Source organism: Myxocyprinus asiaticus, chromosome 40 (genome assembly GCF_019703515.2).
Source record: "Myxocyprinus asiaticus isolate MX2 ecotype Aquarium Trade chromosome 40, UBuf_Myxa_2, whole genome shotgun sequence".
In the NCBI taxonomy this organism is placed as follows: domain Eukaryota; kingdom Metazoa; phylum Chordata; class Actinopteri; order Cypriniformes; family Catostomidae; genus Myxocyprinus; species Myxocyprinus asiaticus.
This window is the reverse complement of record NC_059383.1, coordinates 20,311,647-20,455,825: the sequence shown is the minus strand read 5'-3', so window position 1 is coordinate 20,455,825 and position 144,179 is coordinate 20,311,647. Positions and strand designations below refer to the sequence as shown.

The following is a 144,179-nucleotide window of genomic DNA, read 5'->3' as shown; positions in this document are numbered from 1 at the left end:
CTGCAGTTCCCAAAAAAATGCCTCCAATGAACTGGCTCTTTTTTGTAAATTAAAAACACTTACACATCATTGTGTCAACACTTATACATTTTTATGTTGTGCAAAAACACTTGCACAATGTAAAATTGACCCTTCGCTAAGCTTCGCCTCCCTTGGTTATGGTCGCTTGCTCTGACAAGCTCTGCAGAACTCCCCATTGGAATAAATGGGAGATTGCCTTGAACGACGTGGTTTTTAGCAAAATATTCACATAAACGGAATGGATAATATTTTATGTGGACTGGTATGAAGAGTGACATTGTAAAGCATATTTATCTGAAGTTATCTGTAAAATAAATGGTTAAATTACACAATAATTTGATTAAAAAAAACTGCGGAGACTGTGAATCAAAATCAAGGCAAGTGATTATTACAGTCACATAAAAAGAAAAAAAATGTCACTTGATAGCAATTACAAAACTCATAACATAAGTGTAAGTGAACAGAGCTGTTAATAATGTCTCATAACACTCATTTTGATCCTATGAACTGTTTATTTACTATCGCTTTTACTATTACTTGAATCAATAAATAAAGGCATAGGCTATTTGCACTGTGTAAAAAGCAACAAAAAGCATCTTCTTTGCACTAAGTGCAAATAGCGTTAGATGTTATTTTCACTCTAGTGCTAATAGTAGCAGATACTATTACACCCCTGTTTAAATACTAACATACAGTATACTGGCATACTTTATTGTGTTTATTTAAAAGTCCCTCAGACCCTGTACACCAACCCCTACCCTAAACCTAACCAAACCTTAAAAAAATGAACCATGGTTTTATTACAGTAACAATAGGGTCGCCGTAGTATTTTGTAGTAAAATCATAGTAACCACAAAATTAAAGGTGCACTCAGTCATTTTTTTCCTCATTTAAAATTTTTTATTTCTCAAGAAATTAATAGTAATACTGAAACATATGTATGAAATCATGACCACTCATGTGAGATGAATAGTTCAGTCATATCAGTAACCTTTTAAAAGCTCTTTTATTCTGAATAGGGCAGGGGTGCCTCATGGGGGCAGCCATGTTAGGATCACATTACCAGCTGAATACTACTCGCTTAATCTCAGTAACTGCCCTGTTATTGGACACTTTCATTCATGGAATACTACCCCTATTCTGAAAAAGTTGGGACAGTATGAAAAATGCTAATAAAAACAAAAAGGAGTGATTTGTAAATTATATTCACCCTTTGCTTTATTGAAAGCACCACAACTACACATAATATGATGTTCCCTATCTGTCACTCACTCGAAGTTATGTCGATGTAGTGACACTAGGGGTCACTCTTGGGAGCCCCAAACACCTCTGCTTTTTGAAAAAAGGCCAATGGGAATTGGCGAGTGGAATTTGCATGTGGGTATAAAAGGAGCTGGTATGCAACCACTCATTCAGATTTTCTCTTCGGAGCCGAGCGGTTGTATTCAGTGCACTGAATTCAATTCCCTCCAAAGACGCACCTCAAAACTGCTGGATTTACGGTGCATTTCAGCGGCTTCTCCCCCTCTGCACCCGTGGAGTGCAGAGAACGCCCCTGGGCACTTCGGCAGAGCGAAAATAAGAGAGTATATTCAAAAAGAGTATATTTTCATTCACAAAAAGAGCGGCACACACGGAATGTCTTTTTAAAGATGACTTTCCGTTTGTGTGTTATTCTTGGTTGCGGTCGTTATCTCTCCACTTCTGACGGCCACGATCACTGTCTTACGTGTCTGGGCACTGCCCACGCGGAGACATTGTTTGTGGATAAGTCATGTCCTCATTGCGAGAGCATGACCATGACAATGTTGCGGTCGCGGCTTGCTTTTGCGCCTCCCCGCACCAGTCCTTCTACCTAAGGGTTTGAGGCTGCGTCGGTTAGCATTGGGGGTGATTTGGAGACGTCAATGGGACCACCTCCGCCGGGTATCCCCCGCGGACCTCCCATTCCCCAGCACGCTTGCTTGCCCCGGTCGGGCGCTCGGATGAGACCACCGGCTCATCTCAGGGTGAGTTTGACCTCTCGTTCGGAGCTCGGGAAGACGAAGAGTTATCGAGTGCAGCATCGGAGAGCGGGCTCATCCAGTCTGATGCAGAGGCTTCGGCTGGGCTTCCTTCTTTGGGAATGGTCACCCAGTCTCAGGCCAACGCGGAAATGATGGACATGCTTTCCCGGGCGGCTGCGAGCATTGGGCTAGAGTGGAACCCTCCACTCTCCCCTGAACCCTCGCGGCTCAACAATTGGTTCCTAGGCTCAGGGCGCCGCCCACGGCCATGCCCGGTCCCTTTCTTTCCGGAAGTGCATGAAGAGCTGACAAGATTGTGGGAGGAACCTTTTACTGCCTGGTCCTGGTCTTTCATCTCCCCCGCTCTCACTTGAGAGATGGAGCGGCCAGGGGGTATTCGGTGATCCCCCAGGTGGATAAGGTGCTCGCAGTGCACTTGTGTCTGCAGAGCGCCGCCACTTGGCACGGGTGCCCGAAGCCCCCGTCCAGGGCCTGTAGGTTTACGTCGTCCCTGATGACTGTGGCCTGCGGTGCCACTGTACAAGCCGCCTCCACCCTGCACGCCATGGCTCTCCTGCAATACACCAAGCCAAGGCGCTAAAAGAACTGCACGAGGGTAGTTCTGACCTGGGATTGATGCAGGAACTGCGCTGGGAGACCGACCTCACTCTCCGAGCGATGAAGGTCATGGTGCGGTCTCTTGGGCAGGAGATGTCCACCCTGGTGGTCCAGGAGCACCACCTTTGGCTCAACTTGGTCGAGATGGGAGAGGCGGACAAGGCACGGTTCCTTGACGCCCCCATTTCCCAGGTTGGCCTGTTTGGCGACGCTGTTGAGGACTTTGCCCAGCAGTTCTCAGCGGTGAAGAAGCAGACGGAGGTCTTACAACATATCCTGCCGCAGTGCAGCTTAAGACCCCACACCCTGTCTGCTCGTCTCCAAGGGTGTCCTCCTGCTGCAACAACACTGGCTCCACCACAGCCCACCCCGGCATGGAGCCCTCCGCAGGAAGCAGACACCACATGTCTCGCGGCCGGCCGCTAAGAACCTTCTCTGGAGCTGGTCGACAGACCAGTCCATCCCCCGGTGGAGGGCCGGGAGGAGAATCTTTTGTCGCCGCATGCCCAGGAGGCTGCGGCACCCAAAAGCTTGACAAAAGAATGGTTTTTCCCATCTCCTGGGTCACATGTTCGGTGCGCACAGCCGTCGTCACGACCACCATCCACCATCCCATTTTGGCAGGTATGGCGCTCCAGCGGCGGACCCCCTGCCCCTGTGCGCCCAGCTTTGGCACAAACACGCCCACACGAGATTGGTTCCGGTGGACTGTGGGGACGAGATTCCTCCTCCCCCCACCTCGGCCAATCTTATGGTGGGCGGCACGAGCCAAGTAAGTGCTTTGATGTCCCTGGACTCAGCACGGCCACGGGGCTCGAGTTCCCTTGACGTGGCACCTCAAGCTCCGCCCCGCTGCGAGGCCCCACCCGCCGGTACGTCCAACGTGATCATTCTCTTGGTGCCCCTCGCCTGGAGTTTGGGCGCGTGGCTCACGCTTTCCAACCTGTCGTGGGACCGACCGACTCGGCTACGCAATTCAGTTTGCCAGGCGCCCGCCCAGGTTCAGCGGCATCCGCTTCACCTTGGTGAAGGGCAAGAATGCCGCTACCTTGTGTGCGGAGATCAAGACCCTTCTGCGCAAGGGCGCGATAGAGCCTGACCCTCCTGCCGAGATGAAGAAATGGTTCTACAGCCCTTCATTGTACCGAAGAAAGGCGGTGGGTTGCGACCAATCCTGGATTTGTGAGTACCGAACCGGGCTTTGCACAGACTCCCGTTAAAGATGCTGACGCAAAAACGCATTCTAGCGAGCGTCCGGCATCGAGATTGGTTCACGGCGGTAGACCTGATGGACACGTACTTCCACGTCTCGGTCTTACCTCGACACAGACCCTTCCTGCGGATTGCCTTCGAAGGCCAGGCGTACCAGTACAAGGTCCTCCCCTTCGGCCTGTCCTTGTCCCCTCGCATCTTCACGAAGGTTGCAGAGGCAGCCCTCGCCCCACTAAGGGAAGTGGGCATCCGCATCCCCAACTATCTCGACGACTGGCTAATCCTAGCTCACTCTCGAGAGTTGTTGTGCGCACACAGGGACCTCGTGCTCTGGCACCTCAGCCAACTGGGGCTTCGGGTCAACTAAGAAAAGAGCAAGCTCTCCCCAGTTCAGAGCATCTCTTTTCTTGGTTTAGAGTTGGACTCAATGACAGCGCGCCTCACGAACGAGCGCACACAGTCGGTGCTGAACTGTCTGAAGGCGTTCAAATGGAGGACAGCGGTTCCACTGAAACTTTTTCTGGAGCATATGGCATCCTCAGCGGCGGCCACACCGCTCGGGTTGATGCATATGAGACCGCTTCAGCACTGGCTTCAGACTCGAGTCCCGAGATGGGCATGGTGCTGCGGGACACATCACGTGGCCATCACGCCGATCTGTCGCCGCCTCTTCAGTCCTTGGACTGACCTTGCATTTCTATGGGTAGGGGTTCCCCTAGAGCAGGTCTCCAGGCGCGTTGTGGTTACAACAGATACCTCCAAGGTGTGCTGGGGCGCCGTATGCAATGGGCACACAGCCGCCGGCTCCTGGACTGGTCCGCAGCTGCGTTGGCACATCAACTGCCTAGAGTTGTTGGCAGTACTGCTCGCCCTGTGGAGGTTCTGGCCGTTGATCCAGGGCAAGCACGTGTTGTTCCGGATGGACAACACAGCGACGGTAGCACACATCAACCGTCAAGGCGGTCTACGCTCCCGTTGCATGTCACAACTCGCCCGCCGTCTCCTCCTCTGGAGACAGCAGCGCCTCAAGTCGCTACGAACCACTCACATCCCGGGCGACCTCAACACCACTGCGGATGCGCTGTCACATCAGGTTACCCTCAGGGGAGAGTGGAGACTCCACCCTCAGGTGGTCCAGCTGATTTGGAGTTGATTCGGTCGAGCACAGGTAGACCTGTTTGCTTCCCGGGAATCCTCCCACTGCCCGCTTTGGTATGCCCTGACCGAGGCACCCCTCGGTATAGATGCGCTGGCACACAGCTGGCCCCCTGGACTATGCAAATACGTGTTTCCCCCAGTGAGCCTACTTGCACAGACCCTGTGCAAGTTCAGGGAGGATGAGGAGCAGATCATCCTAGTAGCACCCTACTGGCCCACCCAGATATGGTTCTTGGATCTCACGCTCCTCACGACAAGCCCCGCCCCCCCGGCGAATTCCCTTGAGGAAGGACCTTCTTTCTCAGGGATCGGGCACCATCTGGCACCCGCGACCCGACCTCTGGAATCTCCACATCTGGCCCTTGGACGGGACGTGGAAGACCTAAGTGGCCTACCACCCATGGTGGTAGACACGATCACTCAGGGTAGGACTCCCTCTACGAGGTGCCTGTATGCCTTTAAGTGGCATCTGTTCACTAAGTGGTGTTCTTCCCGATGCGAAGACCCCCAGAAATGCGCAGTCGGATCGGTGCTTTCCTTCCTGCAGGAGAGGCTGGAGGGGCGGCTGTCCCTGAAGGTGTATGTAGCCACTATTTCAGCTCATCACGATGCAGTAGATGGTAAGTACTTGGGGAAGCACGACTTGATCATCAAGTTCCTGAGAGGAGCTAGGAGGTTGAATCCCTCCAGACCGCGCCTCATCCCCTCGTGGGATCTCTCTGTAGTCCTTCGGGGTCTATGGGAAGCTCCCTTTGAGCACTTGGAGTCATTTGAGCTTAAGGCACTCTCTTTGAAGACTGCCCTCCTGACTGTGCTCACTTCCATCAAGAGGATAGGGGACCTTCAGGCGTTTTCTGTCAGCGAATCGTGCCTGGAGTTCAGTCCGGGTTACTCTCACATAATCCTGAAACCCCGACCGGGCTACCCCATTAAGGGATCAGGTGGTGAACCTGCAAGCGCTGCCTCAGGAGGAGGCAGACCCAGCCTTGGCGTTGCTGCGTCTAGTGCAAGCTTTACGCATCGATTTGGATCACACGCAGAGCTTTAGATGCTCCGAGCAGCTCTTTGTCTGCTTTGGTGGACAGCGGAAAGGAAGCACTGTCTCCAAACAGAGGATCGCCCACTGGGTCATTGACACCATCGCGATGGCATATCAGGCTCAGGACATGCCACCCCCTGCGGGGTTACGAGCCCACTCTACCAAGAGTGTGGTGGCCTCCTGGGCCCTGGCCAGTGGTGCCTTTTTGGCAGACATCTGCAGAGCAGCAGGCTAGGCAGCACCCGACACCTTTGCGAGGTTCTACAATCTCCGGGTTGAGCCGGTCTCATCCCGTGTATTGGCAGGCATGAACAGGTAAGTTCTGGGACAGCTGGCCGGGTGTACCGCTTGCACATAGCGCCTTTCCCCTCCCTTGAGGTGAAGACGTGCACTCTTGACTCCCAGCCGTGTTCACAGATGGTGATCCCTGGATGACTTTCCTCCTTAGCCCTCTGGCAGTTGAGTTTGCGGAGAAACTCGCTGCCGGCCCAGTATGTGTGCTAATGAGACCCTGTACTGAGGTAGGTTCTCCACATGTGCTGGTTCCCTGAAGGCGACCCCATGTGATATCTTCCGCAAGATCGTTTACCTGTCGGTAAACTGCGTCTTCCTTGGGCAGAGGTCCATCTGCTCCCAGTCGCCATGCTTTGTAGAAACTCCTCCCCCTTTGGGTATGACCTACCATGGGATCTCTCCACATGACATACTTCCGACAAGACTCGGTAAGACCATGTGACGTATTCCACTCAAAATACCCCCCTCTTTTTGGGCGGGGTGTGGTCTCCACGGTGTCTTCCCCTTGAGAGGGACACCCCCCGACATAGACACTTATGGCTCCCAGTCGGTTAACAAATTCCACTCTTTTTGGGGAGAAAAGAATGGAAAACAGGCCTCGGTTAGACTACCCTGTCCCTGTTGTTGGGCAGTCGACTTGTTCCTGAAGGACCGTTCGATGCTCAAGAGCATTGGGGAGGTTACGTGACAACCTGGTTCACTGGCTACGAGGCACACAGCGGTCTGCCTGTCACGCACCGCCAGCTCACGTAACACAGTTCAGATAGTTGTGGCGTTTTGTATAGGGACCCCTAGTGTCACTACATCGACACAACATTGAGTGAGTGACAGATAGGGAACATCGTGGTTACTTTCGTAACCTCCATTCCCTGATGGAGGGAATGAGACATTGTGTCCCTCTTGCCACAATGCTGAACTACCCGCTGAAATGGCCGGGACCTGGTCTCGGCTCCTCAGCACAAAACCTGAATGAGTGGTTGCATACCAGCTCCTTTTATACCCATATGTCCGGGGCAGTGGCATGCAAATTCCACTCGCCATTTCCCATTGGCCTTTTTTCAAAAAGCAGAGGTGTTTGGGGCTCCCAAGAGTGACCCCTAGTGTCACTACATCAACACAACGTCTCGTTCCCTCCATCAGGGAACGGAGGTTATGAAAGTAACCACAACGTTTTACCTTATTAATTTCATTCTTTTTTTTTTTTTTTTAATGGACAGTAATTTCAAATCATATGATTGCAACACGCACCAAAAAAGTTGAGACAGGGGCAATTTAAGACTAATAACAATTTGACGAGTTGAAATAACAAGATGATGTGAAATGGGAGATGTTAAACAGGTGAGGCAATTGTGTCATAGTACTGTATACTGTATAAGGAGCCTCCAAAAACAGCCTAGTCATTTCATGAGCAAGGATCGTTCAAGACTTGTCAATTTGCCAACAGATGCTTAAGCAAATAATCAAGCACTTTGAGAACAATGTTCCCCAAAGACAAATTGGAAGGATTTTGGGCATTTCACCCTCTACAGTGCACAATATAGTTAAAAGTTTCAAGGAATCTGGTCAAATCTCAGTTCGTAGAGGGCAAGACGAAAACCACTTCTGAATGCGTGTGATCTCTGATCCCTCAGATGTCACTAGCCTAGTTTCCATCCACTTTTCATGCTATTTTGTTATCGACAAAGTGAATATGCGTAAAACAAATTTTGTGACAATTTTGCCTGTTTCCATTCAAATGGCCTTTTATCGATAAAAATTGTGTGCGTGATGACGTCATGCCTAAAAAAACACTTTGTCGCATACGTTTTGGTTTATCGCAAAATAAATCTGCCCTTAAGCCATTTCCATACAGAAATGTGTATTTATCGCTAATTGTGTACTCCCAATTGTCCCAAAAAAAAATTTCCTCAGAAGTTTTGGTAAAATGGGGAGAGTATTGAGACAATTCATTGAAATTAGCCAGCTTGCTGTCATTTTAATTTCACAAATAAATGCAATCAAAGAGGAGGAATTGCAGTAAAAAGGGAGCAGTTGCCCTTCTGATAGGACTGTAATATTGGTCCTGATGTTGCGCCTATCGCAGGTGGTTACTGGTTCTGATCCGAAAGCGAATCATCATTGCCCTGTTGAAGCTGGCAACCTGCACCAAGTAGTGGGGGAAACTTTCAGTTTTAGTGTAAGGACCATCCATTGATGTGTATATGCTGTGTGCACAGCTATTAAAGAAAAATTGATGCGGTATAATATCAGGGTTTACATATGATACATTCCTGATATTCAGTAGGCTGTTTTGAACAATCATCTAATCTAAAGCATTGCCATCACAACTGTATTATGTCCTGTAATACAATTTACATTGTCTGAAGAAGCTCAGAAAATGCGATCTGAGGTAAAGAGGGTTAGATTTAAAATATTTATTATGTTCAAAAGCTAGTTTTCTGAAAGTGAACTCAGCATTGGACAAATAGTTCTGATAGTTTATAGTCTTGAAAAGTGTAGAACATTCTGAGAATGTCATTCAGCCGACTTTTTTCATCTGCAGAACAGAGTAAGGCTAATTTAAGTTTGTGTAAAGAAAAGGCATATATAGATCTAAAAATATATATATATTTTTTTCGTTTGGTAATTTATTTTTTTAATTGAATGCTTTTTTTGTTTGGTAATTTATTTAATTTAATACAGGGAATTTTGCCGGCATTCTTTCAAAAGTAAGCTAAACAATAATTTAAACATCGGATCTATATGCCGTTAAGATCAATCCATAATCACATACAATAAATTGGCTTTCAAAGATTTATACCTTGTCATCATGATTAACAGGCTAATGACTGGGGTAAATTCTGTCATGACACAACATTTTTGCGTTAATGCCAATTTTCTTGACAAAAAGTGTTTCCAAACCAGTTTGTCGCGACATTTGAAGTATCGACATAGAGTTTATGTGCTAGAGTTAAACGGAAAAATATGATGTCAACACTTTTTAGTGATAATTTGCATTTCCATCAGCTTTATTTTGACGCGCTAAAACTTTTTTCGCAAAAAATCCTTGGATGGAAACGTAGTTACTGTCTTAAAAACGTCATTCATCTGTAGTGGATATCATGAACATGGGCTTGGGATAACTTTAGTAAACCTTTGTTAGTCAATGAATCCACAGATGCAAGTTAATACTTTACTATGCAAAGCAGAAGCCCTACATCAACGCTGTCCAGAAGTGCTGCCGACTTCTCTGGGCTCGGTCTCATCTTAGATGGAAAATAGAACAGTGGAACTGTGTTTTTTGGTCCGAAGAGTCCACATTTAAAAAAAGTTTTTGAAAAACACAGCTGTCATGTTATCTGGGCCAAAGAGGAAAAGGACCATCCAAGCTGTTATTAGCAGTGTTGGGGGTAACGCAATAAAAGATTACTTTTTCGAGTAACTAGTAAAGTAATGCAATATTTTTATTTTAGACCATATTATCGGAGTTACTTTGTAAATAAAGTAACGCATTGCTTTTGTACACCTCTACTGTCCCTGTATTGCAAGAAATCAGGAGTAAAATTGTGCATACTTCGGGGAGGAGACGTAGCATTATGGGCATTGTCTTTATATAGAGTGTGAGGCCAGAAACTATTTAGAGATTATTTAGCAGAGATGAGTTACTTTTATTAAAATGAATGGGAGAAATTGGAATGCCCAACCAAGAAGCTCTAGCACCCAACAGTCAATGGATGTATAAAGGAAGTCCCGTCTTGCAGGTAAAAGAGCAATTCACTTTTAGATACAGACATCGCCTGTCAATCAACTCGCTAGCGTGCATGGACATTTCATGTTTTAGCAATATATGAGGTCAACATTTGGTTGAGATAAACGTGATTGATTCATGTGTTAATACACACTGCATTAAAAAATCAGTAAACGCATTTAGGCAGAGGGATTATAAGACGTCTTTCACTGGCCACGAATTGATACACAGGGTGAAATACTCGCTTAATTCACTGACTTATGCTGCCGAACTGCTCCGTGTAACAGCTCCCTGTAACTAGGAGAATGGGATGAGAAAAGACTCTGGATCAGTGACTCCAAGCAATGTTCCACATCGATTGTGTATGCAGAGAAAATGTCTTAGTTTCTAAAAATATTCTTGTTTTATAATAAACAAGTAGTTTGATTCATGAAACAATCCGTTTTTGTGACATTTTGTTAGAATGAAAAACAAAACCATTCAAGTTGTATCAACATGAGCCTTTGAAGCTGTGGCATCTGTATGCACTGTGGATCAACTCAAAACAAGCACTGAGATGACTTAAGTGAAAAATATTAATTTATTCATCAGACTTATTTTTTGAACATGTTAGGCTGGCATTCCCCACTGAATTTTATCCTGACTTTTTATTTGCATTTTTCATACTGTCCCAACTTTTATGGAATTGGGGTTGTCAATTAATCCTGGCTTACTGTGCATAGTTAATTTCTACAGTGGCATTGGTAACTGAAAACTACTGTTTCAATGATGCAGCATCCAGACCACAAGGTGTCTTTGTAAGCCAAGTTCGTAAGCTGCTGTGTATGTAAGCAACTCGACATAAAAAAATTACTGAGTGCAACTTTAAACATGGTTACTATATTAACAACATATTACTGTAGGTTAATTGCATCAAAAACCATAGTTTCCACCAAAAAATCATGGTTACTACAATATTACTACAGTGAAACATGGTTAATTTGATCCAGATCAACTCCCTGAACTTCTCGACTCCCCGACCTTCACTGTGCCAAATCACTGAAAGGAATCACTTTTATTTATTATAATAAGTAGTATTATAGGAATATTAAGAGTGGAGACATGGGGAAAAGTATGACAAAAGGCGGGATTCGAACCTGGATCATCAGCATGACAAAGCATTTTCACACTGTCGTAACACTCTGAACTTCTTCAGCGACACATGAGGGTGCATTTTGTCGTAAATTTGTGAGTTTCCACACGACTAATGGAGTGAAAATAGTCGAGCCATTCTACGTTCTCTAACCCACCTAACATCTAACCTGTTAACCTGTTCAACGTCTCTGCCCCATCGTAAAAAATTCTTTTTTAAAAAGTCTTAAGCTTGGTCTCAGTGGTGGGCGGAGTAAGTCAAGTCAAGTAATTTTTATTTGTATAGCGCCTTTCACAACACACACCGTTTCAAAACAGCTTTACAGAAAATCATGCATTAACAGAAAATAAACCGTAATATCTATAAAGTCTTAGAGTCATCATTGTGTAGTTTGATCAAATATGATTATGAAGCGTGTATAAAAATAAGTAATTAAATAATTATTGTATTTAGAAACCCAGTGAGCAAGCCGAAAGCGACTGTGGCAAGGAACACAAAACTCCATAAGATGTTGGTTAATGGAGAAAAATAACCTTGGAAGAACCCAGGCTCACTGTGGGGGCCAGTTCCCCTCTGGCTAACAGCATGAATATAATGCCAGTATTACTTATTTATGTGCAGTGCAAGTCATGGTTTAAAATTATTAAACTAAGTAAGTGTTATTTTGTAAGAACTGTAAGATTTATGACTAATGTCTTTGAAGTTCATCCTGGATTAACTGCAGAAGTTCATATAGATGCAATTGTCCTTTGTTAGTTGGCTGATGAAGGCATTTGTTGGCAATTTATTGATAGTCTGTGTATTCCATTTTAAAAGTGTAGTCCATAATTAGACCAAGGTGATGCTGGCCAAGATCAGTGAGGTGCTTCGCAGTTCAACCGGCCGGTCATTTCAGTGAGGTATATCCTAAGTCCAAGGTTTAGGCAATGGCATATGAAGTATCCCATGTCTTTTGGTTGGAGTTGGCATCAGTTCATCCACTGAGGTCCATCATAATAGACTGAAGTGATGTCTGGCTGGCGCCAACTGCTATTTAAAAGACACGTAGCAGTGGAGTCCAATACCAAGCAGGAATGGAGCTGGATCCAGCCGGTTCTGGTGACCTCGTGATAGGAGTCCCAGGGGTAGGAGGAGGTTGAGACACGGAAACAAATAAAATAATATTAGCATAGATGCCATTCAATTTTTACATTAAACTGAGTGAGTGTGTCTGTGTCCCGAACAGTGTTAGGGTGACAATTCCATAGGTTAGTAGCCAAATAGGAAAAGGATCTACCTCCTTTTGTGGATTTTGATATTCTAGGAACTATTAACAGGCCAGAGTTTTGCGGTCATAATAAACGTGTTGGAATATAGTGTGGTAGACGGTCACTTAAGTACTGCGGAGCTAGACCATTCAAAGCTTTGTATGTAGTTAACAAAATTTTAAAATTATTTCTAAATTTAACAGGTAGCCAATGTAACGACAATAAAATGGGGCTAATATGATCATATTTCTTGGTTCTAGTCAGCACTCAGACTGCTGCATTTTGAACCAATTGAAGTTTATTTATTGAACTTGCTAGACATCCTCCCAGTAATGCATTACAATAATCTAGTCTTGAGGTCGTGAACGCATTAATTAGTTTTTCAGCATCAGCAACAGAGAGCATGTGTCAAAACTTAGCAATATTTCTTAGGTGGAAGAATGCTGTTCTACATACATTGGAAATGTGATTTTCAAGTTACATATTGGTAGCAAATATAACCCCTAAGTTCTTCGCTGTTGAAGACGATGTAACCGTACATCCATCGAGAGTAAGATTATATTTTAGCGGCTTATTTTTAGAGGTATTTGGTCCAATAACTAGTACCTCTGTTTTGTCAAAAATAGAAGGAAATTTCTGGCCATCCAATCTTTGATTTCATTGATACACTCTGCTAATTTGGAAAAATGTGAAATTTTGCCGGGTTTCGAAGAAATATAAAGTTGGGTATCGTCAGCATAACAGTGGAAACTTATTCCATGATTCCTGATAAGATCTCCCAGGGGAAGCATATATAAGGAGAAAAGCAGAGACCCTAAATCTGATCCCTGTGGCACTCCATACTTAACTTTTGTTTGATTTGCCAATTCCTCATTTACACAGACAAAATGGTAGCAGTCTGCTAAATAGGACCTAAACCATGCTAATGCCACAAAAGTCCACAAATGCCAACATAATTCTCTAGCCTATTCAAGAGAATATTGTGATCTATCGTATCGAAGGCAGCACTAAGATCTAAAAGCACTAGAAGAGAAATGCAGCCGTGATCAGATGATAAGAGCAAGTCATTAATAACTCTGATAAGTGAAGTCTCTGTACTGTGGTGTGGCCTAAATCCTGACTGAAGTACATATATACTTCAGTCAGTGTTCAGTGTTCATATATACTATTTCTCTGTAGAAATAAACAACTGGGAGGACACAACATTTTCTAGTATTTTCGACATAAACAGGAGATTTGAAATCGGTCTATAATTAGCCAATTCTTCAGGATCAAGTTGTGGCTTCTTAATAAGTGGTTTGATAACTGCCATTTCAAAGTTTCTTGGGACATGTCCTAAGGATAGCAAGGAGTTAATAATATTAAGAAAAAGTTCTGAGATTACAGGGAATACCTCTTTTAAGAGCTAAGTTGGTATTGGATCTAACATACATGTTGTGGCTTTTGACGTTTCGATAAGTTTTGTTAGCTCTTCATGACCTATGACAGTGAAGGATTGAAGTTTAACATGTGGAAAATTATGAGACACTGTTTTCTGAGGTACTGTGACAGATGATTGCATAATTCCAAATTTATTTCTGATTATTTCAATTTTATCAGTAAAGAATGTATGTATGTAGTCACTTCTATTGTGCTGCGGAGGAATATCTGGTTCAATTGAGGCTTTATTCCTAACCAATTTAGCCACAGTACTGAATAAACACCTAGGATTGTTCTGGATATTTTCTATGAGTTTGCTAAAATATGCTGACCTGGCAGTTTTTAGTGCCTGTCTGTAGCTACAGACAATATCCTTCCATGCACCACAAAATACCTCTAATTTTGTATACTTCCATTAGCGCTCCATTTTCCGAGCTGCTCTCTTGAGAGCATGAGTGTGATCATTGTACCATGGTGCGGAGCTTTTTTCTTTAATTTTCTGTAATCGAAGGGGGGCGACACTATCAAGAGTGCTAGAGAAGACTGTATTTATATTTTCTGTTATTTCATCAAGTTCTTCTAGACTTTGCGGCTTACTGAGTGTATGAGATAGATCTGGAAGATTATTGGTGAAGCTATCTGTAGTGGTCGAAATAATTGTTCTACCTGAATGATAGCATGGTGTAGATTGAGTAATGAGGTAATGATCTGAGATGTCATCATTCTGCAGTAGAATTTCTATAGTATCAACATCAACATCAGCTCCATATGACAGAATTAAATCTAGCATATGTTTATGGTGATGAGTTGGTCCTGTCACATTTTGTCTGACTCCAAGCGAGTTGAGAATATCGATAAATGCTAATCCCAATGTGTCATTTTCATTGTCTATGTGAATGTTGAAGTCACCAACAATTAAAGCTCTATCTACAGTAACTACTAGATCTGATAGAAAACTGGCAAATTCACCAAGGAAATCAGAATAAGGCCTGGGTTATCTATTAACTGTAGCAAGGGCAAAAGATGACAGAGATTTTTTATTTATATCTGACGGTGTTACATTAAGCATAATCAGTTCAAAAGACTTAAACTTATATCCTGTCCTCTGAGTAACACCAGAAACGTCACTGTAAATTTTAGCAACACCTCCTCCTTGACCCTTCAGATGAGGCTCATGTTTATAACAATAACCTGGGGAAGTAGATTCATTTAAACGAATATATTAATCCGGTTTAAACCAGGTTTCAGTCAAACAGAGCACATACAAACTATGATCTTTAATAATTTCATTTGCAATTAGTGCTTTGGTTGAAAGAGATCTAATGCCAACAAGATGGGCTATTTGCACTTAGTGTAAATAGACACTCGGATACACAAATTAATTAATGTTAATTTATTAGCTTTAATTTACCTTGGAGCAAATGCAGGTGTTGTTGCGGATGTTATATGTTCATTTGGAAATGAGGGCTGGCACAGTTTAATCCATAACATGCTCTTCTCCAGATTTATTTAAAGATAAATCTATTTATTTAAAGATATTTATTTATATATAAAAGAAAGAAAAACACTGCATGTATCCTGTCTGGGTAACTCATGTCGCTATTACAACAACGTGTTTTCCATTTTTTTGATTATTTTGATAAAATCTCACTTAAAAGTAGTCATACACACATTACTTCCATAGGCTGTCATTGGAAAATAGCAAACGTGTCAGAGTAATTGCGGCAGGGCAACAGTTGCTATGACAGGATTGGTCAGAAGTGTTTTTAAGGCGGGGCTCAGCGAAGGGTCAATTCCTCACAATTTCCATCCCTATTCAGTTTCCATCACTAATCTGCCTGGACCAGCATGTAAGCTCGTGCTGATCTGAGCTGGTCTTTTCAGCCGTGTAGACAGAATATCTACATTTATTCCTCTCTCTCTGCCTCTGCATTGCCTCTCCGCCCCATGACTGCCCTTGCTTCACCTCAGTTAAGTTGACAGGCGAGTGTTAAACGCAGGGATCTGCTTCCCCTTACCTCCCACTCAGATCACCATCTCCCTACACACTCACACACACATATACTGTATATACCCTGACCTGGGAGAAACACACTGGTCTAAACAACCAGATGGGTGTTTAAAACCGTTACGTCTCCAAAGATAAACTCAGCGAGCTCGTGAAATGCCAGCAGTGTCTCGGGGCGGTATATACAGTATGTCTGATGGTGTGCAGGTACTGCGGGAGGCTGGTAGGGGGAAGGTGGGCTACACTTGTCTGCTGTGATCTTGGAGGAAGTTAAGGGCTGGGGGTGCTGAAAATGGCAGAGATGGGGGCCTGATTGAGGGTAAAGGAGTGGGAGAGATCCAGGAGTATCCAATCCAGGACTTTTAAGGGGGTGGCTCCACATTCTCTTTATTTACTCTTAATGTCAGGCATCCCCACCCACCCGATCAGAGCAGTGAACGCCTTGGGGCGACCGATGTTGAGAAACAGCAGATGCTTTTAAATGGAGGAAAGAGGAACATATTGAAACATTGAAAACGAGTCTGAGAGAAACAGAAAAAAGAGAGAAAGCATGAAAGGTGCCTCATTTTAGAGAACAATCACCAATCTCCTTATTGTTTTTGTATGACTGTGATAGCTTTGAATGACTGTCATTACTGTGAGCGACCATGTCACACCACAGTCTTTTATTTCACCCTGAGCTGGATGGCTTCATGTTTCTTGTCAGGTGGTTGGTTCACAGCAAAAATAAAGTGGAGCAGATTGTTGATACACCCAATTTTCTCTATTTCTTTTCCTTTTGTTCTGTAACTTCTTGTAACAGCATTCTGCAACAGATCACTGGTGGTTTTATATACCATCAGGTCTGCTCCGCCCACCAGAAGCATCCAATGCCTGTATAGTAAATATTGTAAATATAGAATAACACCTCTGCATTACTGCAGGGCAAAGAGGAACTAATCTTTTAAGGGAATTCCCCTTTGAAAGAACGACACACACTCGTATTAAGATACCTGTAGATCTCACAATTCTGCATGCATACGTACACATATATAGGTGTGAGAGAGCAAAGCACAAGTTGGGTAACTAGTCCCATCGCTCCCGGCTACAAGGGGAGGGTGACCCACACCCGGAGTGCACGCAGCTCAGTGTCATTACCAGTGACAGATTCACTCACTACGAGGAGGTTGTCGTGAGGGAAGCTTCCACATTGCCACACACACATGCGCATACTTACTGTTTAGGCCTACAACGAGGCCTTTGATCTTCTCAGAGTGGAGGCTTGCACTGAATGGCCAGATGTGTTAGGACATGCCAGCTCTGGCCCCCTTGCCACACACATACAAATTACTCGCACCAGCTGAATGATGACATGGCTATAAGGGGGTAGAGACATGAGAACCTTGCGACAAAGCCCCGATACAACAGCACCGTCTATGACTCACCCCGTATAGTGTGTAATCCACCACTTCCTTGTCATGCTTTCATTCTTATCATCGTTTGTTTGTGTTTCTGCCAATCCTTCGTAGGTGCTGGCACCAGGAGTAACATGCACCTTTTTTTTTTCCTTTTTTTTTTTTTTGAGGGGGCACGAGTGGCAGTCGTAGCTCAAGGCAAGTTAAGAAAACAAAACACTTTTTAACAACTTGTTTCGGACCAAACATGTAATTATTTTTAATGAACAAAGCTAAAGTGCAACTGACAGGCAGTGATCACCATGTGTGTTTGTTGTATGGAATTTGACCAGTTGATACCCACTCCGTTAACACTTTACAATAAGTTTCCATTTGTTAACATTAGTTAAGAACATTAGTTAACAATAACTAACAATGAACAATATGTATACAGCATGTATTAATCTTGGTAAATGTTAATTTCAACATACAACATATTTTTTAAATCAAAAGTTGTATTTGTTAACATTAGTTAATGCACTATGAACTAACATGATCACAATCAACAATTGTGTTTTTATTAACCAACATAAACAAAGATTTATAAATGCCGTAAAAATATTGTTCATTGTTTGTTAATGATACCTAATGCATTAACTAATGTTATTACATGGCTGTCTGGAATACTCAATTCTGATTGGTCAATTTCGCCATTTAGGTCTGATAATGCTCAGTAACAACCGCACATCCACGTATCACACCGCTCATCTGTGTATTGCGAGCTTTTTTACTTCTCAGATCACTGTGCAATCTCTACAAGTAAGCTAATAAAATACATTTAACTTATATCAGCTTTCATGTGCATTTATTTATTTATTTGGCAAGTTGTCTTGTAATATGATGCATAATTAGCAGTCAGACAGTCATTAATTACAAAATAAACACCAATAGAACTCTGAAGCAAACTGGAGGTGAATTTTAGCTGTTCTCACTTACATAATTTCAACTCAGATTAATGTTTCATGTCCATTCATTTGTTTATTTGGCAAGTAGTCTTGTAATGGGCTGGATAATGAGGAGTAAGACAATAATTTTCACAAAATAAACACCAACAGAACTACAACACAAACCGGAGGTGGATTTCAGTTGTTCAGCAATTTATGTCTTCTCACATAATTACATAATTTCAACGCAAATCAATATTTCATGTTCATGTATTTTTTTTTTTAGTAAGTAGCTATGTACTAAGCGCTTTGCTTCCACTTCCCGTTGAGGCCCTGATCACCCTGTCAGGGTTTATTTTGTGATAACGACCGGCTGATTGTATATTATCCTTTACTTTCCGAATTGAATAAAAAAATCGCATCTTGGCAGACTTTGAGGTATCTGCAAACATTGGTTCGCTGGCTAATAGAATCGATACAAGATCGTATCGTGATGAAAGTTGCGATTTCCACCCCTACCTTGCATTTATGTTGATAATGCGTTGGTCCCTTAGAGAACAGTATTTGGAAACGCCACTATTTTGGGATCAAGGCCACTTCCTTGATATTCTTTGTTAAGGGCTCAATGCTAAGGATTTTTTCTACTGGCCCGGTTGGGCCAGTGCTTCAGATTTTTACTGTCCCCGCCAAAATTTTCACTGGCCCCAACACAAAAATGATAAATAGCTGTTTTTACCATCCTGGCTTTAAAAATTTGTCCGAAGATGAAAATATTTTACATATATTATGTTTTTAAGGCAATGTCCCACAAAATTGAATCACATTTATAATTTGCAAGATATGATTTATGCCTTATGTAATCCCATATAAGTGCTTTACAGATATAAATTCATAAATACATCATATTAACCTCAGCCATACTGCCATTTACACATGAGTTTTTAAGTGAAGAGTTCTGTGGAGGAGATGATGTGTTTTCGGTCACCCGTTTAGTCATGCTGTCATGCAACTTTTGGCCATGTGTAGTGTATTCACACACAGGATCATATATTTAATCACTGAGTTAAAGATGTGATTATTGGCTGAATATAATAAACATGAATCCCTGAGAAGAGACTTGCTACCAGATCGGTTGTGACGTGTAATATAAATTAGGGAGATATTAGGCCTAATCTGTGAATTAACAATGTGTACTGTATATAACATGAAATCAGACAACCTAAAGACCAACACAGACTGATGCACAAAGCACAAAAACAAAAATACCTGTATGGTCCAGAAATGAGAAATGTAACTGGTGTTTCATGAGGATGATATGAAGTAGACTGTTTTGAATATTCATCTTCACCCTGCAGCTAAACAGCTCTGATAATAATAGCCATAGGGATCTTGCTTCTTTTCATATCAAACACTATTATTATGTCGAATTAATGTTTACGTTTTGAAACATTACCTAATTAAATCTATACTTACATTTTGGATATTGAGCAGCTTGTGATTTCCAGACACGTGTATAACTGGGGTTTAACAAAGTTTATTACGTCTCATTCAGCGCTTCATCTCTAAAGGCGAATTAATGCGAGAAAATGTGTTTGTTTTTTACAGTGGGATTAAAACTAGTGCTCTGTCCCTTTACGAGAGCACATGCATGTTAAACAGTCTACGCTGCACGGAGAGAGATGATGATGAGACATATGCATGGAGAGACATGGATTTTCAGTCCTATATAAAGAAACTGTTGATTTCTTGTGTTGCAATGTGTGGATTACTGCTTTTCACCAACATGTAAAAAGGAAAATGTGGGGATTTCACGCACTGTGAACATGGAATGTGCGGGGATACTTAAAATGTTGCGCAAGACGTGCAATCCCGCTATGAAATTCATTAAGTGGGTTTTTTTTCCCTTCTATTTTCTACACATTGGTGATAGCTGCTGCTAAGACACTTGGAAAAGAGCGAGGACAGTACTAGGAGAGTGCACTCAGTGTCTGCGTGCGACCGTGCCTTGGCGCGTCCAGTATATTATGCGCTTGTGCATCTTTGCGAGCTAAATAGAGTCGCACTGGCTTGTCGGTTAGAATATTTCATTCGCTCAGTATAATTTCTGTGCTCTCTCTCACTTGTTGTTTTCGTGCACTAATGTTATAAATGCAGCACTGGCCCGATCGGGCAAGTGACAGTTCTAGCAACTGGCCCAAATCTCTCTCTCACTGGCCCCGGGCCATTGGGCAGTCCTTATTGTCGAGCCCTGTTGTTGAGATGATGGAATACGTTTGTTTTATTGTGATGCGCTCATGATGAGAGGTTTATTTACAGAATGACATCATATCAGACAGATGCTGGCATCAGTGCGTCTTGCGTGATTAGAATGGCAACAAGAGTTTGTTTTGAGGAAGCCCTTATATAGACACTTTTGATACTGTATCTTATGTCCCTTATCTGAGCTTCAGTGCCCTGCTTAAAGGCACAACAATACCACGTCCTATCATAGGGCTTTGAACTTTTTAAACACTCTGGTCGTCAACATTAGTGTTATGTGGGCTTTGTTAGCACTCACTTCATTTGGGCTGCTGGAAGTGGAAAGTGGATACCTTTTCTCAGAACTAGCTAGGAATAGTTCACCCAAAAATGTTAATTCTCTCATCATTTACTCGCCCTCATGCCATCCCATATGTATGACTTTCTTTCGTCTGCTGAACTCAAATGAAGATTTTTAGAAGAATTTCTCAGCTCTTTTGGTCCATAAAATGCAAGTGAATGGATGGCAAAATTTTGAAGCTCAAACAAATCACATAATTCAGCATTAAAGTAATCCATATGACTCTAGTGGGTAAACCAGTGTTTTCAGAAGCAATATGATAGGTGTGGGTGAGAACAGATTACTTTTACATTCTTCTTCTTCTGCTTTTGGTGATTATCATTCTTCGTGCATATCGCCCCCTACTGGGCAGGGAGGAGAATTTACTGTAAAAAAGGACTTAAATATTGATCCATTTCTCACCCACACCTATCATATCACTTCTGAGGATATGGATTAAAACACTGGAGTCATATGGATTACTTTTATAATGCATGTATGTGCTTTTTGGAGTGTCAACATTTTTGGCACCCATTCACTTGCATTGAATGGACCTACAGAGCTGAAATATTCTTCTAAACATTTTCTTAAAAAATGTATTTGTGTTCTTTTGAAGAAAGAAAGTCATACACATCTGGGATGGCATGAGGGTGAGTAAATGAGAGAATTTGTATTTTTGGGTGAACTATCCCTTTAACGTTTTTGAGCTATTTTTGCTTTTTCTTTTCACCAAGGTGATTTTTAGTGGATGTACTTTCTGAAGTCAGTTCTGCTCAAGTTTACAGATAACCTAGCTGAGAAAACACTGGTGCTGTTCATCACAATAACTATGAACATGTTTCACTAACATTTGACAACCAAAAGGTGTCCAAATTGTCTTAAATGTGATCAGTACATCTATTGTTTTATACTTTCTACACTAACTTCTTTTTGGGAAATTTCTTGAAAATTGTGCTTGTGCTATATGTTTAAAATAAATGCCACTGAAAATGCAATGACATTCATATATTTTTTTTAAGTGTGGCTTTAGTGTCCAAATACTTTGTGGGGCCACTGCATTAATTCTTCAAATATATCATCATGGTTCGTTGTTTGAAAATTGCACTCCTCTTGGGCCCCAACATGACATAACCTGTAGGTGATTTTCTGAAGTACTTAATTCAGAACAGTGAACTGTCAGCATTAGTCAATGGAGAAAAGACAGACAGCGGAAGTCAATGTGTTGTGGTGGTATGATCTGTATTTGTTGGCCTGTCCTACTTCACATTGTAAAGCTCACCTGTGCAGAATTACACTTCTGCCTACAGTACCTCTTTCTCACTCTTTTGTTCACAAATGATTCTTTCCAATTCTGTTGCCATATTAGCTGCATTTTTACTGTTTTTCCAGTCCAAGCCTATATCCTCCCCCGTAACATTTTTTGTTTGGTGGTGGAGGTAGAGAGATGTTGATACTGCATTATGTGCAAAATTGATGATAGATTCTTTTCATCACTAAAATCATGTGACTGCCTTCTAGCCAATCAGTGCCTAGGGCTTTTGGATGGACCATTTTAATGTGGGACAGCAAGATTTAATCCAGATTCCTTCTTTCTTTCTTTCTTTCTTTCTTTCTTTCTTTCGTCCATCCATCTGTCCGCTCTTTCTTTTTATCAATAGAAGTGAATGTGAAGCTTGATGTGGCCTCATATTTCTGTTTTAACACCTAACATAAGAGGGGTAGGGGAGTTTGTCAGCTCTCGCTGGGTTCCCATGCTGTGTTTGCATGCTCACTGCTGGGATTCCTGACGACACGCTAGCAGGGAGAGACACTATCAGGGACGTGTTGTGACTCGCTTTCAGTAGAGAATGGGAGATTGGGAGTAAAGAGACACAGAGCAGGAGAGTAAGAGAGGGACATTGGGGGACACAATAGGCTGGAGAGGTGTATCATTTTAATAGAATACTTTTCTAGAAATCTAAAACAGTGGAAATGAAACAGCAATAGAATAATGAGATGTTGACCTTCTTATTTTTGCTGCTGTGTCATTGAATGCTTTTGAATGGGTGAGCGGTTTTGTGGAATTATGTTGGTGTGAGTGTTTGTGTACTTCTCTGGGGGTGCAAGGGGCACTGTGTCAGGCAGAGAGCAGCCAGGGGTTAGCTTTAGAGGTCAGCCGGAGAGGTGGATTCAGCTTTTTGCCCTCCTGCTACACTGAGACTGAGGAAGAGCAGTGAAAAAGGACAGAGCGAAGGTGAGCAGGTGAGCTGGGAGGGCCTGGGCACAGAGATGTCTCCAAGTACCAGCTCCAGGGCCTGGAAGAGACTGCACTTATCCGGAGGATCCAGGCAAGGAACAGTTAATTGCCTGACAGCAATGGGAAATGCCTCCTTTTGCTCCCTCCCTTTCTTCCCAACAAGGAGGTGTTCCCAGTGTGATGTGAGGGAGTGTATATAGGAGCCCGAGTGCTCTGACAAGCTTAGAGTCTCAAGTGCGCCAGTCACACACTCCCCGTTGGACTATCTGTATTTTCTTTCCATTGTGGATTGAAATTTTTTTTCTCTTTTGGTTTGGTGCTGACATGATGTCAGAGGGCAAGAAGAGGGAACGGAACGGGAAAAAGAGGGGTGGAAAAAAAGGACGCAAGGAGAGCAGGGATTCCATAGAAGGTAAATAGAAAACACACGCAAGGTGTGTGTGTGTGTGTGTGTGTGTGTGTGTGTGTGTGTGCGTGTGCGTTCCTGTGAAAGGAGGGGGGTCTTGGGTGTGAGGCGAGTGTGAGACATTTGAAAGAATCTCTTCCCATGCCTTGTCAAAGCTCGCTGCATAAGTTTGTCACACTGGTGGACTTCCTAAAGCAGTTAGCGTGTAGCAGCATATCTGGCTTTTGTGGCATAGGTGCATAATTGTTGCATTAATGTGTATGTTGCGTGCAAGGCAGAGCCCCAGTCAGTTCTCAGTGAACTCCTACTCTTTTCTTGAGTTATGAGTAGCAGCTTTCTCAGCACCTCTCAACCTACACCACTCATCTGATTTCTGCATATTGTGGCCTAATGAGTTACATTGTTGCCAAGATTCAGTTGACTAGTGGGCTACCTCCCTATTTGCCCACAACTCAAGCAATTTTCAAGGGTTTGCTAATAGAGGCTGCACTGGTGCTGATTCCCTCCACTTGTGCTACAGCTGCTGTTTTTGTGGTTCTTCAGTGGTATGTGGTACAGGGAGACCAGTCAATGCAGTGAAACATTTGAAACGTCAGTGGTGAGATTGTCTTGAATGGGGGCTGACATGCGCGCTTCTGAGCTCTTGTATTCCACTCTGTGCTACTGCAAGTCACAGCTTGTCACTGCAGTCTGACACTGAGGTCGAGGAGGGAGACACAACTGGAGAGAGAGACAAATCCTTTTTGCTTGGTTACATACTCACAATGCAGCTTTATAATGGGATGATTAACACTTCTTATAGCAGCTAATGTCTATTCAATCTGTATTTCAATAGATTTATTCTTTTGGCATCTTTATTCTTTATACTTTATCCAAAGCAACTTACTGTGCATTTGTATCTAAAATGTGCACTCCCTTGGAATCGAACCCATGACCTTGACGTTGCTAGCACCATGTTCTCTATTTGAGCTTCTGGAACATTTATATTCCTCCTTTTCCACTACTATGCTGGAAAATTCAGCTTAAGATGGTTATACAGTACCAGTTTAAGGTTATGCTAGTTTTTGGGACATGGTACCTGGTCAGCTAGCTTGGACCAGCTTGGACCAGCTCATTACCAGCTTATACCAGCTAGAAACCAGCTACCATGTTCCAAAATACACCTACCAGCTTAAAGGGAAGTTCATCCAAAAATAAGAATTCTGTAGTCGTTTACTCGCACTCATATTGTTCCAAACACATCTCATTATTTTATTTCCATGGAACACAAAAGGAGATAATAGGGTCCTATGCAATCTGCAATCTGTTTCTAGATTCCTTTTTATTTATTTCTGCTTAAAAGCACATTGGGATTTGGGCATTCCAAATTGGGAGAAAAAAAAAAAGAAAAAAGAAAGAAAGAATGAAAATTCACGTTGGATCATAATTTCTTTTTTTCTAGTAAGACCTTTGATATTAGGGCAAAAATGGTATTCTTGATAATAAAATGTATATTGTTTTCCTGTAAAAATATCTAAAAAAATCCTTAAAATAAGATCAATTTGATTTATCTTGTTTTAGAAACAACACTGCATAAGATATTTAGGTTTTTCAGAGAATGTATTTTTAACGTGTATTTTGTCTTACTGTACTGGCAGAGTTTTTATAGTAAAAACAAGTTAAAAAATCTACCAGTGCTGAAGAAGTAATCCAAAGTATTTAGAATACGTTTTGATCTTGAGTAATCTAATGGAATACGTTACAAATTACATTTTACAGTATGTATTCTGTAATCTGTAGTGGAATACATTTCAAAAGTAATCCTCCCAACCCTGTATATACAGTTGTGCTCAAACGTTTGCATACCCTGGCAGAAATTGTGAAATTTTGGCATTTACTTTGAAAATATGATTTTGAAAATAAAAACTGACCATGCAAAAAAACTGTCTTTTATTTAAGGATAGTGATCATATGAAGCCATTTATCATCACATAGTTGTTTGGCTCCTTTTTAAATCATAATGATTACAGAAATCACCCAAATGGCCCTGATCAAAAGTTTACATACCCTTGAATGTTTGGCCTTGTTACAGACACACAAGGTGACACACACAGGTTTAAATGGCAATCACGTGGATGCACTGAGCAGGCTAGATACGGAGCCTTGGGGAGCGGAAAAGAACTGTCAAAAGACCTGCGTAACAAGGTAATGGAACTCTATAAAGATGGAAAAGGATAGAAAAAGATATCCAAAGCCTTGAAAATGCCAGTCAGTACTGTTTAATCACTTATTAAGAAGTGGAAAATTCGGGGATCTCTTAATACCAAGCCAAGGTCAGGTAGACCAAGAAATATTTCAGCCGCAACTGCCAGAATTGTTCGGGATACAAAGAAAAACCCACAGGTAACCTCAGGAGAAATACAGGCTGCTCTGGAAAAAGACAGTGTTGTTGTTTCAAGGAGCACAATACGACGATACTTGAACAAAAATGAACTGTATGGTCGAGCTGCCAGAAAGAAGCCTTTACTGTGCCAGTGCCACAAAAAAGCCGGTTACAATATGCCTGACAACACCTTGACATGCCTCACAGCTTCTGGCACACTGTAATTTGGAGTGACAAGACCAAAATAGAGCTTTATGGTCACAACCATAAGCGCTATGTTTGGAGAGGGGTAAACAAGGCCTAAAGTGAAAAGAATACCATTCCCACTGTGAAGCATGGTGGTGGCTCACTTATGTTTTGGGGGTGTGTGAGCTCTAAAGGCACGGGAATCTTGTGAAAATTGATGGCAAGATGAATGCAGCATGTTATCAGAAAATACTGGCAGACAATTTGCATTCTTCTGCACAAAAGCTGCGCATGGAATGCTCTTGGACTTTCCAGCAAGACAATGACCCTAAGCACAAGGCCAAGTTGATCCTCCAGTGGTTACAGCAGAAAAAGGTGAAGGTTCTGGAGTGGCCATCACAGCCTCCTGACCTTAATATCATCGAGCCTCTCTGGGGAGATTTCAAACGTGCGGTTCATGCAAGACGACCAAAGAATTTGCATGACCTGGAGGCATTTTGCCAAGATGAATGGGCAGCTATACCACCTGCAAGAATTTGGGGCCTCACAGACAACTATTACAAAAGACTGCATGCTGTCATTGATGCTAAAGGGGGCAATACACAGTATTAAGAACAAAGGGTATGCAGACTTTTGAACAGGGGTCATTTCATTTTTTTTTTCATTGTAGCCATGTTTTGTTTTATGATTGTGCCATTCTGTTATACCCTACAGTTGAATATGAATCCCATAAGAAATAAAAGAAATGTGTTTTGCCTGCTCACTCATGTTTTCTTTAAAAATGGTACATATATGACCAATTCTCCAAGGGTATGCAAACGTTTGAGCACAACTGTATATTACAACATTTCTGTAATAACTACTAAAACATTGTGCAGAGTTGTACATTTTAAACTATGACGATGGTCGGAAGACTGAATTTTTTGAAAATTAATTAACACCCCGAGGTGGTAGTGTGGTGATGTGGCCTTTACACCATGTGAATTAATTTTCAATAATTCAATGATTGGAGTCTGATTACCCCACGGTAACCACCTGAAGGACCCTATAGTTTGGACGGAATCCCTGATTCTAGTCATTAAAATTTAATTAGGTATAAAACACGGAATGTCATGGAATATAACATATTTGTGAGGAGAATTAACGTTTGAATGAACAGTTAATTACATTAAAATCGCAATCCTAATTGCTTATCCAGAGGTGAGATTCTACTATCAAAAACACACAGAAATGCCAAAATAAAAGCTTGATTTAAATGGAAACATGAAAGACAACAATATATTACTACTGTATTGTAATGTAATATTTACTATAATTATCTCCAGTGTTTTGGATTGTGCTGTGAAGATGTTAATTTTCTAAAACAAATTATTATATTTTCATTTGAATAAAGTTTTAATGAATTCATTTCATTAGACACAATTTTGATAATAACATTTTATCAAACTCTCGAATATGGAATTCAGAAAAATAACCATCCAATAACCACAATATACATCATAATCGCTACCTAGTACACCCTTTGGGCACATAATGTCCTGGAACGGTCCTGGAAAATTGTGCCTTGAAAAGAGTGGGAACCCTGAAACAGCTGCGATTTAATTATATAAATATATAGTCTGCATGTGCATCGCGCTTCAAGGGTAATATGTGCTCTGCTCTCTGTCATCTACACATACAGCGCACACGATACACATGATGTGAAATCATGGGCCCTATGTTAGGCATAATGTTAGCCTCAGACACTATTTAGTCACTATTTTAAGTCAAGAACTTTCACAGTTCAGATGGCAGCTGTTTTTGAGTACTTGGGAGACTCATGAAATTATATAAATATACAATACTGTGCAAAAGTTTTAGGCACTTGTGAAAAATGTTGCATAGTGAGGATGTCTTCAAAAATAATGACATAAATAGTTTTCATTTATCACTTAATGTCATAGAAAGTCCAGTAAACATAAAAAAGCTAAATCAATATTTGGTGTGACCACCTTTGCCTTTAAAACAGCACCAATTCTCCTAGGGACACCTGGACACGGTTTTTCTTGGTTGTTGGTAGATAGGATGTTCCAAGCTTCTTGGAGAATTTGCTACAATTCTTCTATCTATTTAGGCTGTCTCAATTGCTTCTGTCTCTTTATGACTGACACGATGATCAATGGGGGGCTTTGGGGGGTCATGACATCTGTTGCAGGGCTCCCTGTTCTTCTATTCTAATCTTTTCTATTTGAAAAAGTAATGTTTGGGAGTCTAACATTTATATTTCCTATTGACACACTAAAGCTGAAGATATAAATAACCATCTTAAGACAATTGCTTTTGTGAAACATCTTATGTGCCTAAGACTTTTGCACAGTACTGTATAAAGTGTTAATGAATTTATTTCATTAATATATATATATATATATATATATATATATATATATATATATAACCCATCTGTACAATTGTGGTGAGAAGAATAGCGTCTCAGAATGCTATTCTGAGATGTGGGTTGGCTCTGTTTTGGCGGCACAAGGGGGACCTACACAATATTAGGCAGGTGGTTTTAATGTTGTGGTTGATCGGTGTATATATACAGTGCATTCAGAAAGTATTCAGACCCCTTCATTTTTTCACATTTTGTTATGTTGCAGCCTTATGCTAAAATGCTTTAAATTATTTATTTTTCACATCAATCTACATTTTTGATAACTTTGCAAATTTATTAAAAAAAAAAAAACTCACATTGACATAAGTATTTAAGACCCTTAACTCAGTACTTAGTTGAAGCACCTTTGGCAGCAATTATAGCCTCAGGTTTTTTTGTGTATGATGAGACAAGCTTTGCACACCTGGATTTAGGGATATTCTGCCATTCTTCTCTGCAGATCCTCTCAGCTCTGTCAGGTTGAATGGGGACCATCGGTAGACAGCCATTTTCAGGTCTCTCCAGAGATGTTTGTTTGGGTTCAAGTCCGGGATCTGGCTGAGCTACTCAAGGACATTTACAGAGTTGTCCCTAAGCGACTCTTGCATTGTCTTTACTGTGTGCTTAGGGTCATTGTCCTTATGGAAGGTGAACCTTCTGCCCTGTCTGAGGTCCTGAGCGCTCTGGACTAGGTTTTCATTAAGGATATCTCTGTATTTTGCTGCATTCAGCTTTCCTTCAACCCTGACCAATCCTGCTGTCCCTGCCACTGAAAAACACCCCCACAGCATGATGCTACCACCACCATGCTTCACCATTGGGATGGTATTGCGCAGGTGATGAGCGGTGCCTGGTTTCCTCCAGATATGATGCTTGGAACTGAGGTCAAATAGTTCAAGCTTTGTTTCATCAGACCAGAGAATCTTGTTTCTCACAGTCTGAGAGTCCTTAAGGTGCTTTTTGTGTCTTGCACTGAGGAGAGGCTTCTGTCTGGCCACTGTGCCATAAAGCCCAGATCGGTGGAGTGTTGCAGTGATGGTTGTCCTTCTGCAAGTTTCTCCCATCTCCACACATGATCTCTGGAGCTCAACCAGAGTGACCATCGGGTTCTTGTTCACCTGTCTTACCAAGGCCCTTCTCCCCCGATTGCTCAGTTTGGCCAGACGGCCAGCTCTAGGAAGAGTCCTGGTCGTTCCAAACTTCTTCCGTTAAAGAATTATGGAGGCCACTGTGTTCTTGGGGACCTTAAATGCAGCCGAGATTTTTTTGGTAGCCTTCCCCAGATCTCTGCATTGACACAATCCTGTCTCTGAGCTCTGCAGGCAGTTCCTTTAACCTCATGGTTTGGTTTTTGCTCTGATATGCATTTTCAGTTGTGAGACCTTATACAGACAGGTGTGTGCCTTTCCAAATCATGTCCAATCAATTTAATTTGCCACAGGTGGATTCTAATCAAAGTGTAGAAACATCTCAAAGATGATCCAGAAAAAATGGGATGCACCCTGAGCTACATTTCAAGTGTCAAAGTCATCAAAAATCTGGTTTTTGCTTTGTCATTATGGAGTATGGCATGTAGATTGATGTGAAAAAAAATTCTTTAAAGCATTTTTGCATAAGGCTGCAACAAAAATGTGAAAAAAATGAAGGGGTCTGAATACTTTCTGAATGCACTGTATATATACAGTATATATTTATATATATTCTCATATATATATTTGAGATATTTAATTGGGCATATTATTCTGTTGTCTTTCTTTCTCCAACACGCACAACTTCCCCCATATTTACAGACATGTCTGAGTCTTTCTCTGTCGCCCAGATGCTTAATTTGCAGGGGTTCGGAAAGAGAGAGTATTGTGTTCCGCAATGCAACATAGGCTTTTATGTGGTCCTAATTTCTGTCTTTCGACACGCTTGACCTCCCAATACAAACACAGGTGTAATCTAACATAGGCTTGTGTAAGACATAAAATTGTATAGCCTGTTGTTTTCTCTCCTGTATGTGGTCACAGAAATACGTCAAATTGTGTGGCATGTACTACAGTGTCTTCGAATGATGCTAATCATCTGTGCTGTGTCTACGGACACACAGCACAGCTGTGAAAAAAAAGTGAGTTCCCGGGAGAAGTTTTGTATAGGGTCTCCTGAGACTGAAGACAGTTGAATCCCGTGTGCAGTTCTCTTGTTCTGGTTTGATTTAACATCTTTTGGCTAAATTTAACTGAGTTCTGATTTAGCTCAGGCTCTGATGTGAAATGACATGAAAAGTGCGAAATCATAATGATGTAGTCTAATGAAAATGTAAAAAATGTATCACTGTATCACTATAACTGGTATCACTTTTTTCTTCTTGGTTGAACACTGAAATGAATGTTTGCTTCAGTCAACATTCACATTCATTGCAACTTTTTTGCATAAAATGAAATTGAATGGTGACTGACACGGAACATTCTGCCTAACATCTCCTTTTGTGTTCCTCATAAGAAGAAAAAAAAAATCATGCAGATTTAGAACAACATGAGGGTGAGAAAATTGCAACAGAATTTACATTTTTGGGTGAATTGTCCCTTTGTAGAAACAACGTACATACTCAGCTGAGAATATAGAATAGGCAGTTCTAATAAACTGTGTGATTTACACTAAAAATAAATGTAAAAAAAATTATAAATCAAAAGGCTTTTGAAGTTTTTTTAACTATATGCACAATTTTGAAGTGATGTTGTTATGCAGCTGTACTTGGCGTATGCACTATGAAAGTGACTGCCAAGGCCACACATGCTTATGACATTCTGTCATTGTGTCTGACTGAATCGTCTCTCTCAGTGTGATAAAACCACATTTTGTTTTAGTCACATTGCATGAATATTTGTAAATTATTCCGATTCCTTGACATCTCTGCTCAGTTTTGTGATTGTGAGCTATACACAGTGGTCAGGCTTTATTCAGTCTGTTAAATAAGTGTGGCTTGATAGGAACTACAAAGGTTTGAATATGTGCCACTGTGTATTCCCAGTCTGTGAGGATGGAGAGGCATATCTCTGAAGACTATTAAATTGTACTTACCTTGTCTATTTTTATTTATTGGTTTATTTGACAGGGACAATACAGAATAACTTTGCTACACATGTTTTGAGTTTTAAGAAATCTAACAAACAGCAAACAATCATAAAATATGAAATACAATAATACAATATATAGTTGACAATATAAATACATAGCAAAATACACAATTGTATAAACACTAAATAAAACCATCAATGTTCACAAAATTGGCTCTGTTTAAGCAATAAAAAAAAAAAATTAATTTTAATAGTTTTATTGAATCTTTTCAATTCTGTTTGTCTTTTATTTTCTATTGGTAAATTATTCCATAATTGTACACCTTTTACTGAGAATGATGACTGTCCAAAGGCTGTTTTACTTCTTGGTGCACTACTATTATGACTTGTTGCACCCCTTGTAGTAATTCCCATTTCCTCTTGTTTTGTTATTAATTGAGAAATAATTTCCGGAGCCAATTATTTATGCATTTAAAAAATGAAAAACATATAAAATTCTCAAAACTAAGTAGACTATGTTTTTTTATAATTATACAATGATGCCATTTCATTGGTTTCTGATCCATTATTTTTAAAACTTGTTTATTTATAAACACTATTGGTTTGATAACTGATTGAGGAGCCTGACTCCAAACAGTCACACAATATGATAATTGTGAAAAAATCATTGCATGCACATATAACTTGGCTGCTTTAATAGGTATATTAGGTCTTATGCGAAAAAACTTGAAAAGTTTGGTTTTACACAGTTTTTTTATATGTTGATCAAACTTTAATTGGGAGTCCAAAATAACACCTAAAAATGTAAAATCATTAACTTTCTTTCCTTTTGATCAATTGTAATAATAAAATAATCTATTGTTTTCTTTCTAAATGAGAAACACATTGAAACAGTTTTCATGTATTTCAGTGACAAACAATTATTTTGCATCCACTTCAGTCATTTAATTTGTTAATAATATGTCTGCCTTAATTGGAGTCTTTGCTGATACATAGATAACGGTATCATCTGCATACATTTGACATTCAGTGTTCGTACAACATTCTGGTAAATCGTTAATATATAATGTAAAAAGAAATGGTCCCAGTATTGACCCTTGAGGAATACCCATTTTGATACTTTGACAAGAAGACCTTTCACCATCTATTTGAACACTGCTCTCGGAACTCTAAATATGAACTAAACCAGTTTACTGCCTGCACAGAGAAATTAAACCTTTTTAATTTATGTATTAATATGTCATGATTTACAGTATCAAACGCCTTTTTTAGATCCAAAAACACTGCGCCTACTACATTACCTTTATCCAAGGCCTCTTTTATAAATTCTGTAAGATAGCAATTTGTCATTTCTGTTGAGTACTTAGGTCTAAAACCAAACTGTTTGGGGTGAAGAAGCTGATTTGTTTCCATATAAATAATTAGTTGTTCAGCTAATAATTTTCAAAACAACTGGAAGTATTGAAATTGGTCTATAATTCTCAACTTTATTAGCTGCCCCCACTTTTTGGGATTATAACAACTGTAATTTTTCCTTTCCAATAAATACATTTATCAAATGTTTTATAGGCTTTATCAGAAAAGGAGGAATGTATATATATTTTTAATACTTTTGGTAATTGTACTAATTTAAAAATTAAAGTAAGTTCTTCTACTGATTTAATAAAATAATTATTAAATTAATTTACAATTTTACTACTCTCCGTACATATCCTTCCATTTATATTCAACTCCTTATATACAACTTTTCTCTGTTTACACTCACGTTTGGTTAAATTATTAAGGTGCTTCCAGAGAGATGAACTTCTTCCCTCAGCTTCCGCTATCAAATGCATAAAGTAGGTAGTCTTTGCTTTTCGCAATTGACTAACAACCTTATTTCTCAACAATTTAAAACTAAAAATATCCACTTGATTTTTGTAAGCAAGGATTTTTTTAACGCAATATCCCTTTATTCAATAACTGTAAAATATCAGCATTTAACTATGGTAAGGATGTTTGACGCCGAGTATACTTCAATGATTGTGTATAATTTTTAATAACTTTAAAATAATAACTTTAGGTTGTCATCATATTTTCGCAACCTCTATCTACATCCATGATTTTTAATGCAGTAATCCAATTAATATTTTTTTATATCATTTTCAACCTTAGTTACTTTACTCTTTGGAATACCTGTTATTTCTAGTTTATTATTCTGGTACTATATTAATAAAAAAGAAAAAGTAAAAAAGAAAAGTTAACAAGAGGGAGAGGAAACTAAAATGAAAGGGGGGTTTTAAGAGATGAATCATAAATTTACATATCATGTACCTATTTTGGATATTATACTGCTGTGCTGCTGAATGTTATCTGATAAGCAGTATGCGAGTGGCACATCGGCCATGGCACTCCACCAAGGCTGAATCACACATCTTGTCGAGCCACGAGAGAATATAGATATAGAGAGGCTATAGATATCAACTGTTCCTCGAAAACATACTTTGCTATCCGTAACAATGCATATGTGTGAATATTGTTTGTTAGTGTGTTATTGTTAGGGCTGGCTCTCAAATTTAGCACACTTCTACTTAAAAGGTATATCCTCATGCCAGGAAGTATACAGCACATTTAAAAGGGCATATCCCTATGCTAGTTAGTTTTGCATGGTTTATTTATTATGATTCATTTTATATTAACATGAGGAAGTGTTTCGGTTCATGTTGGAAAAATGTATCAGTGTTTTGCACACGAGTGGGAAGACCTTCATTACATAAAATTGGCCAAGTTGTCAAGTCAGCTTTAGGGTACCATCAAACTTTTTGTTCATGCTTTCACTGCAATATTTTTTTTCTTAATCAGTATTGTTATTTTGTTTTCCAGTAAAATATCTCAACATCCTTCTAACTAGACACACTTACTTGAGAAGCAAAATGACATAAGATAATTTAATTATTTATATTTCTCACCCAACTGGTACATTTTTTAATTTTATTTTTAAAGTTTGAATATCACTTATTTTTTTTATTTTTTATTTTTATTTTTTATTTTTTAAAGAACCCTTAATATATTTCATTTTGCTTCTCACGTAAATATATTTTAGGATGTTGATATATTTTTACTCGAAAACATGACAAAAATACTGATTAAGAAAGTGCTGTTCAAATTCTGAATATTTGACAGTCAGAGACAAAGTTTCAGTATGCTAACATTTTGCTTTGTCATATAAGCAAAAAAAGATGCTACCATTTTCAGTTGAACTAGCATATTTGAAGTATTTTTCGCTATTGTGAAATATTTCTTAATGAACCTGGTTTTATGTGGCTATTTTTATACCCAGCACATGCAATGTTTAATTGCAGATGTGGTTGCAAGCTGTGATTTAGCTGAAGTTGCTACTCTGCTTTAAATATGGGTTTATTAGGTTATTTAAACATGTTTTGATACTACTGTTATATCAAACACGCTCTTTTCTTGACAACATGTGGAGAGGAAATGGTACGCTTGATTAAAGTGATTTAAAGTCAGCAGCCATATCACCCTGCAGCTCTCACCTGGTTACCCACTGAAGCTATGCAGGGTTGAGCCTGGTCAGTACCTGGATGGGAGACCTCCTGGGGAAAATTCAGGTTGCTGCTGGAAGAGGTGTTAGTGAGGAACAGGGGGTGCTCACCCTGTGGTCTGTGTGGGTCCTAATGCCCCAGTATAGTGACGGGGACACTATACTGTAAAAAGACACCATCCTTCAGATGAGACATTAAGCTGAGGTCAAGATTCTCTGTGGTTGTTAAAAATCCCTGGGCACTTCTCTTAAAAAAGTAGGGGTGTAACCCTGGTGTCCTGGTGAAATTCTCCTCCATTGGCACTTATCAACAGGGTTGGGGAGTAATGGAATACATGTAATGGGATTATGTATTTAAAATACAAAATATAAGTAACTATATTCCACTACAGTTACAAATTAAATCATTGGTATTTAGAATACAGTTACATTCAAAAAGTATTCTGATTACTGAAGAGATTACTTGCATTTTATTGTCATTTGTTTCATTTAATATTTAGTCCTTTCAGGTGGAAAACATTTATCCATATAAAAGATGCGATTCAAAGTGCATTTGAACAGCAGTGAAACAATTTCTTATGATGTGTTACATTCATACGAGCAGATAGAGAAGTAAGTTTGGAGCAGAATAAATAGAAATAAACCTTGTGCAAATTGTCAGCTTTACGCTAAGCTAAAATGCTATTTCTAGCCATTTTACTGCACGTTACCAGGCACGATCATATTTTTTTATCAAGAAAATGCACGTTTCTTTTTTTCTAGTAAGACCTTTGATATTAGGGCACAAATCATATTCTTGATGATAATTTTTGTATTGTTTTCCTGTAAAAATATCTAAAAATCCTTAAAACAAGATCAATTTGATTGATCTTGTTTTAGAAACAACACTGCATAAGATATTTAGGTTTTTCAGAGAATGTATTTTTAACATGTGTATTTTGTCTTACTGTACTGGCAGAGTTTTTATAGTCAGAACAAGTGAAAAAAATCTACCAGTGCTGAAGAAGTAATCCAAAGTATTTAGAATACGTTACTGACCTTGAGTAATCTTTACGGAGTATGTTACAAATTACATTTTATAGCATGTATTCTGTAATCTGTAGTGGAATACATATCAAACGTAACCCTCCCAACCCTGCTTATCAGTCATGGTCTCCTGATAATCCCGATCCATGAATTGGCTCTATCACTCTCCTCTCTCCTCTCCACCAATAGCTGGTGTGTGGTGAGCGTACTGGCGCACTATGGCTGCCGTGTGTGTTTTTTGTTTTCTTTCTTTTTTTTTTTTAATCAAATTATTATGCTGGTAACATAATTTGCAATAAAACATATTGCATTAATTTTGAAAAATGCTTAATGGAAAAAATGTCACTAGTGGTCTCAGACTTTTGGAACCCATGGCTTATTAATTTCAAATGACTCAATACAACACAAGTTTTACATATTTATTTGTTTTTTTATTATTATTCAGGCTAATTTGTCTTATGGAGGTGAAATTTTCAGTGAAATATATTGTGCTTTCGCTCTCAGCAGGAACAAAACAGTGCAATACAGAGACTGATATCTATTCTTCAAGAATCCACTCACATCACACACGTGTGTGCAAAACAAACACTTCCAGTATGATCCTGCACCTTACTCTGACAGTGCCATGGCATGTTTTTTTTTTTTTCCTGGAATACTCAAACTATGTATCCAAACAAGACAAGTTTAACATGAAAGTGAAAATAAATGTTCCATTCCTTGTAAACCTTGAGAATGTGAAAGAACTATGATTTGTGCCATGGCTAGATAGAAAATATTGTGTGGTTTTAATTTTTTTCCCATTATCCTTCACTCTCTCCTTACCGCAAAATGATTAAACCAGCTTAAACTGAGCCTTGGCACTGTCCCTCAGGTTATGTTTTTCCAAGCAATTTCTGAATTACATGCAGGACCACCGAGAGAGAGAGCGAGTGTCATGCAACTCGTAAAAGTGTGACAGTTGTGTTAAAACTATGATGAAATATACTGCCTGAAGGGCGGTTTGGAGAAATAATCTACATGCTCAGGTAGCCCAAGCATACATGCTCAGGAAGCCATCTGTACTATTCAGATGCATTACCGTTAAATTAGCAGTTAACTCGATGCGACCTGAAAATAATAGCTTTTCTCCAAGGGTTATGATTAAAGGTATAATTCATCCAAAAATAAAAACCCTTATAATTTACTCACCCTCATGTCATTCCGAACCCATATGACTATCTTTCTTATGTGGAATACAAAAGGGATAGTGGATAGTGTCTCACTTTAAAGCTTACTAAACAATGCAAGTTCTCTTGAACACATAACAGACTTTAAGATTTTCACTGCAAAACGACTTAAATTTCTGGTTGTTTCTCACCAAAACCTATCGTATGCCTTCAGAAGACTTAGAATATGATGCACGAGTTACACATTGACTAGTGCTTTGATACTTTTGGTCCGTTTTAAGCTTTAAAACTAAGTTGCTATAAACTGCCATTGTATTAAATAGATAAACCATGATATTCATTAAAAATTCATACAGGTTTGGAACAACATGAGGGTGAGTAAATTATGACAAAAGTTAGTGTAGTGCTTTATTTGTCCTTACATTGAGACATGACAAATTATGTATCATGCACATGTGGCATTAGTTATGACTTGGCATTTAAGTGTTATTTGACAGTTTTCAGCACTTAGTTTAGTGGGCTACATACTTATGTTTGATCTCTTTTATGAGTTTGAATAGTCAAACATGACTCTGTCAAGGACTATGACTGCATAAAGCTCAGAGCATTACTCCGGATTTATGGAAAACATAGAGCATTCAAATTAGACACCCCACCCTTCTTATCTGAACACGGGCAAGTATCACCCTGCTTGTATAGAAGCAACTCAGAACAAGATGTCTCATGTCAGTCACTTTCCATAGAACGCTCATAAGTATGCGTCATTGCTGAAATACGGCCTTGTGACCCCTCCATTCGGCCCAATAGACTTTGGTCCTCAGAGCTTCAGCCAGCTAAAAACACATCTAAAACCAGCTTAAATGGTTTTCTGGTCTTAGATGGTCTCCTAGTCATGGTTTTAGAGAGGTTTTGGTCACTTTTCATCTGGTCAGACTGGGAGACCAGCTGGACGACCAGCTAAACCATCTGAATACCAGCATGATCAGAATGGGAGACAAGCTAGACCAGTTTAAACCAGTATAGGCTGGTTTGAGATGTTTTTAAGTAGTGCAGCCAGGCCTCTGCAACAGTATGCATCTGTACTCACACTCTTTGTAATAAAGTCACCAGAAAACCATTAGGCCATGAAACACAACAAACAGACACTTCAATTCTAAGATATATACTGGATGATGATACAGGTGCACTGAATTTGGGGTGAGAAAGAGCTAAAGTTCAACTTTCAGATAAAACACAGCCCCTTGCTTACTCATCCAGCTTCTAGATGGGAGATAATTTCAGTTTGCATCATATAAAGGCTCAGACAATAAAGGCTCAGTTTTGTTTTTACATGGCTTTGTGTTGTGTATCATAAAATCAAAATTTTATGAGTGTTTATGCTTGTTTTGCAATTGATGTTTCTGCATTAAATATCTTGTTTAACATTATTTATCTTATCTGTTAGATTAAAAGAGAACGTCCTGGTTACTTTCATAACCTCCGTTCCCTGATAGAGGGAACGAGACGTTGTGTCGATGTAGTGACACTAGGGGTCACTCTTGGGAGCCCTAAACACCTCTGATCTTTGAAAAAATGCCAATGGGAATTGGCGAGTGGAATTTGCATGCCACTCCCCCGGACATACGGGTATAAAAGGAGCTGTTATGAAACCACTCATTCAGGTTTTGTGCTGAGGAGCCATTTCAGCAGATAGTTCAGCGTTGTGGCAAGAGGGACACAAAGTCTCGTTCCCTCCATCAGGGAACGGAGGTTACGAAACTAACCAGGACCTTCCCTATCTGTCACTCACTCGACGTTGTGTCGATGTAGTGACACTAGGGGTCCCTATACAAAATACCACGACTACCGAACTATGTTACGTGGACTAGTGGTGCGAGACAGGCAGACCTCTGTGTGCCTCGTAGCCAGCGCACCAGGCCATCACGTAACCTCCCCCAACTTATGAGCGTCGAACGGTCCTTCGGGAACAAGTTGACTGCCCAACAAATAGGGACAGGCTAGCTCAGCCGTGGCCTCTTTTCCTCTTTCTTCTCCCCAAAAAGAGTGGAATTTGTTAACCGACTGGGGGCCATAAATGTCTACCTCGGGGGGGGGGGGGGGGGGGGGTGTCACTCCCAAGGGGAAGACACTGCGGAGACCACACCCCACCCAGAGAAGGGGGGGGGGTATTTCGAGTGGATTTACGTCACATGGTCTTACCGAGTCTTGTCAGAAGTATGTCATGTGGAGAAGTCACCTGGTAGGTCCTACCCGAGGGGAGAGTTTCTACAAGCATGGTGACCGAGGGCAGAGGGGCCTCTGCCCAAGGAAGACAAAGTTTACCAACAGGGAAACGATATCACATGGGGTCACCTATTGGGAACCAGCGCATGTGGAGCATCTACCCCAGTACAGGGCTTAGTTAGCACATGTACTGGGCCAGCAGCGAGTTTCTCCACAAACTCGTCTGCCACAGGGCTAAGGAGGAAAATCATCTAGGGATCACAACTTGTGAACACAACTGGGAGTCAAAGGCGCACGTCTTCACCTCATGGGAGGGGAAAGGCGATATACGCAAGCGGTACACCTGGCTAGCTGTCCCGGAACTTACCTGTTCTGACCTGACAACACATGGGATGAAACCAGCTCAACCCGGAGATTATAGAACCTCACAAAGGTGTTGGGTGTCAGGGCAGGAGGCTGCTACACTCCTAGTAGAGTGGGCTCGTAGCGCCACGGGGGGCGGCACGTCCTGAGCGTAATATGCCATCACGATGACATCAATGTTCCCAGTGGGCAATCCTCTGTTTGGAGACAGTGCTTCCTTTCCGCTGTCCACCAAAGCAGACAAAGAGCTGCTCTGAGCTTCTAAAGCTCTGCGTATGATCCAAATAGATGCGTAAAGCACGCACCGGACACAGCAATGCCAAAGTTGGGTCTGCCTCCTCCTGGGGCAGCGCTTGCAGGTTCACCACCTGATCCCTAAATGGGGTCGTGGGAACCTTGGCCACATAGCCCGGTCAGGGTCTCAGGATCACGTGAGAATAGCCCAGACCAAACTTCAGGCACGTTTCTCTGACAGAGAACACCTGCAGGTCCCCTACCCTCTTGATGGAAGTGAGTGCAGTCAGGAGGGCAGTCTTCAAAGAGAGTGCCTTAAGCTCAGCTGACACCAGAGGCTCGAAGGGGGCTCCCCGTAGACCCCGAAGGACTACAGAGAGGTCCTATGAGGGGATGAGATGCTTCAAAGCATACAGGTGCCTCATAGAGGGAGCCCTAGCCTGAGTGATCATGTCTACCACCACAGGTGGTAGGCCACTTAGGTCTTCCACATCCCATCCAAGGGCCAGACATGGAGATTCCAGAGGTCTGGTCATGGGTGCCAGATGGTGCCCTGTCCCTGAGAAAGAAGGTCCTTCCTCAGAGCAATTCACCAGTGGGGGCTGTCGTGAGTAGCGTGAGGTCCGAGAACCAGATCTGGGTGGGCCAGTAGGGTGCTACTAGGAAGACCTGCTCCTCATCCTCCCTGACCTTGCACAGGGTCGAGTTGTGACATGCAACGGGAGCGTAGAGCACCTTGACGGTTGATGTACGCTACCATCGCCGTGTTGTCCATCCGGACCAACACGTGCTTGCCCTGGATCAACGGCCGGAACCTCCGCAGGGCGAACAGTACTGCCAACAACTCGAGGCAGTTGATGTGCCAACGCAGCCACGGGCCAGTCCAGGAGCCGGCGGCTGTGTGCCTGTTGCATACGGCACCCCAGCCCGTTTTGGAGGCATCTGTTGTAACCACAACACACCTGGAGACCTACTCTAGGGGAACCCCTGCCCGTAGAAATGCTAGGTCGTTCCAAGGGCTGAAGAGGCGGCGACAGATTGGTGTGACAACCACGCGATGTGTCCCACGGTGCCATGCCCATCTCGGGACTCGAGTCTGAAGCCAGTGCTGAAGCGGTCTCATATGCATCAACCCGAGCGGTGTGGCAAACGCAGAGGATGCCATATGCCCCAGGAGCCTCTGAAAAAGTTTCAGTGGAACCGCTGTCTTCTGTCGGCCCCCGAAAGCAAACTGCAGGAAGGGTCTATGTCGAGGTAAAACCGAGACTTGGAAGTACACGTCCTTCAGGTCTACTGCCGCGAACCAATCTTAATGCTGGACGCTCGCTAAAATAAGTGTTTGCGTTAGCATCTTGAACGGGAATCTGTGCAAGGCCCGGTTCAGAACTCGCAAGTCCAAGTTTGGCCGCTACCCACTGCCTTTCTTCGGTACGATGAAGTAAGGGCTGTAAAACCCTTTCTTCATCTCGGCTGGAGGGACAGGTTCTATCGCGCCCTTGTGCAGAAGGGTTGAGATCTCCGCACGCAAGGTAGTGGTGCTCTTGCCCTTCACCGAGGTTAAGCGTATGCCACTGAACCTGGGCGGGCACCTGGTGAACTGAATCGTGTAGTTGAGTCGGACGGTCTGGGTCAGCCATCATGACGGTTTGGAAAGCGCAAGCCACGCGTCCAAACTCCGGGCGAGGGGACCAAGGTAATAATCATATCGGACGTACCGGCGGGTGGGGCCTCGCGGCGGGGCGGAGCCTGATGCGCCACATCGTGGGGGCTCGAGCCCCGTGGCTATGCTGAGTCCAGGGACATCGAAGCACTTATGTGGCTCCTGATACCCACCATAAGATTGGTAGAGGAGGGGGGAGGTGTAACATTGGAGTGAACCTGGTTTGGGCATGTTTGTGCCACAGCTGGGCGCGCAGGGGCGGGGGGTCCACCGCTGGAGCGCCAAACCTGCGAAAATGGCATGGCGGACAGCGGTCATGACGATGGCCGTGCACACCTGACATGTGACCCAGGGAACAAGGAAACCACTCTTTTGTTGAAGTTTTGGGTACCGCAGCCTCTTGGGTATGCAGCGAAAAATGAAACAAAAGATTCTCCTCCCGGCCCTCCACCGGGGAATGGAGTGGTCTGTCTACCAGCGCCGTAGAAGCGGATCTCCTCGTCCCTGGGTCGCCCATCTCAGGGGCGCTTCGAAGCCTTCCTAGGGTTCTTGGCGGCCGGCCGCAAGACGGGTGGCATCTGCTTCCTGCGGTGGGCTCCACGCTGGGGTGGGGCCGCGGGGGCGGGCTGCGATGGAGCCGGTGCTGTTGCTGCAGGAGGACACCCTTGGTGATGAGCAGACGGAGTGTGGGGTCTTGAGCCGTGCCGGGGCAGGATGTGTTGAATGGCCTCCGTCTGCTGCTTCAGAACTGCTGGGCAAAGTCCTCGACGGTGTCACCGAATAGGCCAACCTGGGAGATGGGGGCGTCAAGGAACCGTGCCTTGTCGGCCTCTCTCATCTCGACCAGGTTGAGCCAAAGGTGGCGCTTCTGGACCACCAGGGTGGACGTCGCCTACACGAGAGACAGCGCCGTGACCTTCGTCACACGGAGAGCGAGGTCAGTTGCCAAGCGCAGTTCCTGCATCAATCCTGGGTCAGAACTACCCTCGTGCAGCTCTTTTATCGCCTTGGCTTGGTGAACTTGCAGGAGAGCCATGGCGTGCAGGGTGGAGGCGGCTTATCCAGTGGCACCGTAGGCCTTAGCCGTCAGGGAAAATGTAAACCTACAGGCCCTGGACGGGAGCTGCGGGCACCCGTGCCAGGTGGTGGCGCTCTGCGGGCACAAGTGCACCGCGAGCATCTTATCCACCTGGGGGATCACCGAATACCCCTTGGCCACCCCACCATCGAGGGTAGTGAGAGCGGGGGAGCTGAAAGATCAGGATCGGGCAGTAAAAGGTGCCCCCCATGATCTTGTCAGCTCCTCATGCACTTCCGGGAAGAAAGGGACCGAGGAGGGGCGCGGCCGTGAGCGGCGCTCTGGGCCCAGGAACCAGTCATCGAGCCGCGAGGGTTCAGGGGAGAGTGGAGGGTTCCATTCTAGCCCGATGCTCGCGGCTGCCCGGGAAAGCATGTCCGTCATCTCCGCGTCGGCCTGAGACTGGGCGACCACACCCGAAGGAGGGAGACCAGCCGAGGCATCCGCGTCAGAGTGGACGAGCCCGCTCTCCGATGCTGCGCACGATAACTCATCGTCTTCCCGGGCTCTGAATAAGAGGTCGAACTCACCGTGAGACGAGCTGGCGGTCTCATCCGAGAGCCCGACCGGGGAAAGCGAGCGTGCTGGGGAATGGGAGGTGGTTTACCCGGCGGAGGTGCTCCCACTGAGGTCCCCAAATCAGCCCCAGTGCTAACCGGCACGGCCTCATACCCGTAGGTAGAAGGACCGAAGCAGGGAGCCGCTGGGGTGGCTTGCTTTCTTATGAATGCAAGCTGCGATCGCAACGTTGCCATGGTCATGTTCTCGCAATGAGGACAAGACCCATCCACGAACGATGTCTCCGCGTGGGCAGTGCCCAGACATGTAAAACAGCGATCGTGGCCTTCAGAAGTGGAGAGATAACGACCGCAACCAGGAATAACACACAAACGGAAAGGCATCTTTAAAAAGACGTTCCATGTGTGCCGCTCTTTTAGAATGAAAATATACTCTTTTTAGAATATACTCTTTTTGTTATTCTGCCGAAGCGCCCAGGGGCGTTTTCTGCACTCCACAGGTGCAGAGGGGGAGAAGCCGCTGAAAAATCCAGCAGATGAGGTGAATGAACTCGTGGATGAATTCAGCTTCAATGAATAGAACCGCTCGGCTCCGAAGAGAAAATCTGAATGAGTGGTTGCATACCAGCTCCTTTTATACCCGTATGTCCGGGGGAGTGGCATGCAAATTCCACTCGCCAATTCCCATTGGCCTTTTTTCAAAGATCAGAGGTGTTTAGGGCTCCCAAGAGTGACCCCTAGTGTCACTACATCGACACAACGTCGAGTGAGTAACAGGTAGGGAACTGAGCTCATTAAATTCAGATGGTTTTTTCAGAGGAATTCAGTATGACTTCATTTATCAAAAGATTACTGAATGTTTCGATATTTTTTTATAAAGACTCACTTGGCTGGCACACTGAATCTCAATGGCCTCTGAGGTGTACTGACAGCAGTGAGCATTAAATGGTGTGGAGCAGAACTGCAATGAACACAGCTTTTTTTCTGAGGGAATCACTAGAAGCTTGCAGGTTGCTCTGAACTACGCAAAATCAGATAGGTCTGCATCATTCAGCTCATGAACTGACGTTTGGATAAAACAGCTTGCTTTACTGGGACAAAAAAGTGGGACAATAGTTTCTAAATTAGGATGACTGCTGATTATTTAAGCAACCTCTGTCAAAACTGGAGAGTTGCTTGAGTATACTAATGTTTGTTTTTTATTCTTGCCATCTTTCTCAATAATATTTTTTAGAATTTGAAAGGGACACTCTGTGTTTTTTCACCTCATTACAAAGTTATACACCTAAAAAAATGGATAGTGCTTGTGAAAAATGTTTAACCTTCTGAGACCCCCGCGTGACTGCTGTGTGCATTTTCTGTTTCCCATTTTGATTTGTAACTAGTAGCACCTAATAAACAAGCAAAAAATAAAATAAACATTCTAGAGCATATGTGGACAGCGGGACTAATTTGTGAAATTTTAAGTAATTTCAAGCTATAGAAAGTCAGATTTTTTTCATCAAATAGTTTGTGTCCAGGAGTGTTGATTATTCATGTTTTTGAGACGTTATAGACATTACAGCTGATTTTCTATAAAGCTGAATAAAGATCAAAAGTAACGGCCAGCATCATCAAATCCCTGCCAACCATGTTAAAATAAAATGTTGCATTATAAAATTCTGAATCTATGTACTGATTTTCATTTTCTCATGTCTGCCAAACATGTTGAGTGGTCCAAACATCATCTGGAGCATGAAACTGAACTTTTGGCCAGATGTTAGAAGTGAATGCACTAGGCTGCATAGGAAAGTTATAGGATGCTCCCTTGCTCCCTAATTAGTGAACAACTTAACCTCCAGTGTGCTATCTGTCTTCACTGGTCTCAGAACAATTTGAAATGCACCTTATTTTCATTCTAACTCCGTATACAGCCTCTGAAATCAACATTTTCCAGCTTTTGATAACATCCATTGATTCTCAATGTGATAATGCACAGTGAATGTAGGATTTTTATCAAAAGTTAGTCCTATTGTCCACATATGTGGACAATGTGTTTAACAGCATGCTGTTTCATAATAAATCGATGCAATTTTTAAAATAGCATATCGGATGAAACTAGAGACTACTCTTTTGACTCAAACAGGTTTTAATGTGAAAACTTAAGATGGTTTCTTACCAGATGTAGTTTTGTTGTCATTTCTCCAAAAGACAAACTCGGCTGATATTGGCACCATGTTGTTTTGTCACATGACTTGGTGTGCTGAAAGTTTAACTCTTTAATGACAGCCTAGAGTCTCCTGAACTGAGATCAGTTGGTTTAAAAATGTTTTTATTAAGCATAGCCTATAGCGAAGCCAAAACTTAATGTACCCTGAAATGGACCCATCTCTCGTATTACTGACAAGCGTCATCCACCATATTTGCATCACTTCAGATGTGTTTACCTTTCCCTGTTGTGCTACTGATTTGCAAACAATCTTAGGGTGCTTTCACACTAGCACTATTAGTGCGCACCCATCTTCGAATGACACCAAGGTTAATTTTTTTTGGATTATGTGAACGCTTTTAGCCGCGAACCGCACCCAAGTCCACTTGAAAAGGTGGTCTGCAGTACAGTTCATGTGAACTCTAAGACGGTTTGCTGCTGATATGAACGCAATCATACCAAATCGCGGAAGTGAACTGCTTTTAATGACGTATAATTTGTGTCTTTGCAGGCTCCTGATCGCAATTATTATGGTATAATGCATTTATCATACTTGCTTATCTCTAATAAATCTCCTTCAGAGAGCAGCTCACATTTCACATTCTTCACATCTCTTGCAACACATCCATGGGTTCGCGGCAGACATATTTTAACATTCCTTACATCATTGCACATTCAATGCATCTGTGGCAGACAAACATAAGTGTCGTTCTGTGCATATAAAGTTTTAGTGGTAAATCTAAAGAGACTAATACTTTAATAACGATGTCGTCGACTTAGCTACAGTGGTAAACAGCTGCCGCTTGTACTGTCGTTGATGATACAATTAGACCGTGGTTCGGACCCAAATAATATGATGTGAACAGAGACCAGAGAGGGCAGTGGGAAGTGGGAGGAACCAAGTGTGAATGCACCCTTAGAGACACTGGTTCTGGTCCCATGAAAATCAGTAAGTAATCTCGTTCATTCCGAGGCACGGGTTCTGGTCCCATAGAATTCAGGAAGTAATCATGTTTTACTTAGAGACACGGGTTCATATCATGTTGAAACCAGGAAGTAATTAAGTTCACATAAACAATGATGAGCGCAATACAGAGGTTGCATTTTGGCTCTAAAATTAAAATTTTACTCCATTTACGGTTAGGTTTAGGGTTGGGGTTTGCGTTAATTCAACAAAATATGCATTCTTGTTGACTGTATCATATAATTTACAACTAAATACAACTCACTTTTGGCACCACCCTGTGGATATTTAATCTCAGCAGCACTTCTAGCTTTAGCCAATGGGCCGAATTCACAGTGTAACTGGTCTGCTTGGTAACCTTGATATTGTTAACTGTTACACTTTTGCTCTTGGAATTAATTAATAATGGCTCTCTAGATAGCGCATTTCTACAATGCTAATTGCTTTTGCAACATGCTGCACACCTGGCCACTAGGTGTCCGTATAAATCCAAGATGACAGCCATATCAACTAGCGCAACAAAAAAATAACAAGTGCACCTTTAACAGAGCCATTCAGCTGTGACGTCAAGTTGTAGGTGAACTCAGAAGGCTGATTCACCATGGGTTCCCTTAGGATTTTCCTTTGGGGTCTTATAATTGGAGTTTCATAATGGAAGTTTTGTTCTTTAACATTAATTACTTCAAAATATGCATTTGATATATGACTGTTTGTAATTAATGTTGTAGGATTATAAAACCCCACAGGAATATCTAGAGGAAACCCATAGCGAATTCTCTTCCAGGTTTGTGGACTACAACCTGAAGAGCTCTTTTAGCTGTGGACTATGTGTATTGTAAAATTGTAAAAAGATATTTACCTAAATGGATGTACCTTTCGAAGGTCCAAAGAGCTACACTGACACCTACACTAGCCCTGGGGCAACATGTGCCCTTCTCTCATCCAGAACGGTAAGGCATGGTCAAATAACATCGCCCAGCTCTGCCCTTTCGCTTGTCCAGCCGAAACTCTTTGAAGCTGTTTGATTGCTGTCTGAGTCCACATTAATCCTGCAATGCATTTCCTGAGTATCTTTGCATGGAGGTGTCTGACCATGTGGAAGCCTGTGTAACGATTTCACCTCCATTCAGCTATGTTGTCCTCCATATGTTATTTTTAGTGTTTTGAGTGTTCTCTGAAATACGGTGATGGCTACTTGAGGTTCTGTGAACCATCTGTCATCAGTGGGTCATTTTACATAATTTTAAAAGATGTATAAAAGACAAGCCAAGGTTCTCCACCCTCTTAGATTATACAGATAATGGCCTGTAATGTTCAAGCTGCCATTGACTTCTCATACATTTTTGTTTTGACAACTCTTGACAGTGTATTGTTTTGACAGCTTTACCCAAAGCCCTAGGGATTTTAATTGCATGTAATTGCAATGTGTAATTGCGTGGTGTAAATATGCTGCATTGACCCCCAAGAGTGCTGGACTGTAAGGAAGAGAGAGTTGCCTCACACTGCCAGTGTCTCTGGTGACATCATCTTCGCTGCTCTATCAACGCGTCAACCACACCAGAACATGTTGGTGTTGAAAAGAATAAACTGCAAATTGAATATAATATTTTCTCTTCTTTCTTTCTTTCTTTCTTTCTATCTTAACTTCCTTCCTTTTACTTCTTACTTTCTTTTTTACTTCTTTACTTTCTTTCTTTCTTTCTTTCTTTCAGGTGCTCCTACACTGAGACGTATGAAGAATCCAGTGTTGGTGGGAGAAGGAAGCAGGCTGATTGTGAAGTGCGAGGCCTCCGGCAGCCCCACCCTGGAGTATAAGTGGTACAAAGATGGCACTGAACTGAAGAAGAGCAAAGAGATCAAAATCAGGAATGGCAAGTGAGTCAGCATGTCCAATAGCCCACATCAGCACTTCATACAGCACCTACAATGTTTAAGAAGTACATCATGTCCTTCACATGAAAACTTCTTACTTTGGGCAGTGTAGACTATGTCCTTACTCTTCTGATTAAAGTGAAGTGTTTGACTTGCAGGTCTTTTATATTTTTAATTACCTGTATTAATACTTTAATGGAACAGTGCAGTTTTAAAAGTTGACAGAGGCAGAGATTAAAAAAATATTTTGAATTGTGAGAATGATCAAGACACCAGTAATATGAGCTTCTACAGCGTTCTCAGGTGGTTTTGATTCAGGACCCATGTTTTACATTGGACACCAAGTAGCAGTCCAACATGTACCAACATTTGTATCATCCAAATGTTGCAAAAATGACCTTAAAATTAAACAACATTTTAAATCACCATGAAAATTTTGATAAATTTACAAACAAGAGCAGAACTGTTATTTACTTGTGAACCCTTATTTTACATAATCTGGGTCTTATTTTCCTTTTGCTTGCATAGTTTTTTAAATGTTTTGTTTAAAGAAGAGGGCATGTCAAGCAATTTGTCCATGTTAGCATCTGCTCAATTTGACTATCTTCAACCAAGTGACAAACTCTGTGCCAAAATACCACAGAGTTTACATGAATGGACAGCCTTTGATATTAACAACAAAAGATATAGGAAGTATTTTGTCCTCACTTTTAAAATGTGATAAGCCTGTTTATTTTGCTATCTTAACTTTGCATGATTATATAGTTGTTCTTTCTCTTCCATTTTTATTGTGGAATCATTGACTCTTTCCTCTCTTTCTGCCTCTCTCTCTCTTTTTTTGAAGGAAAAACTCCAAAGTTCAGATTGGCAGTGCAAAACTGGAGGATTCTGGGAATTACACATGTGTGGCAGAGAATTATCTGGGCAAAGACAACGGTACCAGTACCGTGCACGTACAAAGCAGTAAGTACAGGCCAGAATACAGCTGCTTGTTTGTTTAAACAAGTACACATTCGCTTCAGGTGGTGTTGTGTAATAGGGAGGAAGTCAGGAGCTTGTCTGTGCTAATTTTTTTAATGTGTGTGTCAAATATATAAACATAGGACACGTTGTTCTTGCTGACTTTACACGGTGATGAGAGATGAAGACTTTGCCCTTCATCACAATATGTGCAGCATACTGAAATAAAACAAGAGTGTGTGTTTATGTCAGGCTTTTCACATATCTGTATAGTTGCATAGTTGGGTTACTCCAGGTATCTCACATACTCATTGGCTGAGAATGTGTGAATGTCAATGCATTTTCCATTTGCATTTTGGAGTTGGTTTGGAGGTTAAGAACAGTGGCAGGATCCAGAGAGGTGCGTGCATGTGTGTGTTTGTGTATGCTCGCTCTGATTATCTGTCGGCATGTTAGGCACCCCGGAGCAAGTCTTACTGTATCACAACAGCCAGCTTCACTCTGGCTGTTTGCACATATCCACACACACAAACACACACACTCAGGTAAGAGGTAGGAGGCAAGACCAAGCCCATCAGTGGTGGTATGGCCTTAGGCTCGGGGAGGAGGCCCCTCTCCTCATACAGTTCTCATAAAGAGCATGCAACATACTGTAGATCAACAACCTGGATGAGGCTGCCACCAGTGAAGCACTGAAGTGCCCAGGGGAGCAACAGATAAATCTAACAACTAAGGAAATACCTACAGCCGAGATTTTATGATACACTGTTTTCCCAACCTCCTCCGCTCTGACGGTGCAGAATAGGGTTGTCATGATAATTTCATTAGTCAATACCAATGCCAGTGACATTTCTAGATTCTCTGTACTTACACTGGCGGCCATAAGTTTGGAATAATGTACAGATTTTGCTCTTATGGAAAGAAATTGGTACTTTTATTCACCAAAGTGGCATTCAACTGATCACAATGTATAGTCAGGACATTAATAACATGAAAAATTATTATTACAATTTGAAAAAAATGTAAACTACTTCAAAGTGTTCTCATCAAAACATGTGCAGCAATGACAGCTTTGCAGATTCTTGGCATTCTAGCTGTCAGTGTGTGCAGATACTAAGGTGACATTTCAGCCCATGCTTCCTGTAGCATTTGCAGTAGATGTGGCTGTCTTGTCGGGCTCTTCTCACACACCTTACAGTCTAACTGATCCCACAAAAGCTCGATGAGGTTAAGATCCATAACACTCTTTTCCAATTATTTGCTGTCCAATGTCTGTGTTTCTTTGCCCACTCTAACCTTTTCTTTTTGTTTTTCTGTTTCAAAAGTGGCTTTTTCTTTGCAATTCTTCCTATAAGGCCTGCACCCCTGAGTCTTCTCTTTACTGTTGTACATGAAACTGGTGTTGAACGGGTAGAATTCAATGAAGCTGTCAGCTGAGGACCTGTGAGATGTCTGTTTCTCAAACTAGAGAATCTGATGTACTTATCCTCTTGTTTAGTTGTACATCTGGCCTTCCACATCTTGTTCTGTCCTGTTAGAGCCAGTTGTCCTTTGTCTTTGAAGATTGTAGTGTACACCTACAAACACAAAGACAATGTTAAGCGTAATTTAACGAACCAAATAGCTTTCCACTGTGTTTGAAATAATGGCAAGTGATTTTCTAGTACCAAATTAGAAATTTAGCATGATTACGCAAGGATAAGTTGTTGGAGTGATGGCTGCTGGAAATGGGGCCAGTCTAGATTTGATCAAATATTACTTTTTTCAAATAGTGATGGTGCTGTTTTTTTCACATCAGTAATGTCCTGACTATACTTTGTGATCAGTTGAATGCCACTTTGATGAATTAAAGTTCCAATTTCCTTCCGAAACAGCAAAATCTGTACATTATTCCAAACTTTTGGCCACCAGTGTATTTTAATACCACAGCAAAAACGTACAGTATATGCTATTGAACATACTTATTTAGTGTAACATTAATATAGATATTAATGTATTAAATTACAATGCCATGTTATAGGGGTGGAAAAATGCATCGATGCATCATTGTGCATTGATCTATCAAAGAAATTTTGATGCATCAATTACGAAATTTAAGATTCGATTATCATTCTAAATGAATACCCAATGTGTCCATCTCATATTACATGAACCTTCACACAACATACATGGAGCGGAGCACGTGGGATTAAAGGGAAAGAAAGAGCATGTGGGATTAAAGGGAAGGAACACGGCTGCATAAAGTTTATGCATCCGTGTTCACTTCACGAACCTACTTAAGATAAAATGGATGGATGGATGGATACTGCTGAGTTTGGCTTTCTGAGTCATTATTCAAAACTGTTTGCATCCATTTGACCAACGTAAATTCATTGTTGTTGCCTTCTTCCCCGATTACGATATTCAGTATATTATGTTAATATTGCATTTGTATCGCCATAAAATGAGTAATTTCCCCATAAACAGTTTAACCACGAATAGAACTCGGCTTAAATTAATGTGACTGGTGGGCAGACATTGACAATGAACAAAAACACTCACTCGTTAATTCATTCTTTTTATAGTAAATGCTACAGAATAGGGAGCGATTTCAGACTGTTCTGAAGGGAACTACAGTCACATGTGATTGGTCAATGACACGTGGTAGCAGCGAAAAGATTAAACATTTTTGTCTTTCGACAAGTGTGTGTCATAAGCAGTCCTGCATGAAAATGTGATTGAATTCTCGTGAACAGGCTTAACAAGCAGAGGCGTCTCTGTTTAGTCACCTGGCGCCTCTTTCCCTATCCCAAAATGAATAGGGAACTTACAGTTACCACATCCCATGTTACCACCTTTACATGCTACTAATAGACAGTTTTTCATGCTATGACCCTGCTGATCCTGCTCAATTAAAACCTGGATCATATTTGCCTGCATATGCCATTTCATCTGTAATTGCTGGTTTCAGATTTCATGATGCATCATGATGCATTATAATTGTTAGGTAGTGAATCGTTATCGAATAATTGTCAGAGAGAACTGTCAAACCGCTAGCATGTAACCTTCAAATACTTCTCAGTAATTAAATGTTGCTTTCAAGTGTTTGGTAAAATGAGTATTTACTCAAATTAACAGTCAGTAAAAAAAATAATTTCAGATTAATTGCAATCTTTATTTCCCATATTTATTCTTAAAATTCCAAGATCAGTCTTTTACTTAACGTTTTCTTCTGTTTTGGTTATGCTGATTCATATATATATTAAATATATAGCAATTGAACTGACTAGTTTGGGCCTGTTGTTAAATTTTAAAATGAATATTTTCATAATAAATAAAGTTAGAAAGATCCCTGTACAAATAACAGTACAATCTGCAAGAGCATTTCGTAATATATAAGCAAAACTGATTTTTTAATTGAAATATACCCAAATGAATCAGAATCTAATCAAATCTGACAAGATTGATTTCTTCCTGAGGTCATTAGTAGAACGGATGCTGTTGAGAAAGGCTACAGCTTTTAGAGGCCTGCAACATTGCTACCGTAGCAGCTGCATGAACCGGCGCTATCTGAATCTATCTAAGAAGAAGGGCGAGAGAGGGAAAGTGATGATGAGGTCGCTTGAGGAGGTGCTGTAAGGGAAAGAGAGTGGGAAGAGAGAAAAGGAGGGAAACAGAACAGAAAGCCATAGATGGAGTAAGAGCAAAAAGACAGAGAGATAACGCAGAAGAGGCCCAGCTGCCGCTTTAAACCCATTTTATAATGCAGTTGCGGATTTCAGGCTCTGTTCAGGCATTCAGCCAATCGTGTGCTGCTTTTCTCTCTAGCAGCCAATCAGATCGCGGAACTCCTTGGCTAATGTTTGTCACCGTTGCGCTGGTGGAGTGACACAGGAAATTAATCTCTTCATAAAGACTGTTTTTCATCACACACCTCCCTTTTAAACAACTCCAATAAACACACACATGCATATTTTGGCTCTTTCAGCAGTAAATTTAACAACATAAGTGAGCAGAGTAATTAGACTTATTAATTATAGCTGATCAGGCCTAAAGTTATGGCTGTTCAGGGGAGGTGAACTGAGGCTGTCCAGGGAATGAGAGAGACCATGTCAAGGGCATAGCAGCCAGAAGGTGATTCCACGCTTTTCCAAGCTAAACCCATACCAAGTCCAAATGGTGGATTTGTATACAGTATTCTTTGTGTTTTGTTACTTTGGGCTGATTAAGCAACCATCCAGCCAATCACAGGTGAGTTTCATGAGCCAAAACAACCCTTACGTAACAGGCCATCAGTCAGACAGTCTAATCAACATGGCTCCTTTCATTTCTAAAGAGTTGCTTTCAGCAATGCTCATTTATCCATGTTTTTTATTGGCATTGATGTTGAGTTAAATTAATAATATAGAGATGAGGAACACACAAATAAGAATTATTTATCGGCACATCTTTCTTGATTGGCAGCATTACGTGAAATGCACTGCAGAAAAAACAAAACAAAGGACAACCCTTCTTTTAAGCACACATTGTAAGTGGAGGATATATCATCACTTGAGTCTAAATTAAGTTTTGCTTTTTATATTATGTTTGTGAGGGAATAGTTTGATCTGTTCTTTTTGCCAATTTAAGCAGATTACAGTGACTAACTCATGTCACAAAATCGCCAGGTGGCATCACCAGAAATGGTCACTGAACGAATCATTAAATGAATCTGAACGAATTTTGGTGAACGTAATCAAAACATTCAAGCCACTTGGATAAATTTAAATCCCATAATGCACAAGCACAGAGTACAAAATAAAATTGTGCACATGCACAATTGTCATTATTGTAACTGATTAAATAATTTATTCAGGACCAGCTAGTGCTCAGTCTTTAATTGTCATGTGTGAAACAGAAGCAAGTGCTCCACAAGATGCCCTATATTTTTGCAGCTAATTTTGCTAAATTGTGCACTTAATTTGCAATACTGGAATATTTAAAATACTACAAGTATAAACATATATATTAATACAGTATAATACTTAAATCATACTTGTATATTAATATATACTGTAATATATAAATACTGCACTGTAAGTGTTGGGTCTGTGTAAGCCACCTACTGACAGCTGTGTCCCCCCACTTTTAAAATGACTGCTACACCCCTGGTCCTTGTGACCATGGGACAGCAACTAATGAAGACAAACAACAAACGAGGGCCCACCCCCTTCCTGTTCCACTCCCCGGGGGAAGGTCGGTTGCATTGTTGCCCCTGAACACTGCCGTTTCTGTCTGTGAAGCAGGCCCATGGTAGCTGTCTCTCAGTCCAACACAACAACACCGTCACCCTTCAGTGCATCCTGCTTGGTGGTCCTGTGTGAGTGTGTGTCTGTATGTGTGTTTGTGTACTTGTCAGTGTTGAAGGTGAATCTGGTTTATCAAAGCATTGTGGTGTCACAGGTCACAAACAGAGTGAAGCAGGGCAGGGAAAGGTCAAGAAGTTATGGGCTCCTCTGTTGTGGACAAACACTCAATGGTCAAACAAGCCACCCATGCAGAAGGCAATATTAGTGTTACAAATGTGCTGTCACACCAAAACTTTCTCAAGTAGCCCTACTCAATCTGAAATAAAATCTCAGTATTTCACAGTAGGGTTTATATGAATTAATCCTAATATCATGGTGTGTACAAACAAGTCAAAGTCATCTTGAAATAGCGTTAGCATCCCATTTTACTGTTTGTCCACAGTCTGAGTTAAACAGGATATTCAATAAGAAAAAAGCATAGGAATTGATTGGATTGTGAAAAGTGCATGTTACATGCCTTAATGTAAAAATAATTTAGTAAAATAAAAAAAAATACATAAAATACAAATCTATTTATTGAAAAATAAGAGGCATTGGTAAAAATCATTTCAGAGGCAGAGCAAGTTAATACATTTTCCAAAAATATTATGAAGTCTAGCTTATAGATATATAAGATTCTAATATAGATATATAGAAACAGATATATATATGTAAAAAAGTCTAAATATAATTAATATAATGGTCTGTCTGTCTGTTTGTCCACCCATCTATCTTACAAATATAAATATAAATATGTTACTATTATTATTATTTTTTAATTTTTTGGAAATAAATTGTGCACAATAATACCATGAACTTGCATTAAGAAAGTAAATAGGATAAATTTTGATTGTGTGTTGACTTTGAAGTTAAAAGATATTGTTCTAAAAATAAACACAAGCAATACATTTCCCCAGGCTGTTTTCCTAAGCAAGAAAGCTATTAAGTTCAGCAGAGTTTGGATTGCATGCAATCACATTGCATTTCGATCAAGTTCCAAAAGCTGCTCTCTCAGATTCTACAAAACCCTGAACATCTGCCAAATAAGTGCATTAGTATTTCAAAATTGCATATTTTTAAATTGGATTCTTTACTATTCCAAAACTCCAGAGACAGTTAGAGATGAGTAGAGGTGATTCACCCCTCAGATCTCTTCTGTGCTGACTGCTGGGTGGGAATTCTCAGGTTACAGCCCATTTGTGGCAGGTTTGGTGCGGTCTTCATGCTTCAGTACGCCCACGATTCTTGTTTTTGCATGGGTGCTGGACTTTTCAGTCTTCTGGGGAGACAACAGAGTGTTTGCGTGTGTCACTCCGATAGAAATGTTCTCAGCAAAGTTTTTTGTAGGGCTTTGTTTGCATAATATCTCCAGCAGTTGCACATATGGGTTGTATTTTCAATTCGGACCTCTCGTTTCTATTTTGATTCAACTGAATTTGAACGAACTCTGCCAAATGGTGACTTGCACACGATCAGATCAGATTGAATCTCTTTAGAATCAAAGATATCGTTTTCAGTGGAGACACACTTCTTTGTTGCGTACACTATGGTATGATGTGGAATCCAGATGTTCCAGATTGATGCTTTCACTGTAGTAGAGATATGGGGATAGTATTGGCAGAGATGATGGCTCTAGATCAGTGGTTCTCAATCAGGGGTTCAGGGCCCACAAGAGGGCCTCAGCAAAATTCCAAGGGGGCCTCAAAAGGACAAATCGAATTATTTATAAATAAGATATATTAAAAGAATCTAACATAATGAAAAATTAACAGCAGGACTCTAAGATCATCTCTCCATTATCTGTCCATGATTAAAATCGCGTCCCTAGGGGGTGCTGCAAACAGCCACAGAGAGAGTGAGAGGGACAGAGGGAGAGCGTGAGGTGAGTGGAATGTGTTTGATAGAAAATGCAGCTGGACGGCCGATTGTTCCAAACTTATCAGTCATGCTGGGGCCTACCAGCAGCAATCTCTCTCCCTCTTTCTATCACACACACACCCCCGTGAAGCTCCTCACATACATTCAAACTCACACACACACAACACCTGCCTCTGTGATGAAAGCCAATCCATTTCTGCTTAACTTGACTAATGTAAACCATCACTTATCAATCTTTAATGTAGGATTTTAACTCCAGGTATTGGCCATGCCCCAGTGACAAACTGGGGATAACCACCTTGACCCCTTTTTCTCTGGTCTGTGTCTATCTTCTGCTACCTCTTTCTTGTCTTCTGTGGTTTACAGCATAAAGTAATATTCTACAAAACCTCCAAACACCAGACACATGTGTCAAAATTGTATTATTAATCCCATTATAATCAATGGAATGACCAGTTTATATTTTTGAGGCACTGGAGACCTACTCCAGCCACATAATTTTTTAAGTCACTCTTAAATAAAGTAAATTAATGATGTTTTTATATTACAGCTTGTTTCTGGTCTACTATAGTATTTTAAATCGCTTCCAGTGTAGAAAGCCTCAAGCCAGTGTAGATATGGTGTACATGTCTTTTCCTATTTTCTTTATCCCTCTCTCTTCCTTCCTTTCTCTCTTTCTCCATCTCCCTCATTCTATTTGTGAAAAAAACTGTTCGTTTTCTCTGTACGACAAAACTACAAGATTAACTGGGCTTAAAGGACGCTAGATATCTTTTTGGGACATTGGCAGTGACTGTCCAAGAATGTGAAGTACCTGTTAGGGAATTGAAGACATTGATCGGTGTGGGAGAGCGGTAGGGGCCGTGTCGGTCCTCACTCAGGAAGATTCACGGCAAGCCCACTGTATTTACAATCTTGCACAAACGAGTGGTGACAGCAGCCCTAATTCAGAACAAACAGGGTGGCTTTACATAAACACATCAACAAACAAAAGAATGCCAAGGGCCCAAATAGCTCTGTTATATTAATTTCCACACAACTGTATATCTTTATGGGGACTTAGCTTTGATGTGTGTATGTGCAAGGGTATAACCAAATATCCAGGATTTGTGGTAAGGGATATATCAAAGTACCATGGTATTTTTATTTGATGCCATCAGAATCAGAATCAGCTTTATTGCCAAGTATGCTTACACATACAAGGAATTTGTCTTGGTGACAGGAGCTTCCAGTGTACAACAATACAAAAACAATACAAAAACAGCAGCAAGACATAGATAATAATAAAAAATAAAAAATAAGAAATACGTACATACACACACAGACACACACATACATACATACACACATACACATACGTAGTGCAGTCTAATACAAATCTGTTATCTGTTATGTACAGTGCAAATACAAATCTGTTATGTACAGTGCATCTGTTATGTACAGTGCAAATGTTTTTGTTTGTTTGTTTGTTTTTTTTTGTTTTTTGTTTTTTGTTTTTTCAGAGGTATGACATGGCAGAATTGTACCATCACTGTACCATAGTACCACCACAGTACTTTCTTGTTAGAGTGGGTTTGGTGTTTTGCGTGAGTAATGGAGTGTGTATTGGATTAAGAATGTTGGTCAGTTGAATCATGGTGACGTGTTGCCCATTAGGAGCTGTAAGAGACCTTTGACTTGAGGGTCAGATTCTTTGGGCCCATAAGCCATTTTAAGGTGCACAGTGCTAGTTGCTCTCTCTGCCCTGTGGGTCCATGTCTCTGGTCACATAAGGAATACATATATTTCCCATTCATTCTTGCTTGCTTGTTGTAAAGGTGTTGCCCTTTGTAGATTTCTCCCCACAGTATTCATTACTTCATTAAGTCTGTTTGCGTGGGGAGAGCCCCTCTGTTTTCCCCATCAGACCGGATGCTGGTGTATATGTGAGTATGCGAATTGGTGTTCTAGTGGGGCGGATTTTCTGCAGCTGGCTGTGAGCATCAGAGCTGGTGGTGTGGTGGGCTGGTGCTTCTGTTTCTGGGTGGGGTTACCCCGGATCTGAAGCCCCACATCCTGCAATTGCTCTCTGTCTGCCAGCTCACACCATAGCCTTGATGCCCCAATTTCACACCCACTAGTGTGCGAGGGCGGCCGTGTGTGTGTGAGAGAATGCTGACAACTGGCCCCAGGAAAAGTCCAGAAGTACGGTGTCACTCCACACCAGCAGTTTGGGAAAAGTGTGTAATGGAGATTTTGGACTGGGTGCCCCTATGAGCACTTTCAGAGGAAGTGCAAGCTGGGAGGGATTGAGCAGGATTTGGATGAGCTTTCGATGGACCCAGATGTGTCTGTCTATCCACTGCCTGTTCTACTGGTGGGTCTCTGTGAGGGGCAGAGAGTGGGGCTTTTGTCCAGGGCTGGAGTGGAGTGTGGGATAGGGCTCGGTTTCCTTCCATCACAGCCCACTCCACTGCGCTCTCCAAGGCCCTGCTGCAGAGGAGCATGTGGAGGAAGAGCCCTGCTCCTACTGCCCACCCTGTTTCTACTTCTGTTGGGACTTGGAGCATGCTTGCTGCTCCTCCACCACGCTCTGATTCAGGGAGCCAGCCGCAGCAGGGAACCAGACTTGCTGGATCTCCTCAGGGGAGAGGATGAGGAGGAGGTGCTCCATGTCAATGATGCTCCACAGACCCACACAACCCCGATGAACACTGTCGCCCCATCCTCTCAGTGGTTTTCAGAGTCTCTGTCCACCTTTTTCCCAGGCAGGGTCTCGTCTGAGCCTACTTCATCTAGTCCGGCAAGCACCCTTGCCCTCACCATCTCCCCCAGCAGTGCCCCACCCCCTCTGGGTAAGTGCCCTGAGCCTTGCTTGTTTACACACGCGTCCTGTTGTGCAATTGCATGCAAAAGCGCTCTTTGATTTGAGTTGTCTCTGAAATTATTGTGGCAGACAAGATCAGGCACATCAGCTATGCAGCAGGAAGCTGGGAATAGAAGAGCAAAATAAAGACCTGCTAATGAAAAGGGAAAAATACAGGACAGAGTTCACTGTAGGCTTCTGTTTTTCTTGATTTTGTTTTCCACCTCCTTGCTTTTCTGTTTTGGTGAAGGGTACAGAGGATTCTTCACTGTGGGTTTCTCTGATGTTGGCAGTTGTTTGTAGTTGGGGTATGTGGCTCTTAAACTAAGCTTTTAGAGCATTATCATTAGTAATGCTTTGTTTATAAGTCGTACAGTTTCTTTGGACAGATAGCTTTTGGATTTGGCCGCCTGCCTAAACATTGACTGGAAAGACTTATATCTGTTTGACACACATCTCACACTTTCTAATAAGCTCGCTTTGAACTTTGAAGTGTAAAATATGCAAATACTGCATGTAAATGTCATACCTGATAGTTTTCATGCTGGTGCCGCAGTCATTTGCTTAGTCCATTTATAGATTTAAAGGAATAGTCCATCCAAAAATAAGAAAATCCTCAACTCATGTCATTGCAAACCCATATGACTTACTTTCTTCCATGGAACACAAAAGGAGATGTAGGCAGAATATTAGCCTCAGTCACCATTCACTTTCATTGCATCTTTGCATGAAGGTCATACAGATTTGGAACAACATGTAAAATAAATGATGACAGAATTTTCATTTTTGGGTGAACTTTCCCTTTAACTATTGAATTTTACCCTGTGCATCAGACAGATTTTCCACTGACTGGTCCGATATCTTCTGAACAAGTCATTTTTTAAAGGGTTTAATTAAACATCCAAATACCGGATCACGTTAGGAATCAGAGCGCTCCAGGGAAGTTCTGTTTCCTAACAGATGTGTCTTTTGTTGTCTGTGTGAGTCACTGCGGTTAATGCAAACATGAAGAGCCTCAAGTCCGCAGTGATGGTCTTAAAGAGATCATAGATTACTTAAAACACTGAAGAATGCACCTACACCACACCAAGTTTTCTACGAGAACACTACGACAGGGAATTACGTAAACTGTATTATTACTGATTGTACATAGGGATTATGTGTTACCTTGTATGGACCCTAAGGTAAAATCGCTGTGCCTTTTCAAACCTGCTGGTTAATTCTTAAGTAAACCTGCCCTCTCCTTCCTAAACATCTTAGCGAGATTTCCTTTGCCACTCTTGTCTGTGGTGTGCTTACCCCTACAATAAAATAATAATAATAATAATAATAATAATAATAATAATAATAATGAAAACATTTAATATACATTTTTATATAAATATAAATATTAAATACAAAACTGATGGTGTCATAGCATTTATTTATTTTTATTTTTATTTCCATGGGCCACATGATTTTGTTTAGAGACTTTTAATAAATGATGCAGCAGACTTATAAATGTGAAATGGAGAAGACCTCTCTGAAGGCTTCATGAATCCTTTTTAACAAAAGGGGATGCACATAATGGTTTCACATAATGGAAACCACTCAAAAGCTGTAAGATTGCATGCAGTGTAAATTGACCTCTTGTGCAGTGATGGGATTCCACTCCCAGCTGTAACAAGAGACATCTCCAGAACTCTTCAGCAAAAGGGTGGTGAGAGAGTGCACTAGCACAGAAGGTTGACCATGGCAGGAAGCCTGTCTTGACTATTATGATCTCTCAAGCATCATTTGTCAGCCTCTGGATCTTTTATTTATCTTTGTCTCATACAAGGCTCTCAAACTATCAAAGGCGCACCAGTAATGTGGATGTAATTTGAAATAGTAGATATTATTTGTTGCCACTCCTCAATTACAACAATTATACATTGTACTGTTGTTCCCCTAAAAATGAAAAATCTTTCATTCACTCTCCTTCATGCCATTCCAAACTGACTGACTTCCCTTAGCTTAAGCCACCATTCATTTTCACTGGAAAAAGGATGCAATTAAAATGAATGGGGACAGAGCCTAACATTTCCTTTTGTGTTCTTTGGAAGAAAGAAACAGGATACGGGGTTGGAACAAGATGATGGTGAGTCAATTATGAGAGAATTTTAATTTTTAGTTGAACTATCTCTGAAAAGGCAATGAGATGCATGGACCACCCATTGTAAGTCCCTCCACCCGTGGAATCACTTGGCCTGTTTGGATTGTGCACTAGGAGAATGTGTCTGCAGAAGAAAAATAAAACACTCTCAGCAACTCCTTTCATTTTTACGACTTTCCTAGAACACTTTGGAGAGTGCAGAAAGATAGACATGTTCCTGAAGCCTTCCAGATGGTCCCCTTTTGCCCCCACCCAGGCTCTCTTTTCAGTTCCTTGGCCATGAAGAATTAATCAAATTTAGGGATAAGCTCAATGGCCAAACCCTTGGGTATTCAGGCTGGAGAAAGTGACCTCTCATGGGAGCTGTAGGGCAGAGTGAAAGTTGCTTAGCCTTCACCATTAAGAACTTAAAAACTTGGCCTTTAGCATATCAGGCATGTAATCAAGGCTTGAGTCTTGGGAAGCCACCTAGCACCCCTATAGCTGAATGTAAAGAGATGACTTACTCGCCAGTGTGAAACTGGAGGTATCGTTAGGCACTGTAGTGAAACTGACCTTGTTAGGCTAGAATGCTTTGTTGATCATTTAGCATGAACTGTGTCATGGCTATGCTAAGTCTGGTTAGCTTAGCCGCAATGCTCCAAAGAAACTGATTTGAATCAAAAAGGCTGATGTATTGGAGAATTTGTTTCTTTGCGCCAGCTGCAGTCTGATCAGAGCTGACAGAGTGGGACCGCCATTAGAAACCACAGACAAGCTTGCCTCTAAGCATCATATTTTCTACACAGCTGCTCCATCCAAATTACAGCGTTAACGGTCTTTTCACACAACTGGGAATTGCCTATGAATGCCTATATAAATTACTCCTGCCTTGATCATAAAAAAATGTACACAAACATCTCTTTTTAATAAAATGCAGTTTAGCGCCTGCTTTCCTCAGGCGGTAATTGTGCAATGTTAATTGTGGTGGGCAAATAGCCCAGAGTTTTGTGATAAAACACAGTCTATAACCGTAGCCTATGCCGTGGCCTGACGTGCACCTATCCAAAAAGGTAACCATGTGTTGCATCAGTGCTGACCACAACAGCTATGATTGGTAAGTTTTGTAATCAAATACCGTCCCCCAGGATGACAAAGGATATCTGAGGTATCGTTGCATTTTCTCCAAGATTATTTTAGATTTATGCATTGTATCAAATTGTATTTGTGCTCAGTTTAAGCGGGATCATCTGCTGTTTTTGTATTCAATTTGTTTCTTGAAGTTACAAGAAAACTTTTTCTTTTTTTTTTTTTTCAATTTAGAAGCTTGGCTTTGTTCTCTGGGCTTTTACTCAATATTTTGGTATGTGAGTGAGACTTTGTGAAAATGTAAAAGTACCTGTTAATAGTTGGTTTTATTGCCTATATGCATTGTAAAGTCCAGCTGCTAAGCTTTAAATGACAACCATTTTGTGTCGGTCAAGCAAGTGGTTAATTTCTTTAGCACGGAGCATCAAAGTACACCAAAATGATTTACACAAATAATGAATTATTTTCTCTCTGCATGACAGAAAACATGTATAATAAATAGGTAATATGTACCTAATCTCAACATGTTCAAATACGTTGATGAACTCGTTTTAATGTTCCAATAATTTCATAATACATTTTGAATTCATGAATTACATTGTTTTTGTTTATTCTTGAAATATATTTATTTCAGAAATGAAGGCATTTTCTCTCAATATACTAGCACTTGGCTGCGTACTTATCATGCACTGATGCAAAACTACAAATGCAAACCACCGTGTTGGCCACTACGGTGTATGTTCGATGCAGAAATACAAACTGTCCTTTAAAAATGCTGCACTCTAGCGCAAGGTCAAAACCATCCATCTAGCGCATGTTTACATAGAAAACAAAACAGCACAGACTGACACAATACAGTAACACTTTAGGTATGAACGGTTCCTGAATTGCTTTGGAAAAAAAGAGTCTACCAGATGCACAAATGAAACAATGGTTTTAAAGACAAAACTTGTTTTAAAGACAATTTGAGAGATTTTTCAGTTGCATAAATGTGTATAGTGGGTTAATATGCCTTGTTCCTTCCTCTCAACCCCCACCCAATCAGTTAGACAGGTCTCTCTCACTCTTCTCTCTCTGGCACATGTTGCCTCAGCAGGTATTTACAGAGCTTTCCCTGATTTCCAGCAGAGAGTTGATGGGAGCTTCAGAAACGTGGAAATATTGTACAGGCATTTAACTGTCACAGCTCAACCACTGATGGAGAGAGATTTAAAATGTATCACTAGACCAGAAGCATAAACATGACAAATATCATCATAGTTACCCAACTATGGTTTTCTTACCAAATCTATGCTGTTTTGAAAGAAAGCAGAATAACACATTCTTAATCTGACAGTGCTTGGAAACATTCAGTCCAAACCTGTGCAGTACATAAATTAAAAAAAAAAAAAAAAGCAAACATTTGAATGAATAGCATACAGCACTGCAATTGCAGCATATTTTCAATGCGCCAGAATGCTTGCTTGCTTTTGCATCATGCATTTTCAGATCAGTGCTTAAATAGATGCTCTGTTGCACATTTAAATGGATGTAGGGAGTGAATCTTGTCCTAATATGACTAGCTTTTCAGTGCACCTCTGCTCACACGTCTGGGGATAAAAGGAGTTGACTATAAGGAATACAAACGTACCCACTCCTGGAGCTCTGGGAAAGTGTGCACATATTTTAAGGATTAAGGATGCATTCTTTATGAGGTACTTGAGGTCTTGCAGGGGAGTTTTAATGTCTGTGGGTTCCATCTGTCCATCCAGGGAGACTGAACCTTGATGGGAGGGTAACTTGTGCTGTGTCATTAGTCCTCTACTGGGGTAAACATGCCCTGAGATGAGTCCATGCTCAGGGCAAACTCTCAGCAGGCATGGAGAGGGGGTGTTGGCAGGGAGGGTACGCCTCCCTGCAACCAGTTGGATCTTTGCCAAGCCCGTGGGTATGTTTTGCAATTGAAGAGTGTTATTACAGTTTTATATATTGACAATGTTTCCTTAGAAGTTTACTTCCCTTCTAGTTTAATGACACAAAGGTGAATGAAGTTTGAAACAAACTTTTAGATATGATGGAGAATTGCATTTTGTCAGATTTGTATAGTGGCATAGTGGGTGGTGCATGTGCTTGCAACACATAAAGAGATGTTCTGCTTAAGAGGACACAGGTTCAAATCCAGGCTGCATCATGTCCCCATCCCATTCCCCAATTACTCCCCCACTTCCCTGCCCTTCTTAATTTGAAATTAAAGAGATAGTTCACCCATAAATTAACCCACCATTTTTGGGTTCCGTTTTAGGCTAAACGGTCACAAGGGCTAAGATATAATTTCTTGATATTTCTTAATATTAGATTTTTCACAACTTTTGTGCATTAGAATTACTGCAAAAAATAAATAAATAAAACTGAAAATAAAACAAGTTAATAAACAAGCTTGTTCGCTCTATAATCATCTGACGTACATTTGCGTCATGCAATATTGCCCCAACCAAATGTTCCTCACCGCCTGCTATAGGCACAATCACTTCAACAAACTGGTACAAGATGTTCTCTTAGCTGTGTATGGTCCCAGGGACACACAATGTGATTTTTACTAAAACACAAATAACACAGCCTGAGCAGACATGTACTTTTAATAAACTCTTTGCCCCTGATACTGAACCTTGACACCACTCTGATTACACACATGTGATTTGATGTGGTAACATTAGTACCCTTAGATAATGCTTGATATCAGAGAGGGCCCAGATCTGAGGAGAGCACACCTCCACATCTGCTAACGTTTCTTTCTTTTGGCCTGCCTTGAGCCAGATGTTCCAAATGTGCATTTTTTTGTTATTATTATAATTTTTAGACTGCACAGGAAGAATGGATTACTCTAAAATTTTAGAAATGCTAATTATAGATCATAAAAATTATCTATATTTTTTTCAATATTGTGAATAAAAGTGTAAAATCTTCAATGGGAGTCTATTGTAGATACCTGTACCGTTACATTTGATTCAAGTAAAGGTAGAAATTCATTGGACTCTAACAAGGCTCTAAAATGTCATTTTGTGTCCCACCTGGATGCTTTTCTTCTCTGGGAGTTTCTCATTTGCATTTGAAAATGTATCTTATTGTTTATTGGAAATTAGGCTTTCAATCAATGTATTTCTTGTCCTGTCTGGAAGACCGGCTTCTCTATATGATGATTGGTCGAGCTCTAAAATAGCCCCGCACTGTCAAGCACAGAGTGTGTGTTCTGTGGGTTGGAAAATCGGATAAATGTGCAGTTATACACTATACACATTTATTTCATAATTCTATATTTTGACTAGTTGGCCTTTTCAGTTATGGCAAAACAGTTCAATTATTTTCGTTTGATCATTATGTGTTTGATTAGTAGTTTGAGAAGCAGATTTTAGGAGCAACATTGCAGCATTGAACCTCCTGTGCTTCCCCACTTTTAAAAAGCTTCAGCCACTACAGGTGTGCGGGTTTTCAGTGTTCCTACGATGAGTTGCTCGTCATTGGATTTCTGTGGCTCTGGACTGCTAGGGCAAAAGCTTCCCCATATCACAGCTTTTTTTATTTGAAGAGAGAGAGAAATAGAACTGATAGCACATTTTGTTCTCAGCTGAATTTGAGTGACTGTGCTGTCTGTCCTATGTTGTCTGAGACTTGTGTCTCTGCAGAACAAAAATGGGCGTTTTCCAATCAGTGGGCCTTTTCAAACCGAGATAGACATTTTTCAACCGCTTTACATGATTTGCCTATTACATTGAGATTCCCTACTTTCATTGGATAGTTCAGAAACACCCATCCTGGCTTGGAAACACCCACTGATTATGACACTGAAATTCCCTGCTTTCATTGGATAGTTGAAAAACACCCATCCCGATTTGAAAACACCCACAGATTCAGAAACACACATTATTGTTCTGCAGAGACCTATACTTCCTGAGCCACAAGACAATTGCCATCAAATTTCTGGCTGTGGCTCATTTTTACACTTTTCATTTGGAACAAGACAGTCTTCAATCATGTCTCAATGCACAGAAAAATTGAGAAATGGAAGACCATAGGTTGAATAAACGTTTTTATTCTTTGTGTAATCTTAAATAATTTTCAGTGCACATTGCAGTCCTATAGGCAGACACTGCATGCCATTCTTTTGATGTACATCATCATTATGAATGTTGTTTTAGGTTTTTGTTCAGACAAAAAAAAAAAAAAAAAAAAAAAAAAGAAATGGTGTATCTGATTCAAATCAGTTCAGTTTTTGCTAGTCTGAAAAGAAAACACAAAAATATGAAATCTGATGTTTACAGACCCAATTCAAACCCTATTTATTCTTATGTGGTTAGAAATCAGAATTAAATCAGATTTTTTTTTCTTTTCTTTTTCTGGAATACATCTCAGTCTTGAAATGGAATTTCAAATAGTTTTTTTCATTATTTGGCATGTGCCTGTTGGGAAGACGCCGGGCAGTATTGTAAAGATCCATATGCAGTTTAATAAAAGTATAAACATTACAACAATGTAGCAAATCAAAGGGTAAACAAAAAGCAGGCGACGGTTCGGTACACAGGAAGGCAGTCCAAGAAAGGCAAACCAAGTAAATCCTAGAGACAGAAGGGTAATCCAGTAAACAGGCAATAGGTCCGAAAACACACAAACAGGCTGGGAAATACGATGAAGAGGCTGGAGTCAAAACACAAGGAAAACAGTAGTGGTAAATAATGCTCAGAATTGCAGACTAGGCAGAACAAGACTTCGCAGTGAATGCGTGTAAACAGGGAACTTAAATAGACAGAGATAATGTGAAACAGTCTGAGCGGAGGGTTATGGGAAATGTAGTTCATGAAGGAAGGGATAGTACTCTGGAGATGGCGACCTCTGGCGGCATTCAGGAGAGATAGCAGGCACTGCCGGTTTAACAGTGCCATGCAGGTGCGGATCTACAGGGGTGGCATGGGGTGGCAAGTGCCATCTTGATAAAAAGCATTACCACCCCATCTGCCACCACAGCATTTAGTATCCCAAAGTATGAAATATAAATGTACTGTAACTATATAATGTATAAGAGTTAATATAATGTAAGAGTTTATTTATGTCGAACTGTCTCAACTCTAAGGGGAAGCAAAAATGACAACCTTGACTATTGCGGTCGATCCTGTGATTGATTACAGCTGTAACCAATCGCGTGGTTGTCTACTTTAGCACATGAACACTGATTCTGTTTCTGACAGACATAGTTGCCAATTCTTATTATTATTAGCGACATTGGGCTTGTTTTCTTTCTTTTTTTTTATTTTTATAAAGTTGCATAAATATGGACACTTGATGGTTGCTGTTTTTTGGGCTTATTTTCAGAAAACAGTCCTGTTTTTTGGGCTTCCAACACACCCACCCTGTGCAGCTTTTGGCACTCGCAGTCTCGCGAATACTCACGTTTTTCATCAGAAACTGGATCTGAGTGACATTCTCTCTGAGGGACCCAGCTCATTTTCCTCAACCACGATAATAATGACAACATGGACAGATACATGGAAAAATAGAGGCAAATGTGAATTTCTCAGTTGTTTCCAAGTCTTCACTGAATGATTATGAGATATGATGGATTAATAAAGATATAGCACGATGTCGGAGTTAACGTGTAATTACGATTATTATCTGTGCTGTGTATTTTTTTATTTAAGGCCTTACTTTATGTTATGTTTGCTTTTAGATGGCTTATTATTATAAAGGTGTTACAGGACATTATCTCTACAAGTAACATGGTCTGTGCATCCACTCTCCTTGGGAGTATCCATGGGTACTTCAAGGTTTAACAAATCAAAATAATTTGGCCTTTATACTCCTTCACATAACCAGACATTAATCGCGTAGTTTATTTCTCTTTTCGTCCTGTGTTTCTGCCTTTTCCAGCCCCTACCCTAATGATTCTTAATGATGTGATCTATTCATTGACTTTAGATTGCCAATTCTATATGTGAAATATTTTAATTATTTTTGTAAAAGGATATAATTATTGAAGCAAGGTTATTTTGATCAATGTTAAAAGTCTAAATACACAAAAGTGTGTTTTTTGGAGCAGTAGTTTTGTATGCTGGTTTCAAAGTCCTAGTTCAAAACCCTCTTTTATTACAACACATTTTTAGTGAATTAAATCAGGAATGATCACATGAATGTTCTCATGAATCCTATGCCACTGGTTTAATGGCAGGTTCTATTGTGACAACTAATCCCTTGTGGACAAAAGGTGAATGTGTGGACAATTCCAGTAGTGAAATGATTACTTTGTGGCTAATGCAACTATCATAAATTCATTGGCATTTGTAATTTGATAGAGACTTCAAGAAATGAACTAGTACTTGTTGCAATGAAGCTTGGCATCTTAATCCAGAAGAACTATGCATGTGCGCTTATGATGATGTTGCCACCCCTCACAGTCCTCATGCCAACCCCTTGCCACCACAAAAACTATTTTATAGATCCGCCCCTGGTGGCGCGTATGTAACATCATTACAATATTGTCGCTTTGCTCATGCCTTCCTGTATCGTGAACTGTTCTTCACTTTTCTAAACTATTTTTGTTTTAGAATTATGGGTCTCATCCCTCTTTAATGGATGTATAAAGGTTCCCTCAAGGTCACAAAGGTGTCCTTGCAGAATAACCATAAGTGTGGTTCATCGCATTAACTATGGACATTTCCACTAACGTTTTCTCAAAAGTATCCAAAGTATCCAAATACTTTTTGTCTTAATTTTGAACAATATATCTATTGTTTTATAACTTATATAACCTAACAAACATCTTTTTGTGAAATTTTGACTGAATATGGTAAAAAATGTATCATTATTTTTATAATTTTTTTATTTATTTCATCTAATGCAGTGGCGTTTATAATTTTTTTTTTTTTTCATGTGGCTAAAGCATCCAAATACTAATTTACATCCAAAATCATTTCGCTATACTCCAATAATTTTAAAAACCCACCCTCATGCATAGGCAGTTGATGTGTTCATGGGTTCTCACATTCATGTTATTTTTGAGAGTAATCAAAGTTTGGTTTGTTGTCTGCATTGGAGGGACTCAGAAATGAAACCAGAGCTCTATGAAGAATATTCCTGGTTATTTTCAAACTAATTTTCTCTTGTGTGGCATCAATTACCACAGACCATAATTTTGACTCATACCTCAATTTGAATAAATGAACAGGAAAATTGTTTACAGTAAACATGTAATTTAAATAATGGAAATAGTCCGTGGTAATCAACAGCATATCACACATGCCATACATTAGTCTCAGAATAACTCCTTTAATAAAATGAACATGTTCCTTCTTAAGATTTGCTCTGAACAGCATTTTGAGTTTGAACTTGACAATGAAGCCATACTAAGGTATACAAGAGAGAAACCCTTGCGTGATTGTCAGAAGCATTGATGTGATGTGATGACATGAAAGTTTGTATATGTGTTCAGCTTAACAGCAGTGGGAAATATGTTATTGTATGTATGTTATTAATATGGCAGTGGGAAGCAGTTCGCCCTGTCAGTCCTCACGTTTCTGCTTTAGATTAGAAAGTCAGTAAACGTGTTCATGCATCCCAATGAAGCTTTGCTTGAACTGGTGTCACAGATAAACAAACTGTTGTCAGTATGGCCATAATGTAATTTACTGTATGCACTTATGATTTTCTACAGTTCTCTGGCTATTTTCAGAATGGAAGGCAAGCTTACTCTTTACCAAATGCTGCACTGTTAACTACTTTCTTAAAAAAATACATTTAAAAAAATTAGTAAGTAAAAGAATAGGCATTTTCCGCACAATAAACATTAAAAGTAGTACTTTGCTACAAATGACCTCACTACCTTTGTCACGTCCTTATATTGTTGCATGCAAAAATTGTTTAAAATTGTAAAAATTGTTGTTTTGCATTTTTTGTGTAAAAATGTCTTAACATGCAGTCCTGTACACACTAAAAAAATTATCTTTGCCTATCGAACGTCTCGTACGCAAGCCGAGCAGCAGAAAGACTTGTGATGGAAACCAAGAAGTCATTGTTTTAAAGTGAAAGAGTACATTATTACTGTGTTTAGATTCAAGTGTAGGGAACGAGAGGACTGACAGCATAAGTTATCCATTGTAGCCCTTATGCTGAATTATCAGTGACATGTAATGAATGTTATCTAGCATGTTGTATCTTCCATCTGTGTTTTAGTTCTTGTGCAGTGATGCAATTGTTCTTTTTATTGTTTTCAAAGTACTCAATGAAAGCTCTTTCTTTTGGTTTTGTATGACGTGATCTGCCTATGCTAATGTCATAAGACATCTGTTTGTTTATTTCCTCCAGTAACCACAACGTTATCTCCAGACCCGGGCCACGCCAGAAGATGCAACGACACAGAAAAGGCCTACTGCGTGAACGGCGGCGACTGTTACTTCATACATGGTATTAATCAGCTGTCTTGCAAGTGAGTTTATCTCTAATGCCTTTTCTGTATATACAGTATAAAAATTCTGTTCGAACAGATCCTTTACCTTCTCTTTCCCTCTCTAAGGGGGAATTCACTAAGAATGAATTGCATCTGCTCATAGCATCATTGCTTTGCACATGCTGTTGGCATTGATTACAGCCTGATTCATTAAAGGAATTTTGCAAATCCAGTAACAGAGCAAACATGACCATAACATTTTGTGCTGAATGCAATATGAATGGCTAAATTTTTGATCTTGCAAGTCAGTGTTGAGTGCTCGGTTGCAGTCAACTACTGCCACCTATCCACTCAAATCGTCTCTATAAAATGCAGAAACTGCACTTCACTACACCACATGTCTGAATAAATGGTTAGCTAAAATGTTTTTCATTATTTTATGAATTGTTGCTGCTATGATCAGCAGAATGAAATAATTTTTTTAAATAAAATTCCAATAATGCCGGTTCTCTGTCTGTCACTCACTTGACGTTGTGTCGATGTAGTGACACTAGGGGTCACTCTTGGGAGCCCAAGACACCTCTGGTCTTTGATAAAAGGCCAATGAAAATTGGCAAGTGGTATTTGCATACCACTCCCCCGGACATACGGGTATAAAAGGAGCTGGAATGCAACCACTCATTCAGATTTTCTCTTCGGAGCCGAACGGTCGATGTTTACTGAGCTGACTGTTCATTTCAGCGGCTTCTCCCTCCTCTGCACTCGTGCACTGCAGAGAATGCCACTGGTCGCTTCGGCAGAAAAAAGAGAGTATATTTTTCTAAAAGAGTATATTTCTCTAAAAGAGCGGCACACACGGAACATCTTTTTAAAGACGCATCTTTTTAAAGATGCCTTTCCGTTTGTGTGTTATTCCTGGTTGCGGTCATTACCTCTCAACTTCTGACGGTCACGATCGCTGTCTTTCGTGTCTGGGCGCAACCCACACGGAGAAAGTGTTCGTGGATGGATCATGTACTCACTGCGAGAACATGACCATGGCAACGTTGTGGTCGCGGCTTCCTTTCGTAACCGCTCCCTGCCTCGGTCCTTCTACCTACGGGTATGAGGCCAGCGTGGCTAGCACTGGGGGCGATTTGGGGACCCCAATGGGACCACCTCCACCGGGTATCTCCCCACGGACCTCCCATTCCCCAGCACACTCATCTGCCCTGATCGGGCTTCCGGATGAGTCCGCCGACTCGTCTCACGGCGAGTTCGACCTCTTGTTTGGAGCCCGCGAAGTTGATGAGCTCTCGAGGTCAGCGTCGGAGAGCGGGCTCGTCCAGTCAGACGCAGAAGCCTCAGCTGGGCTCCCCCCCTCGGGTACGGTTGCCCAGTCACAGGCTGATGCGGAAATGACGGACATGCTTTCCCGGGCAGCCACGAACGTCGGGCTAGAGTGGAACCCTCCGCTCTCCATTGAACCCTCGCGGCTCGATGATTGGTTCCTGGGCTCGCGGTGCCGCTCAAAGCAGCCACGCCCCGCTCCCATCCCTTTCTTCCCGGCAGTGCATGAGGAGCTGACAAGATCGTGGGAGGCAGCTTTTACTGCCCGGTCCCAATCTTTCAGCTCCCCCGCCCTCACTACCCTCGATGGCGGGGCGGCCAGGGGCTATTCAGTGCTTCCCCCGGTGGATAAGGTACTCGTGGTGCATCTATGCCTGCAGAGCGCCGCCACCTGGCGCGGACGCCCAAAGCTCCTGTCCAAGGCCTGTAGGTTTACGTCGTCCCTGACGGCCAAAGCCTACAGTGCCGCTGGACAAGCCGCCTCTGCTCTACATGCCAAGGCTCTCCTGCAAGTCCACCAAGCCAAGGTGCTAAAAGAACTGCACGAGGGTAGTTCCGCCCCAGATTTGATGCAGGAGCTGCGCTCGGCAACCGGCCTCGCTCTCCGGGCGACGAAGGTCATGGCGCGGTCTCTCAGGTGGGCGATGTCCACCTTAGTGGTCCAGGAGCGCCACCTTTGGCTCAACCTGGTCGAGATGGGTGAGGCCGACAATGCACGGTTCCTTTCTGCCCCCATTTCTCAGGCTGGCCTATTCACGACACTGTCGAGGACTTTGCCCAGCAGTTCTCGACAGTGAAGCAGCAGACGGAGGCTATCCGGCACATCCTGCCCCGGCGCGGCTCAAGATCCCGCACCCCGCCTGCTCATTGCAAGGGCGTCCCCCTGCCCCTTCGGCCCGGCGTGTAGCCCACCGCAGGAAGCAGACTCCACCTGTCTCACGGCTGGCCGCCAAGAACCCACAGAAGGCATCGAAGTGCCCCTGAGACAGGCGACCCAGGGACAATGAAACCCACCTTGGAGCTGGTAAGCAGACAACTCCATCCCCCGGTGGAGGGCCAGGAGGAGAATCTTTTGTTGCTTTTTCATTTAATTTCGCCGCATGCCCAAGTGGCTGCGGTACCCAACAGTTCAGCAAAAGAGCGGTTTCCTCGTTCCACCTGGGTCATATACCCAGTGTGCACGGCTGTCATCATGACCACCGTCCACCTTATCATCCTTGCAGGTTTGGCGCTCCAGCAGCAGTCTCCCCGCCCCTACGCGCCCAGCTTTGGCACAAATCCGCCCCCGATGTGACAGTCTCCATGGGTCACGAGGACAGGTCTCTTCCTCCCCTGTCCCAGGCTGTTCCGAGGGTGGTCACAAGGAGCCAGGTAAGTGCTTCGATGTCCCTGAACTCAGCATGGCCACAACATGGCGTGGCACCTCGGGCCACCAGGTTCAGCGGCATCCTCTTCACCTCGATGAAGGCCAAGAACGCTGCTACCTTGCGCACGGAGATCGCTACCCTCCTACGGAAGGATGTGATAGAGCCTGTCCCTCTGGCCGAGATGAAGAAGGGGTTTTACAGCCCCTACTTCATTGTACCGAAAAAAGGCGGTGGGTTGCGGCCAATCTTGGACCTGCGAGTACTGAACCGGGCTTTACACAGACTCCCGTTCAAGATGCTGACGCAAAAACGCATTCTGGCGAGCATCCGGCATCAAAATTGGTTCGCGGCAGTAGACCTGATGGACGCGTACTTCCACATCTCGATTCTACCTCGTCACAGACCCTTCCTGTGGTTTGCATTCGAGGGTTGGGCTCCCTTTCGGTCTGTCCTTGTCCCCTTGCGTCTTCACGAAGGTCGCAGAGGCAGCTTTTGCCCTGTTAAGGGAAGTGGGCATTTGCATTCTCAACTATCTTGACTATTGGCTAATCCTAGCTCACTCTCGGGATATGTTGTGTGCACACAGGGACCTGGTGCTCTCACACCTCAGCCGACTAGGGCTTCGGGTCAACTGGGAAAAGAGCAAGCTCCTCCCGGTTCAGAGCATCTCTTTTCTCGGTTTGGAGTTGGACTCAGTCTCATTGACAGCGCGCTTCATGAACAAGCACGCACAGTCGGTGCTGACCTGTGTGAAGGCATTCAAACAGAAAACAGCAGTTCCACTGAAACTCTTTCAGAGGCTCCTGGGGCATATGGCATCCTCAGCGGTGGCCACTCCGCTCGGGTTGATGTATATGAGACTGCTTCAGCACTGGCTTCAGACTCGAGTCCCGAGATGGGCATGGCGCCGCAGGACACATCACGTGGCCATCACGCCGATCTGTCACCGCCTCTTCAACCCTTGGACCGACTTCACGTTTCTATGGGCAGGTGTTCCCCAAGAGCAGGTCTCCAGGCGTGTCATGGTTACGATAGACACCTCCAAAATGGGCTGGGGCGCTGTTTGCAATGGGCACGCAGCCGCCGGCTTATGGACGGGCCCACAGCTGCGTTGGCACATCAGCTGCCTCGAGTTGCTGGCAATTCTGCTCGCCCTGCGGAGGTTCCGGCCGTTGATCCAGGGCAAGCACGTGTTAGTTTGGACAGACAACGTAGCAACGGTAGCATATGTCAACTGTCAAGGCGGTCTGCGCTCCCGTTGTATGTCACAACTCGCCTGCCATCTCCTCCTCTGGAGTCAGCAGCACCTCAAGTCGCTGCGAGCCACTCACATCCCGGGCGACCTCAACACTGCAGCGGACATGCTGTCATGGCAGGTTACCCTCAGGGGAGAGTGGAGACTCCACCCTCAGGTGGTCCAGCTGATCTGGAGTCGATTCGAACAGGCACAGGTAGACCTGTTCACCTCGAAAGAATCCTCCCACTGCCCGCTCTGGTACACCCTGGCTGAGGCACCTCTCTGTATAGACACGCTGGCACACAGCTGGCCCCCTGGACTGCGCAAATATGCGTTTCCCCAGTGAGCCTACTTGCACAAACCCTGTGCAAGGTCAGGGAGGATAAGGAGCAGGTCATCCTGGTAGCACCCAACTGGCCCACCCAGACGTGGTTCTCGGACCTCACGCTCCTCACGACAGCCCCCCCTGGCAAATTCCCCTGAGGAAGGACCTTCTTTCTCAGGGATGGGGCACCATCTGGCACCCATGACCAGACCTCTGGAATCTCCATGTCTGGCCCCTGGACAGGACGCGGAAGACCTAAGCGGTCTTCCACCCGCGGTGGTAGACACGATCACTCAGGCTAGGGCCCCCTCTACGAGGCGCCTGTATGCCTTTAAGTGGTGTCTGTTTGTTAAGTGGTGTTCTTCCCGACACGAAGACCCCCAGAGATGCGCAGTCGGATCGGTGCTTTCCTTCCTGCAGGAGAGGTTGGAAGGGCGGCTGTGCCCTTCCACCTTGAAGGTGTATGTAGCCACTATAGCGGCACACCATGACACAGTGGACAGTAAGTCCTTAGGGAAGCACGACCTGATCATCAGGTTCCTGAGAGGCGGAGACCAGGTGGTTGAATCCCTTCGGACCGCACCTCGTTCCCTCATGGGACCTCTCTGTAGTTTTTCAGGGTCTACAGAGAGCCCCCTTTGAGCCCTTGCAGTCAGCTGAGCTTTAGGCACTCTCCTTGAAGACTGCCCTCCTGACTGCGCTCACTTCCATCAAGAGGGTAGGAGACCTGCAAGCGTTCTCTGTCAGCGAAACGTGCCTGGAGTTCAGCCCGGGCTACTCTCAAGTGATCCTGAGACCCCGACCTGGCTATGTGCCCAAGGTTCCCATGACCCCTTTTAGGGACCAGGTGGTGAACCTGCAAGCGCTGCCCCAGGAGGAGGCAGACCCAATCCTGACATTGCTGTGTCCGTTGCACGCTTTACACATCTATTTGGATAGCACGCAGAGCTTTAGAGTCTCTGAGCAGCTCTTTGTCTGCAGAAAGGAAGCGCTGTCTCCAAGCAGAGGATCGCCCACTGGCTCATTGACACCATTGTTGGGCCTCATGTATTCAGATAGAAGACAAAGTCAGGCCTAACACAGTCATAAAACCTAACTCAGGCCCCCACATAAGTCATAAATTATACTGATAAAAATTGCACCAAAATCAAACAAAGGGAGTCCAAAACAGACTACAAATCCCATCAAGCCTTGCTCACTAAAGGATCGAACTCTCAACTCCTATTGGATGAGGCACACAACAGAACGCACCTCAACCATGACATCATCAGGAATAGAAATACCTCTGAAATGCTTCCGGGATTTGCTTCCAGCAACTTTGCTCGCCATAGGTAGATGCAGCTCATCGCTGCTCTCAAGTGCAGTCTCGTGGCACAAGGAAGTAACGTCCGACTTGAAACTGTGGCCATACAATCTCCATCTCGCTGGACGAGTTGAGATTACTCTGTGTTCAACCGAACACTCTAACGGATCCGAAGGAGACCGCCGAACAATCCACATCTTCATCCGTTTTCCTGCAGAAGTGAAGAGATTGAAGATTTCTCTTCCATCTTCAATCAAGTCAACGTTTCTGATTTCTCCGCCAGCCTGCCAAGAATCAGCAGCCGTACCGCCCAACGACAGAGCGAGGAAACGGTCTCCCGTCATCACCCAAGCCTCAAGGAACCGAGTCTGAGTTAAAGAACGGATGTACACACATTCCACCTGCATCCTCATGCGATTCAAGTAAGAGGTTTACGTCTGGGCAGAGATAGAATATTATAGTGTGTTATTCTTGTGTTTCAAGGTTTTTGCTTGTACAGTTTACGGACCACCATGTCCGCTCATTATTAATACTCAGGGTATTAATTATCACGAATTTGATTTGCTGTATTGTAGTCCAACCACAGTGGGCTGTTGTGCATTTCTGCCATCGCGGGTGAGACCGGCAAACTGAGTTTATCCATTAAAGAATCAAAGAACACGGGACTGTTTATGAGCCGTCCACCGCGTCTCTGAGTGATAAACTAACAGCTGCTTTCACTCCCACGATCGCGAAATCGGCTTTGGGGCCGTCACTTAATTCTCTCTCTCTCTCTCTCTCTCTCTCTCGTACTAACCACACACACACGCGACCCCTCACAAAAATTCTGGCACACATTTTTGGCTAGTAGATAGCTTTGTGATAAAGCTCAGCTTTGTCCCTAAGCTACCATTGACTGGTTTCTCTCCGCCCACATTCGTGGTCATATTCCCTGGCCGGAAGTCTCGCGCGACATACTCTCCATGAGAGTCACGTCCGCCATTTTGTGCGCGTCCCTACTTACACACACACACACACACGCACACACACACACACACACACACACACCCTCATGTGTTATAGGATTATTTTGATTTCCGTATCTAATCATATCACTGTTTAGTTTGTAGTTGTAAGTCGAAAGTTTATTGACTGCATTGTATTAATTATTAATTGATATTACTGCATAAATAAACTTTGTTATATTACAAAGAGAAGTGTTTTGGTTTGTTTTGCATACACCTGTGTCATGCTGACGGGATGTCAGTGCTCAGATTCAAGCCTTCATTCATTGTTTTTTCCCCGAAAATAGATATTCTTCGGATGTCGATTTTCTTAAGAAAACAATCTAATATTGAGACTGTTATACTGTCTGGTTATTAGTCCCTGATTCCAGGGTGGTGCCCCGTCAGTGTTAATCCTTATTAATATTCTGTTGATTTTTGATAATTGATAATTATCTTTGACGATTGTTGAATTTGAATGATCAATAAGCTAGTGTTAATTTTAATTAATGTTTCATCGATGTTAACAATTAACGATTATCTTTGATAATTGTTGATTTAAAGTATTAAAAAAGCTAACACTGATTCTCATCAATGTTCTATTGATTTTAATAATTAATAATTATCTTTGATAATTATTCATTATTGCTAATAACCAAGCCTGCTCCTAAACGTAGCGCACTACATTTACTAGAGCCCCATATGAGGTTTTAATGAGTTAGATTCAATTAATTAATTTAAATATTAATTAACAACTAAAGAAATAATTACCAATTATTTCTGATAGTAACACTGATCTAAACAACCAGTAAAGCCCTACACCATAACTATGGTATATCACGCCCAGGACGTGCCGCCCCCGGTAGGGCTACGGGCCCATTCTACCAGGGGTGTAGCGGCCTCCTGGGCCTTGACCAGGGGCGTCTCTCTAACAGACATTTGCAGAGCAGCGGGCTGGGCAACACCCAACACCTTTGCGAGGTTCTACAATCTCCGGGTGGAACCGGTTTCGTCCCATGTAGTGGCACGCACAAGCAGGTAAGTCCGGGACAGCCGGCCAGGTGTATCGCTTGTGCATAGCGCCTTACACCTCCCCTGAGCTGAAGATGTGCGCCGTTAACTCCCAGTAGTGTTCACAAACTGTGTTCCCTGGTTGATTTCCTCCGAGCCCTGTGGCAGACGAGTTTGCAGAGAAACTCGCTGCCGACTCAGTACACATGCTAACTAAGCCCTGTGCTGGGGTAGGTGCTCCGCATGTGGTGGTTCCCCGTAGGTAACCCCATGCGACATATATCTTCTGCTAATTCATTTCCCTGTTGGCAAACTGCATCTTCCTTGGGCAGAGGCCCCTCTGCCCCAGTCAGCATGCTTTTAGTAACTCCTCTCCCGTAGGGACTTCCCCACATGGCATTCTTCCGACGTAGCTCGGCAAGACCATGTAATGAATTTCCAATTAAATACCCCCCCCCCCCCCGTGTGATCTCCGCAGTGTCTTCCCCTTGGGAGGGACATCCCCCCGACAAGACCTGGTGGGCCCAGTCAGTTAATTCCCCTTTTTTGGGGGGAGTGGAAAAAAAAGGGGATAAGTGGCCATGACTGGGCTAGCCCGTCTCTATCTTTTGCGTAGTCGACTTGTCCCCAAAGGGCCATTCGACACTCATAACAGTGTTGGGGGAGGTTACGTGTCGGCCTGGTGCGCTGGCTACGAGGCACACAGTGATCTGCCCGTCACACACCGCCAGTTCACGTAACACAGTTCAGCCAGTTTTCTGCGTTTTGTATAGGGACCCCTAGTGTCACTACATCGACACAACGTCGAGTGAGTGACAGATAGGGAACGTCCTGGTTACTTGCGTAACCTCCGTTCCCTGATGGAAGGAACGAGACGTTGTGTCCCTCCTGCCACAACGCTGAACTACCCGCTGCAATGGCCAGGACCTTGTCTCGGCTCCTCAGCATTAAACCTGAATGAGTGGTTGCATACCAGCTCCTTTTATACCTGAATGTCCAGGGGAGTGGTATGCAAATACCACTCGCCAATTTTCATTGGCCTTTTATCAAAGACAAGTGGTGTCTCAGGCTCCCAAGAGTGACCCCTAGTGTCACTACATTGACACAATCAGGGAATGGAGGTTACGCAAGTAACCAGGACGTTTTGCATTGTACAACCTTAATTGTGGCAGGCAAATACCGCTGAGATTTGTGAATATATCAATATATTTTCAATAATAATCAATATTTAATTTACATAGCAAAGAGGTGCATTTGCGCTGAAAATAATGACAATGGCAAAACTTAATACTCTTGCTGTGCAGTGCTATTTAAGAGCATTTAGCACTTGGTTAATCTGTATTACAGATGGTTAATGGATAATACTCAGGTTTTTTGCACCAAAGTACCTTGTGTAAATGTGGCGCAACTGTTTAGTGAATTCACCCTTATGTTGTTTATATGCATCCTATCCTCAGATTCCTATCAAAGGGCTTCCACATGGAGTATATTTGGTTGTAATGTATACATTCGATCATGTTGTTGTTTAGTTTGCCATTTTTCTATCATAATGTTTCTAAGTGAGAGATTAAGAATTGCTCGCTAAGTGAAGTAATTTCCCTTGTTTTCAACCCAAGTTCATGGAGTTCCCCATCTCTCTCCAGCAATGGCCAAATTGAATCCATCAAGTCGCCCATCCATTCCTACATTCTCTCTCTTTCTCTCTCTCTATCTTTGGTTGTGTCCCTCTTTTCTGTGTGTCAGACACAGCAGGTTGACTCATTGGTGCAAATGTTGATGAGTGTGATATGACTGTCTCTCTGTGTGATGTGCTTGGGAATTGAAAAAACAGGCCTCTTGCTCCAATCTGACGGCTCACTTTTAGCGTGCTGAAGAGATGTGCATCAAACTACTCTAAAATGCCATGTCACGCTGGTTTAGTGCTGGAACAAATATTTACGTGAACCAGAGGCCTCCCACAAGGTAAATAGGGCATTTGCTTACATTTCAATCACAGGGGAAAAGAACACAGATTTATGCAGATGCTTTTAAATCAGGGATGCTCTGGACATCTTATTTTGGGCCGTAAAAACATTTACGCCTGTATTATCAAAAAAGCTATGGCTGACCAGGATGATCAAGTAGCTACGAAGTGCGAGATAACAAACAAGGGTACAAGAGTCAGATGTGGGAAGATCTATGTACGTGTGGCAGGGCCGTAAAAACATTTTCGCCTGGATTATCAAAACAAGCTATGGCTGACCAGGACGATGAAGTAGCGACAAAGGGCAAGATAACAAACAAAAATGTAAATTTTAAATATGTCTGCTAAAGGTTAATATTGTCAATGTGTAAGAGTATACAAGCATATATAGATGACCTCAAAGCTAACAAACATAGTCTCATAGTATCTCATAGAACACTAAAGGCGCTACAACAACAATGACTTTAATTCCATTTTACACAAATCACTAGTAAAACATCAGATTAGACTTCATTTTGATTCTCACACAATGCTATCTTATGACATCTAAACACTTTTACAATAGCGCATGACTTGTAAAGACTTATATTTTAACATTTACAGTAGCATCACATAACCAGCTACATTCACAGGTTTGTACATTTAAGCACAGTGCAAATTACAGGGGGCCTCGGGGGATCTAAGACCCCGGAAAGCTATTTTGCGAATAACCTGATTGGAGTCTTGGCCAATGCAGATCTGAGCAGATCAGCTCCTGTTCGCTGTAACTCCGCCTCAGCACGTGCTTCAAGCACTGTAACTTTGCGCTTCCAACCTTAGAGGTGTAAGTCGCACTCTGCATTTATGTGATCAAATTGCACAGTAGCTCAACTGATAGAGCATTGCACTTGCATCATGAAGGACCGGGGCACTGTCATACACTGTCGGAATAACATGCAAGTCGACATGTTAGCTAATGTAATAGCAACACCACAAAATGACATGGTTGCTTCAGCAATTGTTTTTTATGTCAAAATTAGCTTTTTATGACCCTGTCGGTGAGGTTTAGGGTAGGGAGGTAGGATTTAAAACTCGATAGAGCATTAACCTTAAAAAATTTGTTTGGGAGAAAATTGTATTCATTTTTAACACCACACAGTGGACATTTCACCTCAGAACTGCTGCAATACGTGTAAGGAACCATGTAATATAATTTTGCAAAAATTACGTCAGAGTCGCATAATTTTAATCAGGTTGAAAATATCATTAGCTGTGTTTGAGTGAGAGCAGTGGAAAGCTCTTAAAACACGAAAAGGTGCTGTTTTTTAAAAAATTTTATCAATTTCAGATGGCATGTTGTGCCATGCTATGAGTGCACCTGCTGGTATTTTCAGCCTAGATGCACGGTGTGCATGCATATGTGCGTTTGTGTGTGTGCATGTGTGTCTGCCCCTGGAATACTGCTCGGCAAGCAAACGGCCTGGACATGGCTGCAACAGCCATTCAATAAGTTGTGTACAAATTGGAAGAAGCAATAATTCAGTTGCTGCATCTAATTCACTCATGGGTGAGGCACAGGTCCAGAAAAGTCAGATAATGCAGTCAAGGCCCACAGGGAATTGTTGCTCCAAAGCTATCTCATTCAATATAGGCTAGGCTTCCATAGGAATTACTCACCGGCTGAACAATTCCAGCAAAACAAGCCAGCTCATATTTATGCCTGCCTCTTTCCTTTGAAATACAGAGTTCCACACACACACACACACACGTGCACACACTCACATGGAGGGAAGGACGAGGTAACAAATGACCCGGGCCATAATTATTTTCTTGCTGGGATGATGGGGGAGTATTTTACAGCCTGCCAAGTTACAGCAGCTCCACATCGACACCCCTGTCATGTTTACATAAGAGCAGGACAGACGACAGAACTGAGGAGTAGAGAGAGATGCCAGAGGATATTCATGGCCCTGTGTGCTGAGGGGACACAGACTACACTGGTGCTGGTTTGTTCACTGCTTCTGAAGCGGTTTGGTGTTGAGCATCAAGGACAATTTCTGATGTAGAGACTGTGGCTTGGCAAGTTTGTTTTTAATTTATGCATATCTAACTTAATTTAATTTTCCTAATATTAGAGTTAGTGCTGGGCAGTGTATATATACCGTGAGATTTTTGCTGTACCCCTGCTGGAAAAAAAACTTAAACCAGCTGATCTTAGCTGGTCTCCCAGCCCAGTTTGTTTTGTTGAGTTTAGAGGGGTTTTAGGTACTTATTAGCTTGGCCATGCTGGGAGACCAGCTTAAACCAGCTAAGACAAGCAAACTAGGTTTAAACAGTTTGTTTTTCAGTAGGATTAGGAACAATCAGAGACTATTTAGCAGAGACGGTCCACTTCTATTAAAATGAATGGTAGAAATTGGAACACCCAGCCAATTAGCTCTAAGCGCCCAACAGTCAATGGATGTAGAAAGGAAAAGAGCCAATCACCCTTTAGATACAGACATCGCCTGTCAATAATCTCGATAACGCACATGCGCATTAGATATACAAGCCGGGAAAATTTTGTTTTTTAGTGTAAACTGAGGTAACGAAGCACAATTTATGATACCAGCGTTGTCAGATTTTACTGCTGATTTGAAATACACTATATTGCCAAAAGTATTCGCTCACCCATCCAAATAATTGAATTCAGGTGTTCCAATCACTTCCATGGCCACAGGTGTATAAAATGAAGCACCTAGGCATGCAGACTGCTTCTACAAACATTTGTGAAAGAATGGGCCGCTCTCAGTAGCTCAGTGAATTCCAGCGTGGTACTGTGATAGGATGCCACCTGTGCAACAAGTCCAGTCGTGAAATTTCCTCGCTACTAAATATTCCACAGTCAACTGTCAGTGGTATTATAACAAAGTGGAAGCGATTGGGAATGACAGCAACTCAGCCACGAAGTGGTAGGCCACGTAAAATAACAGAGCGGGGTCAGCGGATGCTGAGGCGCATAGTGCGCAGAGGTCGCCAACTTTCTGCCTAGTCAATCGCTACAGACCTCCAAAGTTCATGTGGCCTTCAGATTAGCTCAAGAACAGTGCGTAGAGAGCTTCACGGAATGGGTTTCCATGGCCGAGCAGCTGCATCCAAGCCATACATCACCAAGTGCAATGCAAAGCGTCGGATGCAGTGGTGTAAAGCACGCCACCACTGGACTCTAGAGCAGTGGAGACGCGTTCTCTGGAGTGACGAATCACACTTCTCCATCTGGCAATCTGATGGACGAGTCTGGGTTTGGCGGTTGCCAGGAGAACGGTACTTGTCTGACTGCATTGTGCCAACTGTGAAGTTTGGTGGAGGAGGGATTATGGTGTGGGGTTGTTTTTCAGGAGCTGGGCTTGGCCCCTTAGTTCCAGTGAAAGGAACTCTGAATGCTTCAGCATACCAAGAGATTTTGGACAATTCCATGCTCCCAACTTTGTGGGAACAGTTTGGGGATGGCCCCTTCCTGTTCCAACATGACTGCACACCAATTCACAAAGCAAGGTCCATAAAGACATGGATGAGTGAGTTTGGTGTGGAAGAACTTGACTGGCCTGCACAGAGTCCTGACCTCAACCCGATAGAGCACCTTTGGGATGAATTTGAGCGAAGACTGTGAGCCAGGCCTTCTCGTCCAACATCAGTGTCTGACCTCACAAATGCGCTTCTGGAAGAATGGTCAAAAATTCCCATAAACACACTCCTAAACCTTGTGGAAAGCCTTCCCAGAATAGTTGAAGCTGTTATAGCTGCAAAGGGTGGGCTGACGTCATATTAAACACTATGGATTAAGAATGGGATGTCACTTAAGTTCATAAGCATCTAAAGGCAGGTGAACGAATACTTTTGACAATATAGTGTATGTTCTTTGATCGTAATCTTGACCAACTGTTTTTCAGATTTCAGTCTTTCCCCATTCAAGTAGATACAAACTGCACTGGCATGACTGGAAATAGTCTCCTGGGAGCATTTCAAAGATAACCGCCAGTGGACTGACTTGCTAGAAAGATTTTGGAACAATATAAGCAGAGTTAGTAACAATATAAGCAGAGTTTTGTCTTATTAATATAGAATTCAATTTATGTGGTTTGCATATATCAGCTATATTACAATGGCTTTAAATGTCCCTCATTCATTTAGAATTTAGAGTTGGACCTTTCCATTTTATAATATTACTTTACATTACAACGGTCTTAGTCTTTTAACCCAGTGGTTATGTAATGTGAAACTTCATTATTGTATTAGTTATGAATAATCTCGTCCTTTGGTTCACGTCCATCAAGTTCCAAATCACAAGATAAAATAATCAAATGAGATGAATTGCCTTTCATTTGTTAGTATTTTAATTCACTGGATTATCCAAAAATAGACATTACCTGATGGGTATTCAATATATAAACAATTTTCCTGTAGCATTCCCATAAAAAATAAAATTAAAAAAAATATTGTCATACCGTTACCATTATATAAAATCACTCTTACCATGATGGAAGAGTTCCATGAAATTCCATGAAGACAGCTGCTTTAAAAGTTTTTTTTTTTTTTTAATGGGGAGCCCGTTTGTGCTGAGTGACTCCAGCCAGGTCTCCTAAGCAACCAAATTGGCCCGGTTGCTAGGGAGGGTAGAGTCATATGGGGTAACATCCTCGTGGTCGCCATAATGTGTTTCACTCTCGGTGGGGCATGAGGTGAGTTGTGCGTGGATGCCGTGGAGAATAGCGTGAAGCCCCCACATGCGCTATGTCTCCGCGGTAATGCGCTCAACAAGCCACGTGATAAGATGCGCGGATTGACGGTCTCAGACGCGGAGGCAACTGAGATTTGTACTCTGCCACCCGGATTGAGGCGAGTCACTATGCCACCACGAGGACTTAGAGCACATTGGGAATTGGGCATTACAAATTTTGGAGAAAAAAGGGGAGAAAATAAAAAAAAATGTCCCAAAAATTCCCTAATTAAAAAAATCTGACAAAGAATGAAAATCGTGTTTACATGAGATTTGAAATAATCAAGTTGTTCTATGCTTTTGACATAAAAGTGTGAAGAGGCATTCACACCACACATGCACACATTGGATAAGCCGGTAAGAACGCCGGTAAAGGTGTTTACATGCAACGTGGTTTATTCTTAAGCAGTTTATGACCTTAAACCTGTTTAAAGCATTTACATGACTTTGCACGTTGTTGGCTTATTAAGCATAGTCAGTGTAAGAACATGCATGTAAACGCGCTCAACGTCAGTAGCCTTTTTTACACATGCAACCAGGTAATTACAGGAAAAATGTTGGGATTCCTATACTGATAAATGTACCACATGTGCTGTTCACACATACCATCAGTATGGAAATTTATGATACAACTTCTCATTAAGGGAAATTGCCAGAGAAAAATTTACTAGTATTTTTAAAAAGATTGTGTTCACACAGGACCTCTTACCTGAAAAATGCAGTACATTTTCTGGAAAAGACTGTATGTATAAAAGGGGTGAGTTCTTCAAACCAGATGCATTCTTCATTATGCAACACAGTGAGGATCAAGAGACGAGGCTTCACTTCCATGAGAATGTTGTTTAGGTATGACATGCTTGCTGGATCAATTTTATTGTCTTTGATTCGGTCAGACAGATTCACCATCAGGACACAAGTAGTGCAGACAGTGTTCTAGGTCAGAATGGACTCCTTCATGCAGTGCTGGTCCTCTCGTTTTACAGAACTCATTCTCTGCAGAGTTACAGTGACCTGAATGAGGGCAACAGGATGCAAAAAAAAAAAAAAAAAAAGATTTTAAATCTTTTTCTCTCTTAGTTAGAGCTTTATTACAAAGCTTTATTGACATGACTGTAGAGGATTACAGTAAGTACTCTGTATACATAGGCCCAAGAAGCATTTTTACACTTTGTGGAACTGAAGTCAGACTTAAAAATGTCTAAACGTCATTGCATTAGAAACTAAAAAAAAAAAAAAAAAATTTATGGATGTGCAAAGTCATTCCTCTCAAGTTCCTTCAAGGTGCCATAGTGTAGTAACACCAGGTGTTGTTCATCACATTAACTGTGGACTTATACGACGTTCCACAAAGCTTGACAACCAGAAAGTGTCCAAATACTAATATCTATTTGTTTTATAAATTGAAACTTAACATCTTTTTGTGCATTATTTTGCTTGAGAATTGTGTGAGTTGTCATCTTTCTTTCGTCTTTCATCTTTTTTTTTAAGTGCACTGCAATAAAAAAAAATGAAACCTTAAAAAGAGCCTCCTCCATCTGCTGGTTATGACATCTTCCAATCCTGTTTTAAACACATACCAGTCTCTAACCAGCACCACAGACAAATCAAACATTAATATCAACCAAATCATTAAACAAGCTAAAATTGATTGATCTTTACTTACAGAGACCATATTTATGTATTCATTTATGCCTTGTCACCATGCAATATCTACCAAGTATTTTTTCACCCTGTTCAATTATTTTGACATATCTGTACCACAGTTGTATTTATCATATAAACTTGATATTGCCTGGAGTTATTGGCTCTCATTTGACCCTTAATTATGCACTAGCTGATTAGTTTGCATTGCGTGGCCCATTTCCATATTGAAATTTCCCAATGTGGTAATGGCGAGTTTTGGTAGATCTATTATGCTTTGGATTATACAGTTTGGCCACCTGGAACAGGGTTCTTGGAAATGGTGTTTGTGTTCCTGACATAGGTTTGTTTGTAATATCATGTTGTTTATCTTCTTCTGGTTTACTTCTACGGCTCAATTCTGGCTAAATACATCTCTCTTTTTTTTCTCTCTCACCGCCTTTTTAAATCTTAGTTAAACAGATGCTATTTGTTGTGGAAAGTCTGTAGCTTGTCTTTTTTTCTCAAATCATCAATTTTCCTATTCAGCCTATGTCATAGGATGATGTTTGTTGGGCCTGTGAAGTTCATAGTAATATTAACAAACAGTGGCGGTTCTGGCTTACTTGGCACCCTAGGCGAGATCTGACGTGGTGCCCCCTTTAACGCTGGGGGGACTTCAATTTTGATCTGTTTCTCACCCACAACTATCATTTCACTTCTGACGACATAGATTTAACCACTGGAGTCTTATAGATTACTTTATGCTGCCTTTATGTGCTTTTTGGAGCTTCAAAGTTATGGTCACAATTCACTTGCATTTTATTGACCTACAGAGCCGAGATATTCTTCTAAAATCCTTCATTTGTATTCTGCAAAAGAAAGAAAGACATGTTTCTAGAATGGCATGAGTGTGAGTAAATAATGAGAGAATTTTAATTTTTGGCTAAACTATCCCTTAAAAAGTAAAGTAACTATATAAATAATTTAATGGCAAATTTTATTAATATTTACGTAATATATACTGAAATTGCACAATTAATTTATAGTCAATAAATAAAGAAAATGGCAGAATTCTTACAGATTGCTGCTTGTGCTAATCCCTAATTTAAAATGTAACCCTCCTCTCCTTGTTTATTTTTTCAAGACCACTGAGGCAATCCTGTGTCATAGTGTACAGTGCAGTGAAAAAGTATTTGCCCCTATCCTGATTTCTTCTGTTTTTGTGTATATCTCATACTAAATTGTTTCAAAAATTAAAACAAAATCTAACATAAAACGTTGGCAATCTGAGTAAACACAAAATACAGTTTTTAAAAGATAATGTTATTTTTTTAAGCAAAAAAAGTTATCCAATACCAACAATCATGTGTGAAAAAGTATAGTTACTAAATCCCCAAATCTATGAAACTGCATTTATAATGGGGTTCAGCTGGACTTGACACACCTGGGCCTGATTACTGCCAGCCCTGTTCAATCAAATCAACACCTAAATAGAACTTTTTCAGCAGCATGGAGTGGGCTAAAAGATCTCATTCAGTAGCACACTATGCCAAGGTCAAAAGAAATTCCAGAAATGATGAGGAAAAAGGTGATTGAAATACATCAGTCTGGGAAGGGTTACAGAGCTATTTCAAAGGCTCTGGGACTCCAAACAACCACAGTGAGAGCCATTATCTCCAAATGGAGAACACTTGGCTCAGCAGTGAACCTTCCCAGAAGTGGTCGACCTTCCAGAATTCCTCCAAGAGCACAGCGACGACTCATCCAGGAAGTCACAAAAAAGCCAAGGACAACATCCAAGGAACTGTTGGCCTCTCGCATCAATAAAGGTCACTGTTCATGACTCCACTATCAGAAAGACACTGGCCAAAAATGGCATCCATGGAAGAGTGGCGAGGTGAAAACCACTGCTAACCCAGAAGAACATTAAGTCTTGTTTGAATTTTGCCAAAACACACCTTGATGATCCTCAAACCTTTTGGGAGAATGTTCTGTGGACTGATGAGTCAAAAGTGGAACTGTTTGGAAGACAGGGGTCTCGTTACATCTGGTGTAAATCAAACACAGAATTCCACAAATACTTTTTCACAGCACTTTACCTTTTTACTGTTGATCATGGTTATCTTATGTTTGTTCAGAATGTAAGAATGCATTATGAACATCCATAATCCTAACCATCTGCTGCCTTGAGCTTCACAGAAACCTGGCTGAGTGAAGCCATTCTGGACAGCGCATTACATCTGCCGGGCTTTCAGCTGTTCTGAACGGATCGTATTGCAGAGATAACAGGGAACATGAGAGGCGGTGGAACATGCTTTTACATCAATGAAAGTTGGTGTACAGATGTAACAACGTTAATGAAGATGCACTGTCCTAATTTGGAAACGCTCTTTATTAACTGTAAGCCTTTCTATTCGCTGTGGGAGTTTTCCTTGTTTATTCTGGTGAGCGTTTATATTTCTCCACACGCATGCGCGAATGCAGCGCTGCAACAGCTGGCTGATCAGATCACAGACATGGAGCAACAATACCCAGACTCACTCATTATTATTCTCGGTGATTTTAACAAAGCCAACCTCACCCATGAACTGCCAAAATACAGACAGCACATTACATGCCCTACCAGGGACAAAAATATACTGGACCACTGCTACACAGTATTAAAGGATGCATATTGCTCTGTCCCTAGAGCAGCTTTGGGACTCTCTGATCACTGTCTGTTTCATCTTCTTCCAACTTACAGGCAGAATTTAAATCAGCTAAATCTGTAGTAAGGACTGTAAAGTAATGGACCAATGAAGCAGAGCTGGAACTATAAGCCTGCTTTGACTGCACTGATTGGAGTGTTTTTGAATCTGCAGACACCAATCTGGATGAGCTTACAGATACTGTGACATCATATATCAGTTTCTATTAGGATATGTGCATTCCAACTACAGTAGGACTTATTTGACGTTCAACAACGACAAACCATGGTTTACAGGAAAACTCAGACAGCTCATGCCAAACTCATGCCAAAGAGGATGCTTACAGAAGCGGGGGTAAAATATTGTATAACCAGGCCAAAAATACACCGACTCTCAAGTTGAAATTCAAGTGGCTAAAAGAAGCTACTTTTTTAACTTGAAAAACAAGTTTTCAGCTAAATGACCTGCATCAGTGTGGAGAGGCCTGAAAGACATTACTAACTTCAAGACACCTTCCCCAACACTGTAGGGAACCAACAACTGGCTGACAACTTGAATGTGTTTTATTGTAGATTTGAAACACCCTACACCTGCTCTGACATTCCCCTCACACAAACACCAAGATCTCCAGCACATGTACGATCAGCACTGGTGCCCCCAGGGATGTGTGCTTTCCCCACTACTGTTCACCCTGTATACCAATGACTGCACCGCCAAGGACCCCTCTGTCAAGCTCCTGAAGTTTGCAGATGACAATACTGCCATCGGCCTCATCCAAGATGATGATGAGTCTGCATACAGAAGGGAGGTTGAACAGCTGGCTGTCTGGTGCAATCAAAACAACCTAGAGCTGAACACTCTCAAAACAGTGGAGATGATTGTGGACTTTAGGAGGAACACCCCAACACTGACCCCGCTCACCATTCTAAACAGCACTGTGGCAGCAGTGGAGTCATTCAGGTTCCTGGGCACTACCATCTCACAGGATCTGAAGCGGGAGGCCCAGCAGAGGTTGTACTTCCTTTGTCAGTTGAGGAAGTTCAACCTGCCACAGGCGCTGCTAATCCAGTTCTACTCAGCAGTCATTGAGTCTGTCCTCTGCACTTCAATAACTGTCTAGTTTGGTTCAGCTATGAAATCGGACATCAGAAGACTACAAAGGACAGATCAGACTGCTGAGAGGATTTTTGGTTGCCCCTTGCCCTCCCTTCAAGAACTGTACACTTCCAGAGTGAGAATACCTTTTTGAAATGTTGCTTTCTGGCCGACGCTTCAGAGCACTGAGCACCAGAACCGTAAGGCACAAGAACAGTTTTTCATGAACAGTTAAAACTATAATACTATACTATACTATACGTGCGATACACATCCTTGTGAATTATATTATTTAACATACCCTACCTCTTCTGCATTACATTCCCTCGCACTGTATATAACAGATTTGTATTTGTACAAACTATATGTATATTTTTGTCTTATTGTGTATTTCTGTATATGCAGCTGAAGTCAGAAGTTTACATACACTTAGGATGAAGTCATTAAAACACATTTTTTAACCACTCCACAGATATTTATATTAGCAAACTATAGTTTTGGCAAGTCGTTTAGGACATCTACTTTGTGCATGGCATGATTAATTTTTCCTACAGTTGTTTACAGACAGATTGTTTCAATTTTAATTGACTATATCACAATTCCAGTGGGTCAGAAATTTACATACACTAAGTTAACTGTGCCTTTAAGCAGCTTGGAAAATTCCAGAAAATGATGTCAAGCCTTTAGACAATTAGCCAATTAGCTTCTGATAGGAGGTGTACTGAATTGGATGAGTACCTGTGGATGTATTTTAAGGGCACCCTTCAAACTCAGTGCCTCTTTGCTTAACATAATGGGAAAATCAAACGAAATCAGCCAAGACCTCAGAAAAACAATTGTGGACCTCCACAAGTCTGGGTCATCCTTGGGAGCAATTTCCAAATGCTTGAAGGTACCATGTTCATCTGTACAAACAATAGTATGCAAGAATAAACACCATAGGACCATGCAGCCATTCTGTCTCCTCGAAATGAACGTAGTTTGGTGTGAAAAGTGCAAATCAATCCGAGAACAACAGCAAAGGACCTTGTGAAGATGCTGGAGGAAAAAGGTAGACAAGTATCTATATCCACAGTAAAACGAGTCCTATATCGACATAACCTGAAAGGCTGCTCAGCAAGGAAGAAGCCAATGCTCCAAAACCTCCATAAAAAAGCCAGACTACAGTTTGCAAGTGCACATGGGGACAGAGATCTTACTTTTTGGAGAAATTTCCTCTGGTCTGATGAAACAAAAATGTAACTGTTTGGCCATAATGACCATTGTTATGTTTGGAGGAAAAAGGGTGAAGCTTGCAAGCCGAAGAACACCATCCCAACCGTGAAGCATGGAGGTGGCAGCATCATGTTGTGGGGGTACTTTGCTGCAGGAGGGACTGGTGCACTTCACAAAATAGATGGCATCACGAGGAAGGAAATGTATGTGGACAGAACTGAAAAAGCGTGTGCGAGCAAGGAGGCCTACAAACCTGACTCAGTTACACCAATTCTGTCTGGAGGAATGGGCCACAATTCCAGCAACTTATTGTGAGAAGCTTGTGGAAGGCTACCCAAAACGTTTGACCCAAGTTAAACAATTTAAAGGCAATGCTACCAAATACTAACAAAGTGTATGTAAACTTGTGACCCACTGGGAATATGATGAAAGAAATAAAAGCTGATATAAATCATTCTCTCTACTATTATTCTGACATTTCAGATTCTTAAAATAAAGTAGTGATCCTAACTGACCTAAAACAGGGAATGATTTATACGATTAAATGTCAGGAATTGTGAAAAACTGAGTTTAAATGTATTTGGCTAAGGTGTATGTAAAGTTCTGACTTCAACTGTACTTATATTTCTATTCGCTTTTTATTTTTATATTTATTCTATTTCTTTTTTTATTTGTATTATTATTATTATCTCTGTCTTGTTGTTGTATTGTTTGTGCACTGTCACTTCTTCTGTCACCAAGAAAAATTCCTTGTATGTGGAAGCATGCTTGGCAATAAAGCTCTTTCTGATTCTGTTTCTGATATAGAGCCTTTAAGGCTGAGAAACCTGTCAGGAACAATTTGGGTCACATTTCTTCCATCGCAATCTTGTGAACTCTGTGTGGGGGCGGGGTGGCATGATTTTGGGCACCTTTCTCTTATCGCAATCTTGCAAGCTTGGGCGGGGTGGCACGATTTGGGGCACCTTTCTCCCATGGCGATTGAGCCAGGGGCAGGACGGCACAATTCTGGGCACCTTTATCCCATGGCGATCTTGCGAGCTCTGTGCGGGGTAGCCAAGCAGGTAACCTGTCATGCTACCCCAGAGAGCGTTGCTGCCCTAGGCGGCTGCCTATATCGCCTATGCCAGGATCCACTACTGTTAACAAATTTCAGTGTTTGATTTAAGGACATTTTGGTTAAATGTCCAAAGTTCAGCCATGAAACTCTATGTGGCGTAAGCTGATCTGTTAGCCAATTGGCTCGCTCACATGCGACATGTTAAGCCAATTGGCTTGCATGGTGCAAGCTGATTGGTCCCTTGACCTGTAATCATGTAGTCTTTCAACTTGTGTCTCTCTCTTTGTCCAACTTTTAAATTACTCAATGTGTCAGATAAGACAGTTACACAGCAGTGCACTACAAGTGTTTTTTCTCCAACCCAACTCCACTTTTCTAGATCTGCTACATGGGGATTGTTTGTATTGCCTATTTGTGCAGCAGCATGTTATATACATGCTTGATTCAGCATGTCTTGCATTTTGTTTAAATGTGCAGCAGCAGCAGCATGTTCACATGCTAACTCAGTATGTCTATGTATTTTCTAGGAGTAGCAAGTCTCAATACTTGCTCTGCAGCAGCAGTGTTGCAGATCTAGTTAGCCAAGACCAATATCATATCTATATGTCACCCACATTACCATGCTAAATCTTTCAAAGAGTTGTCATGACTGAACTTTTGTATGACAAATAATTTTGGTTCTGTGTTGAGTCGACACTTGTCATACAATGTAAAATCTGGGTCCTACACATAAAGAAATCTGATTTATGGCACTACATGTAAAACAAGTATCAAATATGTATGTTCATGTATTGTTTTCACTGATATTTAAAAAAAGTCACATTCAGTACTTGGACGTGCTGCAAAAATGGCCGTTTTCATGTATGTGACATATATTTTCCCAAGTACACTCATATATGAGAGATTTATTTCTATGAATTCATCCATGTTACATGTATGGATACATATATTATTTTTTATAAGAGGAAAAAAATTGTTCTGCACTTTAGAATATATGTTGCAAACAAAAAGTAGATTTGGAAATGAGTACATATATAATTTTGTATACATGTCTATATATAGCCAAATATCAGATTACTGTATGTTTTAAGAAAAAAACAGTTGTAAACCACTGAGCTAAACGTCCTTCGCGGGATCTAAATGCATGTCCAAGGCTGAGGTGGGGGGCTGGTTGGGGAAAAGACTTGAAAGAACCAGAGCAATATAGAGAGAGCATGTGAAGAAAAATAATGCAGATATGTTGAAAAACAGAGCCTATGGATTTTATGGCAGGTGTCTCTGTAAATAATCATAGAGAAAGTAGCTATTTCCCACATGAACTATACTAACAGTAAAAGGTTTGAACACAAGATGTCTCATTCTTTATTAATACTATTTTTATTTTTATTTTATTTTTTTACTTTTTCGAATAATAGTCTTTGAAATTATGCAAATAGATGTATGGGAATTTTCTAGTGACCAAGAATGTAAAAAAATTTTTTTTACTTAATAAATCTTATATTTTAAAGTAGCCACCCTTTGCATATATTACAGCTCTGTACACTTTAGGCATTCTCTCAACCAAATTCATGAGCTACCTAATTGTGGTGCCTTTTAAATGTTGGTATGCATTTTCCATGCATGCTGGACACTTGGCTGCTTTTCATTCGCTATCCGATCCAACAAATCAATTTATTTATTTTTATTACTATTCCTTGTATTACAAATATTTGAATGTTTTATTTATCACTGTTTATATATTATTATTATTATTTTTTATTAAAAGTTTAGTTATGTGAAGATATAAATGGCAAAATTTCTTTGTGACTGTGAAACAATTTTCAAGTATTTAGACATAAGCCTTTAAATCAAAAGATTGTCCAAAGTTTTGACTAGTAGTGTAGATAGAAGCCACTAACAACCTGAACTTATTACAGCATTACCACATTTCTTCAAGTCAAAGACACAAGGACATCTATGAAACTGAATGCTTTAGACAAACAATGAACACAAATAGACATAACAGCGATTATCTGTTCTATCTGAGGGAATGGGCTGGAGAGAGGAATCAATGAAGAAAAGTCAAGGAGTTATAATCCCAGAGGTGCAGTCTTGACTGAGAGACACACATGTGCACACACGTTGGGCCGCCCCTCTGGCACTCTCCAGCAGGATAACACATGTTTCCATGACCTCTGACCCCATCAGTGGCTGCCTGTTACTTAAAACATGTCTGCACTTCCATGAGGGGGGGATAATATTATCTTCCTTCCCTTATTACCCCAAAGACTATACCTGTGTGTGCGCACAGCACAGAAGGCTGAGGTTCAGTACAAAGTGCTCTCCCACCATCTCTCTCTGTTATTCCCAGGGTCTCGGTTGCCTCTGCTAGATGTTAACATTTAAGTGTTTTGCCGCGTGCCAGGCAGTGACATAGCGCTGTAGCAGCGCAGGGAAGAGGTTACGGCCTGAACTTTGGCTCATTTTACAGTCTATAAACTCACCAAAGGCTTCGTGTGTGAGCTGCATGTATTGTGTCATGCGTATTACCTCACATCCTTCTTCAAACCTGACTTTTTTTTTTTTACTTTTATGGGGGCCTCGTAAATATGCATGCCTGCTAAAAAATGGCTTAAACCAGACTAAGGTGTTTGATGGTCTCAGCTGGTTTTTGTTGGTTTATTGTGTCTCCCAGCCTGACCAAGCTGATTTTCAGCTGGTCTTCCAGCGTAGCAAAGCCAGTGCTATTACTCAATATATACAGAGATATTTTCATGACTCTGAAACTAACTAAAATGAAATACAAATGACCACATTCATCATTTTAGTTTTTGACACATAATATATAAAAAAAAAATACATAAAAAAAAAAACACAAAATGAAGTAAAAATAAAATACACTGAAAATAAAAAACTTTTGAATTAGCAACTAAAATACAGTGAAAACTAGGAAAGCACCGATACCACGTTTTCTCATCGATCCGATTCCGATATCGGAAATCTCAGTATCGGCCGATACCGATCACAAGCTGATATCAGTGGGGTTTTTTTTGCATAATCAGAATATCTTTACATTGTTGTGTGGAAATAATTGGGAGTACTCTTTAATATGTAAAGAAACACAAACCTCTTACTACACATTATTTCAATATAAATGTATAGCTTATTAAGAAAAACTTTATTATTAACTAGTATACTGGATAATGTAGCAGCAAAATTAACAGTAATTCCAGTCTTCAAGTCTTCAGTAGAAGAGAAACCATTGTTGTTTTTGTTTTTTTTTGCCTTTTATTTATTTATTTTTTTCAAAAATGTTTCAACTTGCATCTGGACTTTAAAGGATTCAGATCTCTTTTTTGTTCAATTTAGTTGTAAGACATCAGTCCAATTTTCATTCACACAGTTATTTTTTGGAACCCATTCAACTTAAATATTGTTATAATTTGTAAACAAATACTAAAGATGGGGGGGGGGTCATGTGACGCCATGCAAGAAACAGACGTGTGAGCGACGAGCTCTGCGCACTTTGCTAAATTTTTTATTATTTTCATGTTATGATCTGGTGAAATTTGATACACCCAATTACACATTTGCTCTTTGAGGCAAAACATGGCAAAGTAGTCAAAATCCTCGGGCTCTGGAGACATTAAAAGACACTTACGTGTTCAGGATGAAAGCCCCGACAGGCCTACAGACTGGGGACTCAATTTGGATGGCGCGGCGGGAGAGGAGATCCAGCGTCAGTTGTCCAACATGTCGGTGATGTTGACAAAGGTTCTTGCTGACTTGGAGGATCTCGCTGTAATACATCGATCGATTACGGCGATGGAAATAAAATTCTCTGATTTAGTTACAAAAGTGTCTGATGTTGAGAAATGAATCGATTGTCTGGAATCTTCGGAGAGGGAATTAACCGCTAATCCGCCTGTGACCAAAGCTGATTTGGAACATCTCCTTGAAAAGCTTGAAGATCTTGAGAAAAGAAGCCGCAGGAATAACGTTCGAATTGTTGGAATTCCTGAGCATGAGGAGGGCAGAGATATGGTGAAATTACTAGATGAGCTTTTCCCGAGTCTGCTCAACATATCAGGCCACAAGCTGGAAATCGAGCGAGCTCACAGAGTCCCAGCTCACAGATTTGCTGAGGGAGACAGGCCCCAATCGATTCTGGCCAGATTTCTGAGATCATCCGATAAAGATCTTGTGTTGCGCCAGGCGAGGACAAAGGGAAGCTTTCTTGGAAGAACCATAATATTTTCTTGTTCCCGGACTTTGCGAGTTCGACAAGAGAGAAACGCGATCGGTTCAAGGAATGTAAGAAACTCTTACATCAGCGAAAGATCACTTTTGCTCTGATGTTTCAGGCCAGACTGAGAATAGAAACGAAGGACGGTCGCAAAGTATTTACATGTCCCAATCAGGCAATGTCTTTTATAGAATCAATGGGTGAGTAATCCACTGGGTGTTTCTCATGTGAGTGGGTCGACTCGCTGTACTTACTCTGGTTTTTGAGGAAGCTGGGCGTCATTTTGGTTTCTTTTTTCTTTTTGCGTTGGCTCCGCCGAGCGGCTGGAGCCTGTTTTGTGAATAACACTTTTCCTTAAAGAAACTTTTGCATTGACGATAGATTACTTTTGCATTGAATTTCCCGGCCAGTTTGAGAGTGGACACTACGGATGACTGCAAAATATCTACATGCTCACACAAAGGATGTCTTTTATAAAGTTGACGGATTGTGTAAGTCATCGTATATACTTTTATGCGGCCTCCGAGTGAATTGACTCGACCATCCGGTGAACCAGAATGCCGGTTTTGTTTCTTTTTGTATTGGTTCTGCCTAGCGACTGGAGCTTGTTCTATTGAATAACACTCCTTTGGAACAGCTGTGGATTAATCTGTTCGTTCTTCGTGCTTATTCCCCCTGCTGGCTGGAGTTTGTTTTGTTGAGTATTTTTACGGGACATTGGAATGATCACGTCATCCGCTAAACTCATAACAGCTGGCTCACTGAACATTCGTTTGTCTGTCCGAGGAATCTGAACGTTTTTATATCAGCTGGAATTTGTTTTGTGGAAGATCACACCTTTGAGACAGTTCTATGAATGAATCTACACGTTCTTTGTGTTCATTCTTCCTATTGGCTGTGGTTTATTTTACAAAGTATTTTCTGTTATGTAATTTTGCCTCACAATTTGTGAGGCAAATTTGAGCAATCCGATGGCAAAGTTGTCGTGGGTGTTCATGGACCTTTTGAGTTTAGAGGGATTGTCGCCAGTTGGCGCTTTCGTGCGCAGGGTTAATGCACACCTTTTTCTTTTATCTGTTTGTTTTGTTCGGGGGGAAGTTCGGGGTTTGATTGTTTCACTAATGGGGAATGTGGTCTGTATTATTTTGTTTTTGACACACAGTTTATGTTTTCTACTATATCAAAATGTCAAATGTTAAAATGAGTGGATTGTCTCTCTCCACATGGAATGTAAATGGGTTGGGGCACCCCATAAAAAGAAGGAAGGTTATTACTTTTCTTAAACGTAAGAAATATGATATAGTGTTTCTTCAAGAAACACATCTCTCCCCGTAGGAAGCTGAAAAAATTGGGAAGATATGGGGTGGACATGTTTTTTTTTTAGTGCTGGCTGAAGTAAGAGCAAGGGAGTCATTATATTGATTAATAAACATCTGCAATTCAAATGTCTCAAACAGACTAAAGATAAATTAGGGAGTGTCATTATTGTTTTAGCTGAAATTCAAGGGCAAAGGTTGATTTTGGCTAATATTTACGCACCTAACGCTGATGATCAGGGCTTTTTTATAGATCTTGAAGGGATGCTGCAAACCGCTGGCACCCCTCATGATATAATATTGGGAGGAGACTTTAATCTTTTGATGGACTCAGTCCTTGATCACAGTGAAGCAAAAGTGTGTAAACCCCCTGGAGCAACATTGACGCTTCATAGGATGTGTAAAAATCTTGGTCTTACGGATATTTGGAGACTTTTGAGCCCATCTGGTAGGGACTATAAATTTTTTTCATCCGTCCGTAAGATTTATTCTAGAATAGATTTTTTTTTTATATCCAAATCCTTTATTTCATCTGTTGTTGATTGCTCAGTTGGAAATATCTTAGTCTCAGATCATGCCCTGGTGAGTTTAGAGGTGTTGCCACATACAGAGAAAAAGAAATCATATAGTTGGCACCTTAATGTGTCCCTTTTGCAAAATCCTGATTTCCAACAAATGTTAAAGACTGAAATCAATGTTTATATGGAGACCAACCAGTCCTCAGTATCCTCTGTGGGTGTGGCTTGGGAGACACTTAAGGCAGTTCTTAGGGGTCGGCTCATACAGTATGCCTCATTCACCAAAAAATCCAAAGCACAAGAACTTGTGGAGTTGGAAGGAAATATTAAAAGTGCAGAGGCAGAGCTGAAGCGCCGTATGTCATCTGATGGCCTCAGAGAACTGACCCGATTGAAATATAGATATAATACTATTTTGTCACAGAAGGTGGCGTTTTGGTTATTCAGGGCAAGATAGTCATACTTTGAGTCGGGGTACAAAGCAGGAAAACATTTAGCTAGATATATAAAGCAGAGAAAGTCTTTTTCTACCATTCCCTCAGTGAAATCTGCTGGTGGTGAAATATTTACCTCAGCCATTGATTTTAATAATCCTTTTAAAGAATTCTGTTTTGATCTCTATAGTTCCACGTCTTTGTCTACTGATGAAGATATTAGGAACTTTGTGGAACCATTAGATCTCCCTAAACTGACGATTGAGCAAAAAAATTCTCTTGATTCTGAGATAAACTTGGAGGAGCTTGATGAGGTAATTAAGGCCTTGCCTACAGGCAAGGCTCCGGGGCCTGATGGCTTTTCCTCTGAGTTTTTCAACTCTTATGCTACAGAACCAGCTCTACTTTTGTTAGAAGTTATACAGAATCATTAAAGAACAGAAAGCTTCCTCCAACCATGACACAAGCCCGGATCAGTCTGATTCTTAAAAAGGACAAAGATCCAAGCGAGTGTAAAAGTTACCGCCCAATTTCCCTGATCCAGTTATATGTAAAAATTTTGTCCAAAATTCTGGCTAATCGATTAAGTTATGACATCACTTATACATATTGATCAGGTGGGGTTTATTCGAGGCCGTAGCTCTTCTAATAATATTAGGCATCTCATCAATATCGTGGTCAGTAGCGAATGATCAATCTCCGGTCGCTGCCATCTCACTTGACATCGAAAAGGCATTTGATATGGTAGAATGGGATTATCTATTTAAGATTTTGGAAATGTATGGGTTCGGGAGTACATTTATTGGTTGGATTAAGTTACTTTATAGACACCCTGTAGCAGAGGTGCAAACAAATGGGTTAATTTCAGATTATTTTACTCTGGATAGGGGCACCTGGCAGGGTTGCCCTCTTTCCCCATTATTGTTCTGTCTTGCCCTGGAACCATTAGCAGCCATGATAAGAAAGGTGGATGATTTTCCAGGGGTGATTGCGGGAGGAGTGGCGCATAAGCTTCTGCTTTACGCAGATGATATTTTATTATTCGTCTCCGACCCTACTAGATCTATGCCTTGCCTCCACAGAATTATTAACTCCTTTTCCAAATTCTCAGGATACAAAGTCAATTGGTCTAAATCTGAAGCTTTGGCTTTGACAGCATACTGTCCAGTAACGGCCTTCCAGCCGGGTGCCTTCCAGTGGCCCAAACAGGGAATTAAGTATTTGGGAATTTTATTCCCAGCAAATTTGTTTGATTTATTCAGAGTTAATTTTGATCCCTTAATAAAAAAGGTTTTCGAATTATGTGGACAGGTGGGCTTCATTACACTTATCGATGATTGGGAAGGTTAATGTTATTAAAATAAACTACCTCCTACAGTCTCTCCCTATAGATGTCCCCCTCTCTTATTTCAAGCAATTTGATAGCATAGCAAAGTCCTTCATTTGGAATGGTAAGCATCCCAGGTTAAATTTCAATAAGTTACATAGGCCGATTGACAAAGGTGAGTTAGGCCTACCCAAGATTTTGTTTTATTATTATGCATTCGGTCTTAGACATTTGGCTCATTGGTCGCTTCCACCTGAGAGAGCCCCTCCCTGGTTTTGTATTGAAAAGGAAGTTCTTGCCCCTATCTCACCACTGCAAAGCCTTTCGATTAAACTAGCCGGAGAGGTTAAGTCGCGCCCCGTTCTTTTGCATTTGCACTTGATATGGACAAAAGTGTCCAGAGTGTTTAATTCTGATATTTATTTTAACGTATCCTCGAGCATATGGCTGAACCCTTAACTATGTATTAATAAGTCCCCTTTCTGTTGGTCAGGTTGGATTGTGAGGGGGGTTAATACACTTGGTGACCTATATGAGAGTGGAGTATTGAGATCTTTTGAAAATTTGATTCAACATTTTGGGTTTCCCAGATCTCAATTATATAAGTATTTACAGCTGCGCCACCTGCTCTGCACTGTTTTTGGGAGTAGCATACACCCCCCTAGAGCGGCAGATACTCTGGGAGAGGTGTTTGCTGCTTTTGGGAAGGGTCATGAGGCATCAGTGTATTACTCCCTCCTAATTCAGAGTCTGGGGGATGGAGCTTTAAATTCTCTCAAAAGATTATGGGAGGAAGATTTTATTTTGATATTGGAGGAGGGAGTGTGGGCTAGGATTCTAAAAAACATCAAGTCTGCATCTAGAGATGCAAGGGTTCGCCTTATGCAATTTAAGATTTTACATAGATTTTATTGGACCCCCTCTAGATTGTAAAGGCTTGGTCTTAAGGATACATCTGCTGGCGATGCCATTCTGAAGATGGAGACACCACCCATGTTTTTTGGGGGTGTCATAAGGTCCAAGAATTCTGGCTGAAGGTGCAAAGTTTTGTGTGTGATGTGTTGGGCACTCAGGTCTCGTTCTGCCCCAGACTCTGTATTTTGGGAGATAGGGAGGTCATGGATTTGGAGGATAAGTACATGAAGGACTGGGTTTTGAGCAGTGTGATGATTGGTAGGCAGGTTATTTTGAGGAGTTGGAAGTCGGATGGAGCACCCTTGTTCCCGGAGTGGTGCGCGGAGATGGGGAGGGTGGCTGCCTTCGAGGAGGGGTCGAGCATAATGATCGGCATTAGGGATTCTTACAATAAGAAATGGGGCAATTACTTAGCATTTTGGGGGTAATCTCGAGGAGGGGCGGTGGAGGGAGTAATTTAGAGTTTAGTATTTTTTATTATTATTATACTTGATTATTGTATTTTATTTTATTTTTTGTTGTTGTTTTAGTTTTGTGTTTTTTTTCTGTGTGTGTGTGTCTATATTCTATTGACCACAGCGGTGTTCGTGGGGGGGTCAGGGTGGGGTGGGAGTTTGGTAGGGGGAGGGGATATAGTGGGGGTTTAATGTTTAAAGTGTTTGATTCAACATATATATATATGTTGTTGTATTTTTGTGTAAATTTATGAATCAATAAAAATGTTAATAACAACAAATACTAATGATGACAATAATAATAATAATAATAAAAATAATAATAATAAATTGTTATTAATATTATTATTATTGACTTTTAATTTTAATTTGAAATACAACAGAAATATATTTAAATCGTGCACTTTTTAAACCCTCACGCTTTTATTGTGACATTCTAAACTCTCCAGGAAGTCCTGTATGTGTCTGTTTTTAGGCAAGTTTGCAGTAGTTTAATTCGCTTATTCATATTTTGGTAAAATGCACCTCCGGTGCCGTTCTAAATGCATATTATAAGTGAACCGAACTATTGAGCATCTACATCTGAGAAGCTGTTCTTGAGTAGCGCTCAAATATTGCGCACTGCCGTGAAGGCTAAAAATAGCCGTGAGTGCATCACCAGCCTGTGCGTGAGTTTGTGTCAACAGAGCAGCACCATTCACTAATGCGCTGGAGCTGCGCATACTGTACTATATATTTACTTATTAAACACAGCCTTTTGTGGTTCACAGAGCTATCGCACATCTTCAGGTGGCTTTGAATAAAATACACGAGTCATATGAACTACTTTATTGTGTTTTTATGGTTCTTTTATGTCATTTTTTGAGCTTGACAGTAACGAACATGACTAACACACAGTATCGGATTTGGATCGTGCTCTTCGGACCGATACCCGATCCGTCTAAAAGCTTCAGTATCGGAGCCGATACCGATCCAGGTATCGGATCGGTGCATCCCTAGTGAAAATTGTCGAAAACTAAACTAAATTGAATGGGCAAATTGAAAATAAAATGGAGATAAATACATATGAAAATATATAGAAATAAACATTTAATTAAAAATTCAAAACTATTATAACGCCAAACTGGAATTTAGCTGGCCTCCCAGCTTGATCAGGTGACAAGTGTCCAAAATCCTTTTAAGACCAGCAATACAGACCTGGATGGGAGACCTTAGGATTTTTTTCAGTATCGGAAGTCAAGCCATAATTCCCTCCTGACCCTGTTGATTAAAATGGGGAAGAGCAGGAAGGCAGCATACAGCAGATAGGCTGGTGACAGAAGATAACACATGCTTACAGTGTCTGTTTGTCCTGTAAATATAAGGTGGCCATTCATCAGTGATGATAGCTGACTGCTGCAGGTACCGAGTTAGCGGAATTAACACTGAGAAAACATCAGCTCATAATGCTCATTACACCCTGATGTGCAATAATTTGTTTACTGGAATAACATGAATAATAATAATTGGCCAATCAAACCCATGAATGAGAGCCTTGCCATAATCAGGTGACCATATCGGAGATTACTGCGTATTGGTTCAGACATAGCTCTGGTGGTTTTATGCTGTCTTCAAGTCATGTTGAAACAATTGTATTTACGTGGTGAGCGCACATGAACACCACCACAATGTCGTAATTACTGGTGGAAAACTCTAGATTTTCTTTAAACCCTGATTTTCCAAGGGGGAATGTCAGTTAAAGTAGTATTCTGGGTTCAGTAAGTAAAGCTAACTTCAACTTGTCCCCCTTTTCTTAAAAAAGATAAAAAAAAAAAATCTGGATTACAGTGAGGCACATTTAAATGGAAGTGAATGGAGCCAATCCATTAACGTTAAAATGCTCACTGTTTAAAAAGTATAGCCACAAGACGTATATAATATGTTCCCTATCTGTCACTCACTCAACGTTGTGTCTTGGGAGCCCGAGACACCTCTGGTCTTTGATAAAAAGCCAATGAAAATTGGCGAGTGAGTTATAAGCAGACCACTCCATCCCCCGGTCGAGGGGCCGGGAGGAGAATCTTTTTGTTACCTTTGCATTTAATTGTGCTGCATGCCCAAGTGGCTGCAGTACCCAAGAGTTCAGCAAGAGCAGTTTCCTTGTTCTCTGGGTCACGTATCCGGTGTGCACGGCCGTCATCACGACCACCGTCCACCACTCTATTTGGCAGGTTTGGCGCTCCAGCGGCGGTCTTCCGCCCCGAGCGCCCAGCTGTGGCACAAATCCGCCCCCGATGTGACAGTCTCCATGGGTCACGAGGACAGGCCTCTTCCTCCCCTGTCCCAGCCTGTTCCGGGGGTGGTCACAAGAAGCCAGGTAAGTACTTCGATGTCCCTGAACTCAGCACTCGCCCCGCCGCGAGGCCCCACCCGCCGGTACGTCCGACGAGATTGTCCCTTTGGTTCCCCTCGCGCGGAGCTTGGATGCATGGCTTGCGCTTTCCAATCCATCACGATGGCTGGTCCGGACCGTCCGACTCGGCTACGCGATTCAGTTCGCCAGGCATCCGCCCAGGTTCAGCGGTATCCACTTCACCTTGGTGAAGGATGAAAATGCTGCTACTTTGCACGCGGAGATCGCCACCCTCCTACAGAAAGGTGCGATAAAGCCTGTCCCTCCGGCCGAGATGAAGAAGGGTTTTTACAGCCCCTACTTCATCGTACCGAAAAAAGGTGGTGGGTTGTGGACAATCTTGAACCTGCGTGTACTGAACCGGGCTTTACACAGCCTCCCATTCAAGATGCTGATGCAAAAACGCATTCTGGCGAGCGTCCGGCATCAAGATTGGTTTGCGGCGGTAGACCTGAAGGACGCATACTTCCATGTCTCGATTCTACCTCGACACAGACCCTTCCTGCAGTTTGCATTCTAGGGTCAGGCATACCAGTACAAGGTCCTCCCTTTCGGCCTGTCCTTGTTTCCTCACGTCTTCACAAAGGTCGCAGAGGCAGCCCTTGCCCCGTTAAGGGAAGTGGGCATTCGCAATCTCAACTATCTCGATGACTGGCTAATCCTAGCTCACTCTCGGTACATGTTGTGTGCACACAGGGACTTGGTGCTCTCACACCTCAGCCGACTAGGGCTTTGGAGTTGGACTCAGTCTCTTTGACAGCGCGCCTCATGAACGAGCGTGCCCAGTCGGTGCTGGTCTGTTTGAAGGCGTTCAAACAGAAAACAGCGGTTCCACTGAAATTCTTTCAGAGGCTCCTGAGGCATATGGCATCCTCAGCAGTAGCCACCCAACTCGGGTTGATGCATATGAGACCGCTTCAGCACTGGCTCCAGACTCTAGTCCCGAGATGGGCATGGTGCTGCGGGACACATCGCGTGGTCATCACGTCGGTCTGTCACCGTCTTTTCAGCCCTTGGACCGACCTTTCGTTTCTACGGGCAGGTGTTCCCCTAGAACTGGTCTCTAGGCACGTCGTGGTCACGATGGACGCCTCCATAATGGGCTGGGGCGCTGTTTGCAATGGGCACGCAGCCTGTGGATGGGCCCGCGACTGCATTGGCACATCAATTGCCTTGAGTTATTGGCAATTCTGCTCGCCTTGCGGAGGTTTCGGCCATTGATCCAGGGCAAGCACGTGTTAGTTCGGACAGACAACATGGCAACAGTAGCATATGTCAACCGCCAAGGCGGTCTGCGCTCTCGTTGTATGTCACAACTCGCCCGCCGTATCCTCCTCTGGAATCAGCAGCACTTCAAGTCTCAGTGAGCCACTCACATCCCGGGCAACCTCAACACTACAGCGGACGCGCTGTCATGGCAGGTTACCCTCAGGGGAGAGTGGAGACTCCACCCTCAGGTGGTCCAGCTGATTTGGAGTCGATTCGGACAGGCACAGGTGCACCTGTTCGCCTCCCAAGAATCCTCCCACTGCCCGCTTTGGTACGCCCTGACTGAGGCCCCCTTCGGCATAGATGCGCTGGCACACAGCTGGCCCCCTGGCCTGCGCAAATATGTGTTTCCCCCAGTGAGCCTACTTGCAGGGAGGATGAGGAGCAGGTCATCCTGGTAGCACCCTACTGGCCCACCCAGACGTGGTTGTCGGACCTCACGCTCCTTGCGACACCCCCCCCCCAGGCGAATTCCTCTGAGGAACGACTTTCTTTCTCAGGGACGGGGCACCATCTGGCACCCATGACCAGACCTCTGGAATCTCCATGTCCTGCACCTGGACGGGACATGGAAGACCTAAGTGGTCTACCACCCACGGTGGTAGACACGATCACTCAGGCTAGGGCCCCCTCTACGAGGCACCTGTATACCTTTTAAGTGGTGTCTGTTCGCTAAGTGGTGTTCTTCCTGAAGGGAAGACACCCAGAGATGCACAGTCGGATCAGTGCTTTCCTTCCTGCAGGAGAGGTTGGAAGGGAGGCTGTCTCCTTCCACCTTGAAGATGTACGTTGCCACCATAGCAGCACACCACGACGCAGTTGACGGTAAGTCCTCAGGGAAGCACGACCTGATCATCAGGTTCCTGAGAGGCGCCAGGAGGCTGAATCCCTCCAGACCACGCATCGTTCCCTCATGAGACCTCTCTGTAGTTTTTCAGGGTCTACAGAGAGCCCCCTTTGAGCCCTTGCAGTCAGCTGAGCTTTAGGCACTCTCCTTGAAGACTGCCCTCCTGACTGCGCTCACTTCCATCAAGAGGGTAGGAGACCTGCAAGCGTTCTCTGTCAGCGAAACGTGCCTGGAGTTCGGTCCAGGCTACTCTCACGTGATCCAGAGACCCCGACTGGGCTATGTGCCCAAGGTTCCCACGACCCCTTTTAGGGACCAGGTGGTGAACCTGCAAGCACTGTCCCAGGAGGAGGCAGACCCAACCCTGTCGTTGCTGTGTCCGGTGCGCGCTTTACGCATCTATTTGGATTGCTCGCAGAGCTTTAGGATCTCTGAGCAGCTCTTTGTCTGCTTTGTTGCACAGCGGAAAGGAAGCGCTGTCTCCAAGCAGAGGATCGCCCACTGGCTCATTGACGCCATAACTATGGCATATCACGCCCAGGACATGCCGCCCCCGGTAGGGCTATGAGCCCATTCTACCAGGGGTGTAGCAGCCTCCTGGGCCCTGGCCAAGGGTGCCTCTCTAACAGACATTTGCAGAGCAGCAGGCTGGGCAACACCCAACACCTTTGCAAGGTTCTACAACCTCCGGGTGGAACCTGTTTCATCCCAGGTAGTGGCACGCAATACAAGCGGATAAGCCCGGGATAGCCGGCCGGGTGTATTGCTTGCACATAGCGCCTTCCACCTCTTTTGAGCTGAAGACTTGCGCCATTCATTCCCAGTAGTGTTCACAAACTATGTTCCCTGGTTGACTTCCTCCGAGCCCTGTGGCAGTCGAGTTTTTGGAGAGACACGTGCTAACTAAGAGTCCTGTTCTGGGGTAGGTGCTCCGCATGTGGTGGTTTCCTGTAAGGCAAACCCCATGCGATTGTATATCTTCCGCTAATTCGTTTCCCTGTTGGCAAACTGCGTCTTCCTCGGGCAGAGCCCCTCTGCCCCAGTCTCCATTTTTGTAGTAACTCCTCCCCCGTTGGGTAGGATCTACCTTGAAGACTCTCCACATGGTCGGCAAGACCATGTGACGTATTTTTCCACTTAAATATCCTCCCCCTCTCTTTGGGCGAGGTGTGGTCTCCGCGGTGTCGGAGACCTGGCGGCCTATTCGGATAATCCCCCTTCTTTTTTAGGGAGTGGAAAAAAAGAAGGAGAAAAGAGGCCACGACTGGGTTAGCCTGTCTCTATCTTTTGGGTAGTCGACTTGTCCCCAAAGGGCTGTTCGACACTCATAACTATGTTGGGGGAGGTTACGTGTCGATCTGGTGTGCTGGCTAAGAGGCACATAGTGGTCTGCCCATCACACACCGCCAGTTCACGTAACACAGTTCAGCCAGTTGTGGCGTTTCGTATAGTGACCCCTAGTGTCACTACATCGACACAACGTCGAGTGAGTGACAGATAGGGAACGTCATGGTTACTTGTGTAATCTCTGTTCCCTGATGAAGGGAATGAGACATTGTGTCCCTCCTGCCATAGCGCTGAACTATCCGCTGAAATGGCCGGACCTTGTCTCGGCTCCTCAGCATAAAACCTGAATGAGTGGTTGCATACCAGCTCCTTTTATACCCGTATGTCTGGGGGAGTAGCATGCAAATACCACTTACCAATTTTCATTGGCCTTTTATCAAAGACCAGAGGTGTCTCGGGCTCCCAAGAGTGACCCCTAGTGTCACTACATCGACACAACTTCTGGTTCCCTCCATCAGGGAACGGAGGTTACACAAGTAACCATGACGTTTATTAACATGATTTTAGTGTGATAAATTGTCTTACTAACCTTTTCTGTGTAAAGTTATAGCCAATTTTACAACTTTGTTGCCATGACAATTTAATGACAAAACCCTAAAATCTCTGTAAACTCTGACAATTTAAACAACTTACAGCTCAAATATTACACAAGGTTTAACAGAAGAATTAATATAAGTGCTTTTATAAATTATAAGCTTCACATTTCTGCCTTATAACCCTCCAAACATTGGCCCCATTCACTTCCATTGTAAGTGCCTCACTGTAACCTTGATTTTTGCTGCTTCTTTTTTTTTTTTTTTTAAAGAACAGGATGGACAAATCAAAATTATTTTTTGTGGTAATCAACTTTATATTGCACAAAAGCTGTCGACTGAGCTTAGCTTGTGTTGAGCCCAGAATGTTCTTTTAAGAAATTTTGGCAATAGCAAATTGGTATTGATCGTAAATTGGTAAATGGTCATTTTGACTGTACCATTTAGTTCGTATGCATTTTGTTTACTATTGCTGAAGAATATTGATAAAGTTTGTCAAAGGAATAAGGTAACACTTTACAATAAGGTTAAAGTAATATTTGTTTACATTAGTTAATGCACTATGAACTAACACAAACTAACAATGAACAATTGTAGTTTTATAAACTAATATTAACAAAGACTAATAAATGCTGTAATATTAAACTGTTCATTGTTAATTCATGATACCTAATGCATTAACTAATGTGTACAAATGGAACCTTATTATAAAGTGTTCCCATATTTTTTATGATAAAATTTGTACACATTTAATGCATTATGAACTAACATGAACTAACACAAAACAACTGTATAGACCTGTTTATAAATCAACATTAACCAAGAGTAATAAATATTACTTATTTAGCTGCTTTTTGAGGTGACTGCCATGCCACATTTCAAAGTATTCTCTGTGGCAGCATGAGAATGATGTGATGCATAGATAAAGCATACAATTCCACACCTAATGTGCATTCTTTGCTTTTCATTTTGTTGCATAAGCAGAAAATATGAGAAAGAAATGAAATTACCCAACACGCCCATTTTTTCCTAACAAAACTGCTTAAACACACATGACATCATAATTACTTTAGAGCATGTAAGTACAAACTTCCTAGGAGGCAACAAAAGTCTCTGGAAAATATGGTTGTATCATTCCAGCCTGCAACTTCTGCATATTAAACAAATTATATCTGTATAATTGTTTCACTATTGGATTGCTAGAGTGGCTGCAGTATGCAGGTGTGTGCGGATGCATTTCCAAAGTCATTGCGCATAATATTCTCTGTGTATGATGTCTGTATATGTTTGTGTGTTTGGTGTGTATCATCTTTTCCACTTCTCCTTCCACCCCCAGATGTCCAGACGGATACTTCGGCCCGCGGTGCTTGCAGACAGAGCCCCTGCGGTTATACGTGCCCAAACCTAATAAAAGTATGTTGACTTGAGATGTACAGCCACAAACAGAGGACTGGTCTGTCACTGGGTTCCCACTGTTGTCTCTCCCTTGTCCTCTTCCGCCTCCCAAGGCTTGCTGGCTTCAATCTGTCCTGAAACAGACACAGTGGTGCTCCAGTGGGGTTCCTCTGCTTCTGCTGTACATTATTGTAGTGTTGTTCTAATTCCATGTTCTCTCTGCTTTTTCTCTCTGTCTCTCTTTCTCTCTTCTTTCTGTGGCATTTCTCCTTTCTGCTTGACACCCCTTCTTTCTCCACCTCTTTCCTTCTCTTTCTCTTTCTATGGTTTTGTTTCCTTCCATCAGGTGTCCGAATGACTTTACTGGTGATCGCTGTCAAACCTACGTTATGGCCAGTTTCTACCGTATGTCCATTTCTTCTTCTGTCTGACTGTCTGTCTGTCCGTTCTGCATGCTGAAACTGGAGATGTGGAATATAACTTTGTCATGGTTAATCATCCACTCGAGGTTCTAACAAATTCATAATTTTTTTTATTACTTAATCAGTTTTACTTGGTCCAGTGTGCCATTCACCGCCCTTGCATCAATGGTTAACTGTACATTGAAAACAGTGTTATGCTTTAACATGATCAGTCATGCATGTTTTCGAGTATGATTGCATGTACTTCAGAAAAATTAAACCCAGAACTTATCATTATGATTGATGGATGTAAAGAAAAACAATGAACAACTTAAACAAAAAAAAAAAAAAAAGAGGCTGCATCACTGCTTAACATGTGAAACATATACATAACATATCAATCTAAATATAATTTTTACTTTGACTTTACTAACCACTACACACATGCTATAGAGTGTCCAACTAGACCATAAGATTTAGCACAACATGAGTCTAGCCAAAAATCATTTAGTTATTAAAAATTGCACAATAACAATATCAAAATAGTTGCTTATATTGTGTTTTTATAAATGAATTGTCAAAATTGCTATACAACTATATGTAAATACTGCAAATGGGGAAGATGATAATAACAAGATAATATTTAAACTTATCTAAACTAAATTACAAATTATATTGGATATATGTTAAAATTGCATACACATTGCAGACAGATAATTAAAAATGATTTAATCTAATCTGTAATTGTACTGTAAAATGTACGGTTTCATTGAGCTCTGCAATTTTGTAATTAGTTTGTGCATTCATGCACACCTTTTACAGCATTTACAACATATCAAGAAATTCTCAGTTTGGCTTCAATTAGGTGAAAGTCAACAGAAAAAGATTTTAGGAGAAAGAAATGTCATTTGAAATGATAGCAACAACCTATGTTGTTGATCACTAGGTATTTCTGTGTTATGTCACACATTTAGTAATATAATATCATTAGTAGATAAGAGAAGTATCAGATTTTGCAAAGTTCCAAAAATGCAAAAAAAAATTTTTTTTCAAAAGTAGCACTAATATTTCTCGCCCTGTTTATTTTATCAATCGCAGTAGTTTGCATACAATATACTATTCTGTCTTTTCACAAATACATGCATCATAATATAAAAATCTTGTTACTCTCATAGAATCCTGAATTCCCCCCACACACAGCTCCCGTCTTCACCTCACAGTTAAAAAATCCTCCCCTTAATTATGTTGTGAAATTAACCAGCTCCACTTCCCCGAGGTGACACATTTTACCCGTATAAGGCTACACACATTGGCATCTCCACCGCACATGCCTATCAACTGCAAAATAACACCTAGATTAGAGGGAGGCAGAGGGATCACTACACCTGACAGCTCATGCCTGTGAGCTATGGGCTCTCACATATGTCTGCTTAGTGCCTATAATCAGGCCTTTGTGCTTTCAACAACGTTGCTATGCTGCCGCTGTTTACATTTTAACATGTACTTATTGTTTAAAAAAAAAAAAGAGACAGGACAAAAATTTATGTTAACACAACTGTTCTAGGATAGGAAGCTTACACAGTTGAATGTAAAATGGAATCGATTTTCTCCCTGTATAAAAGGAATACTTTATAAGATGGTGTAAAAAAAAAAAACACTCAAAGAGATGCAAAACAAGAAATATAATAATATGACACAACCTGTGTCATGTTATGTCATGTCATGATTTAGCATCCCGGAATGTGATATGTGTTACCCATATCAGGATAGATCATCATGTCTTCGCATGCAAAGATGTGTGGATTGTTTTGCTTTCCCACTGTCAACAACCAGGTTACCTCTCTAGAAATGAAGTGTTTCTTTCAACAAACTTTGGATGCTGAAATAGTGCAGCTACTTACAAAGCTTTTAGAACTGAAGAAATGTGTAATTTTAAAATGTGGCATAATAGGTGCATATAAATACTGTAGAAGCAGCATGAGGAAAAATAGAACTGATGGGCAGATCAATCTTGAAATATTGATACTTCTGATCCTTACAATATACTGTTCAAATTAAGGGGCAGATTCACTAAGAATGAATTGCGGGCTGTAAAAGCGCCGTTTTTTTGCATGCGCTGTTTGCGCTGGTTTAGCGGCCGATTCGCTAATGAAATTATGCATATAAGTCAACAGCGCAAACATGGCCACAAAATCGCTGCTGAACACAATTTTCACGCGCAATTCAGATCTTGCAGACCAATTTATTTGACACAACTTGCTGGGACTATACATCATCACTGTGATCCAGACACCTTGACAACACTGCGCATCTGGATATATGCCAGGATATAACACTCTTCTCCATCATTTGATGATTTTTTGATTAGGTACTGCTGATTTGCTTGGTTGAAAATGTTCACAAATATCTCTTAATTAATTTTACCGCCTAATTTCATTTGGCGATAATGGGGCAACCTAAATTGCACCAGGCAATTTTTGTGAATAAAGCGCAATCTACAATGAAACTAATTTACATAAAGGAGTCATGACAATAAATTAATTTAAACACCCAAGATGCAGCGTAACTTCAGTGCTGATTGCGCTTGCTAAAATAGATAGCGAGTGGTTAGTGAGTAAGAAACAGGTTTTTGCGCTGAAATTTCACGTGCAAAAGTGTCGCAACTGTTTAGTGAATCTGCCACTAAGTGTTTTTTGATAAACTAGTGATTTTTTTTTGATAAACTACTGATTATTGATGCATTGAAAAGGGAATAAGTGGTATGGCCCATCACTAAAACATAGCTTTGTCACCAGGGACTGAGAAATAGAAAAGGAAGGAGTCCTCGATCTCAGTGTACAATCTGAATTTAAAAATCTCAAACACAGAGCACATCTGACAAAATGTCACTTCGACATGGAAAGCCCAATCTGTAAATCTGTTTGCAGTGTGTGTGCAGATTGTCCTTCAGAGAAAGCATGAAAGCAGACATTTCCTCAGAGCGGTCTTCTCTGGATCTTCTGTCACTTTCTGTTCCACACTTTGCTGAAGAGAGAATTGTAATCACTCTGCCAATTAGAGCCACAGCAGAGAGCTAAAGCCTTCACCAAGAGAACATTGACATCAACAAGAGGAGGGGTAACTGGCCTCCAGTTCCTCGCGGTTCACAGAGACACATATATTCAGGGACTATTTAGAGTCTATATAGAGTTAGTGGAAGCAGTGGCTTAACCCTGGGCGATCAAACTGGAATCCACCAAAGTTTTGAGAGTAAAAAAGCTATAAATTCTGTCTACCCTTATGAATTTTTTCTTCCATGAAACACAGAAGGTGATATTTTGCAGAATGTCCTGGCTGATTCTTTCCATTCCCACTCCAAAGATATCCTACCCCAACCCCCCCCCCCCCCCCCAATAAATTAAAGTATCATAAAAGTGGTCCATACGATACGCAAGCTATTTTCCAAGTCTTCTAAAGCTGTACAATAGCTTTTTATGAGGAAAAGACAGAAATTTTAATTGTTATTTGCTTAAAATCTTCCCATCTGCTGTAGCTCCCAAATATAAATATCTAGATGCTTTGTATCAGGTTTGATATCAATGACATCAGCATCAGACACTGCTGTTCTCATGTTCTGTCTTGTTATTGAAAACAAAACTCCAAAATATCAAGTTTTTTCCGACACAGTATGAATTGCTTTATTTACTGTATATATAAATATATATCTACATGTATAATGTAGGAAAGGGCATCCTTGGCAATGGGATCATCATATTTGGTGGTCCCTGCTTTAGAACTTTTATACCACACATCACACATAAGCCTATGGGAGTTTGATGCCATGACAACAGTGGGGATTCCCGTAGCTAATATTAGGCATGTGATCAGTCCATGTAAAATTTTCCTCGCTCATCCATTCATGAACAAAATTGTATAATCCTGATCCCCTTGTGCAAGAACATATTTTGATGCCATTATTAGCCGGACCTCCAGTTATAACATGCAGTGCTCCATAAATAAAGCCACTATCCCCACACTTTCTATTCGATTATTGTCAAGTCTCATGCTAGATATGGATGTACACTGGATACAAACTTTACATATAAGCAAATATGAATCCAATAATACCTTAAACGTTTAAAGTTTAATACAAGTTAAACACAATCAACAGCATTTGTTGTATAACGTTGATTACTACAAAAATAATTTCGATTTGTGTAAATTGTGTAAGGCACTTATATTGGAAGTGAATGGGGCCAGTCAGTAAACATTAAAAATCACTGTTTCAAAAGTACAGCCACAAAACTTAAACATTATACATGTTAATATGATTTTAGTGTGATAAAATCAGGGAATTTCCTGATGTAATGGCATCTACCAGATTACAGGGTTAATGTTGTCTTGACAAAAAAGTTGTAATATTAGACAGCTTAACACAGATTAGATTAGTAAGCAATATTTTGAGACTACAATCACGATAACATGAAGTGTTTGTGTCTAGTGTCTTGTGTCTATACCATTGAAAGTCTATTTTAACATTTAGGACTGGCCCCATTCACTGCCATTGTAATTGTCTTACAGTAACCTCCATCTTTTTTTTTTATAAACAAGGAACAATCTGAATTCATTTTTTGTGGAAATCAATATTATGCCACAAATTAAGTTGATTGCATTGAATCAGGAAAATTCCTTTCCTTGCATTGTCTGTTCCATTTTGCCAAATAATCTGTTGAATATGATCGCATGTTTTACTAATATAAACGTCCTAGTGTGTACTTAGCATCTTGTGATTAACAAATGACAAATCACAAAAATGCATTCATATTGTTCTATGAATATTATACACGGTCTCTGTGCCCCACAGGTAAGACACATCATAGAAATTGTAATTGTATAGTTGAACATTTAATTTACTTGCATCCCTGCATACTACTTGCTTGTTTTGTCTAGTGAAACTGTCTTGTTTGCAGTGTGATAACAATTATTTTGTTCATACAATTGACGTAACCCCTTAACATTAATTTCAGCATCTAACGGTGAATCGGCACAATGCCATTAATTCATCAAAAATAAAGAAATCTACTAACCTAGATGCTCGTCTTAAAACCTTAGGTCCTAGTCCATGCAATAAATACCAAAATAAACTACTAGTTTGATGCTAGATGCTAATTTGATGAATTATAATTATAATTCTCTAGAAACCTAGAAGTGGTAGGAGTGGTGGTGGCGTAGTGGGCTAAAGCACATAACTGGTAAGCGGTTGCTGGTTCGATCCCCACAGCCACCACCATTGTGTCCTTGAGTAAGGCACTTAACTCCAGGTTGCTCCGAGGGGATTGTCCCTGTAATAAGTGCACTGTAAGTTGCTTTGGATAAAAGCATCTGCCAAATGCATAAATGTAAATGTAGAAACCCATATTTCAGTGTGCATAGGCTTGCTCTAACCTGCATGCCCTAATCACTTGCTGTTCTCCAGTATGTGCATATCCCCACTTAGGATGTGCCTGATGTGTACAGAATTCTCATACCACAATGCCCATATGTGTTCCTGTGTAGGGTGGAATATCTCTCTCTTAAACTTTGTTCTTCTTTTTCCTCTTCTTTTTTTTTTTTTTTTTTTTTTTTGCTGTTCAATTATCAACTCTTTGAACTGGCAGAGTCTCTCGGGATTGAATTTATGGGTATGGACCAATCTTTCCTCCTGATTTCCAAACTGAACTGTGTAGCTCTCATTCCATTTGACACATCTTCATCTCTCTCTCTGATGGACTCTAAGGCAAATGAACAAATTGATTAACAAATAAATCAGCTATTGCTCTGTATTGTAGCCCCTGTTTTCCAAGAGTCAGCATTAGAATTTTATTTGCAGCCCTTGTCCTGTCTTTATGAATTTTCTAATGACTCATTGTGTTATAGCTATTAAAAGCTGAAGTGTGTAAAATGTTCTTTCTCTTATCTGATGTTAATAATTAAACAAGCTATTTGTATCTGTCACAGTAACACTGGCTAACCAATGGTGCAAGTTTGGGACGGGATTATCTGTTTGTATGACCAATGGAAAACGGAGGACTGTTTGGAAACCTGCTTGAAAATGATCATTATTTTTGCAATTCCATTTGGTAGAAATTACACACTTCAGCTTTAAAAGCTGTAAATTCCTGAGAAAAAAACTAAGCTATTGTCAGAATGACAACAAATAACAAAGAAATGTATTTCATTTCGGTTCGTTCTGAGCATAAACAGTAGTTTTTAGTTCTGGTGCTGTCGTCCCGCAGCCGCCTTTACAAATACAGGGTTCCCGTGGACTCTTAAAAAGCCTGAAAATGTCTTAAATTCAGTTTTCCAAAATGTAAGGTCATAAAAAGTCTTAAATATTTTTGATTATACAACAAAAGTCAAAAGTCAAAAGACAAAAGTGGAAAGACAGGAATCGTGATATGACCAAATGTGAGTATCAAACTTCAAAAGAATCCAATTGAATTAAATAAATGCATGCGCTGCATCCTTCAAAGTGAAAACGCGGCACTGTTGTATTTTCTCTAAGCACGCGTGGGCTTGTGAGTGTTATCAGCTATTGCAGAGCAGTTCGCAATCATTAAGCCATGTCGGAAATTTATGACAAGTGATTACTAATGATCAACTGTTGATGATGTTATAGTGTTGATGAAATATGACAATTTTTACTTTTAGTAAGGAAAGTCTAAGAACATTTAATAAAGGCTACCAGTTTTAAAAACTATTGGCAGATTAACTGCCTTTCTTTCAATACATTATCTTATCAGCAAAATCCAATATCGGTCAACCTCTAATTTGTATTTATTTATATAATGGTACATAAACCAATTTGAATGTGATATATATGTGGAAAACATGCCTTGAGTATTTTTAACTTGTATATCCTACCCTGTTTTACTGATAAGCATTGTTAAGGCCATGTTGAATGTGTGCCCCTGCTTATTTAAGTAAGAGTCTGTGATACATGATTTATTTTGAGATTGTTTTGGTATGGGGCTAGGGTATTAATTTTATTTGTTCAGGTCTTGAAACATTTCTTAAAAAGTCTTAAATTTGATTTGAAAAACTCTGCACCAACCCTGAAATAGTAACCGGTTAGATTGAAATAAAAGAATGGTTAATAATATAATATAATATTTATTTATTTATTTTTTTTTTTTTTTTAATGATAGTACTCTGTGCTAAGGGTTGAGTTTTAGTTTTAGGATACAAATCATAATCATAGTATACAGTAGCTTGTATAAAGTAATGTCATTTCAATAAATTTATTCTTTATATTATTATTTAGCCCCAAAAATATTTCAAATATTAATTTGGCCACCTAAAATCAATTAATAGCTTAAATTTCTCTCTCCTGCATGCATACACACACTGTGTGGGCACGTTTGTACTACACATCAGCTTTTTCAGGAATAATTATTATTTGTATTTATTTTTTTACATTGTTTTTTAAACTAGCGGCATCCTTTAGAATCAAAGTGCATGCTCATGTTTCACTAAAAGGGGAGAAGCCAAATTTTTTTTTGAGCAACAGGAAGTGATGTAATTCTGAAAATTTACTGTGATAAACCCTTTGGTCTTTGGTTTCATGAAAAAATTATCAGAACAAAATTAACCAGTTACCAGCATTTCATAATAATGTTTTCACTCCGGAACAATTGACAGGGATTTCGTTCCTGTTTTCGGTTACGTTCTGCAAAAAAATTTGTTCATTTGCGGTTTTTGTTTTCATTCCTTCGTTTTTAGTCCCTGGTAGTTAGTATGTCAAAATTTACATAGGACACTTGACAACCACATGTTTTGTTAAATCGGTTGAAACAACATAAAGATCCAGGAAATTTGTAAAATTTTGTTGTCAACATGAAGATACACAGGTTTCTTCAACTGTGCATATGCAGCTTGCCTAAAAATGTAAAAGTTAGCATTACACAGGGGTGATTTGTGTAAAATTCATTTTACACTCCGAACTGGTATTTACCGAGCAGTAAACATAACAAGTGCGTAGATTCAAGTGGATTTGTTTATGTGCACTGGAGTAGTGTTAACATTGAATTTGAATTATGTTACACCGGCAGGCGTTGGCTCAAAAAAGAGCCAGTTGTTTCAACTGTTCATCATTTTCTGTCATGCACGTTCTCTCAGGTTTTATATCAAACACTTTGGGTTGCCCATTTTGATGTTTTCAAAGGGCCATATAATATCTGGCCATGTCAACTAGGACTTTTATTTGATAGCAAGCTGTAACTTCCCCAGAGGGTGCTTGATATAGAGTTAATCATGGTGACTTGACTGACATGTCAAGATCATTTCAATGCAATATGGATATGTGCTGCAGATATGAGTTCCCTTGACTGTCTTAAACGGATAGTTTTTCACAAAAAGGAAAATTCTGTCCTTATTTACTCACCCTCATGTTGTTCCAAACCTGTATGGCTTGCTTATTTCATGGAACACAAAAGGAGACGCACCATGAAATGAAAGCGAATGAGAGTAAATATTGACACAGTTTTCATTTTTTGGATAAACTCTTTAAAGATTTCTTACTTTCCTCTTCCCTATCGTACTCTTCTTTGCCATCTTCCCTCTCTCAGTTTCCTTCAACTTCTGTTGTTCCCCTTCTGTCACTCACTCGACGTTGTGTCGATGTAGTGACACTAAGGGTCGCTCTTGAGAGCCCTGAACACCTCTATTCTTTTGAGAAAAGGCCAATGAGAATTGCCAATGGGCGGCGGTCACGGCGCTCAGGTTGATTCGTATGAGACCGCTTCAGCACTGGCTTCAGACTCGAGTCCCGAGATGGGCATGGCGCCACGGCACACATCGCGTAGCTATCACGCCGCTCTGTCGCCACTTATTCAGCCCTTGGACAGACCTCATGTTTTTGCGGGCAGGAGTTCCCCTACAGCAGGTGTCCAGATGCGTCGAGGTCACCACAGACGCCTCCAAGTTGGGCTGGGGCACCATGTGCAACGGGCACGCAGCCACCGGTTCCTGGACAGGACCACGACTGGGTTGGCACATCAACTGCCTAGAGTTGCTGGCTGTACTGCTCGCCCTGCGGAGGCTATTGCCATTGATCCGGAGAAAGCATGTGTTGGTCCAGTCAGACAACACAGCGACAGTAGCGTACATAAATCGCCAAGGCGGCGTACACTCTCCTTGCATGTCGCAACTCGCCCGCCATCTCCTCCTTTGGAGTCAGCGGCGGCTGAGGTCACTGCGGGCCACTCACATCCAAGGCAGCCTCAACGCTACAGCGGACATGCCGTCGTGGCAAGCGACACTCAGCGGAGAGTGGAGACTCCACCCGCAGGTGGTCCAGCTGATTTGGAGTCAATTCGGCAAAGCAAAGGTAGACCTGTTCGCTTCCCGGGAATCCTCCCACTGCCCGCTCTGGTATTCCCTAATGGGAGCCCCCCTCGGGATAGATGCACTGGCATACAGCTGGCCCCGGGGGCTGCGCAAATATGCGTTCCCCCAGTGAGCCTACTTGCACAGACCCTGTGCAAGGTCAGGGAGGATGAGGAACGAGTCATCCTCGTGGCCCCATATTGGCCCACCCAGACTTGGTTCTCGGACCTCATGCTCCTCGCAACAGCACCTCCCTGGCAGATTCCTCTGAGGAAGGACCTTCTTTCTCAGGGACGGGGCACCATCTGGCACCTGCGCCCAGACCTCTGGAACCTTCACGTCTGACCCTTGGACAGGATGCAGAAGACCTAAGTGGCCTACCACCAGCAGTGGTAGACACAATCACTCAGGCCAGAGCTCCCTCTACGAGGCAGCTTTATGCCCTGAAGTGGCGCTTGTTTGCAAAGTGGTGTTCTTCCCGAGCCGAAGACCCCCAGAGATGCACAGTCAGGTCAGTGCTTTCCTTCCTGCAGGAGAGGCTGGTGGGGCGGCTGTCCCCCTCCACCCTGAAGGTATATGTAGCCGCTATAGCGGCCCACCACAACACAGTGGACGGTAAGTCCTTAGGGAAGCACGACTTGATCATCAGGTTCCTCAGAGGGGCCCGTAGGCTGAATCCTCCCAGGCCACGCCTCTTTCCCTCATGGGATCTCTCCACAGTCCTCCTGGGCCTTCGCGGAGCCCCCTTTGAGCCGCTAGAGTCAGTTGAGTTGAAAGCCCTCTCCTTGAAGATGGCACTCCTGATTGCGCTCACCTCCATCAAGAGAGTTGGGGACCTGCAAGCGTTTTCTGTCAGCGACACTTGCCTGGAGTTTGGTCCGGCAGATTCTCACGTGACCCTGAGACCCCGGCTGGGCTATGTGCCCAAGGTTCCCACGACCCACGGATCAGGTGGTGAGCCTGCAAGCGCTGTCGTTGCTGTGTCTGGTGCGTGCTTTGCACACCTACTTGGATCGCACGCAGAGCTTTAGACGCTTTGAGCAGCTCTTTGTCTGCTTTGGCAGACAGCGGAAAGGGAACGCTGTCTCCAAACAGAGGCTTGCCCACTGGATCGTGGATGCCATCACTCTGGAATACCAGGCCCAGGCCGTGCCCGCTCCTTTGGGAATATGAGCACACTCTACTAGGAGTGTGGCATCCTTGTGGGCACTGGCCCATGGCACCTCTCTAGAAGACATCTGCAGAGCAGCGGGCTGGGCTACACCAAATACCTTTGCGAGATTTTACAATCTCCGGGTTGAGCCGGTTTCGTCCCGTGTTTTGTCAGGTACAAACAGGTAGAGTTTGGTAATACGGAACAACTGGCTGGGTGTATCGCTTGCGTATAGCACCTTTCCCCTTCCCTGAGGCGAAAGCATGTGCTTTTACCCCCAGTCGAGTTCACGAAGTCGTGGACCCTGGATGTCCTTCCTCCCTAGCCCTGTGGCTCGCGAATTCGACGGAGGAGTTCGCAGCCAGACCCACAACGGGTACTAATATGCCCTGTACTGGGATAATTGCTCCACAGGTGCCGATTACTCAGGTAACCCCCTGTGATGTATTTTCCGCGGTACGGTCTCCCTATCGGCAGACCCACGTCACCCTTGGGCAGGGCCTTAACTGCCTCTGGCCACCGTGTATGTAGGGCTCCTCCCCTTTGAGGCAGGACCTAGCACCGCGCCCCTTCCATGTGCGGCTGGTGAGTCACCACGTGTCGTATTGCCACATGTTGACCTCCCCTTTGGGCAGGATGTGGTCTCCGCAGGGTCTTTTCCCCCTGAAAGTATAGGAATGGAAAAGAACACCTTCCCTGATGCATATAATAGCGTTAGATGGCCCCAGCCATATCTAATACTCTGTGGAGAGAAAACATAGAGAGAAAAGGGCTGGCGCGGTATGCTCCCATGCTAGTTCCGTCGGTTCCCCCCCTCAGGGATGTGGGGAAGTACATGACTTCTTTTTGGGGCATTGGGGGAGGTTACATGCAGACTGATGCACCTGCTATTACGCACGCAGCAGCTTGCTTGCACCTGCATCAGCAGTTCACGTAACACGGTTCACCTGTTGTGGCATTTTTCTATAGGGACCCCTAGAGTGAGTGACAGAAGGGGAACGTCTTGGTTACTGTTGTAACCTCTGTTCCCTGATGGAGGGAACGAGATGTTGTGTCCCTCTTGCCACAACGCTCTACTAGCCGCTGAATTGGCCAGACCTTGTCTCGGCTCCTCAGCACAAAACCTGAATGAGAGTGGGCATTCCTTCTCCTTTTATACCCGTATGTCCGGGGCATGCAAATTCCACTCGCCAATTCTCATTGGCCTTTTCTCAAAAGAATAGAGATGTTCGGGGCTCTCAAGAGCGACACTTAGTGTCACTCCATCGACACAACGTCTCGTTCCCTCCATCAGGGAATGGAGGTTACGACAGTAACCAAGACGTTTTTGCTCATTTTTTTATTATTTTTTTTTTTATGTCTTTTTTGCCTCTGTCCTTGCACGCTATATTGCCATTCTTCTCCTGCACCAATGAGATTTCTGCAGCTGTATTTTATAATGGTTCCAAATTGGATGCAGTGTCTCTTTTGTTTTTCTGTTCTTGATTTTGTTGGGCTTGAAAAAACTGAATCCTGTTGCCCTAGCATGCCAAACTGCATTAGTCCCATAATTAGGTTGTTTATATGACCTCTCCCAATCATCTGTTCTCTGCTTATAAAAACCACCCCTGTTTTCCCTTGAAAATGATCCATTTTGTGGTACATGTAATCTAGGCCTTCTACAAAGTCAGAATTTGGTTTCTTAAGAGCCAAACTTACTTAGATCCACATCTGCCATCACAGAGACCAGGCGGCCCTTCGGAAATAATGTTCTCTGACCATTTTTCCAGCTCGCTATGTACTACCAAGCAAAAGACAGCTGGATTATTTCATTATTGATTATGAAATATTTCCCCCTTACCAGCCCCTAGCCTTCCACAGCTCAGGCATATTCTCTTCCCTTTGAAATGTCAATGAGACCAACTCAAGGCCCATTTCCAAGGGAAAGACCAAGGCTGGATATAGTTTGTGATTTGATTATTTGAAAAATATTTCCTTTTGATTTGTAGCCAACATTCAGCATGTGTTTAAGATTGCTAAACATCCATGCTTTGATTGGTTATGGATACATTAATAAACTATCATTTTAAGGGATAGTTCACCCAAAACCAACAATTCTGTCATCATTAGGCAGAATGTTAGCCTCATTCACCATTCACTTTCACTGCATCTTTTTTCAATTCAAGGAAATTGAATGGTGACTTAAACAATTTTTGGGTGAACTATCCCTTTAATCAGGCTCAACACCCCTGTTGAGAGCATTTGTGCCTCCATGTGATTGCTTCTTGAAGGAACATGTCATGTACATTCATCTACATTTCATATTTTCACTTTTCTATGGAATGCAGGCTGGTCTTATAAATTGAGCTGAATTACAATGCCCTCCAGTGGAGAGAGACACCCATGGAATCACAGATGCATTTTCATCAGGGCCCATTCCCACATGTCCAGATAATGATATGCATTATGCTTCATGCAAGCACTTTCCACTGCTGAGCTGGTCCATTAGAGTCCTGTGTAGGGGCCTAAGCTTAGTGCCCATCCTCGATTAATCCTCATCTCAGTACAGCTAATGAGAGTGCAGTTCTGCTCAGCTTCATGCTACATGCCTGATAGGATGAGCAAGTTTCTCTAAGCTGTACATGATATACTGTATCTAAGAATTTGTTGCTGGAAGGCATGATGGATGATTTGCCGCAGTAGTGGAAACTGTTTATGAGAGTGTTTCAAAAACAGTTTTAATTGGAAAAGAGACTGATAGTTCCCTTCTGTTGTGTTGTATTTGTTGTCTGGCACCGTACAGAGGCAGAGGAGCTTTATCAGAAGAGAGTCCTGACAATCACCGGCATCTGTGTGGCTCTTTTGGTGGTGGGCATAGTCTGTGTGGTGGCCTACTGCAAAACCAAGTAAGCAAGCACGACAGCATCATACAGTATATTATAGATCTTATTCTAGATGCATTATTAGATGTAATCATTTTACTGTAGCAGTAATACTTCAAGTTGCCCTGCACTCAAAATAAATAAATTAAAAAACACACCTAATTAAATAAATAGTACTCTTGAAAATATTAAAAATATGCATTTTTTATTTTAAATATATTTTAAATATATTTTTTGCCTAAAATAACACCTAATTAAATTAATTGTAATTTTTACAAATATTTTCAATGTGTATTCCAAAATATTTTAAACAATTAATATGTACAGTATATGTGTGTATTATTTTAAATACACTAACACCTAATGAAATTTATATTACTTTTCACAAATATATGTGTATCCCAAAATATTTTAAATATATATATTGCATAAAATTAACACCTAGTGAAATGAATAGTATTTTTGACAAATATTTTTTTAATAAATGTATTTTCCTAAAATTATTAAGATATATTTTGTATATTTTCCACAAAAAAACAAAAAACAAAAAAAAATGAAATTAATAGTACATTTGATAAATATTTTAGTTTAACTATGTACAAACACATGGTATGAAGGAAAAAAAAAATTATTCTATAAAGGAGGGGTGGGGGGGTCCCCCTAATGATGGCAGTTTGAGATTACATGACCAGTCAAATATTACTCATTTCGGTAATCCCCCCAATTATTGGACACTTTTGGTTGCAAAATAAATTATTCATGGTTGATTTAATTAAGTCATTGGAAGCAGACAACTTTTGTGTGACGCTGCCTCTATGCTGATAGAGGTTAGCATAAAGTCTAAGATCACTGTTGGATCCACCAAAAAAATAAAATAAAAAAGTACTTAGTGCACCATAAATCTATCAGCAGCACTGGTAAGGAGTGTGGAAATAAACTTGTAAATGTGACGTGATAAATGTGACTCTGGGATGGTGTCTGAGAGAGTGACACTGCCTCACTGTAGCCTCCCCCCCAGGAAACAGAGGAAGAAGATGCACAATCATCTGAGGCAGAACATGTGCGTGGATCACCCCAACCGGAACCTGGCCAATGGACCCAATCACCCAGGCCCTGGTCCTGAGGAGATACCCATGGTAGATGTACGTCACTCTTCTTACTAAATGACATTGCTTGTGAAGTAATATCTTCTTTAGTGGACAGCTGTCTTAAAAGAAGGGCTCTTTCTCTCTCCTAATTGCAGTATATCTCAAAAAATATTCCTGCAACTGAGAGAGTTATTAGACACGGAACAGAGGTGTCTTTTCCTGGCAGCCGACAGTCTTCCAGATCCCACAATTCCTCCACCCGGGCCCATTCCTCCACTCACAGGTACATTCCCTGCCAGCAAGGCCTGATTTACTATAGCAGTGCTTAGACAGTTTAGGGACAATTATGTTGCAAGAAGTAAAATAAATCTGACCTCCCTTTGAGAATATTTTGCAATTTTGGAACATCCTTGGAATGTTTCATAATTTGGAACAAAGATTTATAATTAAAGTAAATAATGTTTTTTAATATTCTAAAAGTGCAGAAATTTTCTTCTAAGGTTCCAGTTAGTGTGTGGGTTAGGGTTAGATATTGTAGTTTGGGTCATGTTTAGTGTGTGGGGGTCAGATTTTGTCCAGATGGTGACCTGCTCCATCATTTTGAGTCACTTTGACCCCAGAATCACATTTTTAATTTATGCACTAAAGTAAAAAGAAAAGTCTCAGCCAACATTTAAACTATTATATTTCATTAAACATTATAATTATAGAAAGTTTCCTTTCTACTTTACGTTAGATATGTACTTTTGTAAATAGCATTAGCTCAGTTTAATAAAACAACAGAATTCTGTGGAAAGTCCCCACCGTGTGTGTGTGTGTATGTGTGTGTGGACTCCTCACTTTGCTTTTTACTCATCAAGAGCCAGGGTCATGCTCCAATTGCCCCCTACCCGAGTCATACGTCTGTTTTCATCTCTTTCAGCATTCTTTCCACTTACACTCATCCCTATGCGCTTTGACATGGAATCTAAGTCAGATGTCCATTTTTCACCCCTTTTAAAGTGAAGAGAAACTCAGGTTTACTCATTGACCACTCGCAGCGCTCCGACTTTACGCTTTTCACTCAAACATATTCTCACATACACACATATGGGTTAAGCATCTCATGCGCTTTTTCTGTACCACTTTCTTTCTGTCCCTTTTCTTTTTCTCTGTCTTTCTCAGACACGAGGGGAGAACGTGGAGTCTGGAGCACACAGACAGCGTCCTCTCCGACTGTCCTTCCGGCATGATGTCGTCCTCAGTGGGGACCAGTAAATGCAGCAGTCCTGCGTGCATGGAGGCGCGGGCCAGGCGTGCCGCACACTGTGGCTTTACTGAGCCCCACCGGCCGGCCCTGCAGTATGGCGACTCATTCGACTCGCTTGGGGACTCTCCGCATAGCGACAGGTGCGCAACAGCGCCAAACCCCCCCCTCCCCAAACCATGGCACTACAAACCATTTTTAGTGTGTGCAGTAAGACACCTCTGCGTTCCAGTGCGTAGTTTCCATTACCCCTGGAGACTGGCATGGGTGGCGTGAAAGATTCAATAGTCAGTAGAGAATTGCACAGAGAATTTAATACTTTGGGCCCCTTTACACCTGGCATTAAAGGATAGTTTTCTCATCTTTCTTCCATGGAGCACAAAAGGAGATGTTTGCCCAAATTTTAGGGACCGACAGCCTCGGTCACTATTCACTTTCATTGTATGAGAAAAAGATGCATCAAAAGTGAATGGTGACTGAGCCTTCTGCCTTACATCTCCTTTTGTGTTCCACATGAACTATCCCTTTAATTTGGGCAAGTGCTATCATATTGCAAGCCGATCACCAACAACGTATGTTAATGCCTGGCATAAAGGGGGCCTTAAATTCACTGCAGATATCATGCAGATGCTCTGACTTGATGGAGTGAGTGTCAGAGAGGGAGTAGGGTTTAAATAGAGCTTCGCTGCTCCAGATGCGCAGTATTTGTATTGAGGCAGAGTGGAACTAGCCCACGGCCATCTGTATTTACAGTTATCTCTTGCCTGTAAAACGCCCACACTGCCATGCGAGGTCCAAAACAGGAGGATTTATACCGTGAGGGGTTCATTAAGTCAACGAGAGCTGAACAACACTATCTCAGGAGTGAAACAAGTCTCTCCTGCTCTGCTGTGCACTCTTTCCCTCTCGTTCCATCTTTCCTCTCTGCCTTCTCTCCTCCCCTGCAGCTAACTGAGCGATCTGCCCTCAGTTCAGGTTCAGCAAATCTGTGAAAGGCCGGCCAGTGATAAAGGAATAGTTCACCCAAAAATGAAAAATCTGTCATCATATACTTACCCTCATGTGTTCCAAACCTGTATGACTATCGTTTTTCCTATTAACACAAAAGGAGAATGACAGCCTCAGTCACTAACATACTGCCTAACATCTCCTTTTGTGCTCCAAGTAAGAAAGAAAGTTATAGTGGATTGGATCAACATGAGGGTGAGTAAATGATGAGAATTTTCATTTTTGGTTAAAATATCCCTTTAATTATCTTTGAGTTCATTCACTGTTACTCACACAGCATAGGCAGGATGAGCAAGCACAGATAGGAGAAATTTTCCTGTCAAAGGCGTCAAGGAAAATTGTCAGTTTACATGATTAAGTGTAGCATGATGCAAGCTAACAGAAGGCAATCGTAGTCATCCATCTGGTTGTGTGCAGCAGTTACAATGCCAAACATAGACTGAGAGGTTTGACGTAGCCCTCATTTGTTTCTGTAACACACACTGTTGCTCTCATTTGCTATCGATTTGTCAGCTGCCGTGTCTTAATGTACATACTATAATTTCCAAGTGCCATAGCAAGATGGGGGTAAATTTACACAATACTGCAACACCACAATACACGAGTACTGTAAATAATCCACAGCATTAGAGCCAGGGTTATTATGGTGTTACATTTTAAACTGAGTTCTTATTTCTATTTTTTATTTTTTATTTATTTATTTTTGTTCATTTTCTTTCAGTTTAGTTTAATTGTTGTTCACTCTATCACTCTTAGTTTTAGTTTAGTTTTTTCAGCCTTTTCTAGTTTCAATTTAGTTTTTCTCCATTTTTAGCTTTTTATTTTAGATTTAGTTTTAACATTTTAGGGCTGCCAAAATGTGTTAACTGATTTAATTTAAATAAACGCTGTTTCATAATATAAAAAAAATTATTTGTGGTCATTTATATTTTATTCTAGTTTAGAGCAACAGAAGAATATTTTAGTTTAGTTCAGTTTTTACAATTATGTTAGTTTTTACTGTTACTTACTTTTATAGTTAATGAAAATGTTTTAATTCTGTTTTTGTTGATGATTTCACTAGGAATGCACCTAAATGTCAGCCTCCGAAAGAGAAAAAAAAGTCTTAGCCGAAAATTTGAACGGAAATCGTTACTTTTAAATCCAATAACAGAAACATTCACAAGGAGAAAAAGCATTGTTTATGTTGCACATTAAAGTCCACATCCACAGAAGTGCAGTGATTGCTCTCTTGGTCATTAGCATATTAATAAAGAGCACTTGAAGACATACAATAGCTTTGTTAATCGCAAAGGATGCATTTAATAAGTAAATATGCAGTCTGCATGCGTAGCATGCTTTAGTGATTGAGCGCTGCTCTGTTGTTGACACACACACATAGCATGAGTGGCTCGTGATGTGTTCACGGTGATGCACGCTTCCTGGAGTGTTCCACCAAAGTATAAGCCAGAGGGCTTTGAAGTTAAGAAATTATGACTGAAATTGTGTTATTGTCTAATATAACTATATTGTTATTATTATTAATAATATTAATATAACAAATTACAATAATATTTAAATTGAGTAATGTAATGTCCTTTCACAACAAAAATGAACACAAAAGAGATCCACTAAAGAATCCATTGCACATTCCAGGTCCACATACAAAAATGCCAATAGAACTGACTTCATGTTCACTTAAGATATTGCTTCTGCCTTGTCCAGTAGAGTAGTTAACGTTAAAGGTTTTCTTAATAGTCTACATAATTTCTGTAATTCTTCTCCATCTACTGTATTTTATAATGAAATGTGTAGTTAAAAAAAAGTGGATTCGGTGCATCCCTGGTAATAACATTTATATTTTGTTAAATTATTCAAAACAAAGTCTAATTGAAAATAATTATTTTAAACTTCAGTTTTCGGCCCAGTGTTTCCAGAATTTTCGGCTTCGGTTTCAGCCAAGAATTTTCATTTCGGTGCATCACTAGTTTTCACTGATAATAACACTGATTAGATCACCTAACTCATGCAACACTCTAGAATTCCACAGCATGGCATCTGTTTCTAAAGTGTCTTCTTTTTGGTGGTGGGTCCCTTCCCTTTTGTTTGTACTTAAAAACATTTGACTCATGTGTTTCTGTTTTGCACAACCTTCTCTCCTTCTCTTGCTCTCTCCTCTTCCTCTCCCTCCCTTTCTCTCATCACAGGTATGTGTCCGCCCTGACCACACCGGCTCGCCTGTCTCCCGTGGACTTCCATTACTCACTACCCCCACAGGTGCCTACCTTCCAGATAACGTCCCCCAACACCAGCCACGCCATGTCCTTGCCCCCTGCTGCACACACTCCATACCCCCCGGTGGAGGACCAGCCGCTGCTACGCCGCTACCAGGTGCCCCTGCATGAGGCCCGGGTTCACGAGCCTTACCGGCAACAGCAGCGCACCAGCTACCTGCAAGACAGCATGGGCAGTCTGCCCTCCAGCCCTTACCGGCTGGCTCAGGAGGAGGAGTACGAGAGCACCCAGGAGTACCTGTCCTCCCTAGAGCAACCAAAGAGAAGCAGTCGGCGCTGGCGCAGGTCCAGACTCAACGGCCATGTGGCGCCGCGTGGCTACCAGCCGTCCCGGGACTTGGGCTCGCGCAGTTGCCTGTCAGACAGTGACTCAGAAGTGGAGGAAGGTGAGAGCACACCCTTCCTAAGTATGCAGAATATGAATGCGGCCGAGCCCTCCACCCTCTACAGACCCATACCCGACACAAGGACTTCTCACGCCCAGAGCGGGCGGCATGGGCCTCGTGCCAGCACACAGACCAGACTGACACACTCACGGCCCAAACTGGACAATGCACCCCACTAAAGAGACCACCACCTATACACAAAATCAATCTACTATAGACCTGCACCTATAAGAAATATTTTTATTTTATATAACTGACAGATATTCTAAACAAATGAAATATTTATTTTCATTTTAGCAAAAGTTGTCTACTAGTTAACAGCAAAGACTTTTTTTATAGTGAAAACTCTATTTATATGTACATTTTGATTTACAGCATAAAAAAGATGTGCCAATTTTTTCACAACTTAAGAAAAAAAAATAGAGTAATATTGTGGTGCCTTTTGCTGTATGCCGACGCCAGAGGGCCAGTGAAGTTTTTTGTAGCCTTTCTTATACGGACGCCTCATTTTTTATACTCGTTTACTCTTTTGTTATCTCTTTTTGGCCTTTTTCCTTACTTTTCTTTCCAGGTTGTGTTCTATGGGGAGCAAACCCCCATTTGAACTGTGACATTGCCCTCCTTTATCCCTCCCCCCACACCATCATGCAATATAAACCACTCGAACATAAGGTGTATGTTTACATAGATTTTATTCAAAGAGATGTTTTATGATCATGTTGCTTTGCCAACAGGAAATCGATGACAAATGCAATTGGGGGTTCTTTCTCTGTCTAAAATGGGGCGCGATAAAATATGTTTTTGTGCGTGTGTGAGTGCTATGTCGTAATGCTTCATCTGACCAAATGGGTAGCTCTGTCATGCACCGCGGCAAGGTGCGTAGGCAGAGCGATCAAGAGGCCTGGGAATGACTGTGGCTCTGAGAAATATGCTGCTGTTGTCTAGAGTTACGCATACACGTGTACACCTGATGTGTTCGATCAGATGCCCTGCCCTGCCTTGACTTGCATTGTATTCCTACAGGGTAAGGTTTGTCACATGGGAGCCTTCTCATTCCAAAGGGTAAATGTGAGGAGGCCGTGGGCCGGGATAACAGCTGGTGGAGTTGAACTTGGCTGTCAGTGCTAATAGCTTTTGTCAGATAACAAAGAAATAAAGAACATATAGTCTTTCCCACTCAAGCCACCTTCCAATCACTCTTTCAAGTCACCCTCATTATCAGCACATCCATCCGATTAGTGCGGCCATCGGAGAGATAGATAGACAGGGAGGGAGAGAGAGAGAGAGTATGGACTGATGGAAGGCCTCACCACGTCTCAGGACCTCACTCCACTACACATTTCCCTCATGTACAGGACTGAAGAGAGATTGACGGATGTGCCTGTTCTCCCTTTGGTCCCTGTACTCCAGGACAGAAAAAGTGAAACTGAATTTCTGTGCAAAATACACAAACAAACTTAGACTCAAATGACAAGACACATAGCTGTGAATTACTAGGGGTCATTAAAATGCCAAAATATGCAAACTTTATATTCTACTTGTGTTCAACTGCATTTCATTTTTTAGATAAGAATGGCATGTAATGTATATTTTGCTGGCATGTTTTAATTTGAGGTCTATTTATTTCATTAAGTCCACATATTTCATACTGTTTCATATTCACAACCAGTAAGACACCAAATAGCGCTTATTGTTGTTTTTATTATCATTATTAAAGTACGCTATGAAATCAGTATATCATTTTCTTATAAGCGACTATAATACAAAGCCATGCCTTCATCTCCATTTTGAAGCACTCACTGGGCCCAGACCAAACTAAACTAAAAACAACTGCATCGAATGGCTCTGTTTGGAAGGAGACACTACTACATTTAGAACCTAATCAGTGAGATGAAGTATATTATAATCAGCTGTTTTTAACTATTCACCTACAACAAAGAGCGTCCACAGTCAGCATCAGCTTAAAGAATATTCATGTTAAAGGAGGTGAAGTCCACTCGATAAGGCACATAAAATCAACACCAAATATTGGAGGATCTGAACAAGGCAGATACGTGCTAGATATATTTTCATGCACTTCTATTAAAAGAGATACAATGTGTTGTGATTATTTTGGTGAAAAAACAATAATGTTCAAGTTAGAACCTAAAAGGGGTTTAATGCTGTATTATGACAGCACAATGGATTATCTTTCTTTTTAAATGAAGAGATGTTGGGTTTGAAGGTTAAAGAGCAGAATTTCTCTTAATGTTTCCCCCCTCACATTTTAGATCTCTGTATGTTTGAGAAATGCCAAAAAAGACTAGTTGGTTTATAAATGGAATTTCACTCCTCAACCCCTGAAAACTCAACCTCTGGTGGTTAGTTTTGATTTCCCCCTTGCTTGAAATGTCTAAACACCTCACCTCTGCATGTCCTTGTGGTCAAGGTTAGATGGGTGCATGGTACAAGCAGCATATTCTTTTTTTTTTTTTTTTTTCTCAAGTCAGTGGAAGTGTATTCTTTTTTATTATTATTTTTTTACATTCAGCAATAAAAAGGAATCTTTTTCCCCACCATGTCCATTCTTGGAAAAATGCTAGAGGATTTAAAAAAAGAGAGACAAACAAACGTGACTGTCATAGATTGTAAAAATAAAAATGAAAACACCTGTTCATATGAGAAAATAAATCTTTCTTGGTATCATTTTGACACATGTGCCCAAATCTGACCTGTTGTCTGTCTTATCTGTATGGTTATGATGTCAAATTTTTTTGAATCTTTCCCTTGAAGGAGTGAGAGATGAAGCCACTTGGCAAACTATTCAATGGCACAGAACACGGAATGCTGGGAAGAGAGTCATTCTGTGTGAGCAGATGCCAAATGGACCAGTGGTTCTCAACTGGTTTTGCTTTAGGACCCAGATTTCACATTGGACATCAAGTGGCAATCCAGCACAGTTGTTTATCGTACAAAATTTAATTTTGATGGTTTCATGCTCTCGTCACAGCACAAAACTCAGTGGTCGGCAGACTTGGCACAGGTTACTTGCAGTATAACCTGTTTACACTGCAAGTAAACCTGTTTATAATGTAGCCTGGGTTGTATTTTGTTTTACCTTGTGTAGTTTTGTTCATGGTTTTCCAGGATGAGAGCATGCCACGCAACCTGTACATGTTGCCATCTGCCTACTTCTGGCCAGCTTCTACCAAGTCACAGATGAATTCGTGGCAAAATACTTTTTATACCGTCAAAATACATAACTATACACAATAATATAGTTAGTTGCATTTTATTATTTGCATTTGCCATTGTTTTTTGCCTGTTGTCCATGACCCTATAAGAATATATTTGCAACACATTTTTGGGTCACAACCCATCAATTTATTTATTTTACATTAAGAAATTAAAAGCCAAAAAAGGAGAAATGTGAGAAATGTTCACATTAGGCTAGCTCATGATGGCTCGTGAGTGTGCTCTGACTTAGTAAAAAGGTCTTGAGACTTGACATAGACTCCAAATTTGAGACTCACGAACAACACAAGTCTTTTATGTCTACAAGGATTTTTTCTGAATATTGCAACACTGTTTAGATGCAAGGAAGCCTCTCATGCGCACTCTGCTGCTTCTTCCTTTGACAATGATTGGTAATGCACTTACTTTTTCAAGGAAATCCCCTGAAAATGTAAATGAAATTAACTGTCCTGCAACAGGTTTAATAAAACTAACCTGTATCATATAGAATAGTGTTTTCAAAAATTATTTAAGGCTTGATGTTATGACAAAAAAGGAAGACTAACGTAAAACGAAGACAAAAGATTTGATTTAGACCTGGCATTGAAAGACTTGACTCGGACTCTGCATCAGAGACTTGCAAAATCTCTGAAAACAATGTGGGCTTTACAGATTATTATAACCTTGTGTGTGACATTATGGCACATACAGATGGAGGAGGCAGAAGAACAAGGTCAGCTTCACTAGCTGTTTGTACCTCCAGCTGTTCTTTGTGTCTTGTGAGACATTTCCAAGGCATTCATCTGGGGCCTATCATCGCCAACACTTTGCTTTCCCCTTCATGAATCTGATCAGCTCTCAGTTTTTTATGTGTTTCTCTGCTCTCTGGTCAAATCTGACATGCCTAAACATGAAACATATGCCTTAGGATACTGTCATTTAACTGCCAAGTAAACTCGAACAAACCAGTCCATATCACTTAATTGTGGATGGACTGCAGCCTAGCTGTTTTAAGTTTCACACTTACAACTTTTAAGAGGTAATTATTTTGCCTGACTTTCCATGGCAAAGGCAGTTAAACTGTCTAAGAGTATGTTATCTCCAACCATCACATATGTGTGGAAATCTGTGGGTAGAGATTCTGCTTCGTTTAGCTTGTGAGCTAACTGAAGAAAACAGAACAAAGACATTTTCAATTTCACCATTTATGCCTTCAACATAAAATGAAACGTGACATACAATTTAAAGGTTATTCTTTATCATATTGACATGGTTTTCACAACATGAATCAAGAAGCGATTGCATTTAGGGCTGCAACTAAAGTTTTTTTTTTTTTTATCGAGTAATCTGCGATTATTTCTTCGATTAATCAGATAAAAAAATACTTTTTTCCCTGTATTTTATTAAAATTAGGTTTTTTAAAAACAGAAATGATAAAGGTGGTAAGGATTTGGTCCGATTTATGGTGCTGAATTCAGAATTCTGTACTTTCAACTATACTTCTTTTAAACAAAGCCTGAATCATTAAAAGTTAAGTTAATTTTACTATTATTATTACTTTCAGTACATATGCACAACAGTTCCTTTCCTTTACTTGTAAAACTTAACAAAAAGTACTGTTCATTAAAATGTAAAATGATCCATCGGAAATGGAGTGGGAATAAAAATCAGCCAGCAGAGGGCAATGGTGACACCAGAATAGAAATATTAATAATTCTGCCTACCTGAAAAATACACCATTATGTTAGAAACTTATGCTTGTACACTGTCACTGATTATTTACATTTTAAGTATAGTAAATTAATATTGTAAGTATTAAAATACTATTGTCACTGATTACATGTTTCTAAACTATTCTTAAAAAAAAATAAATAATAATAATAATAATAATAATAATAATAATAATAATAATAATTTAATGGTAGCGTATGCTTATCCAGTAAAATAATTTTTGCCATAGTATACATTTACTGGTGAAAACAGTGTTACGTTTTGCTATCAGGACTATCAAACTATCAGGACCCTTATCATTATTATATATTATATTCAGCATCCTATACAGTTTACAATCATCTGTGCTGAAAAGTTGCATCATTGCTCATTATATTCCATGCGCTCACATGATGAGAAATCAACAAAAAAAAAACTTCAAAATCGGCACACTTGAAGCTCTCAGACATCAGTGTGACATCCATGAAAGCTGCACAGTTGATTACATTGAAACTAAATTCAAGATGTTGCATGATGTTGCAAGATTACTAAACAGCAAAGCACAATTTAATTAAAATAATTGCGCCCCCTACTCCATTCCGATCGGTTTGTTTGACGTGAATGCGCGCACGTTGGAGACTCTTATTGTGGTAAAGACAAATAGTTTCGCGAGATTGTATACATTATAAAACATAGCAAATAGCAGTAAAATGTAAGATTTTCAAATGAAGCAGTAAAATGTAAGTCTGTCAACGCAACTGGTCCACATTAAACTGTATACTTATTATGATCTTCTTTGAAGTATTTATAAAGTGCTCTTGTGTGCTGAACAACTTGGGTCACGTTTTTTCTGCTTCCCTTTGTCTCTGTCCTTTTTCAAACGAGTTTCATCATGCAACTGTTAACATTTGTAATAGGTGTGCCCTCATACTGCTCACCTCATGTGTATGTGACCTGTCTTCCATAAATGGAAATACAAATAAAAAGGTTCCGGGTCCGGTTCAACAGAATACCAAGTAGTAAGCATGTTTTTTTACCTCCGTCTGAGTTAATAAAATTTATCGGTTATCATATTCGGAAATGGCTGCGCCAACAGGTTATGGGACCAGGAGAGAAGCAGGTAACCGATGGAACAGATTGTGTTTAGAGATAAAAAGAACTACGAACTTTGGGAGACAAAGTTTTAGGCTACCTGCGTTTGCTAGGGCTGAAGGACACGATTTTATCAGAGCCCCCCGCACGTGATGGTGAGGAAGAAGATGCTGCCGATAAAAACGGGAAGCATATGCTGAGCTGATTCAATACCTGGATGACAAAAGTTTGTCTCTTGTAATGAGAGATGCAGCGGATGACGGTAGGAAAGCTCTACAGATTTTGAGGGGCTATTATGCTGGTAAAGGAAAACTGTGAATAATTAGCCTGTACACAGAGTTAACGTCGCTGCAGAAAATGGCAAATGAGAGCGTCACAGATTATATTATTCGAGCAGAAACCGCAATCACAGCACTGAGAAATGCCAAAGAGAGTCTCAGTGATGGACTGTTAATTGTGATGATTTTGAAAGGTTTGCCAGACTCATTTAAACCGTTCGCCATCCATATCACACAAAGTGATGTAAACATAATGTTTGCAGAGTTCAAAACCAAGTTGAGGAGTTTTGAAAGTACGGAAAAGTTTCACAGCAGCGCGAGTGATGATAACGTGATGAGAGCGAGTGTCTCAGCCCCGGAAAGGAGGGGGAGAGAACGACTCGCAGACTCGGACATTACGTGCTATAACTGCGGTCAAAAGGGACATAAAGCCTGTGCTTGCCTGAACCAAAATCGCAAAAGACTGTGGTGTAGTTACTGCAAAAGCTCAACGCACAAAGATGACAACTGCAGATGCAAAAAGAGAGACAATGTTAAACAAGCCACTGAAAAAAAGGACAATGATGAACACACGTTTGTCTTTAAAGGGAGTGACTGCCACTTCTACAGAGTACAGCGAAAGGGACTGATGGTCATCGCACATCGGACATCGCACATTATTACAGACAATGGAAAATTCAAAAAATTTGATGACAAATTCCATTAGGAGAAACACTACATTGAGTTGGCAGACGGGACCAGACCGAGTGGAGTGGCACTGAGAAGAGGTGATGCGGAGGTGTGCCTGATTAACAGCGAGGGACATCAGGTGAAGACGACGCTGAGGAGTGCGTTATACATCCCGTCATATCCACAGAACATCTTCTCTGTTAAAGCAGCAATGACAAATGGAGCTTCGATCAACTTTCAACAAGGACACGATGAACTCATTCACAAGAATGGTACTAAGTTTAACATACAAGAGTACAATAGACTGTACTATCTGAACACTGTCAACGAAGACAATGATAGTTGTAACGGATGTTATGACATTCAAACCTGGCACGAAATCCTCGGCCACTGTAATTATGATGATGTTTCCAAATTGCAGGATGTAGTTGAGGGAATGAAAATCAAGGGTAAGATTGATAAATCTAACCTAAACTGTAGATCTAGCTGGTCCTATTGACCCAGAGGCTAAAGATGGTTTCAAGTATGCTTTGGCATTTACTGATGACTACTCAGGTGCAGTGTTTGTGTACTTTCTAAAAGCTAAGAGTGACACTGTAAAAACTACTGTAATGTTCATTGCTGATACAGCCCCTTCTGGGACCATAAAGTGTGTTAGATCAGATAATGGCACAGAATTTATGGCAAAAGAGTTTCAGCCACTACTAAGCAAGAACTGTATTAGACATGAGACCTCAGCACCATATTCACCCCATCAAAATGGGACTGCTGAGAGAAATTGGAGAACCCGGTTTGAAATGGCAAGATGTATGCTCCTAGAGAACAATCTACCTAAGATTTTGTGGACCTATGCTATAATGACTGCTGCAGTAATTTGCAACAGGTGCTACAATGGTAGAATACAGCAAATCCCATACTATGCACTGACAGGGAGAAAACCTGATCTTTCTAAAATGAGGGTATTTGGTTCAGTATGTTATGCATACAAACACGACAAAAAGAAATTGGATGCACGATGTGAAAAAGGAATCTTTGTAGGGTATGACAAAAACAACCCTGCATACCTGATCTATTATCCAGACACAGGGAAAGTTCTCAAGCACAGGCTTGTGAGATTTGTGTTACCGAACACCAGACACAGACTGACATTTCAATGCCAGATGATGATTTTCATGGGGAAAGATATGTATCCTCCCAGTCAAAAGAGAATGTGACTGATCGGACCCCAGAAAAGACTCATAAACCTCAAACTGAGATTAGGAATCAGTGTAGTGCCCAGACAGAGGGAGGTGATCACAGTACAAGTTACCCTAAGAGAAATAGGAGAGCTACCCATTATTTGACTGATCATGTTTCTGATGTTGAACGTGATGACCAGATTCTAACCAATGTTGACTACTGTTACAGAGTGTGTGACATACCACAAACATTCAAGGAAGCTATGAGATTAAGTGAGTCACAGATGTGGGCTAAGGCCATGAAAGAGGAAATGGACTCCCTTAAGGAAAATGACACATTTAACCTAACTATGCTACCAGAGGGTAAACATGCAGTTGGGGGTAGATGGGTCTATGCTGTCAAAAATAATGCAGATGAGACATACAAGGCCAGATATGTAGCAAAAGGCTATAGCCAAGTGATGGGTGTAGATTTCAAAGAGACTTTCTCCCCAACAGCAAATATCACTTCAGTACGAGCCTTGATGCAAATGGCGGCATAATATGATCTTGATCTCCACCAGATGGATGTAAAAACTGCCTATTTACATGCTCCAATTGACTATGAGATTTATATGGAAGAGCCAGAAGGATTTGAAGTGAAGTCAGACTTAGGTGGAAAAACGCTGTATGGTTTAAAACAGTCAGGTAGAAACTGGAACAAAATGTTACATGACTACCTCAGTGAGAATGATTTTGTTCAGAATTCAGCTGATCACTCTGTGTACAGTAAACAAACTGAAAAAGAGAGAGTGATTGTAATTTTCTGGGTTGATGATCTGATTATTGCTGCCAGTAACAATGATCTACTGAATTACGTGAAAAAGATGCTGACAGCAAGATTCAAAATGAAAGATCTGGGAAAACGTCATGGTTACTTGTGTAACCTCTGTTCCCTGATGGAGGGAACGAGACGTTGTGTCGATGTAGTGACATTAGGGGTCACTCTTGGGAGCCCGAGACACCTCTGGTCTTTGATAAAAGGCCATTTAAAATTGGCGAGTGGTATTTGCATGCCACTCCCCCGGACATACGGGTATAAAAGTAGCTGGTATGCAACCACTCATTCAGGTTTTATGCTGAGGAGCCGTTTTAAGGTCTGGCCATTTCAGCGGGTAGTTCAGCGTTGTGGCAGGAGGGACACAACGTCTCGTTCCTTCCATCAGGGAATGGAGGTTACACAAGTAACCATGATGTTCCCTATCTGTCACTCACTCGATGCTGTGTCGATGTAGTGACACTAGGGGTCCCTATACGAAACGCCACAACTGGCTGAACTGTGTTACGTGAACTGGCGGTGTGTGACGGGCAGACTACTGTGTGCCTCATAGCCAGCACACTAGGTCGACACGTAACCTCCCCCAACATAGTTATGAGTGTCGAATGGTCCTTTGGGTACAAGTCAACTACCCAAAAGATAGAGACAGGCTAACCCAGTCGTGGCCTCTTTTCCCCTTCTTTTTTTCCACTCCCTAAAAAAGAAGGGGGATTATCCAACTGGGCTTCCAGGTCTAGTCGGGGGGTGTCCCTCCCAAGGGGAAGACACCATGGAGACCACACCTCACCCAAAGAGAGGGGGGGATATTTAAGTGGAAAAATATGTCACATGGTCTTTCCAACCATGTGGAGAGTCTTCAAGGTAGATCCTACCCAACTGGGGAGGAGTTACTACAAACATGGAGACTGGGGCAGAGGGACTCTGCCCAAGGAAGACGCAGTTTGCCAACAGGGAAACGAACTATCGGAAGATATATATCGCATGGGGATAGCCTTACAGGGAACTGCCACGTGCAGAGCACCCACCCCAGAACAGGACTCTTAGTTAGCACGAGTACTGGGCCGGAAGCGAGTGTCTCCGAAAAATTGACTGCCACAGGGCTCGGAGGAAGTCAACCAGGGAACAAGGTTTGTGAACACTACTGGGAATTAATGGCACACGTCTTCAACTCAAAAGGAGGTGGAAGGCGCTATGTGCAAGCGATACACCCGGCCGGCTATCCCGGGCTTATCCGCTTGTATTGCGTGCCACTACCTTGGACGAAACCGGTTCCACCCGGAGGCTGTAGAACCTTGAAAAGGTGTTGGGTGTTGCCCAGCCTGCTGCTCTGCAAATGTCTGTTGGAGAGGCACCCCTGGCCAGGGCCCAGGAGGAGCTACACCCCTGGTAGAATGGGCTCGTAGCCCTACCAGGGGCGGCATGTCCTGGGCGTGATATGCCATAGTTATGGCGTCAATGAGCCAGTGGGCGATCCTCTGCTTGGAGACAGCACTTCCTTTCCGCTGTGCACCAGAGCAGACAAAGAGCTGCTCAGAGATCCTAAAACTCTGCGTGCGATCCCAATAGATGCATAAAGCGTGCACCGGACACAGCAATGACAGGGTTGGGTCTGCCTCCTCCTGGGGCAGCGCTTGCAGGTTCACCACCTGGTCCCTAAAAGGGGTCGTGGGAACCTTGGGCACATAGCCCTGTCGGTGTCTCAGGATCACGTTTCGCTGACAGAGAACGCTTGCAGGTCTCCTACCCTCTTGATGGAAGTGAGCGCAGTCAGGAGAGCAGTCTTCAAGGAAAGTGCCTTAAGCTCGGCTGACTGCAAAGGCTCAAAGGGGGCTCTCTGTAGACTCTGAAGAACTACAGAGAGGTCCGATGAGGGAACGAGGCACAGTCTGGGGGGATTCAGCCTCCTGGCGCCTCTTAGGAACCTGATGATCAGGTCGTGCTTCCCTAAGGACTTACCGTCGACTGCGTCGTGGTGTGCTGCTATGGCGGCAACGTACACCTTCAAGGTGGAAGGGGACAGTCTCCCTTCCAACCTCTCCTGCAGGAAGGAAAGCACTGATCCGACTGCGCATCTTTGGGGGTCTTCCCGTCAGGAAGAACAACTCTTAGCGAACAGACCCCACCTGAAGGCATACAGGCGCCTCGTAGAGGGGGCCCTAGCCTGAGTGATTGTGTCTCAGGGTCTGTGCAAGTAGGCTCACTGGGGGAAACACATATTTGCGCATGCCAGGGGGCCAGCTGTGTGCCAGTGCATTTATGCCGAGGGAGGCCTCGGTCAGGGCGTACCAGAGCGGGCAGTGGGGAGGATTCTTGGGAGGCGAACAGGTGCACCTGTGCCTGTCCGAATTGACTCCAAATCAGCTGGACCACCTGAGGGTGGAGTCTCCACTCTCCCCTGAGGGTAACCTGTTGTGACAGTGCGTCCGCTGTAGTGTTGAGGTTGCCCGGGATGTGAGTGGTTCCCAGTGACTTGATGTGCTGCTGACTCCAGAGGAGGAGATGGCGGGCAAGTTGTGACATACAACGAGAGCGCAGACCGCCTTGGTGGTTGACATATGCTACCATTGTCGTGTTGTCTGAACTAACACATGCTTGCCCTTGATCAACGGCCTGAACCTCTGCAGGGTGAGCAGAATTGCCAACAACTCGAGGCAGTTGATGTGCCAATGCAGTCGCAGGCCCGTCCACAAGCCGGCGGCTGCGTGCCCATTGCAAACAGCACCCCAGCCCGTTTTGGAGGTGTCCATCGTGACGGCGACGTGCCTGGAGACCAGTTCTAGGGGAACACCTGCCCGTAAAAACGAGAGGTTGGTCCAAGGGCTGAAAAGATGGTGACAGACTGGCGTGATGACCACGCGATGATGTGTCCCGTGGTGCCATGCCCATCTCGGGACTCGAGTCTGAAGCCAGTGCTGAAGCGGTCTCATATGCATCAACCCGAGCGGGGTGGCCACCGCTGAGGATGCCATATGCCCCAGGAGCCTCTGAAAAATTTTCAGTGGAACCGCTGTTTTCTGTTTGAACGCCTTCAAACAGACCAACACTGACTGGGTGTGCTCGTTCGTGAGGCGCGCTGTCAAAGAGACTGAGTCCAACTCCAAACCAAGAAAAGAGATGCTCTGAACCAGGAGGAGCTTGCTCTTTTCCCAGTTGACCCGAAGCCCTAGTCGGCTGAGGTGTGAGAGCACCAAGTCCCTGTGTGCGCACAACATGTCCCGAGAGTGAGCTAAGATTAGCCAGTCGTCGAGATAGTTGAGAATGCGAATGCCCACCTCCCTTAGCGGGGCAAGGGCTGCCTCTGCGACCTTCGTGAAGATGCAAGGAGACAGGGACAGGCCGAAAGGGAGGACCTTGTACTGATATGCCTGACCCTCGAATGCAAACTGCAGGAAGGGTCTGTGTCGAGGAAGGATCAAGACGTGGAAGTATGCGTCCTTCAGGTCTACCGCCGCGAACCAATCTTGATGCCGGATGCTCGCCAGAATGCGTTTTTGCATCCGCATCTTGAACGGGAGTCTGTGTAAAGCCCAGTTCAGTACTCACAGGTCCAAGATTGTCCGCAACCCACTGCCTTTTTCCGGTATGATGAAGTAGGGGCTGTAAAACCCCTTCTTCATCTCGGCTGGAGGGACAGGTTCTATCGCGCCCTTCCGTAGGAGGGTAGCGATCTCCGCGCAAGGTAGCAGCATTTTCGTCCTTCACCAAGGTGAAGTGGACACTGCTGAACCTGGGCGGACGCCCGGCAAACTGAATCGCGTAGCCGAGTCAGATGGTCCAGACAGCCATCGCGACGGATTGGAAAGCGCAAGCCACGCGTCCAAGTTCCGCGCAAAGGGGACCAAAGGGACAATGTTGTCGGACATACCGGCAGGTGGGGCCTCGTGTTGGGGAGGAGCTCGAGGCGCCACACCATGTCGTGGCCGTGCTGAGTCTAAGGACATCTAAGCACTTATCTGGCTCCTTGTGACCACCCCCGGAAGAGGCCTGTCCTCGTGACCCATGGAGACTGTCACATCGGGGGCAGATTTGTGCCACAGCTGGGCGCTCAGGGGCGGGAGACCGCCGCTGGAGCACCAAACCTACCAAATAGAGTGGTGGACGGTGGTCGTGATGACGGCTGTGCACACCGGATATGTGACCCAGGGAACAAGGAAACCGCTCTTGCTGAACTCTTGAGTACTGCAGCCACTTGGGCATGCAGCGCAATTAAATGCAAAGGTAACAAAAAGATGGAGAAGTCTGCTTACCGGGTTTTGTCGTCCCTGGGTCACCCGTCTCAAGGGTGCTTTGATGCCTTTCACGGGTTCTGGGCAGCCGCGAGACAGGTGGCAGCTGCTTCCTGCGGTGGGCTCCATGCCGGAGCCGGGCCGAAGGGGCGGGCTGCGGTGGAGCTGGTGCAGTCACCGCAGGGGGACGCCCTTGGCGATGAGTAGACGGGGTGTGGGATCTTGAGCCGTGCCGGGGCAGGATATGCTGGATAGACTCCGTCTACTGCTCCACTGTCGAGAACTGCTGGGCAAAGTCCTTGACGGTGTCACCGAATAGGCCAGCCTGGGATAGGGGGGCAGCAAGGAATCGTGTCCTGTCGGCCTCACCCATCTCGACCAGGTTGAGCGAAAGGTGGTGCTCCTGGACCACTAATGTGGACAACGTCTGCCCGAGAGACCGCACCGTGACCTCCGTCGCTCAAAGAGCGAGGTTGGTCGCCGAGCGCAGTTCCTGCATCAATCCCGTGGCGGAACTACCCTCGTGCAGTTCCTTTAGCGCCTTGGCAGACTTGCAGGAGAGCCATGGCGTGCAGGGCGGAGGCGGCTTGTCCAGCGGCAATGTAGGCCTTGGCTGTCAGAGATGACGTAAACCTACAGGCCTTGGATGGGGGCTTTGGGCACCCGCACCAGGTGGCGGCGTTCTGCGGCATAGGTGCACCACGAGCACCTTTATCCACCGGGGGATTGCCGAATAGCCCTTGGCCGCCCCACCATCGAGGGTAGTGAGGGCGGGGAAGCTGAAAAGATCGGGACCGGGCAGTAAAAAGTGCCTCCCACGACCTTGTCAGCTCTTCATGTACTTCCGGGAAGAAAGGAACGGGGGCGGGGCATGGCTTTGAGTGGCGCCGTGAGCCCAGGAACCAATCATCGAGCCGCGAAGGTTCAGGTAAAAGCAGCGGGTTCCACTCTAGCCGACGCTTGCGGCTGCCCGGGAAAGCATGTCGTCATCTCCATGTCAGCCTGTGACTGGGCAATCGTCCCCGAAGGGAGGAGCCCAGCTGAGGCTTCCGTGTCCGACTGGACGATCCCGCTCTCTGATGCTGTGCTTGAGAGCTCATCACTTTCGCGGGCTCCGAATAAGAGGTCGAACTCGCCGTGAGACGAGCCGGCAGACTCATCCGGATGCCCGATCAGGGCAGACAAGCGTGCTGGGGAATGGGAGGTCTGCGGGGGGATACCCTGCAGAGGCGGTCCCATTGGGGTCCCCAAATCGCCCCCAGTGCTAACCGCGCTGGCCTCATACCCGTGGGTATAAGGACCGAGGCGGGGAGCCTCTGGGGTGGCTTGCATTCTTACGAAGGCGAGCCACGACTGCATCGTTGCCATGGACATGTCCTCGCAATGAGAACATGACCATCCACGAACGCTGTCTCTGCCTGAGCAGTGCCCAGACATGAAAGACAGTGATCGTGACCGTCAGA

The 144,179-nt window shown here is 42.1% G+C and overlaps 1 protein-coding gene across 11 annotated transcripts; it reads left to right on the top strand.

The window, feature by feature from the left end:
* The first annotated feature begins 23,250 nt into the window (after positions 1–23,250).
* LOC127431257 (pro-neuregulin-2, membrane-bound isoform-like) lies at positions 23,251–132,230 on the top strand. 11 transcript variants are annotated; one of them, XM_051681624.1, is made up of 11 exons: positions 23,251–23,424; positions 48,109–48,271; positions 49,113–49,231; positions 70,785–70,905; positions 110,119–110,177; positions 115,810–115,833; positions 123,454–123,556; positions 124,551–124,674; positions 124,776–124,903; positions 125,785–126,009; positions 129,061–132,230. In XM_051681624.1, exons 1-11 carry the CDS (start codon positions 23,337–23,339, stop codon positions 129,710–129,712), a joined length of 1,806 nt encoding a protein of 601 aa, XP_051537584.1. In that variant the 5' UTR covers positions 23,251–23,336; the 3' UTR covers positions 129,713–132,230. The 11 variants fall into 11 exon arrangements, with proteins under 11 accessions (XP_051537584.1, XP_051537582.1, XP_051537581.1 ...); XM_051681622.1 differs by having other exon boundaries at positions 124,539–124,674; XM_051681621.1 differs by lacking the exon at positions 110,119–110,177 and adding an exon at positions 109,714–109,790.
* The last annotated feature ends 11,949 nt before the right edge of the window (positions 132,231–144,179 follow it).

What these genes read in the sequence shown, in the direction of transcription:
- LOC127431257 (XM_051681620.1), top strand. Translation starts at nt 23,337, where the DNA reads ATGATGTCAGAGGGCAAGAAGAGGGAACGGAACGGGAAAAAGAGGGGT. An exon ending in ATTAATCAGCTGTCTTGCAA is followed by an intron (nt 70,906 to 109,713) that starts GTGAGTTTATCT and finishes TTCCACCCCCAG; the next exon opens with ATGTCCAGACGGATACTTCG. An exon ending in GTGGCCTACTGCAAAACCAA is followed by an intron (nt 123,557 to 124,538) that starts GTAAGCAAGCAC and finishes GCCTCACTGTAG; the next exon opens with CCTCCCCCCCAGGAAACAGA.